Genomic DNA, 144,179 nt, shown 5'->3' on the forward strand with positions numbered 1-144,179 from the left:
TTTAGTCTCAAAAAGGCCCTGAAAGAAAGCAAGCTGTTCTTTGTTGGGGATAAATTATTTCTTTGCTGCCATTCTCATTTATCTGGGTTGTTGCAATTATTGCATCTATTTTTGATTGACCTGGGAGTTGGGTATCAATATATGAAATGAAGAGTTCTATATAGTTCACAAGTAGAAGGGCGGTGGTTGATTGACTTTTACTGATTTAATTTATTGAGTACTGTTGTCTGAGTCTGAGTTATGGATCGTGGAACTAATGAGCCTGAACCCAATCTGAGTGAATCATTTCGTCAGACTAGTAGCGTAGTCTCTTCAGTGAGAAGACGTTTTTTAAGTTTATCACGCAGCAGATCCTTCCAGGTAGATGATGATATTGAGAGTGAAAACGTGTCAGAGGCAGGTGATATTGGTGACAGGGCTCTTCATAGCAACAGTCGTAATGAAAGTGGCAGCATCAGCTTATCCATTGACAGCGGGTTAGAAAATGGTATGGTGTTTCCCATTTCAAATGATAACTTCCTACGATCAAATGAGTTGTGGGCTCATGACTCCACAGCTTTGAATACAAGATCTTCAGTGTTACCTTCGCCAGAAGAAATCATGTCTCCAATCTCAACTGATGCAGTGGTCTGCTCCAGGGAAAAACAAGAAGTGAGAATTCAAATGATCATTATTATCTATTTCATCAGCGCTTATAGGATTTGTTTGGTTTATTGCCTCATGGATATGGGTTTGTGTCTTTAGTGGTTGTTTGTCATATGATATAAGATCAAACTGCTGCTACTTGTCTAAGACTGTTAATCTGAGAATTCATTGGTTTCTTGCTGCTATATCCAGGACAAGGTGAAAGCATTTGTGTTGTCACCAGCACTCGAGTATATCTCATGTCTTGTGTATCTAGCATTTTTTGGAATTCTTGGGGTAATACGCACAACCTTTTTCTTTTTACTTTTGGAATATTTAAAATGGCATTAGTAAATGGTAACCTAACTTTAACGACTTTTTATTTTTTATTTTCTTATGTTATGTTGGATTCTGGTGTTTCTTTTCCTTTTTTCTTATTTGTCAATTTTGTTGGCTTTTTTTAAGTGGTTTTGTTATTATGCAGTTCCTGCTAGAATTCTGATGTTGCAGACAGCAACCCCATAAAATTTTAAAAGGCAGATAATATTTTTATGGAAGTTAATGAAAAGAATTTAATAAATCCATTATTACCATCACTTATAGTTTTCAAGTGCTCAACATGACCACTTGAAGAGAATATAATTTGAAATTGAAACCACATAGCCTCATGGAAACATTTTTACAATAAGCTAGATCAAGAAATATTCTCTTCGCTTGACATAAGCTGTGTTGGAAACTGGTTTTCTTTAGTTACCACAACAAGGAGTAGCTGTCTTTCTAGGAGGATGTTAATCCTAGGAAGTGTTGTCAAAATCTTGCTAATTTTCATCTTCTCCAAACAATAAATTAAGGTCAGATGAAGACTAGTTGAGGCGAGTAATTTGTACATCTTCTAGACATTATCAATAATCTAACAGCAAAGCGTAATCTATTCCTTAAAAAAGATATCCAACAGTCCTGTTTTTCTTTTGGTTACTAATACAATTGAAAGCAAGTATCACAGTTCTCTGCTAACATTGAAGGAATTTTAAAATAGAGTCAACGTCTACTCTATTAGTGAAGGTTGCAAAGGAGGTATAATCTGATTTTGGTTGTCCTATAAATAATGTATTCTTATTTTCAACTTTTAATATACAATGCCATCATCTTGAAATGGGTTTATTAAAGAAACGTTGTACCAGCAGCATAATTTATACGACAATGCTGCATTATGTTTTCTTTCTAATTGATTATCATGTTGATTTTTTTTATTTGTCATGTTTGTTTGTTTGTTTTTTTGATTGATGTGTGCATTAAACATTGTGCTTGATGGGAGTGCAAAACCAAAAAGAGCATTTAGACATGGCTGGGAGAGGGGGCATTTTCGGGGCGTGCGGATTAATATAAAAACTACTAATGTTTGACATGACATGATTTGCAGGTCTTAACAAGGTATTTATTACAAAAGCTCTTTGGTCCTGATGTTGCTGGTGTGACAAGTGACAACTATCCGCTATATCTTGACCTACCTTCCAATATGGTCTCTCTCTCCCTTTTCTCTTACTTACAAATACACCCAAATATACAGAGATATTGCATCTACATTATTTTTATGTTTAAAGTTGAGATCATTCCTAATCTTAAGTTGTCTAGCTTGTTTAACAGTAATGCGTGCTTTTGTTTCATTAAAATTTATGAGGTTTTGATGTGGTTGGATGAAGTAACATGAATATTTCTTTTTGACTTTGTTATGGTATAACAATTCATTAGTCATTACTCATCATGGAACTTAATTAGGATATTATTATTCTAAATTACTTTTATGGTATTCCCATAATACAAGATTAATTGAACCAAAAGGATTCTCGATATTGATTCGATAAGTAGAATTTTTTATGAAGTTATTAGTGTTTGGTAGATTCAATTGCCATGTAAGTTGAACCTTGGGGTTTTTGTTGTCAAACTCAATTGTTTTAGAATAATCCATAATTAGAGGTTCTGCTTGTGGTAACTGGTACTCTGTTTGTCCCATTCCTTTTAATAAATTGAACAAGTAGTGCAAGAATACTACAACTTGTCTATATCACCTTTAAGATGCATAAATTAATGAATTATAATGTTTCGACAACACTTGGACTCTGTGTTTTCAACTTTGGAATACAAATAAAGCTCATTAATTTATTACTTATTTGTAATATGTGCTCTTCTAGGTCGGTTCGTTCTTGATGGGATGGTGGGGTGTTGTTTTCAAAGAAGACATATCTAAAGTGTCCGGTCATTTGACTATTGGATTAACTACTGGTTACTTGGGAAGTCTCACAACGTTTAGTGGTTGGAATCAGAAAATGCTTGATCTCAGTGTTAGTGGCCATTGGGTGTTTTCCTTTGTTGGCTTTCTCATAGGTAACTGGCATTTGCAAATTATTGTAATATATAGTTGTAGCTTAAGTGGGACATGGAAACTTAACTATTTCTCTTAAACATGGGTCTGTTTAAAATTTTAATGAGAGACGAGCCTTCGTAATGCCAGACCATTAAAAGGTAAACGAGTAACTTCTCACTGTGTGTATCTTTCAGGGTTATTCCTTGCAGCCTACTCTATAAAATTAGGTATTGGTACGGCCAAATGTTTCAAGTCATTTTTCCAAAGGTCAAACAGAAGTGCAACTTTAGCTAGTTGGAGGGTGGACAACCCTAATCATCACTTTGCAGTTATGGTGGTATTGGTGGTAATGTTAGGCCTTTTATGGGCTTTGAGTGGAGCAATGCTAAAGGAGGAGTATAACCACGACAGTAGTGGGGCTCAGCTATGGCTGGGTTGCATAGTTGCACCCCTAGGGGTGTGGATTAGGTGGTTCTTAGCAAGGCTCAATGGACGTGGGTTAGGTAAGGCTGGTTCTTTGAAATGGATTCCTTTTGGAACTCTTATTGCAAATGTTTCTGCAGCATGTATCATGGCAGCACTGTCTACTGTGAAGAAAGCGGTATGGTTTCATCTCTCTCCCAACCGAACTTTTTCTGCTCCTTTTGCGTGAATGTGCTATACCTTTCAAGTTAAATTTGTTGATTCTAGATCTGGCTAATTATATTTTTGTGTTAGTTAGGTTAATTGTGAATCACATATTGTTTATTATGTTCTAAATTCTTGCTTTTCCTTTATTGTTTTAACCCTCGTGGTGCTACCATCCTTACTTAGCTTGAGTGAGTTTTACGAAGAATACTTCACTATAAATTTTGATGATATGAGATTTGGGTGATGTAGGTGCATACCAAAACTTGTGATACCATTTCAACTGGCATACAGTTTGGATTTTTGGGTTGTCTGAGTACGGTTTCTACTTTCATTGCTGAGTACAATGCAATGGAAGAAAGCCAGAAAAGCTGGAGAGCTTATGTATATGCCTTAATAACGATAATTGTCTCATTTAGCTTGGGGACCTTGATATACTCTGTACCTGTTTGGAGCAGGGGATACAAGTAGCACGCCGACATATTCATAAATCTCTCTTTTGGTTTTTGGCTTACTGCATGTCAACTAGGCACAAGAGAAGTGCCCTTCCAAAAACATGCTTAAAAGCCTGTTGGTTAGCGATGTTGTACATAATATTGAATACATGAATATATTTTGGAATTTTTATATTTCCTGTAATTTCTTGATCAATATGCACATTTTCTTTTTTCTTTTTATTTTTTTTTAAATAAGCAGACAAAAGAGATTTGAAATTGAAATAATAAGCTAAGAAGAGAGAAAAGAAGAAGTTAAGAAAAAAAAAAACCAAAGAAGAGAAGAAGATGCTGGAGAAGAGAAGAAGGGGGTTGGAAAAGTCTAAAACTTTGTAATTTTTATTCAATTAATAAAAAAATATCTAACATTTAGAAAAGTAGAAATAAATATTAAAACCATAACTAGAACAAGTAGTTGTGCTGCTAGTTTATTATATAAAATAGCCAACAATAATTAAATCATGTCAAACAAATAAATCCCAATTAAGAAACATCATCTATAAGTTCAAATAAATTAAACCAAAACATGAGTTAAAGCCCAATCTCTTGATGAATTGGGCTTCCCTCTATCATTTATGATCATATGAGTGCGTAAATAATATCTCGGTTTTGGTGTCTCTACCAATTAATTTTCCTCTCAAATCTAGAGATTAAGTTAATCTTGTTGAAATATATCTAAGTTACATAATCTTTAGTTTAAAGACCTTATTTAAAAGTGTATTTAAACCAAGGTGGTGGTGTTAACATCTTATGTGGTATATTGCAAACATCCTAGTTGAATAAGTGAGAGCAATAAAGTCTTAAAGATAAATAATTCATCTTTGACAACAAAAAAAATCACATTACCTTAAAGTGATTTAATAAGTAAATTCCTTTTTTTTTTTCAATTTAAGCACGCGTGCATGCACACACATATATGTATGTATAATATTAGTATGCATGCTAAAAATTTGAATTAATATCAATTGTAAATTTCAATATATGTTTTGTATTCATGCTAGTATTATATTTGCGTTGAAAACAAGTTTGTTGTTGTAACTAGTTAAGTTACTGTGACAACTAATTAATATTGATTTTAGTTAGTTAACTTATATTAAAAGAAAGTAATTAGAGATAGATTAAAAGATGATTAAAATGAACAAATATAAGGTCAAGATGTGTTGGTAATGTTATAAAGATGAATGTGAGAGAAAAAATAAAAAAGAAAAGAAAAGGAGTGATAAGTTTCAACAATCTTTTTATCTCCCATGTTCATGCTATTTTGTAGAAAATTAAAAACTTTATTTTTCCTAAAAAATGTATTTTTATGTTGTTTTGAACACACATAGGTTAATAACTTAGCCAAAAGTAGTGATATCATAGTAAAGTTTGAAGAAAGACGAGTTCGAAGGTGAAATAAATAAAAGAAGCTGATTTGCAAGAGATTGTCAAAGTAAACAACTTAAACTGGAATTATATCCAGCCTCCTATGTTCACAAGATTAAATTATGAATTTTGAAGCATAAAGATGAAGATTTTGCTCACTTCACTTGATTTGTGGGAGATGATAGAGATTGTCTTTAAAGAATTTGAATCAATAGATAACCTACTCATAACACAAAGTTAAAGATTTAAAGGATAGAAAAAGTAAAAATGTTGAAGTTCTTGGATTAATTCAAAGAGATTTTAACTTGGATTCATATACTAGGATAAAGATGACCTTAATTGATCACATCATTCAAAATATCATGAGAGGCAACTAAACATGTGAGATTCTACAACATGAATAGAAGTAGATATGGAGGTAAGGGTTATTAAACAACAAAGTCTTAGAAAAGTATTTCAAAATTTGAAATTGAAAGAGAATGAATCATCTGAAGAGTACTCAATAAGTTGATAAAACTTGTAAATCAAATGAGAACATGTGGGGATGAAAGTCTTGATAGAAAAAGTAAAGATGAATTTTTTTATTAACTTGGATGAAAACTTAATCCTATTGTTGTTGTTGTTGAAGAAACTAAGGATTTGTCTAAGTTAACTATTTAAGAATTGGTACAACAATCTAGAAAATGGGTTGAAGGTGCATTTCAATCTAAGCTTAATGTTGAAAATCAAAACCAAGAGAAAAAGGTCTTCAAATGAAAGAAAGAAGAAGTTTTGAGTCATTAGATAAGGTAGAAAAACTAGCAAAGGTAAAGGTAGAGTAATGGGTAAAAGTTTTAGGAGGGGGGCAGATTTAATTTTTTAAATAGAAGAAGCTTTGACAATAAACTAACAAAGAACAACTCTCCATGGAGGTGTTTTCTTTATAATAAGCTAGGATGTGTTGCTAAAGATTGCTAGAAGAGAGGAAGAACTTAGTATTTCAATTGAGAAATATTTGGCTATATGGTAAAATATTTTAGAATGAAAGGGAAACAACAAGCAAGATTTTTATAAGAGGTATGAGATGAAAAAAATAAGTTTGTTTTATACTTTTCAAAGTACATTACAATAGAAAAATGATAAGTGCCTTATATATTGGCAACTCGTGTAGTAATCACATGATAACAAATGGAAGGATTTCAATCATCTAGATATTAATATCAAGTTTAGAGTGAATATTAGAGATAGGGATTTGATTAAACGAAGATAGAAGAAGACGTATACGTAAAATCTTGCATGTTCATAAGCTTATCAAAATTTACTGTTGGATAACTTATGGACATGGGTATGTATGCACTCTATTTTAAAGATGATTATTGCAGTATTTATGATTAAAAAAAAGTGTTAAGATGGGAATTAACACATGTTAAGATGGTAAATAAGTGTTTGCCCCCCAACTTGAAACATATAAATGGTGTGGAAATGAACATGAAAGGAGAAAATGACTCATAGCTTTGGAATATAATGCTTGGTCATTTGAACTTTATTAGGCTCATGTTACTTCAACAAAAAAAAATATGGTGTAGGGAATTTCATTACTAAAGAGAAGGATAATGTTTGTGAAGGTTTTGTAACTAGGGAGCATCATTAACAAATTTTTTTCTCTAAAGAAGTAGCATGCAAAGCCAAAAGAAAAGCTTGAGCTAGTGTATACGGATGTGTGTGGTCCTATAAAAACTCCTTCAAATTCACTAAAAAGGTACTTTATTCTCTTCATTCATGATTATAATAAACAACTTAAGTGTATTTTATGAGGCATAATTTTGAAGTTTTCAGCATATTCAAGAAGTTCAAAGTGATATTTTGAAAAAAAAAGTGACTGCAAGATAAAAGCTTTGAGAAGTGATCATGGAAAGGAGTATGTCAAGTGAATTTGAGAAGTTTTATGAAGAAGAAGGTGTGAAAAGATTGTTAACAGTTGGTTATACTCCATAGAAAAATAGGGTATCCAAGAGGAAAACTCATGTTGTGATGGAAATAGTTAAATCTATGTTGTTTGGGAAGGGTCTTCCAAGAAGTCTTTTGGGTTGAAGCTGTAAATACAATGATTTTTTTAATCAGTAAGTATCCAACAAAAGTTTTAAACAATTAAACATCATTTAAATCTTGAAATGTCAGGAAGTCTTTAGTAAATCATCTAAAAGTATTGGTTGTGTGTGTTATGCTCAGATTTCAAAGAAGAAAAGACATGAGTTAAAAGAAACTAATGATAAATGCATCTTTCTTGGCTATAGCTTTATGTTAATGGGTTATAGACTATATGATTTGAAAAGTAGAAAAATTAATGTTGATAGAGATTGTGTTGTTTAATCTTAAGGCATAGTGAAAATAAGAAGAAAAAAATTAAAGCTAATAGTGATTCAGCTTATGATTCAAAGCAAAAATCAGTTAAAGAATAAGGAAGAGTATTCAAATCTTAGAATAAATGTTTAATATCCTGAATTTTCACAAGCAAACTAAGTAATATAAATCATAAAACTTTCATGAAAATAAAGGTAATTGTTTTTTAATCTTTGCCTAAAATTTAAAAGAGTTTCCCTTGTTTTTAAGCATATCAAGTTATCAATATCTTCACATTTATATATCACAGTCATCACTATTATTAAGGTCCAACCATCTTGAACCATATCCTGTTTCAACACAACAAAATATGACATTATATATCACAATCATTACTATTATGAAGGTTACACAATTTAGCTTTCTTTATAATATGATAAATTGAGTTATTTTAAATATAAAAAAAGGGAAAAAAGAGCTTTGCTAGCTATTTAAATGATAAGGGAAACACATCGGAACCTCTTAAAACCAACCACATAGGTTAGAGTATAGAAGTTCAGACTACAAGGATGGAGTTTGAACATACTTGAATCTACAAGGTTAAAAAGGAAAGTTTACCCGTGACTAAACCAAGATTTCTTGTCAACGGGAAAGGCGCCAAATCATTGTTTTGGGCCGTAGAGCTAACAACGACATGTCATTAGATGGTTCCCTCTAATCTAATGCCCCCATTTGGCAAGATCAGAGGTGTTCTAGAGACTTTGACTTCTATCCAGAACTTGCCACTCTTTCTAATACCCCTCTCCCACGCAATGTGAATTCCTCATCCCATCTTAATCTCAATCTCCGTCTTTGAAAAATTGAATCATGTTCTTCTCCCATTGTCTTGTCTAACATTGTTGTTTGATTTTGTATTTCGGCAAATAAATAATTATAAAGAAATCTACAATCATAGCTGGTGGTGAATCCTGATCGGTGGAGTGATGTCTGCGTACGAGAACATGATAGGGGGGAGCTAAAGCTGAAGGGTAAAGCACTGGATGTGAAAGCAGATGGCGTTATCAAGAAGAAGAAGAATCTCTGTTACAAGAAGCATCATTATCAAGATCAATCTTCAGTAGGTTTTTGTTTTATGTCTTCTTCTTCTTTACCTTGATATTTGTTGGTAACTATGATATTTTTTATTATTGGATACTCTCATGTAGACTATGCACGATGAATGATGAGTTAAATTAGGTGGTCTTTCTAGCAATTTGTAATGTCAGAATAACGCCGCTATCTCCTAGTTATGAAGGCATTTCTAATTGGTAAAAGGCTTGAATAAGGGCATTTGTTTTAAGGTGCTATTCGCTGAACTTTTGACTTGAGAAATGCAAGTGTGATTTTCAAAAGTTCAAAGAATAATGAGTTGAAACAAGAGGATATATTCAAGAGTAGAAGGTGATGTGGGATGACTATTGCTTGATTTCATTAGGTAGCGGGGATTAGTATCCAAAACAACGCTGTAGGATTTGAATGTAATGTGGCATGGTGGGAGCACTGATTATTTTACATTTATCTTCTAAACTCTCATGGATAAGATTTTTTGGTGTAAAAACACAGAGGGTTGAGTTCAGGTTTGAGATGGAGTGAGCCAGCTCCAAAATTGCAAGGAGTCGAGGGAATAGCCTTTCGATACATTCCCCGGTTTGGAGTTGCAGTATTATCTGAGTAATTGCTGGGAAATAATTATAAAAAATCTTTGCTGATCGGAAAATGGTTCAGTACCGACTACATCCCCAATGTAATTTACAGACTAATTCCTTATGGCTCATTTAATCTTTATGTGAGTAGATAATGAGATATATATTTTCCATATTGATGTCCCACTTGTTGATCCATCCAGAGTTCACAATTAGATTTGCTGCCTGCCTTTTATAAAAAATCAGTGATGATAGAGCGAGGATGGAGGAAGAAAGCTATATTGCTTCCATTGCGAGTGCGTAGAAGCTGAGAGAAAGGGAAGTGAAAAAGGAGAGAGAAAATGGGAGAGGGCGGGTGCTGCTATAGTTTTATGCAGTGACTATCTATGATGTCATATTGCTTTCTATAGTTTCTTCATTAAATCATTCATTGTTTTCAGTTAATATTTCATTGATTCATGAATTATTGGTTGTTTACTAACAAAATGTCTTCATTTTAGAGGTTGTCAGATGGAAATACAGCTTTAGCAACAAATCATGCTGGGGATATGAACGAGACATACAAAGATGATGAACAAGGGCAAGCTGCAAAGTATGATGATCATCTTACACCAGTTGAGAAGCGATATCTTCAGTAATGGGAGAAAATCAATACACAAAGGATGGTTAAGATGGCCAGCAAATCTCACTGTGATCGGATTCAGGAATTTAATTAATATTTTGCTAAATTAAGTGAGCATTATGACATTATTAAGGTGGGGCCTGGTTAGTTTGTTTCTCTAATTTTTCAGTCAGGTTTATACACTAATTCAAAGGATTGAGAAAAATGAGCTTTAAATGTTAAAAGCCATGCATATTGACTGAAAGCATGACATTTGTCTAGATTTGTATGTTTTAAGTTCATTGACAATTTGGTATCTGAATATTTAAATTATGAATTCTGCAACTAAGTTTAATGGACAGTTTTAATGTCTTATCAGATAGATCTTCACTTCTGTAGAGCTCCCAAAAATTCAGTAAACTATGCATAGTATTCCAGCTAGTAAAAAAAATTTGAATGGCTTCCAAATTTCTTATATATGGTGATTATCCAATTGTGTTTGTTAAATTTATTTATTAAAATAATTGTTTTATTTAAATAAGTATTAAAAGAAATAAAAACATAAATTGAATTAATAGAGTAAAAAAAAAAAAGCCATCATATGCAAGGTTTGCACTTATTAAAAATATTATTTGAAAAAATAAAATTTATCTATATAAAAGATTAAAAAAAAAATTATAGATGAATCAAATTTGTTTTTCAAAATTAAATGCATAACAAAAAAGAAAAAAACAATCGTCTCTTAAAAGAGACTCTCCAAACAAAATAAAAAGGAGAATGAGTACTAATTTATATTTAAATTAAACAAATTTAGAGAAAAAGAACATAAAAAAAATCATTAATTGTTTTTTAAACAAAAAGTAAAGGCTAGGTATTGTTGGGCCTGGTAAACAAAGCAAGCCTGCATATTCCATTTTATCATGGCCCATACAATTGGACCCTTTATTTATTTATTTTTATTGTTTGCCATAAAGTTTTTTGAAAAAAAAAAAAATTCAGACGACACGTCGTTTTATTTACCTAGATACCAATTACTGTGGTTGTCGTAAAATCAAGGTTTAAGTGTTGTTTTATCTAAAAACCTTTTTTCCAATCCATTCTTGACCCAAAAATCCTATAAAATATCATACAAACCATGATAAACCTATTTATAGCTTCAAAAAAATCGCTTAAAAAACCAAAATCAACCCGATCCAAAAATGATCACAAACTTAAATTTGTATTTTCACGAACTTTAAAGGTAAAAAAACACTTAATATAAAATCCTTAATCAATTGAATAATCTGACACAATTATCTTTTGTTTTTGTGGCTTAAATTGGTGTCAGTGATATTTTTCTCTTTCTACCATTAAAATTTAGTGACCTCTCTCTCTCTCTCTCTCTCTCATTCTTCTTTCAACCAGTGACTAAAAAATAACAAAATTAAATTTTTATACAAAAATTGAATTGAGAAAATATTGAGGTACTGAAATTATATAACCTGTATAATTTTTAAAGTTCAAGGACCAAAGTGTACGTTTTTGCAAACCTTATGGCATGCCACCTATGTTTAACATCTTTTTCATTTTTGTTTCTCTTATTTGAATCCCATCTTTTCATAAAATAAAATCAAAATCAAGTAGTCTTTAATTAGAACTAAATTTTAAAAATATATTTAAGGATTAAATTGAAAAACATAAAATTTTGTACAGTCCATCAACAATAAGCTGTGAGAGAATGAATAATGGATTTTTACATAGTAAAAATCCTCCACCACCTATTAAAATTCATCACTACCACTATTATTATTAGTATTATTATTATAACTAACATTACTATTATTATTATTTTATCATCATCATCATTAATTTTTTTTGTATTATAATTATCATAATAAATAATATTACTATTTTCATTATTTTTTTTATTTTCATTACCACTATTATTATTATTATTATTATCCTCTTCCTTTTCATTATTATTATTATTATTACTATCATTATTATTAGTAAAGAGAGGCAAAAATATCTCATCTCATCTCATCTCATCATCCTTTGAATGAACACGGGGCGGATAGTTTGTTTCGACGGCCATCAATGAATTCGCTTTTGATCCAACTCTTCCGTGCGTGTTTGAATTAATTCATAGACTTGGCAAAACCAAGAAAGCCCGAAGGACACTTTTACCCTCGTCCCTCCTGAAGCAGCAGCGTTCGCTTTTCTCAGCTCTCACCCGTCTCTTTCTCCACGAGGTGACACTTCTCAACTTTCCCTGTCTTTCTTTTTTGCCTTTTGCTGTTCCATTTGGATTGAAATGAATGGCCTAATAAAGTTAGCTTTCTCTCGTGATTTGATTTCACAATTGCTTTTCTTGGCTGGCTATGCTTAGGATGCTCGGAGGCAAGCAGTCATAACTAATCTCTAGTTTACTTTAATGTCCAAAAGGCACTGAAAGAAAGCAAGCTGTTCTTTCTTGGGATAAATTATTTCTGGGCTGCCATTTTCATTTATATGGGGTTGTTGCAATTATTGCATCTGTTTTTGGATTGACTTGGGAGTTGGATATCAATATATGAAGTGAAAAGTTCTATATAATTTACAAGTAGAAGGGCGGTGGTTGATTGACTTCTACTGATTTAATTTATTGAGTATTGTTGAAAAGATAAGAAGAAGTTGATCTTCAACACATAAAGTTAATCTGCTGCTAATGTTGATTTACAGTTGAAGATTATCTACTTGCTGCTGATGTTGATCAACTGCTGAAGATTATCCTCTGGAATTGAGATTGTGTAGATGAACTGATTGAGTTGGACTCAATCACTTGTAGCTTCTATTTTCTAGCTATGTATTTGTATATAAATATTCTCATTGTAAACTCTGTTGCAATCAATACGACTGGAATAAAACTTCTGTTATTATTCTTCCTAGCATTCTTTTATCTTGTTTTCATGGTATCAGAGCACATGAAATCTTAAACATATTAACCAAGCTTCCGCAAAACCTCCAATGGAGGACAATACTAATTCAACCAGTATTAACCAAAACATTACCCTTCAGAACATGTCCTTTTTAACCATTGATCATTCTGATCATTTTTTTATCCATACATCAGATCATCCAAGCATGACTCTTGTTCCAAAGGTTCTTGATGGAACCAATTATGCAATGTGGAGACGTTCCATGCTAATAAGTCTCAGTGCCAAAAACAAGTTGGAATTCATTAATGGAACCATACTTATACCAGGAGAATCTGATCCTAAATACATGTTATGGCAACGATGCAATGATATGGTTCTCTCTTGGATTCTTAACTCCTTAAACCAAGAGCTTGCCAATAGTGTTCTTTATGTTGAAACCCCCTCTGAAATCTGGTTGGATCTAGAAGAACGATTCTCACAAGGTAATTTTTCTCATCATTATCAAGTTCAGCGTTCCATAATAGAATTGCAGCAAAATCAGGATTCCATCTTCACATATTACACCAAGATAAAAACGTTATGGGATGAATTGAAAATGTCCAGTCCAACAATTCAATGCACATGTGGTGGAATGAAATAACTGTCAAACAATGAAGAAAAGATGAGACTTGGTTAGTTTCTTATGGGATTAAATGAGAACTATTCAGCCATTAGAGGGCAAATCATGCTCATGCAACCTTTACCAATTGTTAAGAAAGCATATTCACTCTTATGTGAGGAAGAAAAGCAAAGAGGACCGGTTGAGCACAAAGTTACTGAACAGGTTCATGCCATAAATGTAAAAAGATCAGGTTCTACTTCACAGCGACGAGATTTCTCTCGAAATTGGATGTCTGGCTCATCAACTATACAAGGATAAAAGAAACGACTTCACTACACCTATTGTGATGGAACTACACATACAGTGGAGAGATGTTTTTATTTGATTGGATTTCCCACCGGTCACGCTCCTCATGGCAAGAATTTGCAGCCTCATAATCGAGCTCAAAAAGCTGCTACAAACCAAACAGGAATTGAATCATTTCACACCAACATCAAGTCGGTTCAAACCTCTGATCAACCTCTTTAATTCACTCCTGAAGAATTTTCACAAATCAAAGCTTTCTTTCAAGCCGAAAAATCCACTGTATCTGCAAATTATACAGGTAATATCACTCTTTTTTGCTCATCTTTCATGACTCAAAATTCTGAGGCTTTACAATGGATCATTGACAGTGGTGCCACTAACCATATAACCACTTCAGTTATTAATAAAGCCACTGTTCCTATGTTCTCTCAAGTCACCTTTCCGAATGGTTCCTACGCAAAAATTACAAGTGCTGGCTCTGCACATGTTACCAAAAGCCTACATGTCCATGATGTTCTTTGTGCACTCTCATTTCATGTGAATCTGCTTTCAGTCAGCCAACTCACATCTGCTCTTAATTGTTCTGTTCATTTTTTTCCCACTTTCTGTATATTGCAGGACCTAGCTACGAAGAGGATGATTGGCCTGGGGAAGTAGAGTAAGGGACTATACTACCTTATGCACAATCAGAATCACATTCCTCTTCAACAAAATCATATCAAGTCTCTTTTCCATTAGGAGCTGTTTGGCATAACAGATTAGGACATCCATCAAAATTACCCTTTCAGTTCCTGTCAAAATTAATTTCATCTTTTGTTTATGATTCACAACATTCATGTGAAGTTTGTTCTTTGGCAAAACAAACCAGGTTATCCTTTCCCATAAGTTCTATTAAAAGTACTAAATTTTTTGAGCTTATACACTGTGATATTTGGGGTCCACAAAAGATTGAAACACACTCTAGTGCACATTATTTTTTAACTATTATGGATGACCACTCGTTTTACTTGGATTTTTTTTATGAAATTCAAATCTGAAACACAAGGGTTGTTAAAATTATTCATCACTTTTGTCCACACTCAATTTAACTGTCAAGTTAAAAGTATATGAAGTGATAATGGGCTAGAATTTATCTCCTTAAAGCCATTCCTTTCCACTCATGGCATTTTACTCCAAAATTCATGTTCTTACACACCTCAACAAAATGGTGTTGTAGAACGAAAACACAGACACCTACTCAATGTTAGTCGTGCCTTGAGATTCCAAACAAATTTACCATTACAATTTTAGGGAGAGAGCTTGCTCACTGCCACCTATCTCATAAATCGTCTTCCCACCCCAGTTTTGAATCACAAGTCACCATATGAACTCCTATATGGAAAACCACCCATATATACACATCTTCGTGCTCTTGGTTGTCTCTGTTATGCCACTAACTTACAACCATTGACCAAATTTTCACCATGAGCTCATCGATGTATTTTTGTTGGATACCCTTCTATTCAAAAAGCATATCGTGTTTATGATTTTACCACTCGACAGTTTTTCACTAGTCGAGATGTTGTTTTTCATGAAAATACATTTCCTTTCATAAATCACACTTCAGTCGATTCCTCTCAACAACCATCTCTGCCCACCATACTTCCTGATCCTAATGACAGCTCAATTCCACAACCATTAATTTTTTCTCCCTCACCAATCGAGACCCCTGCCACTCCATTATCTTCCCCTACCTCTACAGACTCTCCATCATCACCATCATCCACTCCCACACAATCTTCTCCTTCTCCAACACCAAACACACCTACTCCTATTCTACGTCGCAGTGATCGGCCACGACAAACCTCGGTTCTGCTCTGTGATTTTCATTGTGGTCAAGTTGGTATGTCACAACTCTCTGCATCCACAACCAAGTCAGCCTCTTCACGGTCAGGTACTCAATATCCATTATCAAGTTTTATTTCCTACCAGTCCTTATCTCTTTCTCATCATATATTTATTAACAACATTACTAGCACTCTTGAACCAACAACATATAAGCAGGCACTTAATAATGATCTTAGGTGGTGTGAAAGCAATGAGAAACTGAGCTCACTGCACTTGAAAATCAGAAAACATGGTCTTTGGTTTGATTACCATCACATTGTCATCCCATAGGCAACAAATGAGTTTTCAGAATCAAATACAAATCTGATGGAACTATGGAACGGTATAAAGCACGGTTAGTAGCCAAAGGCTTCAATCAACAAGAAGGCTTGGACTATCATGAAACTTTTGCACCGGTTGCAAAGTTAACTACAGTTCGTTGTCTTCTTGCCTTGGCAACAGTCCGTAATTGGCCTCCTATCTTCAACTAGCATATATATTCACCAAGGCATTAGGGGGAGACAATTTCAAGAAATTATCAGGTAAGTTGAACATTCTCAATATTCATGCTCCAACTTGAAGGGGAGTGTTGAAAAGATAAGAAGAAGTTGATCTTCAACAGATAAAGTTAATCTGCTGCTAATGTTGACTCACAGTTGAAGATTATCTACTTGCTGCTGATGTTGATCCACTGCTGAAGATTATCCTCTAGAATTGAGATTGTGTAGATGAACTGATTGAGTTGGACTCAATCACTTGTAGCTTCTATTTTCTAGCTACGTACTTGTATATAAATATTCTCATTGTAAACTTTGTTGCAATCAATACAAATGGAATAAAACTTCTGTTATTATTCTTCCCAGCATTGTTTTATCTTGTTTTCAAGTATTATCCGAGTATGAGTTATGCATCGTGGAACTAATGAGTCTGAACCCAATCTGAGTGAATCGTTTCGTCAGACCAGCAGCGTAGTCTCTTCAGTGAGAAGACGTTTTTTAAGTTTATCACGCAGCAGATCCTTCCAGGTAGATGATGATATTGAGAGTGAAAACGTGTCAGAGGCAGGTGCAAGTGGTAGCATCAGTTAATGGTACGGTGTTTCCCCTTTCAAATGAAACCTTCCTACGATCATATGGGTTGGGGGCTCATGATTCCACAGCTTTGAATACAAGATCTCCAGTGTTACCTTCGCCAGAAGAAATAATGTCTCCTATCTCAACTGATGCAGTGGTCTGCTCCAGGGAAAAACAAGAAGTGAGAATTCAGTTGATCATTATTATCTGTTTCATTAGCGCTGATAGGATTTGTTTGGTTTATTGCCTCATGAACAGGGGTTTGTGTCTTTAATGGCTGTTTGTCATATGATATGGGTTTGTTTATTTAGCTTTAGTTTTTATGTTTGTGGCGTAAAAAATACAGTTAGGTATTTGATAACACATTAAAATGTGTTTTTATATTATGAAATTCATTAAAAAATTAAGTTTGCAGTTTTTGTAAAGCAATTTTTACAAGTTTTTTTAATTCAGTTTCGTAAAATTGTTTATTTTTACGTTTTAAAAGCATTTTTTTATAAAAATTTAAATTTTATTTTATTTTATTTATTTACTTTAATTTTTTTTTTGTATTTTTAAATTATTTTAATGTGTTTTTATTAAAAATATTTTTAAAAAAATAAAAAAATTATTTTAATATATTTTTAAGTAAAACAAACGCAATCAAACTGCTGTTACTTGTCTTCGACTGTTAATATCAAACTGCTGCTACTTGTGTAAGACTGTTAATCTGATAACTCATTTGTTTCTTGCTGCTATATCCAGGACAAGGAGAAAGTATTTGTGTTGCTACCAGCATTCGGGTATATCTCTTGTCTTGTGTATCTAGCAGTTTTTGGAATTCTTGGGGTAATACGCACAACATTTTTCTTTTTACTTTTGGAATATTTTCGATGGCATTAGTAAATGGTAACCTAACTTCAACGGCTTTTCATTTTTTATTTTCTTCTGTTATGTTGATACATTTCTCCTAAATAAAAATTTAAAAGATTTTTTACTGGTGATTTACTGCATTATTATAGTCGGATTATTTTTGTATCCCCCTTATTATTATTTTCCTTTAGCTTACTTAAAACATAAAACCCCATCTCATGACAAAAAATTAAGTCTTCTCCAAACCAACCAATTTGGCCAAATTCTTCCTCCTAACAACAATGAGTTTCTCCTCTCTTTTTCTCCATTCATAATTGCCTTTATTTTCAAAATTTAACAATAATCGTAACAATTTAATCACATTCTCATTAATTTTTCCCATCTAAGCAAAAAATTCAACAATTGCAAAGAAATGAATTTTTCACGTAACCTCTTCCAATGTATGATTCTCGGGCTGAATTTGAGTGAATCCAGCTCACTGCATACCATGGGCTATGGCCATACTAGAGCCCATCATAAAAAAATGTACCTTGCCTCCTCATATTGTGCTATAGCCATCGACTTTGTTTAGTTAAAATTATATTTTTATTAATTATCTAGATTATTTTTTATTTATCAAAGTAATTGAGTCATTTTAAATTAATTTTTAGACGGTTTAAAGGTTTTTATTAAAAAAATATATTAGCAATATTTTAGTTATTTTTTTTTACGTGAAAAAAAAAAAACTAATCCTACCGAATGATCTAGTATTTCTAAAAAAAGAGAGGAGTAACTTAATTTAATAAATCGGCTCGGAGTTCACGTGTTGTATCCTAGAACAATGAGCTCTTGAAGATGTCACTGTTACCATTGCCGGAAAATAAATAATGAATTGCATGTTGACAAAGATGGAAGAAAAGTCAGAGATAGTGTGCACCAAGGCCTTAAATAAACGAAGGGTTCCAGTCGTTGCACCGCCATAGCTATCGTTTTTCTCCTTCTCTTTCGCTATCTCATCGCCGCAGAGGCCTCAAAAAAACGAAGGGCTGATAGTTTGTTTCAACGGCCATCAATGAATTCGCTTTTGATCCAACTTTTCCGTGCGTGTTTGAATTAATTCATACACTTGGTAAAACCAAGAAAGCCCGAAGGACGCTTTTACCCTCGTCCCTCCTGAAGCAGCAGCTTTCCCTTTTCTGAGCTCTCACCCGTCTCTTTCTCCACAAGGTGACACTTCTCAACTTTCCCTGTGTTTCTTTTTTGCCTTTTGCTGTTCCATTTGGATTGAAATGAATGGTCTAATAAAGTTAGCTTTCTCTCGTGATTTGATTTCACAATTGCTTTTCTTGGCTGGCTAATCTCTAGTTTACTTAATTTCAAAAAGGCCCTTGAAAGAAAGCAAGCTGTTCCTTTTGGGGGATAAATTATTTGCAAAAACTCATTTACTGTTAAGAAGAACTTAAGCTGAGTCCAATCAGATTGAACAAGTGGTGGTTAGGTATTATTATATATATATATATATATATATATATATAATATATTATATATATATATATATATATGTTGATGCTAACAGAAGAACAGCCCACTTAAATTATTGAAGCCCATGTGGCTGATACTAATAAAGTCAGAATCCCCTCTCTCTTCTCTTTTGGGATTTGGAAAGTAGCTATTTTATTTTATTATTTAGTTTTTTATTTTACTTTATTATTATTATTATGCTGCCATTTGAATATGCCGTAGCTGCGCTTCAAGTTTGTATTTTTTCTTATAAAAAAGTTCAAATCTAAGAAGTAACTTGTAAAAAGTTATTTATTTTGCAGCAAAACCAGTGCTCTGCTTCTTCTTTTTTTATGCTTGCACGGAACAATTGACTGCATTAATAATGGACTCTGAAAACATTGCTTAGCCTCTATGGACAATTCAGTCACGGTTCTGTTTTACGGTCAACCTTACTATTTGGACGGAACATAGAAAGCGGTGACCACTTGATGCTAATTTGGATGGTCCACGGTGTGTTCTGAGAAATCACCTAAACTGCTGGCTGCTGGTCGGTCTTGAGATTAGCTTTGCCCCGTGACTAAAACACAGTATTTCTTATTCTTGTTAATGAACTCCTTTCCTCTTTCATTTTCATTTATCTGGTGTTGTTGCAATCATTGCATCTGTTTTTGGATTGACTCGGGAGTTGGATATCAATATATGAAATGAAGAGTTCTATATAATTCACAAGTAGAAGGGCAGTGGTTGATTGACTTTTGCTGATTTAATTTATTGAGTACTGTTGTCTGAGTCTGAGTTATGGATCGTGGAACTAATGAGTCTGAATCCATTCTGAGTGAATCATTTCGTCAGACTAGCAGCGTAGCCTCTTCAGTGAGAAGACGTTCTTTAAGTTTATCACGCAGCAGATCCTTCCAGGTAGATAATGATATTGAGAGTGAAAACGTGTCAGAGGCAGGTGATATTGGTGACAGGGCTCTTCATAGCAAGAGGCATAATGAAAGTGGTAGCATCAGTTTATCCATTGACAGAGAGTTAGAAAATGGTACGGTGTTTCCCCTTTCAAATGAAACCTTCCTACGATCATATGGGTTGTGGCCTCATGATTCCACAGCTTTGAATACAAGATCTCCAGTGTTACCTTCGCCAGAAGAAATCGTGTCTCCTATCTCAACTGATGCAGTGGTCTGCTCCAGGGAAAAACAAGAAGTGAGAATTCAATTGATCATTATTATCTATTTCATTATCGCTGATAGGATTTGTTTGGTTTATTGCCTCATGGATAGGGGTTTGTGTCTTTAATGGTTGTTTGTCATATGATATAAGATCAAACTGCTGCTACTTGTCTAAGGCTGTTAATCTGATAATTCATTTGTTTCTTGCTGCTATATCCAGGACAAGGAGAAAGCATTTGTGTTGCCACCAGCACTCGAGTATATCTCATGTCTTGTGTATCTAGCATTTTTTGGAATTCTTGGGGTAATATGCACAACCTTTTCTTTTTACTTTCTGAATATTTAAAATGGCATTAGTAAATGGTAACCTCACTTCAACGGCTTTTTATTTTTTATTTTCTTCTGTTAAATTGGATTCTGGTGCTTCTTTTCCTTTTATCTTATTCATCAACTTTGTTGGCTTTTTTGAAGTGGTTTTATTATGAATACTTAATTATGCATTACCTGCAAGCATTTTAATGCTGCAGACATCGACCCGTAAAATTTTAAAAGGCAGATAATAATTTATGGAAGCTAATGAAATGAATTTAATAAATCCATTATTACCATCACTTATCGTTTTCAAGTGCTCAACATGACCACTTGAAGAGAATAGAATTTGAAATTGAAACCACTTAGCTTCATGGAAACATTTGTACAGTAAGCTAGATCAAGAAATATGCTCTTCGCTTGACATAAGCTGTGTTGGAAACTAGTGCTCTTTAGTTACCACAACTAGGAGTGGGTGTCTTTCTAGGAGGATGTTTAATCCTAGGAAGTGTTGTCAAAATCATGCTTTGGAAAATAATAAACCCAGACACTGACACAAGATACTAGCCGGATGAAATTCTTGATGCGTCTAAGTACATAGCTCTTGATAGCAAAAAAATGAAACAAAGAAAAAGGAACGTGATGAAATGATTTGTAAATTACTAATGACAAAACTTTACGATACCTTATTATGCTTTTGTTAATTTTCATCTTCTCCAAACAATAAATTAAGGTCAGATGAATACTAGTTGAGGCGAGTGATTTGTACATCTTCTAGACATTATTGCTAATCTAACAGCAAAGCGTAATCTATTCCTTAAAAAAGGCATCTAGTATTCCTGTTTTTCCATTGGTTACTAATACAATTGAAAGCAAGGATCACAGTTCTCTGCTAACATTGAAGGAATTTTAAAATAGAGTCAAAGCTCTACTCTATTAGTGGAGGCTGCAGAGGAGGTGTAATCTGATTTTGGTTGTCCCATAAATAAATAATGCATTCCTATTTTCAACTTTTAATACACAATGACATCATCCTGAAATGGGTTTATTAAAGAAACGTTGCACCAGCATCATAATCTATACGATAATGTTGCATTAAGTTTTCGTTTCAAATTGATTATCATGTTGATTGCTTTTTTATTTGCCCTTCTTTTTTGCTGATTGATGCGTGCATTAAATATTGTGCTTGATAGGAGTGCAAAACCAAAGAGAGCATTTAGACATGGTTGGGAGAGGGGCACTTTCGGGCGTGTGGGTTAATATGAAAAACTATTAAAGTTTGACATGGCATGATTTGCAGGTCTTAACAAGATATTTATTACAAAAACTCTTTGGCCCTGGTGTTGCTGGTGTGACAAGTGACAACTATCCGCTATATCTTGACCTACCTTCCAATATGGTCTCTCTCTCCCCCCCTCTCTCTCACTTACAGATACACACAAAGATATTGAATATCCATTTTTTTTATTTTTAAAGTAGAGATTATTCATAATCCTATGTCATCTTGCTTGTTTTCTAGTAAGGTGTCTATTTGTTTCATTAAAATTTATGATGTTTTGATGTTGTTGGATGAAGTAACATAAATATATCTTGTTAACTTTGTTATGGTATGCAATTCATTAGTCATTACTTATCATGAAACTTGATCATGATATTGTTATTCTAAATATGACACTTATGGTATTCCCATATTACAAGATTAATTGAAAAGGATTCTCGATATTGATTGGAAAAGTAGAATTGTTTATGAAGTTATTAATGTTTGGTAGATTCAATTGCCATGTAAGTTAAACCTTCGGGTTTTTGCAATGAAACTCCACTATGTTAGAATGATCCAGAATTAAAGGTTTTGCTTATGGTAACTGGTACTCTTATCTGTCCCCTTCCTTTCAATAAACTGAAAATATAGTGCAAGAATACCACAACTTGTCTTTGTTACCTTCAAGATGCATAAATTAATAAATTATAATGTTTCGACAACACTTGGACTCTGTGTTTTCAACTTTGGAATACAAATAAAGCTCATTAACTTATTACTTATTTGTAATATGTGCTCTTCTAGGTTGGTTCATTCTTGATGGGATGGTGGGGTGTTGTTTTCAAAGAAGACATATCCAAAGTGTCTAGTCATTTGGCCATTGGATTAACTACTGGTTATTTAGGAAGTCTCACAACATTCAGTGGTTGGAATCAGAAAATGCTTGATCTCAGTGTTAATGGTCATTGGGTGTTTTCTTTTGTTGGCTTTCTCATAGGTAAGTGGCACTTGCAAATTATTGTAATATGTAGTTGTAGCTTAAATGAGACATGGAAACTTAACTATTGCTCTTGGGCATATGCCTGTTCAAAATTTTAATGAGAGACAAGCCTTGACAATTCTAGACCATTAAAACATAAACGAGTAACTTCTCACTGTGTGTATCTTTCAGGGTTATTCCTTGCAGCCTATTCCATAAAATTGGGTGTTGGTATGGCGAAATGTTTCAAGTCATTTTTCCAAATGTCAAACAAAAGTGTAGATTTAGCCAGCTGGAGGGTAGACAACCCCTATCATCATTTCACAGTTATGGTGGTATTGGTGGTAATGCTAGGCCTTTTATGGGCTCTAAGTGGAGCACTACTAAAGAAGGAGTATAGCCACGACAGTAGTGGGGCTCAGTTATGGCTAGGTTGCATAGTTGCACCCTTAGGGGTGTGGATCAGGTGGTTCTTAGCAAGACTCAATGGTCGTGGGTTAGGTAAGGCTGGTTCTCTAAAATGGATTCCATTTGGAACTCTTATTGCAAATGTTTCTGCAGCATGTATCATGGCAGCACTGTCTACTGTGAAGAAAGCGGTATGGTTTCATCTCTCTCCCAACTGAACTTTTTCTCCTCTTTTTGTCCGCATGTGATATACCTTCCAAGTCAAATTTGTTGATTATAGATCTGGCTAATTCTATTTTTGTGTTAGTTAGGTTAATTCTGAATCACATATTGTTTATTATGTTCTAAATTCTTGCTTTTCCCTCATTGTTTTAACCCTCATGGTGCTACCAGAGTGAGTTTTAGAAAGAGTAGTGCACTATAAATTTTGATGATATGAGATTTGGGTGATGTAGGTGCATACCAAAACCTGTGATACCATTTCAACTGGCATACAGTTTGGATTCTTGGGCTGTCTAAGTACTGTTTCCACTTTCATTGCTGAGTACAATGCAATGGAAGAAAGCCAGAAAAACTGGAGAGCTTATGTGTATGCCCTAATAACAATAGTTGTCTCATTTGGCTTGGGGACCTTGATATACTCTGTACCTGTTTGGAGCAGGGGATACGAGTAGCACGTCAGCATATTCATAAATCTCTCTTTTGGTTTTTGGCTTACTGCATGTCAACTAGACACAAGAGAAGTGCCCTTCCAAAAACATGCTAAAAAGCCTACTGGTCAGCGAAGTTCTATACAATATTGAATACATGAATATATTTTGGAAATGTTTATATTTTCTGTAATTTCTTTATCAATAGGCGCATTTTATTTTTAAGAAATACAAAGTTGATATGGGATAAAAGAGATTTGAAATTGAAATAATAAGCTAAGAAGAGAGAAAAGAAAATGTTAAGGAAAAAAAGAAGCTGCAAAAGAGAAGACAAAGTTGAAGAAAGTTTGAAGGGGGTTGGAAAAGTCTAAAACTTTGTAATTTTTATTTAATTCATCAAAAAAGAAAGGTGGTGGTATTATAATTTTATAGGGTATATTGCAAATATTTTAATTGCATAAGTGAGAAATAATAAAGTCTTAAAAACAAATGATTTATTTTTTATGACAAAAAAAATCTCACTACCTTAAAATGCTTTAATAAGTAAATACTCTTTTTTGTTTTAATTTAAGCATACGCATACATGTATGTATGTATAATATTAGTATGTATGCTAAGGCTTTGAATTAATAGTAGTTATAAGTTTCAATATATATTTAGTATTCATGTAATTAATTAAGTTATTGTAACAACTAATTAATATTGATTTTAGTTAGTTAACTTGTTAAAAGAAAGTAATTAAAAATAGATTAAAAAGTGATTCAGATGAACAAATATAAGATGACAAGAAAAGGAGTGATAAGTTTCAACAATCTTTTTTATTTTCCATGTTCATGATATTATGTAGAAAATTACATGATTTTTTTTTTAAAATGCATTTTTATGTTGTGTTGACCACATACAAGTTAATAACTTAGCCAGAGTAGTGGTATCAGAGTAAAGTTTGAAGGAAGACGAGTTTGGAGGTGAAATCAGATAAAAAAAAAAAAAATTGATTTAAAAGAGATGGCTAAGGTAAACAACTTAAATTGAAGTTCTGTACAGCCTCCTATGTTTACAAGATTAAATTATGAATTTTGAAGCATAACGATGAAGATTTTGCTCACCTCACTTGATTTGTGGGAGATGGTAAAGACTGTATTTGAGGAATTTTAGTCAATAGATAACATAGTCATAACACAAGTTAGAGATTTGAGGGATACAAGGAGTAAAAATATTGAAGTTCTTGGATTAATTCAAAGAGTACTTCTTGGTTCAGGTGTGTTTGCTTGGTGTTGAAAGAAGCAACAAGCAGTGTCTCAACCGTATATGCTGAAGCTGAATATGTTGCAATTTGGTTTAGCTATTTAGCAAGCTATTTGGTTTAGAAGAATTATGAACGATGCAAAAGAAAACAAGAAGAGCCAACAACATTGTTTTGTGACGATAAATAAGCTATAACAATGGCAAGAAATCCAGGTTTTCACAGCAGAACCAAGAACATTGCACTTAAACATGATTTCATTCATGAAGCAATTAAAGAAAGAGAGGTTGATATTAAGTATTGCAAATCAGAGGAGCAAGTGAATGATATATCTACAAAAGCATTGTCAAATGATAAATTTTAAAAGTTGAGAAATGCACTCGGTGTTTAAGTTCAACATATTTGAATGTGAGAAAAAAAAAAGAAAAAAAAAAGAGTTGTAAGTTTCTGCAATGTTTTTATCTCTTATTCATGCTTTATTCCCCCCTTAAAGATGCATTTTTATGTTGTTTTGACCACACGTAAGCTAATAACTTAGGCAACAGCTATTTGCTACAAGAAGATGGGGAAAACTGAACCAAAAGCAAGATCTCTGTCCAGTGACTCAAGGCCTGTCAACATGCCAAAACGATGTTTTTGTAAGAAATAGTTCATGATTGCGTCTCTCATAAATCATCACCATTAAATTTACTGCTCAAGGTCCTTAAAGGGGTTATCCTCCTTCCAACAACGAGCTTGTAATGAGGCCCTACAGCGAGGTCAGGTGGAGGCTCCAAGAACACAGGCGAGGCGATGACGTTCTTGTCTAGTCTTTGGTCACTGTGCTTTTGTGGAGCACACTTTCATGCTTCCTGTTGCTCAAAATCAGTTGAAAGACAAGGATTTGTTAGCGGATAGTAATTAGCAAGATTACTTTGATTAAGAGCATTTAATTTGGAGAGAGAGACCTCAATCTGGTCTCCAATGCAGATGGCTAGGGGCACTATGTATGTACTCGATACCATACTATTGTCCATCTCTGCAGGATTGGAGGCCCTGAACTTAACATCATCGGAAACAAGAAATGTTATGGAGGAGATGTCAGTGTGAGCTACCACCCAGAGAGCTAGATCAAGACATGAGCAGGTGGATAGTGATTTATTTTGACAAGGTCGTATATTTCTCATCTCCGCCCACAGCTTCATCGAGTTCATGCTCTTCAAGGCTCAAGCCCTAACGCTAACGACAGGCTCTTGAAGAGTTTGTCTACTACTCCGTGCAGATACTTCACTTATTCCTCGTTGGCTTCCGTGCAACGAAAACATATACCGTAACAAACTAACATTGCCATGTACAGAAATTTCATTACATAGCATATCACATGTATACATCACTCCCTCCTCCTTACATTCAAGCAAAAAGCGCTGGATATCATGAATATAATCCTAAGATTTTACTTGGAATCTGCGCGTGATACATAGAAAGATGTCATGTCAATTAGCCAAAGCAAAAACTTCTCAAGACCAGAGAAAACTAGTACGAAAATCTCGAACACATTGAGACAACCGTTGGTTAAATTAAAATTCTTGCGATTCAAGACAAAAATTAAAGGATTATCTTTGCGGACACGATATTTTTTAAAAAAAAAAAATTCCCATTCCAATGGTTAGACTTTATAATGGGAGGTCGCTTGCTCAATTTTTAATCCCTTTCGATTATGGATGCGCTACATTCGTTATAATCTGGTGATCTTTTCGGATTACAAGCAACAATTAATACACCATAAATTTTTAAAATGCTAGTCAGAACTTAGAAATGGATTTCAATAAAAAAAAATCTTTTTTTTTTAAAAAAAAAACACTCCAAAATTACAACAATTATGCGACATGAAAGCATAAATTGCACGGGTGGGGATCAAGGAGACTATAGCTTTTCCTTAATTTTAGTAGTTAAGGTATTTTCTTGCTAGCTTTTGCAAATAAAAATCAGTTTTTGTTTCGGCCAAGTATCAACATCGCGAAGTCAAGTAACATCAAATTCGAACAAGCATTATTGTGAAGCAAAATGAAAAGCGGATCCACAAAGTATCCAAGGCAGATATATTCGTAGTGCTTTGAAAAGACACGACGAAATTTCTGGACATGAAAATTAACCTCCAGGCGAGCTGTATGAATCCTGAGCAACTAAAATGGTAGAACGAATACGTAACCAAGTCATGTTAGGCCTACCCTCGTAAATTAAAATGCATTTCCAGGGCATAGTTAGATTTATCTTCTCCCGTAGTTCTGAATTGATTGCTTTTATGAATATGACGAGTCGCCATAAACAAATGCTAATCTGTATGTGAAACTCAAATTGAAAACCACCCAGTCCCGATTTTACCATGCACTTTCAGCTATTGTCCCTTCCTTATTGGCCGTATAGACTTGCCGATATTGTAAGAACTAGGCGTCGCCAAGTGGGAGTCAAACATTTGTGCACTGTTGCACGACAATTTGGCATTCTCGTGCCCTGTGTCTAAAGCAGGGCGAAAGGGTCTGGCAGTCATTTGGTTTTGCTCTAGGCAGTAGTTGCATAGCTCGATGCATGAACGATGAACCGTAGGGGGCAAACCATTCATGACAATTGACCAATCCCCTAGAAGAAGATTTGGTTTGGTTGACAACGGAAACCACCATCTACACAAAATGGTAAGTAATCATGCTGAAGGATGTTAGCCTCCAAAGCACACAATTATTGCTTCATATTTAGAAACTCTGAAATATCTTATCAAGTTATCAGCTTGTTACAAATTGCTTACATAACGCTCATGCAGCAAGAACGATAACATTTAAGAACTACGAACAAGGCAATTAGGCAAAGATCTTAGAATTTCTATTGACACAAATCACGTTTCATTTCCAACTGCAAATGAGCTAGAGATACCTCAACACATTAGCCACAGCATGAGCCACAGGCAGGCAAGGAACCTGGAAGTAAAGCATATCAAAATTGTGTTTAACAAAAAGTTGAAAAGCAAACACTTAAATATCCAAAAATCAATAAAATAAAACTTACTATGGTCAATCCCTCTAACATTGTCCAGCCCCCGGGGTGGGCCACGTGGGCCGCCACCATATGGTCCACTCCCAGGACCTCCTGGGCCACCATCCCATTTCTTGCTAGAACCAGATCCTTTTCTGTACGCATCTGTCTTTTCCATCTAAGACATGGAAGGAATAAAGAAGATCACTCTCTAGAGCTCGAAGACAAGTGCCAAAACAGGCATATTATGACAAAGCAACAAGGTAAAATCATTATATTACCGAGAACATAGTAGAAAAGAACACGCCTATGAAATTCACAATAGCCCAGAAGAAGTCAGTGATTGTTCTTAGTCGCCATATTGATCGCTGGGATTTCACAACACCTGACAACAACAACAAGAAGGACGCAAACATATTGTTGTTAATCATTCATGAAAATAATAATCAAAGAGAAGGAAAAGCTCCCAATCGATTTTCAATCCTCATCATGTTTGTTTCCCCTTTAAAATTCACACCAAGAAAAGAAATGTACATGTTGCCCCGATCAACCATGCAGTTAGTCAGCCACAGTTTTAGCTTGTTATCACTATTTCATTCAATGTTGCCACCCAATTGCATTACAAGCCACAGGGTTATAGAGCATTTTACAAGCAATAAATTTCATCACCCAATTTTCACAAATGATAAAGTACCACATAATATTTAAGCCAAACAACACCATACAAGAGACATGAGGACTGGATTAAGAAAAAACACAGGACATCATCAACTTTCACACAAGACAGTATGTTGTAAGAGAAGAGCATCGACATCAAAACTAATAACAGAAAGGCAGGAAAATGTTGATTGTGTAAAGTTTCCAGCATAAGAGAAAATTAGAAACAGTCCCCAGAAGAATTAATTATCTAAATGTGTAGTGACCAAGAATTAAAAATGTGGCACACAGGTTCCATGTGCAAGAGAAAACACTAACGGGTAAATTTAATGTCCCATCAATTTCATCGAAACATGTACTACCTTCCACCTTAAAATGGTTTGTGATCCTCTTGAAGAACCATAAGTTGTTCGATTATAAGCTCAAAAAATCAGATTATAGCATGATCTTCTAACTAACAGTGATCAAGCTCCTGCGTCATTAACATCAACATAACAGATAATCTAATTAAAGAAACTCGAAGCATAATTTATGTTCATTTTTTTATGCATGAAATCATCTTAGGCACAATTAGTTCTTCACCCGGTCAATATACGCGTTGACTTAAAAAATCAACTCACACGAAAACCCTAATTCCTCAATTGAATGCATGGAAAAAAAAAATCACAAACCATATAGATAGATTCGCAATAGAGAAAAGGGCTAGATAAAATTCACATAAATCAAACCCTAACATTTGAGAGATTAAAAATGATGAAGAAAACGTAGAGAGGAGAAAGAGAGTGCCTAACCTCGTTCGACGTAAGCCATGGGTGAGATCGACAGAGTGTGAGAGAGCAAATTTCAAGGTTTCTTCGATCAATTTTGAGATTAATTCTATCGAGGGAGCTTGGGAGTTGCAATTTTTACGCTTACATATATTGATGGCGTCTTTGGAACGGTGACATAATTATTACACACCCTCCGTTGATTTTGATTGGATAGAGCCCTGTCAAGGTGCACGTGGTGGAGTATTAGTGGTTATGATGAAATCATTGAAGTGCAGGTACAAATATGGTGCTTCCATGATATAGTAGTAGTAATAGAAAAATAAACATGGCAGCTTCTGGATGGGCTTTAGATTTGAACCTATCATTTTGGTCCTACGACAATGTTGCCACGACCCAGCTCTGTCATAGCTTCCTATTTAACAAAAATATACAGGTAGGAAATTCACGTAAGAGACTAAGTTCAAGGATAAATCAGTCTTTTTTTTTAAATCCATTTGTTATTTTCACTTTGATTGGGTGTATAAATGTATTTACAGTCGGATTGGTCTGACAGGTCGATCTGGGATCCAGCTGATTCAGGAGCTGAACCGATTTGGGTTTGTCAAAAGATTGGCAGTGCAATGACCCGGTCAAATTCAATCAAACCTGGTCGACCTGTGACCTAGGCGAGATCCGATGTTGTTTTTTTCTTTTTAAATATGGAGTTTGAAACCCATTAGTATATATATTCTATGTTTTCAAGAAAAAAATTATGTTTTTTCAATGTGAGATAAAAAAAACTTTTTAATTTAAATACTTTAACTTAAAAGAATAATATAGTATCTTAATGTGAGATTTGAAACCCATTAGTATATACACTCAATATTCACAAAAAAAAAAAAAAACTATGTTGTTTCAATCTGAGATGTGAAACCAATTAGTATATATATTCTATGTTTCCAAGAAAAAAATTATTTTTTTTCAATATGGAATTCAAAATTCATTAATATATATACTCTATGTTCCCAAGAAAAAAATTATCATTTTTCAATGTGGGATTTAAAACACATTAGTAAATATACTCTATGTTCATAAGAAAAAAAAAACTATTTTTTTTCAATGTGGGATTTGAAACTCATTAGTATATATATTCTATGTTCCAAAACAAAAAAGTTATCTTTTTTCAATGTGGGATTGAAAACTCATTAGTATGTATATTTTATATTCACAAGAAAAAAACTATGTTTTTTCAATGTGGGATAAGAAATTTTTTTTATTTAAATACTTCAACTTAAAAACTAAATATAATATCTTTTTAATGTGGAATAAAAAAAAATTTAAATATTCTTTTAAACTTTATTATTTACAATAAGTATAACCTATATTTACATTGATTTTTTCTTGATTTTTTTATATAAAATATTAAAACTTTAATTTTTTTAATTTTTTCGGGTTGATCCGAGTTGACCCATGAAACCCGGGACCTGACCCCTTGACCGGGTCGATCCCTGGACCGAGTTTAATAACTATGATTTACAACTTCTTTTTAACAATGGAATACCCTAATTGTCCTTAAAAGAAAACAATCATGAAATTACCCTTTATCTTACAATTAATTTATGCTTGCTTTTGGGGCTTTTTTGTATTTTCAAGTGGATTTTTTCATTATAACCATATTGGTAGAGGGTTAAAATGGTCTTCATAGTAATTAAAAAAAAGATTGTTAGGCATGTAGGAGAGAGGTATTTCGGCGATGCGTGCAACATTAAACGATAGTAAAAAAAAAAATTGGCTTCTACCGTGTCATTGGATTTCTCATGTCATCATCTTCCACACTAGGCGGTGTGTGTTAGGTTTTGATGGATAGATTGTCGTCGGAGCTGTTTTAAACTTTTTTCTCTTTTCTTCTCTCTCCTCCATCAAGATTAACGCATGGCTTTTAAAATTTCAAAGCAGTCCCTTGATTAGGTATATTCGCATATCAGTCCTTATTCTTTTTATTTGTTTTATTTTTGTCTTTGACAATCTTGTAAGTTTTGTTTTTGTTTTTTTTTTTCAATTACATCCTTCAATCTAGATTTTTTATTTTTAATCCTTCAAATTTAGTCTTGATTGTTTTTCATTTTTTTTCTTGTCTCTTTTGTAAACTTCCAATTGTTTCAATTTCATCCTTTAATAAAATGTTTTAATTTGCTGATTTTTTTAGATTTGGTTGTCATTCTTTTAGTGGTTTCTTCTTTTGATTATTTTGTTAAATTGATTTTTTTTTCAACTTAGCCCTTCAATCTAAAATTATCCACCCTCTCTTTTCTCTTTTCAAATTTGATTCTTATTTTTTTAATTGTTATTTTTGTTATGAATTATTTTTTGTGATTGATTTTTTTCTTTCAAATTTATCTTTTTTTAGCTTTATGGTTTTTTCGATTTCGGTGCTTCCAATCAAATGGCTCAGGTCATGAGTTTTATAAGCTAACATTGTTCTCTATTTTTTAAAAATTATTTTCTTTTTCGATCTCATTACTTGACGTTGAATTTTTTTTTTTTAAAAAAAATAGGCTTCATGGTGTTCTTCATTTCCCTTTTTTATATAGTTTTTCTGATCTCATGACTTGTCTCATGGGTTTGGCGGGTTAACTCAAGTGGGTTTGTGCCCTTTTTTTCCCTTTTAGTTACTGTTTTTTTTTTTTTTGAATCCTTTTGTGTTATTAAATTTTTTTATTTTATCCTTCAATATTTAATTTGTTGAGAATTGGTTTTCGTGATTTTTTATATTTGGTGCTTTTGATTGAATGGCTTGGAATGCGAATTTTTTAAGCTAATAAGAGTTGGCATCATTATTGTTTTACTTATTTTTTTCATCCCATAATTCAACATTGATTTTTTAAAAAATTTAGTTTCATGATTTTCTTTATTTTCTTTTCACTCTAGGGTTATCTCAATCTCATAACATAACTAATGGGTTTAACAGTTGGACTCGAGAGAGCTCAAGTCTTTTTTTTTTTTTTTCATATACTTGGTATTTTTTTAATCAATTACATCTCATGATTCAACATTCAACATTATTTTTTTAAAAATTGAGTTTAATGATTTTCTTCATTGTACTTTTGTTAGATTATCTCGATCTCATAACCTGACTCGTAGGTTTGGCGATTTGGCCTGAGCAGGCTCAAGTGTTTTTTGACTTATAATTGCTTTCTTTTTCTTCTTTTTTTTTATTCTTTTGTACGTTTGATTTTATTTTTTATTTAGTCTTTCAACATTTTGTTAGTTGAAATAAGGGTTTCAATGTCTTTCTAAATTTGTTGATTTTAGTCAAATGATTCAAGTCACAGACTTAATGGGTTAACACAGGTTGATATTAATTTTGTTTTATTTTCCTTTTTTAAAATGTGCTTGCATTGACTGAATGTTATTTTTTTCCTTAAGTTTGTTTATCTAATCTGCGGCAGAATGCAAGTTACAAAACTAGTTTTTATTATTCAATGAAAGAAGGAAAATCCTATACATATAGCTTTTATGTGATACTAGGGGTGAGCATTTTTGGTTTTGTTTGATTTGGTATTTGGTTAAAAAATCAATCAAACCAAAATTTATATTTTTTAAATTATGAACCGAACAAACCAACCAGTTCAAATCGACTAGTTCAACTTGGTTTTTTTCCTTTCAAAACTAGCTTGACCTATGTCAATTTAATTGGGAATTGTTTTTTTTTTTTTGGTAAAACCTCAATCTAAAATCAATAGGTCTAGGTTAAATAGGGTAATTATTAGTAGAAAAATGATAATTTAAGAAGAAAATTCTTGTGAATCGAGATGAACATTTCCAAGAGATTAATTTAAATTTCGGATAAAATAAAGCAATAAAGCGATACAAGAAATATTAACTAGTGACATGTCGTGTAAATTTTTTAATTGGGTAAAATAATGATTTGAGGGCAGAAATTTTGTAAATTTAGGTGATATTATTTATAAAATAGTAGGAAGTTTTAAATAAATTAATGCATGACCATCTGCACGAGAAACATTGATTTTTGATATAAACATCGTGCACAATTGCATTATTTGAACCAAAAATAGTAAAAACATCTTAGGAAAGTTTTATGATAATTATGAATAGGAATCTAAACAAATTATTCTAAAACCCACAATGATTTAAGTAAATTATATGGTATGTTAATTTGGATTTTTGGCAAAAAAAATATTGATTTCCTAGTTTTATAATATTTAGTGTATCTTCTAATCTAATTATTGGACCGAGCTGAAATTTCACAAAACATCTTATAATATATTTTCTTATCTCGGGTTAAATTTAAGGACAATCAAAGCTTAAAAAGATTAAAAAAAAAGATAGATCAATACAACAAACTATAATTAGAAAAGCATTAGTAATGGTAAAATGATAATTGACTTAAATTTTAAACCTTATTTGCTATGAAGCTACTATTCACATAAAACAGTATCAAGGAAGAGAGAGGGATTTTGTTCTTATTCTCTTCAAAATAAAACATCATCTTACATGTCTTTCCATAGAGAATATTAAGAGAGATTGTGTATGCATGTGAACGAAAAACCAAACATAAAAAGTTTTAGAGAGAGAATGATAGTTTGAAGAATGGGAAAATAATGAAAGGGGGGCTAAAATTTGAAAAGAAAAATATAGGATTTTTGAAGGTTTGCAAGAACACACTCAACAAAGCTAAACTAGCAAAGGTGAAGTACTTACCCTCCATTAAATTCATTTATTTCTTGTTCTTTGGAAAGAGGGAAGAAAGTCAACTAAATTTTATTTTTAACATTCATGAGTAAATGTCAAAGGAAATTTGAGATTATGTAATTATTAAAAGGAGGTTTAGATAACATGATTAAGGTGTATTATTGAAGAAATTGAAACCAATCGGAAAAAAATTGGAGCCTATAGTGGTTGACCATTAAAGGGAAATTTAGGGGACTTTGAAATTTGTTTTATTATGTTGTTTTGATGTATAAATAATGATGGGAATACTTATGAAATTATTATATATGTTGTGTTTAAATCATGTTTGGTGTGTTGGAAAGTTTTAGGTATAGTTAAATTTCTTGAAAAACGATGATTGTTTTGGATGGCCATTAAGTGTTTGAGATGATGGGTGTAAGTATTGAAAATGAATGTTTATGAGTGTGTTGTCCGACCTAAAATGTTAGCAAATTAAAGATCAAGTAGTAATGGAATTTGGTCAAACTTTTAGTAATGTGTTTTAAGAATTAAATAAATGCATGGGGCTCTCATAACAACCATGTATGGTTGAAAAAACAAATTGTGGTGATAGTCCAAATAAGGGTGAACGAGGGTTGTAATGACAGTGAAAAAATGTGTGAGATTGAGTCATTATGAAAGCCTAATTATAAGTAAATTGAGGGCTGATATGTTACATGAGTTTAGGCAAATTTGGGCAGTGTTATGTATATAAATGTGAGCTATCTTGACAACCTATATACATGAAAAAAAAGGATTGTAATGATAAATCAAAAATATATAAATGTGAGTTGTTTTGATAGCTCATATACATTGAAAAAAGGATATAATGATAGATCAAAGAGATGAAAATACGGGTTGTCATGACAACCCATGTGCATGTAAATATGGGATGTTATGACAGCCCACTTGCATGAAAAAAATGGTTGTTTTGGCATCCCAAAAAGTGTATAAAATGAGCAACTAAGAAAACCATGTCCATAGGAACTATTATGACAATCCTTGTGTGCACCAATGTGGGTTACTATGGCAGCCATGAATGTGTGTATATTTAAATGGTGATGACAATTGTGAATATGTATGAATATAGGTTGTTATGATCAAAAGAATGCAAGTGTGCATTGTAGATGTTAAATCAATATGGTTTTGCATTGGATGATTTTATAAATGAGAATGGTGGTGGAAATTATGCGAACATATACTATAAAGATGAATAGATCTTAAGATTTAGACTAAAATCATGATGGAATTAACTAATAATATATAAATGTTTGCTAGTGTGATTTAGGAGGATAGATATGTGAAATATTCATAAAATAGATGGGTTGGATTAGCGTTTATCATGTGTTTGAGGAAATGCTAGACATTGAAAATTATTGATCAAAATGTTAAGATATTAAATTTGACTCTAAAATGAATAAGTAATATATAAAACCCTGGCAAATCATAAATAGTGTAATATTTGTTGAAATCAAAAAGTGATATTGTTGAGCTATAAATGATAGAATGAGTATTGATATGAACTAACAAAACTAGTTGGTCGAAAATGACATTATAAATATTGGATATGAATGAATATGATTAAAGAACAAAATAGTATATTCATCAAAGTTTATTTCAATCATGGATGGTGATGTAAGTGATTATATGAGTTTTAACATTGATATGAGATACTCATTGGAATTCAGGAGGGACTTTGAAAGCAGAAACTTGAAGCAGGTAGATCATGTCTCCACGTAAATACCTTGTAAGTGCTCAACACCTCGTTTTTATTTAAGTTTAATATAATTTATTTATGAAATCTAGAATTGCTATGTTATAATGTAATTATGAAATGGATTGGATATGATGGGATTGTGTACCATTGAAATTGCCAAGTTGATTTGGATATGATGACACTAAGTATTAATAAATTTGTGAATTTAGATTAAACACGACATGCTAATGTATATAGATGAAATGGACATGGTAAATGTTTGGAATGGAATGAGATGGTGTGTTAAAAATGTTATGAAATAGTTAAATTAAATATGTGAAAGGTATGGAACGATACTTAGTGGTCAAAGTGTTGGTAACTAAGGATATAACATGGAACGATACTTAGTGACCAAAATATCAGTAATTAAGGGTATAATGTGAATTGATACTTAATGACCGTAATGTCAGTAACTAATTATATAATGTGGGTCGATATTTAGTGACCGTAATGTCGATAACTAAAGATTTGGTATGGGTTAATATTTAGTGATCGAAATGTTAGTAACTAAGGATATGACATGAAATGATACTTAGCGACTGTAAGATCTATAGCTATGGATATGGCATGAATTAATACTTAGTAACCAAAAAGATGTTGACTAAGGAAAAGAATGATTTGACACTAGTAGTCAGGAAGGCAACGATTAAAGTAATGGACTATAAAATTTAATGATTAAAAGGGTAGATAACCAAGAAATTGAAGTATTGTTTGGTTAGTCTTAAGATATTGATGTGAGTGATAAATAAGAATTTAAACATCGTGAAGATAATATTTTTTTATAAATGGTACTAATGTAATAAGAATGAACATGAGGCATTGAAAATTAGACATGCATGGATGACATGAATTGATTGTGTCAAGTAATGATGAGACCATGTTAATATTAGATCAATTGAGTGTTATGCCTTGAAAAATCTTATTACTAAGGATCGAATGTGATTGATATATAGTAGCTGAAAGATTAATAACTACGAAAGTGATATTTAATAGGGAGAATGGAAATGAAATATATTGAATGTATAATTTAGATAAAAATGATGAAAAGTATTGTTAATGTAAAGTTATGATGCTTTTAAAAAATTATCAGTCTGGTTAATTATAAAATCCTCTTAAAATCTTCCTCACGATGTGATCTAACGTTCCTTATAAATGATGCAAAGCCATTACAAAAGCTTATGTCTTTGCGCATAGAAAGTACTTTGATTGTCTTTTTTTTTTCCCTCACCTTTTGTTCTCTAGAGAAACAACTTTCGTGATCGCGGCTATTCCCATACATAAAAAGCAAACAACTTGATTATACAAAGCTTGAAACATTTCCTATGTTATGATGCAATGTGATTGTTATATTTTTCATTCAGATATTAGCGTAATTATTTAACAGTTTTTAATATTTTAATTAGATACTTGACTCGCGTTGCATCATGAAATAATAAATTTAAGTTAGGATCAATTAAATTATGCATGCATGTAATGAATTAAATTGAGAGTTGTGCATGGTTATAAAAATAAAACAAATATTAATGATAACTAAAATAAAAAAAAATTAATAAATAAGTGTTGATTAAGATTTTAAATCATGTAAAACGGGACATTTATTAGGTATTGTTTGCTAAATTTAATTATTAAAACATGTTTTAAATTAAATCAAATGATGATAAAAATAGATATATACATTAAATTGATAAAATAAAATAAAATAAAAAAGAAAATATTATACAATGTTGTATATATTAGAAATATAATAATTTAGAAATAAAGTATTTTTGTTTTGTTTTTTTGAAAAAAATACTTATCTATACAAAAGTTCAAAAAAAAAAAGAAGGTTTATAATAAAAACCTTTTTAGAAATTAGATGTATGCCATAAAAATTACATATAAAAAAGATGCATTATTTTTTATTTTATTTTTAAAAAGAATGACAGAAAACAAAAAAAAGGGACAGATGCTTTTTGGATTATATAAAAAAATAAATTTTGTTCACATGCCTTTTCAACGAGTTTTTATCATAGGAAAAATTCAAAGTTGGAATCAAATAAATCATGCATGCATGCATGTGATGAATCAAATTAAGTGTCGTGCACTGTATTAAAAAAATATTGGTTAATTACCAAAAATGAATTTTGCTCGGTTTTTTTTTATTGCAAGAAATCTAAGTTGGAATCAATTAAAGTATACATGCATTTAATGAATTAAATTGAGAGTGGTGCTTACTGATTAATGAAAAAGAAGAAGACATAAATGATAACAAAAAAGAAAAATCAACTACTGTGTTGCGACATTGATTTTCTTTATTCACTTTCATTTATTTTTGCTGTGTTCCTTTTATAGATTAAAATTTATTCATTTACTTTTCGCCTTCTCCTCTCTTTCCAGGAGATGTAAACTTGACTAGCACAGCTGCTTCCCTGTGGTATTTTAAGCCAAAGATACTTGAGCTATTGCCATAAAAGCATGAGTGAGTTTCCTGATTTTTTTCAAAGGTTTTTCACACATTATTTTTCTTTATTTTTTTTTTTTTTGATTTGGGAAAACCCCACCTTCTAAATGGATTTAGATGAGTGAGTAAAACCCTGGCTATTTTAGGCTCTTACAAAAAATATACTTCTTGACTCAAACTCAAAACCTGCTGTACAGAACTCAAACTCTTTGCCATCACGCCATGTTTTTTGGGGACAATTTTTCTTTACTTCCTAACATTCTAGGCTCAATTTCATTAATGGTTTTTTTTTTTTTTTTTAAGCTACGGTGAAATGCCTGTCGAGATCCACAAACTCCCTCCATCCATACACGCTATCATATCTTTGGAAGATCAAATCAACGAGAACTGAAGAACAATATAAAAAAAATCCCTTGCATGGATCCATATGAGCATAAAGTTTCTCCTGTGTTTTCTTATGCTTTCTTTATTATTGGCTCACCAGCACAATTACTGTATTGTTTCATGAGTTTTAAAATAATTAATACCAATTGTTTGATTTTTTCCCTCTGTAAATACAGAACAAACGCTTCACATGCAAAGCTTCCATAATTGACTGTGATCTTAACTAGGGCTGGTGGTACGTATGAGAGCTGCCCAAATTGCAATAAGACACTCTCTGAAACTAGCGACAACCTCAAATGTATTGAACATGACTTGCCAAGCTCCACACCTATACCATGGTTGGACCATAACACATACTACTTTTTCGTTTTTTTCTCTAAACAATTTTAATTTACATTATCCTTTGTTTAATATTTGTTCCCGGGCACTCATTAACTTTTGGTTTTAATTTGAGCTTCATGTTTTGAGTTCATTGCATCGAGACTGATGGGAAGGATAACTCAAACTTCCTATTATCTGGCAAGCCTTCTGAAAAGTTTTTCAAGTCCTCGGCTCATCACTTCGTCTATGACAAGAATTTCACAGATCTGTTCCACCCCAAATGCTTGAGGTCTTGAAACTAATATTGTTAATTCTGTTTTGTTTTATTTAAAATAATTGAAGTATTTTATATTAATTTAAAAAATAGAATGAAACAGAATAATTTTTATTTTATTTTAAATTTCGATTTGTTCTGGATTTTTCGGTTAAATTCCATCTGGAATGTTTCAATTTCATTTTATATGTTCTATTCTGGTCTTGAAAAGTCATTAAATTAAATTGAACATGGTTCAATTTAATTAATTAAACCATCCAAGTATAAAAAGCTCTTTTTCATTACTATTTTCAATAACAATGATATTGATAATAATATTGAAAATTATTATTATTATTTTCATTAATAATAATATTAATTTTTTAAAATTATATTTATCACTAATATATATGGTTTATATTCATGTTGTTTTTTTCAAGTTTATACTTTGTAGGAATTTGAGTAAAATAAGGAATGTTTTAGATCTCATTAACCTTGATAACATTGACACAACTTTATATTTAAAATATTTGTGTTAAAATATTTTAATTTCATAATATTTTTATCTTTTGTTCAAGTTGAATTACTTTAAGTTAAAGATCTATTTAATCTTGACTATTTAGAAATGTTTTAAAATTTAAAATTATATTTATTTGATATAATATTTATATTGCATAATTTATAATTAATTTATCTTAAAATTAAATTATATATATATATATATTTAAACAGTATAATTCTGAAACGGAAGAAACGGAATTAAGAACCTTTCTTGAAACTCAAGATTTTTCAGCTGCGTTTCGGGCCTATAGATCTTCTCTCAACATATGTGACATTTATGTTGGGAATGTCTTTGACGATTGCTCAGAAGAGACACCCATTAAACTGATTGTGCAAGCTGAGGCAGGGCTCAAATACTTGAAATGTATTAAATTAATTTTTTTTTATTTTTGAAAATTATTATTTTTATTAATATATCAAAAGGATGTGAAAATATATAAAAAAACTAAATTTATGGAATGCAGTTCGCACTCGTTTCCATACAGTCACAAATTAGACACCTGTAACAACAGCAGATACAACTTCCATGACCCCTCCAGCACCTGCCGTAACAACTCCATTGAATGCTAACCTGCCTCAGATTACCTCAGATTCTTCCTCCCAGCTTCACGTCAGGTCAAATGATTCAAGAAATCTTTCCCCCTCGAACAAGAAAGGCTTTGGTGTCGTGGTGACTTACATGTTTACTGGATTTGTAGGATGTTCAGTGAACCGTGGAATTAGTCGTGGTGAGCGCAAGTTGTCCGGACACCCACGTAAATCAAAAAAAAAGAAAAAAAGAAAGAAAGAAAGAAACAAAGGCTTTGGTGTTCGTTGATCCACCCACACAGGATATATATGAATGCTTTTCTTACTTAACCTATAGTCAATCATCAACCAAAATGTTTAAGCATGCTAGCTTTCTAAGTTTCTAAGCCTTGAAAAAAAAAATATTTAGCACTGCTTGTTCTTACTCGCTCTCAATCCCTTCAAGTCTAAACAATAGTACTTGACACATCTCATGACTTTCTTGATGAAACTCCAGTCATCGTTCGTTGTTTACATTCATGATTTTGAATTATCCATCTTTAATATTTAGAAAAAATTTGGAATGTCTTATTTTAAATTGGTCTCATGAACTTTTTGCTTATCATAATTGCCTGTACTTAACATAAGGATTTGAAACTCCCCTGCAACTAATTAAAATTTTCTATGTAGTCTTTCACATCTACAAAGCTGATGACCATATTTTGTTATTTAAATACGCAACAAACTTCCAACATACACAGCGTTACAGAAGATGAAGACATTTCAGAAAAGAATGGCTCCACACAAGATGACACTCCAGCAGAACTGATTTCTAATAAACAACGACTCACTTCTTCTACATCTACTGAGGTAATATTGCTCTTGATTTTGTTTGCAAGTTCTTATTTTTATGACCAATTAACTATCTCATCCATTTTGTTGCTTTTACCCTTCATGTATATCGGTAGTCATATGATACTTTCTGGATTGTCTTCTTCTTTTATTATGTATCGAACACAATTTTCAATAATCTCTTGTATCAGCCTGAACAATTTAAGCCACCACAGCCCTTTTTTTTTAAAAGGAGTGTTTTACCCATTTTCAAGCTCTCCTTCACTCAAACTGTTTATAGATATATGACCACTTGCATTCATGTACATAAATGACTTTATTTTTGTTGCAGGGCCGTGAGAGCTCAAGAAAACAACGTTTTGTGTCTTAGTTAATTCTCAAATTAAAAAATGCTTTATAATATTGTTGTGAGCAGCTTTGTTTACGTGGACTTGCCGCTTTATATGAAAAAATTTAAATATTTAGTTTATTTTTATGCTTTATATATTTGCTGAGAATAATTCTTCATGCCCGCAGAGCAAGGGCAACAAAGCTAGTAAATAGTATATTGAGGCCATCCATGCATGTGTAATATTTTTCTTGCATGCACGGTATCCGGTGGTAAAAAGAGACAGGGAAGCGAAGAGAAAGGAAAAGAAAAGGAAAGGAACAGAAAGAAAGTAAAGGAGCTGGCGGGGTTAGGGGCTTAAGGGGAGTAGACTAAGGAATCGATAGTCGGCGTCATTTGTCTCAGCCGACCAATAATCACGTCCCCCTTTTCCTTTTTAACTTCCCACACTGACCTCTTTATAAGACCCTATCATCTCTTTCCCCTTTCTTTCTTTCTTGATTTTTTATTTTATTTGATGTCCCATTATCATCGGTTCTTTCGTGATATTTTTTAGCAACCGGAAGGTGCCTTGGTTTCAGGGTTTTCCTTATCTGTCACCTCATTGTTTTTTGATTAATTGTTTAGTTTTTTAATTATAAAGTGAGGAATTATGAGAAGTTTGAGTGAGCATTCGGCAGAGATGGTGGTTCAGGGGGGTGAGGATAGTGTTGATAAGGAAAAGAAGAAGAATAGGCGCCGATTTAATCGCCGATCCAAACGGAACCCTCCCAATCCAGGTAATCGTAGCTTATAAGTACTAATCGTGTTTGTCTTTTGTGGTTGTTGAGGAAAGTACAATGGATTAGCTGTTGTAAGATTTGAGCTATACTAAAAAACAACAGCAAAAAAGATAGAAAGAAAGATTAGTGATTTTGGAATTTTTGTTTTCTTGTTTTTGTCAGTTTTTAACAGCTAAGAATTTTGTGAACAGAACAGTGTTCAATTAATTTATTTTTTTAATTTTTAAATGAATCAATCAACTTCCTCTTCAACTCGATTGATGCTGTGATGAAAAGTAAATAAATCCTCTGGAGTACACTAGCATACTTTACTGTCTGTGCCTAGACTGTGTAATAATTCTGGTATTCTTTCAGAACAATTCTGATGATATGGTTTCTGTTTTTAATTGTCACGAGACCAGCTTTTAGTCAACCAAATGAACCACGTGGGGAATCATCACTGTCTGTTGGAAATGGTGGCAAAACAAAATGTTCGAGGCAGCTGGAATTAGATGCAAATCCCATCAGGGAGCATGGACCGACCACAGCATCGGGTGTTGTATATAGTTCTCTGCCAACTATGCATGCAAACGAACAACTGGAAGACCTGGTGCCATCTGATCGTGGTGGATCAATGCTGGCTAAGCCATGTCCAGAACCAATTGTTGGTGGAGGTCTCAATGGAAAATTGCTTCCTTTTCACCAGCTCGAGGGTCAAGCTCAGAGTAAAATTTTTGCTCCATACTGGTCCATGGAGACTGTTAATGAGGCGTTGGAGGTTTGTTTGATATTTAATGCAATAATATTGTTGTCTATACTAACATAGCTTTTCCTTAATTTTTGCTTGCTCACATGTGTTTGCTATCTCAAATTCTTGGCAGAAAGGTGATGTATTTAAAGTGTTATTTCGTGTAAATGCTCACAATCGACTTGAGGTTTGTTCTATGCCTATTTGCAAGTGTTCTTTCAATTTTCCGTATTAACTTTTTATTCTTAGCCATTTTCATATGCTGCTTTCTATTGGTAGGCGTACTGCAAAATTGAGGGAGTTCCTACAGATCTTCTTATCAGTGGAATTGCTGCACAGAACAGGGCTGTAAGTTTGAGCTTCTCCATTTTTTTTTTCATATTATTTGTTGGTTGGTAAATTCTCACCGAGTAGTTAGAAAATGACCAAGATGCATTTCAAACAAGATGTCTGATCTACTTATCTAAAATAGCTAAAAGAATCCTTGACAACATATGGGAGCTAGATTTCACTCTTTTGGTATTGAGTGAAACTTTTTCATGTACAGGTGGAAGGTGATGTTGTGGTCATCGAGGTTGATCCTTTGTCATTCTGGACCAAGATGAAAGGGTCAAATGAGCCATCAAACAATCTTTCCACAGCAGAGGATAGCAATTTACATCTCGAAGCCAATGGAAAAGCTGGTGGCAGTCGCCAAGGTAAAAGTAAACTGAACATGGATTGTAAGTATGCTGATTTTGGAAATTCCTTGGTTCCTCAGAAGGGGTTTTATTATGAGTATAGTTCATGTGCTGGTGAAGATGTTCATGATGAACTGAATGGGCCAGTGGGTTATAATTATGCTAATGGTTATCACCAGTCTCCTTCAGATTCTTCACATGTTGCTCATTCTATGGGGCAGAGTGAAGTTTTGAATGGTGTGGGGAGGATGTGTTCTATGATTAGTTCATACCCGTCGAAACGACCAACATGTAGAGTTGTTGCTATCATTGAAAAATCTCCTCGTCGAGATGCTATTGTTGGCTTTCTCAATGTTAAGCAGTGGTTTTACTGCAGGAAAGGTTGTAAAAAAGATGCAAAAAAGAACAAGAGCTTGCTATCAATTTCAAAATGCGAATACTTTGAGATTATGCCTGCTGATCCAAGATTCCCAAAACTGATGGTCCTTGTGAGCAGTTTACCTAACTGCATCAAGAAAAGGTTGGAGGATGAAGATGAAACAGTTGAAATGGAATTGGTAGCTGCACAGATCGATAAATGGAGTGATGAAAATCCCTTTCCAGAAGCCCATGTCTCGTATATTTTTGGACGGGGTAGTGAAATGGAGTCGCAAATCAATGCTATTTTACATGAAAATGCAGTTTGTTGTTCTGAATTTTCTCCTGAATCACTTTCCTGTCTTCCAAGCAATACATGGGAGGTGCCAAAAGAAGAATTCCAAAACAGAAGAGATCTTAGGAATTTGTGCATATTTACCATCGACCCTTCTGTTGCTACTGATTTAGATGATGCTCTCTCAGTTCAAAGGTTACCCAATGGCCTTGTCAGAGTGGGTGTCCACATTACTGATGTGTCATATTTTGTTTTACCTGACACAGCCTTAGACAAAGAAGCTCAGATTCGATCAACCAGTGTTTATATGTCGCAGCGCAAAATACCAATGTTGCCTCCATTGCTTTCTAAGGACGTAGGTTCTCTTAACCCTGGTGTTGATAGGCTCGCATTTTCTATCTTCTGGAACTTGAACAGTTCTGGGAATGTTGTAGATCGCTGGATTGGTCGCACTGTGATACGATCTTGTTGCAAGCTTTCATATGAACACGCTCGGGATATTTGTGATGGGATGATTGATGCAGGGACTCACAACAACTTCAGGGACCTTCCCCAGTTGCACGGTCATTTTGAATGGGCAGATGTAATTGGATCTATCAAGTGTCTTCATGAAATTTCAAAGACTTTAAGGGAAAAGAGGTTTGATGATGGGGCTCTACAGCTTGAAAGTTCTAAAATTGTCTTTTCGTTTGATAAACATGGAGTTCCATATGATAACACACTTTGTGGGCGAAAGGACTCAAATTTTCTCGTTGAGGAGTTTATGCTTTTGGCGAACAGGACCGCTGCTGAAATCATATCTCGAGCTTTTCCAGATAATGCATTGCTGCGAAGGCACCCTGAACCTAATATACAGAAACTTAAAGAGTTTGAAGCTTTTTGTTGCAAGCATGGTTTAGAATTGGACACTTCTTCTGGTAACTTCCGTCGGTCATTAGAGCACATCAAAGAAAAGCTCAAGGATGACTCTGTGCTATTTAATATTCTTATCAACTATGCTTCAAGGTCAATGCAGTTGGCGACCTACTTTTGTAGTGGTGATTTGAAAGATAATATGAATGATTGGGGTCATTATGCACTGGCTGTTCCTCTCTACACGCATTTTACTTCACCACTGCGCCGATATCCTGATATTGTTGTCCATCGAACACTGGCTGCAGCCATAGAAGCTGAACAATTGTATATGATGAATAGAAGAATGTCTCGTAAAGTGAGGCCAGGTGAAGAAGTGACAAGATGCTTCACTGGTATTTGTTTTCTTAAAGATGCTGCAGGATCCTCAGAAGGCAGGGAAGCATTGTCAGCTGCAGCATTAAAGCATAGAATTCCCTGCACAGAATTACTCACAGATGTTGCAGCTTATATCAATGAGAGAAAGCTGGCTAGCAGGCATGTCAAGGATGCCTGTGATAAGCTCTACGTGTGGGTTTCAGTGAAGAGAAAGGAGGTAAGTTTTCTCCCTTTATTGGGACCTGAATGTTCAGTTCTCTCATCCTATAATATGCTTTTGCATCCTGTTTCTCTAAGTTATAAAATTTGTTGAACTTCATAACACAGAATAGGATGATAAATTTGATGAAACAAATTTTAGATGAGGTAGTTTTTGTTAGTGATTGGCCATTAAATGGTTAATATGCTCTGGATTCTATTCAATTATCATGTGTTTGTTTACATATATGGCCAGGAATCCATTTCCTTCCTTCTCATGTCCTGCAGGTTTTATTGTCTGATGCTAGAGTTTTGGGTCTTGGTCCAAGGTTTATGTCCATTTATATCCACAAACTAGCTGTGAGTATATCTACCTATATATTATCCACAGTTTTGACTAGATTGCATAATGGTCTCTTACTTTCAACCACACATGCTTTCAGATGGAAAGACGTATATATTATGATGAAGTTGAAGGCCTCACAGTGGAATGGCTTGAAGCTACATCGACACTGGTGCTAAGTATACATGCCTCCAAATGCTCTGTCAGGAGAGCAGGCCCTGGCTATTACAGGGCACTCGATGAGGTTGCATGGGTCATAAATCCTTGTGATCGTAACATGGAACCTGACATGGAGAGTACCCAGGGATGTCGGGCAGCCCAGCATTCTGATCCCATTTTGAAATCTGAAATTGATCCTTTTGTTTTCCCTCTCACAGTGCGTCTCCTCTCAACAATCCCTGTTGCACTTAACGCCACTGGTGGGGATGATGGGCCCCGCAATATTGGGGCACGGCTGTTCATGAGCTCATATTTTACCTAGACTCTGTTTCATGAGCTGGTATTTGAGTGGCGGATGAAGTTTTTCAACTCAATGAATCCTACAGAAATGAAGGTGACAGAGCTTTACAAGGGATCTCTTGTAGATAAGAACTTTAGTGTATAGTTTTAGATTAAAAAAGAAGCAAAAATCCGTGGTTTTTTCAGAATCACTGATTTTTAATGGGTGTTTTTTTCTTCTTCAACCTTTCGATGCTAAAGCATCCAGTGGAAGGTGCAGATGATAGCGGGTTCCTTGCTGTGGGAGTTCCAGCTAAGGTGGCTGTTTTTATCAAAAGCTGCTTGATAGTGGAATCGACCCTTGTTTTTGGAGGTCAGTTCCATCCGACATAATGTGGTGGCTCATTTCTGGTGATTTGGAGCCAATTTCTTGCTTTACTAGTTTTGCAGCTCACGCTGCTCCGCAGGCTCACCTTTAATTTCAAAAAAAATATATATATATTATGAGTAGAATCCAAGCGTGTTTGGATCTATCAAGTTAGTTCTTAAATATATTTGGGTCCTGTTGCGGCAAGAACACAAAGTTATTTTGGATTCTGCCCAACCTTATCTAAGTCTAGCCTTGAGTTAGCTTGACAAGACCTAAAATTATTTGGGTCCTGTACATAACAGGATCAAAGTTTATTTTTGAATCTTGCAACAAATAATTTGTATGTAATTTATAAATGAAAATAAATTTAAAATTAAGTGTAATTTGATAAAATTATTATTACAATACATTTGGTAAAATTAGTAAGTGATATAACATTTAATTTTTCAAATTCATCAATTATTTTATTAATAATATTAATTACAATAAAATATACTCTTATAAATTTTTACTGAAACTAATAATATTTATAATGTAAATCATAATATTTTTAGTATTAATTATTATAAAAATAATATTATTTATAACTCCAAAAATAATAATATTTTTGAGATTAAAACTATTAATTATACTAAAAACAATATATTATGAAAACATATAATAATAATTTTAATATTAATTATACAAAAAAAAATAATATTAAGAGAACAAATAATAATAGTTTTGAGATCAACACTTTAATTAGACTAAAAAAATAATAATATATTTTAACACCAATAGTATCAATTATACCAAAAACAAATATTAAGAAAAAATATAATAATTCTTTTAATATTAATTATACTAAAAAAATAAAATCAACAAAACAAATAATAATATTTTTACTATTAATACTCTAAAAATTAATTATACCAAAAAAAGAATATTAAGAAAACTAATAATAATTTTTTTAATATCAATACTTGTAATTATACTAAAAGTATAGGCAGCCTAAGCACTGCATGGTGCTTGGGCTACACCCAAAAGGAAGCAGACCAAGTGTCAGGTGGCATTGCGCTGCTGTTTAGAGTGGTGTTGCTCAAACACCACGTGGCGCTTTGTTTGTCTCGGTTAGCACGCAATGCTATTTTGGGTCCTACTCTGCCAAGTTCAAGGCTAGGCTTGGGCCATGCCTAGCAGTGCCCAAGTCAAAGCGCTACCTGGTGCTTGGACTGCAGTGCAGAGGAAGCAAGCCAAGCGCCACGTTGGCACTTGGGATGTCCGCCCTCGGGAGGGAACCCAATCGTCACATATCCCAACGTGGTTTTTTTCATAGTAACAACAGTTTTTTTAAAAGTTATTAATGATAATAATAATATTTATACTCTTATAAATTTTAATGAAAATAATAATATTTATAATACAAATAATAATATTTTTAGTAGCAATAATATGAATTATTATAAAAATAATATTATTTATAACACCAAATATAATAATATTTTTAGAGACTAATACTATTAATTATACTAAAAAATAATATTAATAGAGCAAATGATAATAGTTTTGAGATTAGTACTATTAATTAGACTAAAAAAATAATAACATTTTTAATACTAACACTATCAATTATACTAAAAAAATATATTAAGAAATAATATAAGAATTCTTTTAATATTAATTATACTAAAAAAAAATATCAATAAAACAAACAATAATATTTTTTACCATTAATACTCTAAACATTAAGTATACTAAAAAATATATATTTTTCATCTAATTATGCTAAAATTATAGGTAGCCCAAGCGCCACATGACACTTGGACTGTAAGCACCACGCGGCGCGTGGGCAGCCTACCTTTTGGCGTGGCAACCAAAGCGCCACGTGCGCTCTTAGTCTGCCCCAGTGCCCAAAATTAGCCGGGTGGCTATGCGCCTTGCTCCTTGATCTGCCCCCAACCCCAAGTCTCGGCAAACTAAGTACCAGGGGGCTTGCCTCCAAGTTGGCGCCTCTATTCTATAGCTCAACTACACTCCTATCAAATAATGCAGTTTATAATAAAAAGCTCTCACAGTTTATATTAAAAGCACTCACAGTATATCCACAATATAATCAATAATAAATTTATTTACAATAAATAGTATTTCATACTACAGTGAAATAATGAATAGTTTTAATTGTAGTTAATTCTCATATTTGTAGTATGGACCAATGCAGCCCATAACCTTTGATTTTGGGTTAACTGGTCCTTAGCTTTTTAGTACAGTCTTCAATAATAAATGTACGAGGTTGGACTGGGAGAAGATAATACTATTCTTTTCACATTTGAATAAAATGGCTTTTTTTCTTTTAGTGAGATGTGTGTGTGAGACAGAGCTATTTCTTTCGTTTCACTTGCTCTTTGCGAAAGTTAAGATGAAATGAATCAATTACGGGATACAGTCTACTCTTGGGGGAGACGCCATTGGAGGGTTGATGTGTTTGTAACATATATATTGAGAGAATGTGTTTGTAGCATAATTTGACCCCCATGAGTTTTTGCTTTTCTTGTTATAAATGTGCATTTAATATTTTTTTTCCTATTTCATTTTCACTCAGCCTTGCAGCAAGATCCACATCTAAAAACTCTTAGTTCTGGTATTGCAGCTAGACTTAAGGTTTTTGGATCCGGCGTTATAGCCAAAACTCATTTAAACTTAGGTCATGCAAGTTTAATATTATTATTAGTATTAAAATATTATTATTGTATTATAATGAATATTTTTAATATAATAATTAATAAATTTGAAAAACAAATATTATTAATATTGAAAAACAACTATAGAGATTTGATTTGAATAGTAAAATTAAAAACTATAAGAAACTTGAGTTAGACATGTTTAATATTATTATTAATATTATAATTTATTATTATTATTATCGTTATTATTAACATTATTATTAATAAATTTGAAAAAAAATACTATTATTATTGAAAAAAAATCATAGATTTGATTTGAAGGGTAAAATTTAAAATAATTGTTGTTGCTGTTGTCGTCGTCGTTGTCATCATTATCGTTGTTATTCTTATTATTATTATAATTATTAGTGTTATTCTTATTCTTAATATTGTTATTATTTTTATTATTATTAAGTTTGAAAAAAATATTATTACTATTGAAGAAAAATCATAAATTTTATTTGAAGAAATTAAAAACTATAAGAAGTTGAGTCAAATAAGTTTAATATTTTTATTTTTATTTTTATTATTATTAGGAAACCAGACCTCAGAAACTTGGGTGTGGTTGGGGCGCCAGACCAAAGTTTATAATCATTAATATTATTTTTATTGCTATTATTATTGTTATCATCATCATTATCAATAATAATTTTTTTAAAAAATATATTATTACTATCAAAGAAAAACTATAAATTTAAATTCAAGGAATAAAAAAAGCAATAAAAAACTTGGATCAAATAAATTTAATATTATAAATATTACTCTTGAATCAAGCGTTACAACTAAACTTAATACTCTTATATTTATCTTTACAAATAAACATAACACTTTTAAATTTTAATTATTTTTATATTTTTTTACACCAAAAAAAAAAAAAAATAACCCGCGCGGCACATAACTAGTCCAAACTATTTTTAGAAGCAAGCTGCCCTAAAGAGCAGAAAACTCCCAGGAGCCCTAAATGAAATCGAGAGCGCGCCAATCCTGGTCGGAGGAAAACAATCAATCTGGTTCATTGATTGTTCTATGAGACATGACGTCTGCAATTGGATGGTACGGGCCGTTAGTTGATCTCTGCAAAACCGATCAACACATCGGCGATATCGTTCAGCTTCTCGTCTTTGTTCACCGCTCCACTCCCGTTCAGGTATTACCTTACATTTCCTTTATTAATTATAAATGTTCGCCTCCTTAACATAATTGGTTTCTGGTTTCGAATCATGCAGTACAAATTATTCAAAAGGTGGAGAAGTAATCAGGACAGACATTCAGGTTGGTGATGATACGCTGCCATTTTTCTCCGTCTCGTTGTGGAAAAAAGCAGATGGGAACCATGGTTGTTGCCAGGTGATATCTTACTGTTGCAAAGTAAGCAAGGACACCCTTTTTTTTTTCAATTTGCTTCAATTTTCATAATATATTCAAGATTAATTGGGGATTGCGTTTCTGCTTTATTGATTCTTTATCGATGGGGAAATTTCACTCATATCTTTGGAATTTCGTTCCATATTCCGATAAAGTATCAATGTTTTGGAATTTCTGATTCGCTCATTTCTTAAACTTGTAGCGGTGATAATCACATAAATTGTTGATTTTTGCTATTTGTTATAATCTTTGGGATAATTCAGATGTGAAGATCACTAAATTTGGACATGCCGTTTAGAGGCCAGAAACGGTCGAGTGCGCATCATTAGTACGTTTAGTCCATCCTTACGGATCTCTTCTCTCAAAAGGTACTTCATTTTGCTTCGCTTTTCTGCTTGGAAGTGTTAACCCTGCACCCTGCCCCGGATATTTGGAATGGAATCTTGGAGTCATATTTTGGACTTTCAAATTTTGAACATCACAACTGCTTAGAATTAAGAGGAAATGAAAACGGAGGCTATTCTATTAATGTTCAACTCGTCTTTTGGGCTTCTCTAAATAATGAATATGTATGTAGGTGTAGATGAGTTAATAGAGGAATCTCAAGCAGGGAAAACAACGTTGGAAAAGCTTTGCAAGGTAATAAAATGGGTGCAGCGAGCTAGATCTGCTCTTAACACAATCGGGTCACACAGTTTTGTGGTAATGTCTTTGCTCTCTTGTTTTGTAGCTTTAGTTACATTGCATTTAACTACGCCTAATCTTATATGTTGCTTGGGGAATTTGAATCCAATAAACTCATGGTCTCTATTGTTTAAATCGAATAAAGACTCTTTTAATGATTGTGTTTGTGGACGTGATATACAAGTTGTGTTTAATGTCTTTTCTTTTTCATGTGCTCTAATCTTCCCATTGTAAGTGATCTTTTTGCTGGTCATGCCAAGCCACTTTATTATTAATTGAGAAAATGTCATGGTCACAGAGTTGTTGTTGCTGTTTTTGCCATTTCAGTCATTTAGGAATTTGTTTTCCCATGTTAATTGCCCCCGTCATCCTCTATTTTGGATGTCATTACACTTTGCATTTTGTTTTTTGAAAACCTTAAACTTTTCATTCCCGATTTTTCTTATGATTGTAATTTCCACCTTCTGTTAAAAATCTGTTAGTTAACCTTAGAAATGGAGCTGACTTTTGGAAAAACAATTCCATAAAATGACCAAATAATCTATGAGGAACTTGCAACAAAGTCATCCCTTTTCATCTCAGATTTTGTTGAAAAGGAATAAGCTGTACACTAGGTAATGAATCTCATAAGCACCACATCTATACCATCGCATTCTTATCACAACAGTTGCATCTCCATCTTTAAGCCTTTAAGTTGTATTGGTACTGTTGGCTAGTTGTATGCTCATTTGAGTAATTACTGAAACAACTTGCATGGCAGAAACCGAGGAACTGGAAATTGCCAAAACAGAGTGAATCTCAGAACTTGCTCTTGCTTTCAGAAGTATTGGGCCTAAGTAATTCCTGTAATGCAATTTTTAATGCATCAATTGGTGAAATTTTCCTACCAATTACCTGGAGAGCACTTGATGACTCTGATATGGAAAAGATGTTTGTCAGCAGGAGGACGACTGAAGATAAAGATAATAGTTTAGCAGAAGATTTTATTTGTCTTGGCTGTCACTTATGTGGTACTCCTATGGTTTCAGAGAACGGGTATGGAAAATTGAAACTGTCATATTGCAATTATTTCCTGTATGGAAAGTTGAACATGAATTGGATTGCTGAATAATTTACTGGTTGCTACAGGTCTATATGCAAGCAAAGCAATATTTCACTCTATTGCCTGAAAAGCCCAAATCACCTTCATGCAGTAACCTTGATTTACAGGCCCTTTATGGTATGGATTTGTTCATGCAGTAATCTCGTCTTGATAAGTGCAATGCTCTTGTTCATATTAAAATGATGACAGCACCGTACTTTCAGACTGCTTGATGATATTCCATGCATCTGTTCTAGTCATTCTGCTTTTTTCCCCTCATTATATGGTTGGTGTTGCCCCTCTCTGCGTGATAGATTTTCTTGTTTTCAAGATTTCCAATAAAAACAAGTATTTTAGGAACGAGTTCATCTGTTCTTATCTTTGTATGTCTTAGATCATCTTGAAATCAATATCTTGCTGATTGTGATCTTCTGCATCAGATTTATTTTTGCCATTGCATTGTTTTACCATAATCATGTCAGAGCATTTCTTCACCGCAGTTATATGTCTGGGATGAATCAGAATACCTGCCACTCCTCGTAAGAAACAAGGCTGCAGTAGTGTTGTTTGGAAACATCAGGGCTGAAAGAGTCTACTCATGCTTTAGAGGACAAAACCGTAGTCATAATTCCAACCAAGCATATTTTTGCTGGGAGAATGTAAAGAAAGGATTAGTGGGTTCTTGCTCATCAGATGCAGATAAGAGCCTAGAAGTCAAGGAGAAAAACCACCACAATAAAAACACGAACTTTCATATGATTTGGTTGGTTCTTCTAAAGATATTGTTGCAGCAGGGAAAGAATAGTCCCTTGAAATTTGAAGCAACTGTGAACACCGGCCTAGATGCCGAACACGGGAAGTTTGAAATGCTATCTGTTTCAGTTCCATGCGCCAGAAACAAATTGTTCTAGCCCAACAGTCCTGACAAAAGTTTCTTTTAACTCTGTATTCTAGGTTAAAGTTATATTTATTATCCTCATGGTATTTTTATTTATTTATTGAGCTTGTAAGATGTTCAATGAATTTAAAAATTAATCATGATATATGTAAACTGACTCAAATATTTTAGGTTATTAAAAAATAAAATGTGACCAAATAAACAGGATATACTGATTCAAAAACTCATTTAAATAGAAGCATTAACAAATATATTAATAGACTAGGGGTGCTCCCCCACCCGTCTTTTTCTTTTCTTTTCTTGTTGGTACATATTTCTTTTTAATTAAATATTTTTTTGATTTAATTCTAAGTGATAAAATTTTTTAAATTATGGTAAAAATACAAAATTAAAAAAGAGAAGACCACAATATAAAATACAGATAAAATGCATGACCAATCTTGAATTTAAGAAAGTACTTTTCAATCCCTCTGTTTTATTTTCTCATCTACTTCATTTAATTTAGTTTTTTAAAATTTTAATTTTGATTTGAAAGTCTGTTTTACTCATTTTTAGTCCATGCTTTTAAAAGAAGAGAAAACAAACTCATAGCAGAACAACATAGAAAAGAGAAATTTATCAGTTGATTATATTTTTTTTTTATAAAATCAATTTTGATATCAATAAAGTTTTCAACAAAAAGAGTTCCATTGAGATTTTCTAAATATTCATCATTCTGTGAAAAGTAAATTAAGATTACTAGAGAAGTTATTTTCCAATTTAAATTTGTATTTTGAAATAATTTAAATGTATTTTAAGTTGAGAGATATTTTATTGACACAATAAAAATATTTATTAAATAAAAATAAATGAAAAAATAAAATTTTAGATCTAAAAAATCTTAGCTTGATTTTCTTACCATCAAGTAGAAAACTGGGTATGTAGACAAATGCATCGTCTCCTTTTATTTTATTTTTTAAAAAAGGGTTGATAACATTTTGTTCACTTCTTTTGCCATATAAAAAAGCCACGCACTTGAGCTTGACCCGTGATTTTGGCCTTTTCTTTAAATGAGCTAGACGTGCTTGGCCTCTGTATATTCGGCCATAATGATTTTTTTTTTCTAATTAAGTTTCATGAAAATAAATAAATTTTAAATAGTTTAAGAATAAAAAAAATATTTTTCTTATAAAACTATCCGGCATTTTTTTACAGCCCTTTGTGATTTGTAGTTTTTTTTTTTCTTAATTGTTTTTCTGCATTTTTTGCACAATTTGTTTTATTACTGCATGATTACAGAAAAAATAGAATCCAAAAGGTTTAGTTCTGTATTTTTTTTTTAATACATCCACGACATAAAAATAAATATATTATTTTTTATTAAATTAAATTTTGCTTCTATGATTCTGATAATTGTTTTATAAAAAAATTGCCAATAAAGAAATGACATTAATAGGATAAAAAGGCACATTAATAGGATAAAACTTTTTTAATTAAAAAATGCCTTTTTGTATCATCATTTTTTTTGCAAAATTAGATGCAAGTAACAAAAATAAATATAACATGAGGTGTGTGTACCTATATTATTCTTAATGATATTTTCTCAACACAAGGTTATTATTTAAAACCCAACAAGTTTCTCCTCTAAAAATGAGAGTTACAAAAACAACAATCAAAATAGAAAGAAAATATCAACAAGTCTCGTAAACATAGAAAAATAATACTATGTTTTTTTTTTCCAGCATGCTTTCACTGTAAGAGTGGTATGATATATATAGACTGCTAACATATAACAATTAAACATAAAATAAATTAGAAATTAAAAGAGCTATTACAATAATTAAAAAAATAAAAAAGTTGTTAGGAAATTAAAGAGTTGTAAATCATCTGCGCTGATGTGTGATGTCCCGTACAATATCTTGAGTAATAGCATGAAGTTGATTTTAGATGGAATGAAAAAACATTAGTAAGGTAAACTCACATATAAGAGACACAGACGATATTATTTAGTAGTGTGGTTGTGATTATTTTTCAAAATAAATTTTTTATGTTAAAATGCATGTCAATGATTTTTTTTTTTTTTAAAAAATAATTTTGACATAAGCATATCAAAATAATTTGAAAATATTAAAAATATATTAATTTAAAGTTAATAAAAAAATAAAAAATATTCATATTTTTTCAAAAACGCTTTTGAAACGCAAACACAAATAGGCGAGGGTATGTTTATTTTTTTTTTAAAATGTTCTCAAAAAATATTTATTTTTTTTTTATTTTTAGATTATTTTTATGTACTAATATTAAAATAATTTTTGTAAAATAAAAATATTATTTTAATATATTTTTAAACCAAAAATATTTTATCACTACTAGACTCAGCTGGTGTTTGAAAGTATGATTGTGGTTGTTTTTGTAAGTGCTTTTTATTTGAAAATATATTAAAATATTATTTAAAAAAAAAAATTATTTTTAACATCACAACATCAAAAATACCAAAAAATTATTAATTTAAAATAAAAAAATCAAAATTTTTAAAAATATATAAATAAAAACGCATTGACTTGAGGCCGTCAGTTCTTAAAGACTGTTCTGAAACAGGTGATCTTCGTATTCTGTACACTATTAATTAATTTCTGAAGATTAGATTTCAGTTTTTGAGAGAAAGTCATCCAATCATGCTGGGAGAAGATAAGAAAATTATCCAGACACCAGGCAGGCAGCCACTCCTTGCTTGCAGCAGGAGGCAAATTATCGCAACAGCTCATTAAAAGAGGTGACTTGTCAATCTTTTTGTCCGAAGCATGGAGATTGTCTTGTCCCACGCTTCTGGATTCAGACCATTTAACTGAGCATGACACGCTTGAATGGCAGTTGTACTTGCATGTCAAACGGGTCCTTAAATTCAATGCATAACGCCTATTCTATTTACCCTTTGAGCTTGAGCAAACTCACACAAATCAAGTGTTGGATGATGGCTTCAGATCAGACATCCCAAGGTGCTCAAGCAGCACAAAGAACAGCCACAATTCTAGCCATTGGCACTGCAAATCCAGCTAATTTTATCTACCAGGATGACTACCCGGATTATTATTTCCGAGTCACCGGGAGCGAGCACATGACTGACTTGAAGGGCAAGTTCAAGCGCTTATGTAAGTGATTAATGTGATGGAAACTGAGCATATTATGATCGAGCAAGAAATGCAGGGGAGCTTGCAGCTCTTACAAGTGAATGTTTGTGGTTGACTTGTCCATTTTTTTTTCCAGCTTTTACAGTGACAGGTTGTTTTGACCTGACTGCTTGCTGATCTTTAACAATAATATGACCGTAAGATCTAAACAGATTACGTGCATGCTGTTTTCGGATACCAGCTTGCTAGGGTTCTAAACTTGCTGATTCTATCTTCCATAAATGTGGGGGGTACATCATCAAATGGCTACTAATGTGATATGCTTACAGGTGAGAAATCAGAAGTAAGGAAACGTCACTTCCACCTCACTGAAGAAATCCTCAACAAGAACCCAACCATGTGTACCTATGATGATCCATCTCTCGATGTGCGCCAAGACGTGCTAGTTACAGAGGTACCCAAACTTGGAATGGAAGCAGCACTAAAAGCTATTGAAGAGTGGGGGCGACCTAAATCCAACATCACACACCTCATATTCTCTGCACTTGCTGGCATAGATATGCCAGGAGCAGATTATCAACTTACCAGGCTCCTTGGACTCGAACCATCCATCAAGAGAATCATGCTGTATCATCAGGGCTGTAACATTGGTGCAGCAACCCTTCGCATTGCCAAGGATTTTGCAGAAAACAATGCTGGTGCTCGTGTTCTTGTTGTGTCTTCGGATCTCACTGTGGGTACTTTCCGGGGGCCTTCTAATGACAACTTGTCTTGTCTGGTAGCCCAAGCAATTACCGGTGAAGGTGCATCTGCTTTGATCATTGGTGCTGATCCTGACATGTCAGTTGAACGACCATTGTTCCAGATTCTGTCTGCATCACAGACAATTATTCCTGATTCAAATGATGGAATCAAAGGACACCTGCGTGAAGTGGGTCTAACTGTTCACTTTTCGAGGAATGTGCCCGAGTTGATCTCTCGAAATATTGGAAAGTGCTTGGTTGAAGCATTTGGTCCAATTGGTGTTAGTGACTGGAACTCACTGTTTTGGATTGTACAACCGAGTGGTGCAGCAATTCTGAATTTGATTGAAGCTGAAGTTGGTCTGGAACAAGAAAAATTGTCAGCAACTAGACATGTGCTGAGCGAGTTTGGAAACATGGGTGGCCCAACTGTGTTCTTCATTCTAGATGAGATCAGGAGAAGATCGTTAGAGAAAAGAAAGACCACGACCGGAGAGGGGATGGAGTGGGGTGTGCTGATTGGATTAGGGGCAGGCATCACCGTGGACATAGTTGTACTGCACAGTGTTCCTTTAGCAGAAGGCCGCTGAGTCCTGTCTAATGCTTTGTGCTCATAATGGTGTCGCTTAATAATTAAAAATAAGTCACAGAAAATAAGTCACAGATGCTTGATTGTGTTAATTAAGTGAGAAAACCTTGTTTATCGCCATTTCAGTGGGTTTTGATGAGTGCCTGTGCTTGTGCAATACCACACTGCTATCTACTTTCATAAATTCAGAGATGAAGTATTTCAATAAAATAAGAGGTTCAGTCCATTAAGAAATCACATTAATAGGGTAAAACTTTTTAATTAAAGAAATGCCTTTTTGTATCATTATTTTGTTGTAAATAAAATAATAGGATACAAATATTATTTTTAATGATATTTTCTCAATAAAAGACTATCCTCCAAGATCCAACAAGTTCCTCCTTTAAAAATGAGGGTTCCAGAAACAATGATTAAGATAAAAGAAAATACCAGCAAGTCTTGCAAACACAAACACAGAAAAATAATACTATGATTTTTATTTTCAATAATAATATAAGTTTCATGAAAATAATAATTTCCAAACCCATGTTTGCCTTGTATTATGTTGATTGCCAAACCCAAGTATTTTGGATCCGACATGTTTGTCAGACCTATTAAATCCATATTTCATTAGGTTTGACATAATTGTTATTAGCGATTGTATAGTGCCTGTATAACTATTGTTATTAGCGGTTGTATAGTGTCGGTTCACAACCGCTATTGTCAATAGTGGTTGATTAATATGACCACTAATGATAATTGTCGCACCCCTCACACAGAGCGCGGCGTCACGGCGACCTTTCCCGGGAGCGGGGATTCATGTCCGGGTCTTAGTTTTGTGAATAAAGGAGTCGTCATCTCATATTATAGTCATTAGAAAACCTAATTGCTCTTTTAGAGATTCTAAGGCAAGGGACTGGTTGTGTAAAGAGAAGGTTTTATCACCTCTAGTATGCCTAACCTAAGATAAACTACTTGGTGTTTAGTTTGCTTTATAATTGCTATGATGTTGATTCTTTCTAATCTCATCAGTTTTCCTAGGATAGTTTTACCATATATATAAAGATTTTGGTTCAAAGTTTAAAAACAAAAATCATTGGCCAATATAGATCATACCCATAGGCATGATAACAAGACTCGATCCTTACTTTTGAAATGCATGCATTTGACCCGAAAAAATAATAAACAATTAATAGACATAAACTTATTCAATATTAAATTCATAGAAATGTACTGATAACCACCGCTCACACTCAATGATTTTACGTGAAATTACATTTATCTTACCCAATGTCATTTGCATCATCAAAGAAAGGTGTAAAAAAAAATACACAAGCATAAATCTAACATACATATCAACATAAACATAGAGAAGTCAAATTCAAACAACAAATAAATATTTACAGATAATATTATAATTAAGGATTAATATTAAGGTTCACAAAATATTTACATTTTTATAATAAAAAAAATATTGCCATTGTAAATGACTTTGCCTTTTGAAGGCAGTTGATTGAAAAGCTGGAAAAGTAGCCTGAAACGGTATTATTGAGGCACCCTTGAATCCAACGGTTCAAATTCACAAGAAAAGAAAACTTTTTTATTGTATTTTTTTATTTTTAGATAAAATTATAAGGAAAACCATGATATCTTTGAAAACATTTTGAACACGATAAGGACATTTATTAATCAAGTTATCACTCAGTCATTATAAATATAGGATAATGCGCAATGGTGTTCATTTATCCTAGGTGGATATGTAAATAATAAAATAACTAATACACAATTTCATTAAAGGAAATATATTTTAGAAACATTTTTTTAACACAATGAAGTCAAGTATTAATTAATTTATTACACTACCAAAATTCTTAGATTTCTCAACATAATTTATACTATCATTCTATCGGCAATGAATTTACCGACGAGCTCACAGACAAAAATGCTCCATCTGTAAAACTCTCATCGGTAATTTTGATCTATCAGTAAGTTCATCGGTAATAAAAATATTTATTACCAATAGATTTACTGACTGGAAAAACACGCCAAAATTGTTTTTATCCGCTTCAATCTGTTGGTATTTCCCTTGAGAAGCCTGTTAAATAAACGACAGAAATACCGTATATAGTTCCGTCGATGATTAAACAATGGCATAATAGAATTTGCAGTAATGTTTTTCTAACTCTCTGGAATATACTGACAAAATTAATCAATTGGTAATTATTTAAAACTATTCGAAAAAAAATCTATTTAACAGAACTAGAAAACAATTAAAATATTGTAAATCAACACTCCATAATACTCAGGAATTGAGTTACTTGGAAAATAGAAGAAGAAAATCAACTCAAATAAATATGGAACAAATAAATAACACAAATAAATAAACAACAACAAATAAATAAATTAACTAAAAATAATTTTCACCTAACCTAGAAAACCTATTTCAGAACCCATAATCTAGCAACAAATAAAATAACTTAATTGAAATTGAACAACAAAATCCAACAAAATTGATCTCGTATAAAAACAAATCATACAATTATTAAGAACAAAAAAAAATAAAAAATAAAAAAAATATAATGAAAAAAAAGCATAAGAAAGAAAAAAAAAATCTTAACTTAATGTAATTGCGAGTGAAGCTGAAAAGAGAAGAAGTATGTTAATTAAAAAAACGGAGAAGAGAAGAGAAGAAAAAGAGGAGAAGACATATTTGTGCGTGAAGGAGTTGAGAAGAGAAGAGAAGAGAAGAGAAGAGAAAGAAAAGAAAAGGATGTTGATGTTTTTTACATAAGAAGAAGAAGAAGAAGAAGAAGAAGAAGAGTGTTTGTTGTGAAATGAGGGATTCTAGTCTTTTTATTTGGGTAGTTTACTGATAAATAATTAAATATTAATATTTTTTAATCATCAGTGATTTTGTTTGTAATATTTAATTTAATCAAATTTTTTTAGAAACCCCCCCAAATATTATCGATGATATTTCAATCCGTCGGTGATTCTATCTGTAATATTTAATTTAAATTTTTGATTTAATTGAAAATTTTTAGAAACCCCCCCGAATATCACCAATGTCTTTTTAATCCGTTGTAATTTCACCTATAAAGAACAATAATTAACAGTATAATTGAGAAGTGAATAGTTCCAGAGTTCTCTGAAAAAACCAACGGAATTAATCTGTCGGTGATACCCTTTATATCGACATGATGAATAGTGCCAATAATAAGTGAACAATTTATCAACAAGTTTACGAATGGATTTTACCAATAGTATTAATACCGTCGGTAATTCTACCGGTATAAATGAAATGTCATCTCATTTTTTGACTTTGTTTTAATTCCTTCTTTTTCGATTATGATTCCCTCGGTATATACCAACAATATATTTCCGTCAATGTTTACCGATGGAGTTAGCAATGAAAAAATTCAGTTGGTAAATATCACCACAATATATCGATGAAAAAAATATATCGGTGTTTCCGTTTATTCAATCTTCTAGTAGTATTACCCATTCGTCATTAAACCAGGATAATGCCCAAAGATGGTTCATTCATCTTGGGTGGATCTATGAATAATAAAACAACTAATACACAACTAAATTAGTCGAAATTATATTTAATAACCAGTTTTACTACTACAAGATTTTAATTATATCCTTTAGTCACTTGGGAAAAAGGTTAGAAATATTGATGTTAGTCCCTTTTCTCTTTCTCAATTATCTCTATGTTCACTAAAATTTATGATTTGTTTAGAACTTTTTTTATAATTTTGAGCATTCATCAACCTGAATATGATAAGGGAGGAGGTCGGAAATTATGAAATAATCAAAATTAGAATTTAAAAAACATTCTGATCCTAAACCACACATGTGGTCATTCCAAATTAGATTTTGAAGCACAGAGTATTACAGTGGTTACCTCAATGTTTGTTATTTTTAGATTCTAAGAGAAGAAAGATCAATAAATCTTTTCCATTTCATGAATTAGCAAAGCATGCAAGTTTACTTTGGCTTTCATTAATTGCTTACTAATATGTCATGCAAACAAATTAGAAATTAATGATCTAGGAAATGTCACTTGCTGCTCACCGAAGAAATACTTGACAGGAACCCGAGTATAGGTTCTTATGATGCTCCGTCTCTTGATACACGTCAAGATATTCTAGTCACAGAGGAGCCTAAACTCAACAATTGGTCAACCGAATAAGTCAATTTCAAAATGAATTTGGGGAGAGTGAATTATTATTGAAAGTAAACCAAATTATAAATTATAAATTTTTTTTTTCTCATGCTCTACTCTCTATTATGGGTATAAGAAACATATTTCATATGCTACAAATTCCTATACAACCCTACTGAGAATCTCTCCTTAAAAAATAAAAGCACTTATCTCTTTCCTTGAATATTTTAGCACAACAATGCGTATCAACAGCCTTCTTATACATGGCATTGGTTTTCAACAATTTTTACCTCATATCACATCCATCATAGCTTGTGCATCATAATCATATTCTCGACAACAATGTTATATTTAACACCTTTCCAAACTAGTATAAGATGAAGTACATGCCTAAGACATTGTAAATACACAATCTCAAATTTTGTGTATTTTGTGGTTTAGAAAATGAATAATTTGAGATTTATGAGTGGATAGTATTCATCTCTGTATGAGTATGAATAGGTAATAATAAATTTTTAGTAATGGGTGTTTTGACTGGTTTTGTTGCAGGTTTACTCAAAAGTGGTGGCTTTTTTATATTTCTCCCTCCCTTTACGTTCTCCTTGAAGTCTAAAATTAGTCAATAGTTAGGCTGAGTCTTTTGAGAAGGATGACGTCCCATATCTAAACTTGAATCACGAGAAAAAGAAACCCTCATGTATAACGTTAGGTGAGCTTTACTTGATGGATCCATAATGATTTGTACATACGGTTTCTAGAAGATTGTGTTTATGGAAGAATTTCTGAGGGTATAAGAGTTCAGTGGTATAAACCTATCAAGGGTATCTTAATATTCCCATGCATGGGTTTATTGCTGGGATTGCAATTCTTAATTGTCTGCGTACCAAGTCTCTAGGCAAGCTACTATGGGGAGAAATATCAATACAGATTGCTTGTTTTATGGTGTGGCTTGCGAAGATAGAAATCATCCCTTCATTGGTTGTTACTTTTCCAAAGTCTAGAGGAAAAGTATGCATATTTCTGGGATCTTCAAGAATGTTGATAGCTGGAATGTTGAATTCCAATGAGCTGTTATACATTTACAAAAGAAGAAATTTGGCTCTACTTTACTTAGATTGGCCTGGTGTGCTATTGTTAATGCTATCTGGAAATAAAGAAACAATAGATTGCGCACTAATGTTTCTCACTCTCATATTGAAGTGGCTGATTAGGTTATCGAAGTGGTCAGATACAGATTATGTAGTTCTGTTTTCTTTAAAGAGTTGTCTCTCACTTTCATTATCATGAAATTTGTCAAAATTGGTGTTTTTATATATGTTCTTAGATTTCTAATTATATATTTGAAGCATAGTTTTCAAATCCGGTCCGGGCCAAGATCTAGGTTCCAGGTTTTGACCGGGTCGGCCGGGTCAATTTTTTTAAAAAATCAAAACAATGTTGTTTTGGTTAAAAAAAAAGAAGTCAAAGGGTTATAATTGGGTTTTTGACTGGGTCTTGCCGGGTCACCGGATCAATTCATCGGGTCAACCGGATCACACCATGTTTTTTCTTATCCTATTTTTTTTTAACTCGACCCAGTTACAGCTCAAGATCCTGGGTCGACCCACTAGGCCAAACCAAGTTTCAAAACTATGATTTGAAGTGTAACTACGTTGTTGTAATAGGGCTAGCATTCTATTTAATTTCTTTAGATCAATAAAATTTTATAATTTATAAAAAAGAAAAAATAAGGAAATTTCTCCGAATAAAAATACCATAAATTAAAACCTGAGATTTCACTAGAAAGTTTCACATCAAATCATGTTAGAGTAAATAGTATGGAATTCTGTACTCCCCTCTCCCCTTCTATATGCCGGGGGATGAAACCTCTTCTCGATTCCTGGAAGCAGCTTCTGATCAGCTATGCCATCTTGGTATAATTAATTAGGCTTGGATCTGTGAACCAAACTCCATTGAAATCCAATTTAATGTATTGGGCTTAAATTTGAAATTTCAAGAGCAAGACTCATTGGGCTAGACCTAGGAAAGCAAAGGTTTAGGGTAGAGTTCATCTTGGTCCCTCTATTTTCCCTAACGCACCATTTGAACTCCTTATGTTTAAAGTTCTTAATTTTAACCCTATAGGTTTCAATTGGTATCCATCTGCATGTATTACAGAAATTGCCACCAAAAACTAAGGAAAGCCGTCTATTTCTCTCACTCCTAACACTTTCGTTTTAAATTCCTATATATCGAGCTAGACCCATCAAAACAAATATAGGGAAGCGGCCAACATTTCTAGGACATGCACGCACAACATTATCATTGAAAGAAGCTTTCAAAGTTTATACATAGAATGAAATATTGGAGTAAATATGGGCCCAAAGTATACCCAAAAGTTAATTGACACCACACAAACTTCAAATTACAATTCCAATCGAGTTAAAAGTACTCGTGCAATTTCTCCCCCTTTTTTCATTCTAAAATTATGCTAGCTACCTCCCATGTAGTCTTATTGTTTTTTATTCATGTGAAAAGAGCAATTTTTATTCAATAATTTAAGTGATTAGATAAGATTTTAAAATATAATTTTTACTATTTTAATCGGTCTTTTCATATGCTAGTTGAGTTGCTGTTCATTGACCACTTGCTGTATTATTGATTGGTCCAATGGCTCAACAACTGAAATCTTATTGTCTAAGTCAATTAATAATTCTGATGTAAAAGATAGGCAGAAAGAAGAAACTTGTCCTTTGCATTTCTTTATCCCTTTCGAACAGCTTGTTCTTCTTCTTTTTTGGGCTTAAAATAATTGGCCTAAACATTTAAAATGACCAGCATCTCCTCAAACAACAACTCTTTTGGATTGGATTTGAACTCCTTGAAGAACAGCCAAACCAAATTAGTATGCAATCAGTATGCCCTAATCTTCCAAGAAAAAAGATTTCTCATCACACAGAGGAAAGAAGACAACCCTATCAACAACCTTCCCGCTTGGTCTCCAATCTATGATTAAAATCTTCCAATTTGCAAGTTTTTTAGCAATAAAGTCACTCTTTCATCACCATAGAAAACTCCCCTACATATGCTTACGGTACCAGCAAAATCACATAATTGTTTTTTTTTTTTTTTTTAAATCAATTAGACATAAAATATGAGTTGATTCTCTTTTAATAAGACAATTAGGTAGCCATCGTAGCCTTCTCTTTCGTTTTCTACTAGCCTACATTGTATGTCACTCGTATTTTAGGGAGACACAGTGACATCATTTGCCTTCTCTCTACTTTAAATTACACTTGCTTGTTTTCCTCTATTTTCCCTTGCTAGTAAAATCATTGATTAATTGCATGACGTATGTGATGAACAGCCTAAAATCTGCCTAAGCACCCATTAAAGAGGAAGAAAGCCTCGACATTATCAATCCACGTGGAAGGCTATTATACAATTAGACAGTACTGTTGGACTCCAAGAAACTGTATCCGCACTCCATACATTCCCACTAATTCATTGTTTTTTCCAAAATAACAACGGGAGAAACAAGAAAAAGATAATTAAATATTAATTAGGGTATTTTGTTTATTTTATAAAAATTAAATGAGTGAAGGTGTGGTTAATTATAATTGTAGAGTCACCAACCCATGTACAACAATTTTCTTTATTTCAATATATATATATATATTCTATCTCCAACTTGCTCTCTGCCTCTCAATTTCTTTTTCTCATGCATGTATCTTGTTTAATTTTTAAAAATACTTAGTAATTAAATTGAAACTATTCATTTAAAATAATCCTCCTCTATTTCAACAATCTCTCTCTCTCTCTCCGGCCATGATGAAAAATCAAGATGAGATAGATTAAACAAGAAGTTCGCCTTCAAAATCACTATACATCAACAAATACCAGCCCAAATACTTGAAAAACTGTAAGGAAAGAAAAACCAGCCATATGTATATCTTACTTCCTGAATTTGAAATATTTTGTCTCAAAGAAAAATGTAGGATTAGTGCTTTCACCATCATCTTCAAAACATGCTTAGTAACATTGGCGTATATACAAAATTAAACCAATTACAGATCTGATTGCTTTGCTTATTATTTACTAAGAAGACACCCGAAGTTTTAAGTTGGATGGCAAGTTAATCCCATGAGCTCAGTAAGAAACATATATATAAATATAAATATAAATATATATATATATTGATTTTTATTTTATTTTCAAATGGAATTCATTCTTACATATATATATATATATATATATTGATTTTTATTTTATTTTCAAATGGAATTCATTCTTACATATCTCTTTGTGTTGGAATATGAGACGCTCCAAATAGTAAAGGAATTAGTAAATTGTTAGCATAATAAATAATAATGGAACAAAATATTGTTCCTCATGAACAATATATATAGTGTTGTTAAAGTTCAATCTCGTAAGAATTTTCCTTCGACACAATTTAAGAAACGATGAATCTCCATAGCTATGGAGTGATCTGTTATCTAAAATAATAAAAGAAATTACGCTAATAAAAAAGAGAATTATTTGTTTATCAGTCAGTCACTGACAAGAAGTAAGACAAAGCAGTGCAAGTTCACAAATATGTCTGCTTTCAGATGTTCCAACTGCCACAGGTTGTTCGCCTGATCTGCTGGTTTTTTCCACAACACTACATTTCTTAGAGTTCTTTTTAAATTCTCACCAAACACAAACTTATTTATGAACAAATAAGACAGTGACTGATAAGAGAGGCGCATGGAAGCCATGCACTATCTTAAGATGCATAGGCGAGACCTGTGCCACCTTAAAATATATAAAATATTAATGAATATATATTAAAATACATAATTTATTAATGAATTAATTTTTTTTTCAGGTTTATCTAATATATATAAAATATTTAATATAAATATTTAATCACTTACAATAAAAAAATGAAATCTAAAAAGTATAATGATTGTCGCACCCGACATCGCGGCGGCCTTAAAAATTATTTAAAATATTTGGAAAGAATGGATTTCTGGCATCCTGTTCTTTAATGTGTATATTCTTGTTTAAGGAGTCGCCACCTAGTATTACGGTCACTAGGAACCTAACTGGTCAACAGAGATTCTATGGTTCGGAACTGGTTACATAAAAGAGAAGATATTATCACCCCTTAAACGTCCTGCCTGAGGCAGGCTGTATTGCTGGTTTCGTCTTAAATTACTAAATGTCTTATTAATTTATGTTATGAAAATTTGCTTATAATATTCCTGACTCTGGCGCCGGTGAATATTTAACTACGAATATTTCCAACTCTGGCGTTGGTAAATATTACGTAGCTATAAAAATAAATTTAAATCAATATTATTATTTTTTTATTCCCGACTCTGGCGCAAGTGAATAAATAAATAATAATACATTTATTTTTTTTATGCACATATTTCTTATTTTTTCTAGCTAAATAAAATTGAATAAACGAATAAAAATAATATAAATTTAAACCGGTATTTTTATTCCTAACTCTAGCGTTAGTGAATAAACCAATAAATTTACATTATTTTTATTTATGCATACACATTTTTTTTTTTCTCTGCCTCTTTTTTTTATTTTTCTGTTTTTTTTTTTATGGTTGAGCCGGGCTAGACCCAGCCCAGCATATATAATCTTTTTGGGGCTGGGCTGGACCCAGCCCAGCATATGTACATTGGTGGCTGGGCTCAGCTCAACCCATAGGGGCTGGGCCAGGCCCAGCCAGATCCAGTGACCTGGCAAAAAAAACTGAAAGGCACGCATGACTTGTTCACGCGTGCACAAACGCTGGTGAAGGTAATTAAATTACCTTCACAGTGTTCTTATAACACTTAAATTATTTCTTTGAAACGAAGATGCAAAAAAAAAAGGGATGAAATCATACCTGCTTCTGGCAACCGAAGATACTTGCAACGTTGGTGATGATTCTCTCCTATTGTTCCCTCTGGTTTAACGCTGAAAAGATGATGCCGGCTTGCTGTGTTTTGTTTTGAGTGTTTTAGCTTTTGTGCAGGGGTGTCTGCGGAGTGACTAGCAATTGCGGGATCAATTATCTAGGTATACTGATGTTCCTTTTCTTGTAGGGACGAAAACCATCGGCCGATCTAGTGACTCTCCTCTCATCTTTTCCCTTTCTCTGTATCCTTTTTTTGGGTTTTTATCTCTATTTCTGTACTGTGATTTGCTCTATTTCTGGGTTCTGTGTATTTTTGGTTCTGTTTTTGATTGCTCTGTTTGCTTTCTGGGAATTCTGGGTTTCTCTTTCGTATTTTTTCTGGGTTTTTGCTCTCCTTCCCCCCCCCTTTTTGGGTTTTTCTTCTTTCTTTTTATAGCCAAGCTAAACCCTCCCCTGGTGTCCTATCTTTGTAGGAATGTGTTTATGCCTCCACCACCGAGATCATGGGCAAGAGATGTGGTCCAAGATCAGTTTGTTGAGGATTATCAACTCCCTTGTTGAATCGGGAGCTTCCCTGTTGAAGCGGGAATGGAGAAGACGCACGACTGTTTCTAGGAACGGTGCCGTTTCGGCAAAAAATAGGAATTTTCAATTTGACCCCTGTCTCTGGAATTTCGCAATTAGACCCCTAAACAAATAAAAATTTCTTTCAATTTTTCCCCTTTTGGATAAATTTCAATTAAGTCCCTGAATTTATTTAATTAATTAAATCAAAGTTTAATTAAGTCCACAAACTTATTAATTCTTCTAATTTCATTAATTAAAATAATCCAAATTTTAAGTAAATTTCCAAACTTATTAATTCTTCAATTTCTGATCAATTTATTCTCAAATCTGATAATTTCATCCCTAAACTTTGAATTTGTGTTATTTTAACCTCATTCTCAAATATGTTTTTAATCATTGATTTTGTATTATTTATTCAAAAATTGGGTTATGACAGTTGCCCCCTCTTTATAATATTTACGATGCAAAGATATTGAAATATTTCATTTTCTTTAGCTTTATGTAGTAAATTTATAAAGAAAATTAGATACAGAAAGAACTTTTGCCTTTTTTATTTTTAGTTTTGAAAACTTTGAAGAAAACAGTAAATTGACACATGACCTTTACAAAGAGAACAAGTCATTTGGAAGACAACCCATTTTTTTTGTTTTGTTTTTTTTGTTTTGTTTTTTTTTTTTTAAATGGATCAAATTGTTTTAGGCAACCTGCCCAATGATAAAAGAAACGCGAAGAATTTCGTGAGTGGTCGAATTGTTCCAGGCGACCTGCCCAATGATTGAAAATACAAGGAATTTTTTTTTTTGTGATGGTATATTGTAATGGGTTACCGACCCAGATGGTCACATTGTAATGGGTTACCTGCCCAGTATAGGATGGTATATTGTAATGGGTTACCGACCAAAATGGTCACATTGTAATGGGTTACCTGCCCAGTATAGGATGGTATATTGTAATGGGTTATTGACCCAAATGGTCACATTGTAATGGGTTACCTGCCCATTATAGAATGGTATATTATAATGGGTTACCGGCCCAGTTGGTATATTGTAATGGGTTACCAGCTCAGATGGTCACATTGTAATGGGTTACCTGCCCAGTTGATATATTGTAATGGGTTACCTGCCCAGTTGGTCACATTGTAATAAGTTACCTGCCCAGTTGGTATATTGTAATGGGTTACCAACCCAGATGGTTATATTGTAATGGGTTACCTGCCCAGTTGGTATATTGTAAAGGGTTACCAGACCAGATGGTCACATTGTAATGGGTTACCTGCCCAGTATAGGATGGTATATTGTAATGGGTTACCGGCCCAGATGGTCACATTGTAATGGGTTACCTGCCCAGTATAGGATGGTATATTGTAATGGGTTACCGGCCCAGATGGTCACATTGTAATGGGTTACCTGCCCAGTGGAACAATACAAGGATTTTTTTTTAATAAGACGAGGGCTCGAAGGCACGCTCGAATGGAGATTGGATAGAAAATGCACTACCTTTGATGGTCGAGGGCTCAAAGGCACGCTAAAAAATAAATAAGACGAGGGCTCAAAGGCGTGCTCGAATGGAGATAAGATGAGGGCTCGAAGACGCGCTCGAATGGAGGTAGGATAGGAAATGCACTACCTCAGATGGTCGAGGGCTCGAACGCGCGCTCGAATGTAAGACTAGGGCTTGAAGGCGCGCTCGAATGGAGGTAGGATAGAAAATGCACTACCTCAGGTGGTCGAGGGCTCGAAGGTGCGCTCGAAAAGAAATAAGACGAGGGCTCGAAGGCACGCTTGAATGTAAGACGAGGGCTCGAAGGTTCGCTCGAATGGAGGTAGGATAGAAAATGCACTACCTTTGATGGTTGAGGGCTCGAAGGCGGGCTCGAAAATAAATAAGACGAGGGCTCAAAGGCGCGCTCGAATGTAAGACGAGGGCTCGAAGGCGCGCTCGAATGGAGGTAGGATAGAAAATGCACTACCTTTGATGGTCGAGGGCTCGAAGGCGCGCTCGAAAAGAACTCAGACGAGGGCTCGAAGGTGCGCTCGAATGGAGATAAGACGAGGGCTTGAAGGCGCGCTCGAATAGAGGTAGGATAGGAAATGCAATACCTTTGATGGTCGAGGGCTCGAAGGCGCGCTCGAATGTAAGACGAGGGCTTGAAGGTGCGCTCGAATGGAGGTAGGATAGAAAATGCACTACCTTAGGAGTGGAAACTGAAAGGTGGTAGAAAAATACAGAGATTTTTCTGGTGGCCTAATCATGGGCGGCCTGCCCAGATTGAAAAATTCTCAAAAATGAAAAATTTTCAACAACAATTTTGATCTTTGGCCATTTCAAGTTGGCCTTCCACTTGATGGATTTCGTTGGAATTTTCTCATATGAAATTTGCAAAACTCAGTGTCCAATGCCTCAAAGTTAAATGATATGCATGCATCTTTACTTGATTTGAAATATAGGCCCCCATTTCTTCATAGTCTTCTTGTTGCTTGGTTGGTGAGATCTTGCCATCTGATTTGAGTCATCTTTGTCGTTTAGCTTTCTAGCCCACTCGAGTTGGCCCATATAAGTCTATTTCCAAATTTGTTTGCACAACTCAGCATTTTTGGTGCCCATCGTGACCCACTTGCTTGCTAAATATTTTCTGATTCGTCAAATAATTTGAGAGGATTATTCATTACCCCTCGTCTCACTACTAAAAACATTCGGTATCACTTACTGAAAGGATCGAGCTGTCTTTTGTAAACCAAAATGCCCCCTTGTCTGGTTGAAGGAAATTACCATCTCCTTTTCTAGAATCTTGCCTTCTAAACACAATGTTGCCCCCTTGTATTGGTTATTGCCCCTAAGTGTGCTTCTGTCAGCGACTTAGATAAATAAAGGTTTTAAGAGGTCATTCTCTCATTTCTCTCCTTTTCAGTTTGATGGAGGAATATGGGTCTAGAATGAATCTTGAAATCTTGATCTTGCATTTTGAAAACAAAAATTATTTCGATGTGAGTCAAATAACAATTTGCTTTTGAAATCTTGCAACTCCTTGGTTATTTTCTTTCTGGGAAAAGAGATTATTTGCTCTTGTGTTTGGTAACGAGGTCTTCGGTGAAAACATATCATGAGATGACCTTTTGTTTTGAAGTGAAGGGCTCGAGAAAAAGCTCGAGGTTTTGTATGAGAAAAACTTGTCTCTTTTTGAACATTTATTTTTATCAGCATGAATAATAATGAGTAGTTTATTCTTGATGTCATGAATCTTATGAAAAAGTATTCTTTGCATTTTGAGAGCATTGTTTATTGTTCTAGATTGCTTACTTGCTTGATTAGAAAGGACTTCTACATGCACGTAACATAGGCTGTGGTTTTTGGCTATGAAAGAAAATGATTCATAAGGCTCAAAGAGTGTTTCAGGGTTTCAAAGACTAAAGATCACGATCAATAGTTTGACTTTTGACATCATTCATATTTTCCTTTGCCGCTCTTCTTTGATTTGCCCTTTTTTTCTTCTTTTTCATTGCTCCGCTAGAGCATACTCACTTTATCTTGGTTATCACTTTTTCTTGTGATATGGGCATGCCCCCTAATATTTGAGTTTTTTGGGCTCTTTTGCCTTTTGGCTTTCTCACGACTTTATCCTCTTTTTTTATCATTGAAATTTCACTTGCCCCCTTTTTTGTGATGTGGGCATGATCCCTAGCATTTGAGTTTCTTGGGCTCTTTTGCCTTTTGGCTTTCTCACGACTTTATCATCCTTCTTGATCATTGAAATTTCACTTGCCCCCAGTGTAGGGTGTGATCTTAGTCGGGATTTTTTTATGAAAGAAAAATTATTCAGGCTCAAAAAGGGTTTGCAAGGGATGTACTTATTTTAGAATGTGAAAGGAATAACAAAGATGGCCTTTCATCATTTCAAGCGCAAGCAACTATGATCAATAAACTTTGACCTCGTATAATATGATGGTTTATTCTTTGCAAAGATGCATTTCATGAGTTATGAGCAACAAGTTCACTACATACCATTATTCATACATTTAAAAACACATGATTCAAGAGTAATGGGGTAAGGGTGTTTATTCTTTTTTTCACAATTGTTTTTCTAATTTAGTCACCTCAATGATGGAGTTGCTTGATTCACTTGTCATTTTACAAGTAGAATGTCAAAAATATCATTTTTGAATAAACATCAAATTATTTTTTTGAAATCAAAATGCCAGATCAATTTGTTTCAAAACTCCAATAGGGAAACTGATTTTTGGTAAAAAAGATGAATTGTGTCTATGAGATCGCACAAGGCTTCAAAGATGTGTTTGTGAATCTTTATAAGAAAACTCTCTCAGAAAAAAAAAATGAATAATGCTAATCGTAAACATGATTGAATGACAAACTCATTATTTTCATTGAAACTTTAGAAAATAAGTTCAACAAGAAAGAACTTATGACAACATCTTGGGCTATGAATACTAGCATGATAACATATAAAAGGGCTAAACATTTAGCGATCATTGATTGGAATTTCTGGAATCTTTCAATCACTCATTCTCCTCGACAAAGGCATCTTTTCAATAGTCAATTGAAATCAAATGTAGATAATTCTCGACCTAATATCACCATAGCTTTATCTTCAAGATAGTTGATTTCTAGGGGTCGATGTGAAGCAATTAGCTATAGAAATGATAAGTGTCTTGGCAACCACCTTCAGTGAAACCGTTCTTCTCAGTCAAGTTAGCAATCTTACCTAACCCAATGACTTGTTCAATCCTCTCAACTATAACAACTAGGTCAGTGAAATGTTGTGCAGAGCTTCTAACCAAGTATTCAAAGTACAGAGCTTTAAAGGTGTCGGAAAATAAAGTGATCATCTCTTTTTCCAACATGGGAGGGTTAACTTGTGCAGCTAACTCACTTCATCTCCGAGCGTATTCTCTTATGGACTCCTTGTTGTCCTTCTCCATAGCTTGCAAGCTTAAACGATCAGGTCCCACGTCGATATTGAACTTATATTGCCTCATGAAGGCATCAACTAAATCCTTCCATTTTTTAACCTTAGTATTGTCCAACCGCATATACCAAGTGAGGGCAACATTACTCAGACTGTCTTGAAATAAATGAATCAACAGTTTCTCATCATGAACCACCTCAGCCATTTTGTTGCAGTATGCTTTGAGATGAGTTATGGGGCATTGAGTTCCTGTATATTTAATAAATTCTGGCACTCTAAAATTTTTGGGAATGACAACGTTGGGCACCAAACACATCTCAACAGCCTTTATAGGATCATATAGGTGAATTCCCTCAAATGCCTTCATCCTTTGCTCCAGGGCAATGAATTTGTTCAACTCATCTTCTTTTACCATTTTGCCCTTTTGAGATTCATTCTCTATAGAATCAATGGTAAACGTCATTCTTGTGGGGTATGCTGGTTGAAAATGCATGACTTGTTGAAAATCAGATGACAACCCATTTGCCCCCAGATTCTATGGATTGAAGGAATTTACAAGCATAGGTTCAGGCTGAGCTATAGGTGTTGCTTTTCCGGATTTATCTCTCAAGGCCTGCTTGAGTAGACTAGGAAGCCTTGCGACTTCTTCTTTAAGATTGTCCACCTCTTTTTTTATGTTGGTCTTCCAACTGGGCTTTTTCTTCGTTTTTCATTTGTCTTTTCTCGAAAGGGTTTATTATATGTAGGTTTCAATGGGGAACCTATATTTCAACCTGTAAATGTAAATCATGCAATTTATGCAAAAATGTTGATTCAATTAAAAATGCGTATGAAATGCAGACACGTCCTTCACGGTATGACAACCTAATAGGAAGATCCTAATTGTTGAGTGCATTAAAGGGTTGGTCATTATCTAGTTTCAAAGGGTCTCTTGCATGCTCAGTGATCGTCCATGAAAGGTCGATATGAGGCTTACAAGTAGTGTGAAAATAGAGGCCCTGAGTAATATCAGTTTGGCATATCAACCACTTCCAAGTAAACGATCAAGCAAGAGTTGGATGGTTTCACGAGTCTTACCCAGGCTAAAGCCATTGGGGTACCGTTACTTTCCCACTTATCCTAGATTTTCAGGTGTGTGTTCTCAATGTGGTGCATGACAATATAAACATGGATACATGCTAAAGCAGTAAATTCAAGAAAAATAAACAAATAAACATAACATAACAAACATTATAGCAATTGATAAACAAAAGGCAAAGCTTAGTCCATTAGTCCCCAGTGGAGTCGTCATTCTGTCGCACCCGACATCGCGGCGGCCTTAAAAATTATTTAAAATCTTTGGAAAGAATAGATTTATGGCATCTTGTTCTTTAATGTGGATATTCTTGTTTAAGGAGTCGCCACCTAGTATTACGGTCACTAGGAACCCTAACTGGTCAACAGAGATTCTATGGTTCGGGACTGGTTACGTAAAAGAGAAGATATTATCACCCCTTAAACGTCCTGCCTGAGGCAGGCTGCATTGTTGGTTTCGTCTTAAATTGCTAAATGTCTTATTAATTTATGTTATGAAAATTTGCTTATAATATTCCTGACTCTGGCGCCAGTGAATATTTAACTATGAATATTTCCAACTCTAGCGTTGGTAAATATTACGTAGATATAAAAATAAATTTAAATCAGTATTATTATTTTTTTATTCCCGACTCTGGCACAAGTGAATAAATAAATAATAATACATTTTTTTATGCACATATTTCTTATTTTTCCTAGCTAAATAAAATTGAATAAACGAATAAAAATAATATAAATTTAAACTGATATTTTTATTCTTAACTCTAGCATTAATGAATAAACCAATAAATTTATATTATTTTTATTTATGCATACACATTTTTTTTTCTCTGCCTCTTTTTTTATTTTTCTATTTTTTTTATGGCTGAGCCGGGCTAGACCCAGCCCAGCATATATAATCTTTTTGGGGCTGGGCTGGACCCAGCCCAGCATATGTACATTGGTGGCTGGGCTCAGCTCAGCCCACAGGGGCTGGGCCAGGCCCAGCCAGATCCAGTGACCCGGCAAAAAAAACTGAAAGGCACGCGTGACTTGTTCACAGTGTTCTTATAACACTTAAATTATTTCTTTGAAACGAAGATGCAAAAAAAAAAGGGACGAAATCATACCTGCTTCTGGCAACCGAAGATACTTGCAACGTTGGTGATGATTCTCTCCTATTGTTCCCTCTGGTTTAACGCTGAAAAGATGATGCCAGCTTGCTGTGTTTTGTTTTGAGTGTTTTAGCTTTTGTGCAGGGGTGCCTGCGGAGTGACTAGCAATTGCGGGATCAATTATCTAGGTATACTGATGTTCCTTTTCTTACAGGGACAAAAACCATCGGCCGATCTAGTGACTCTCCTCTCATCTTTTCCCTTTCTCTGTATCGCATTTTTTTGGGTTTTTATCTCTGTTTCTGTACTGTGATTTGCTCTATTTCTGGGTTCTGTTTCTGGGTTCTGTGTATTTTTTGTTCTTTTTTTGATTGCTCTGTTTGCTTTCTGGGAATTCTGGGTTTCTCTTTCGTATTTTTTCTGGGTTTTTGCTCTCCTTTTTTTCCCCTCCTTTTTGGGTTTTTCTTCTTTCTTTTTATAGCCAAGCTAAACCCTCCCCTGGTGTCCTATCTTTGCAGGACTGTGTTTATGCCTCCACCACCGAGATCATGGGCAAGAGACGTGGTCCAAGATCAGTTTGTTGAGGATTATCAGCTCCCTTGTTGAATCGGGAGCTTCCCTGTTGAAGCGGGAATGGAGAAGACGCACGACTGTTTCTAGGAACGGTGCCGTTTCGGCAAAAAATAGGAACTTTCAATTTGACCCCTGTCTCTGGAATTTTGCAATTGGACCCCTAAACAAATAAAAATTTCTTTCAATTTTGCCCCTTTTGGATAAATTTCAATTAAGTCCCTGAATTTATTTAATTAATTAAATCAAAGTTTAATTAAGTCCACAAACTTATTAATTCTTCTAATTTCATTAATTAAAATAATCCAAATTTTAAGTAAATTTCCAAACTTATTAATTCTTCAATTTCTGATCAATTTATTCTCAAATCTGATAATTTCATCCCTAAACTTTAAATTTGTGTTATTTTAACCTCATTCTCAAATAAATTTTTAATCATTGATTTTGTATTATTTATTCAAAAATTGGGTTATGACAATGATGAATTTTTTATTATTATTATATCCTATATTCATACATAGCTTATTTTATAAAATATAAATATATATGCCATATCATATTATATAGAAATAAGCCTGTGAAATATTTTTTAAGTAAAACCCATTAATATATTTTTTTCAATTTTAAAAGCTTAAAATAAGTTTTTTTTTTTTCATATGAAGAAAGCCAAATTAGTTTATGGTAAGAGTTATATATTTGAGTTTTTTTTTTTGGTATGAAGAATTTTTTTAAAAGATAAATACATACAAAAATATTTTGATGGGTTTTTTGGATAAATATTTTTTTTTTACGGGTAAAGGCAATTATCTCTTTAATATATATCAAATAATCATTACGAAATAAATATAAATACCTAACATCAAACATAGTCATGCATAAATATTACGTTCCGATGTCATATACATACATATTAGTTCAAATTACAAACATAAACATGCTAGACCGAATTAAACAAGTAAACATACTTGTCAAATAACAAACATAGTCTGAACCCAAATTTTTGACATATTCAAACCATCTTAGCAAGTAGGCTTGTAGCAGTGTTGGTTCACAAAATTTTGAACCTAAATTTTCCTCAAATTAGCATTTTTTGTCATAAATGCTTTTGCCAACATTTCATTTTGGACCAAATGATCAAATGCATCCCCAAGAGTGATCTCATCAACGCCTTCAACTTTCATCTCTTCCGCATACAACACATTAACATCAAGTTGATTTTTGCTGAGACTTTGAATTGCAGATGCTACATCTCCAATCTGTTTAGACAACTTTTCAACACCATCATCTTCATACATGCGATTTCTCTTCCTATGTTGCCTCTTTTGTGTACTAGAGGAAGATGTCTCTTTTCCCTTTGAAGTTTCTTCATATTCACCTTCATTTTTAATTGAAATTGATTGCTCTTCAATGTTCTCTTCCAAGTTGACATCAGCATATGATTTGGCATAATTTCTGGTTGCCATGTATTTTCCAACAACAATTGTCATTGCCTTGTACATATCAAGTTTTTTGTTGAGAAACTTGTCATGATTGGGGTGTGCCGTTCATAAAGTTTAGAATATGCAATTTTTTAGTTCATTGTATAGCATTTTAGAAACAAAAGTACATATAAAAATTACAAAGAGTATAATATTTATCATACCTTTACTTCTTCATCATATACATCTTTCTAAACTGTAATCATCTTCAAACAATCATCACAGCTAAAGCCACTTTTATTTTTAAGTTTGGTTATTATTCCCCATTCTTTTTTCACAGTCTTGAGATGATTGTCCACATGCTTAAGCTCACATTGGACGTTGAACTTTTGACTGATTTCTGTAGCCACCTTAACAAAAGATTCTGCTTTAAAGGTCGAAGAAGGTTTGCCTCCTTTAAGTGTCTACTCAACTAATATCTCAAGCAACATGTGAGACATTGGCTTCGACCATGTGAAGTGGTTGCCCTTGCATTTTTCATTCTACGTGGAACTCATTTCTACAAAAAAGAAATTATAAATTTATACAAAATAAAATCATACAATATTTAGATTTAATAAATTTCATATAAAAACTACAATTAATAATTAAAAGAGAAATTATAATAAAGTCAACATCTACTCCAAACACATAACAAATATAATACAAACTCAAGCAACACATAATAAAAACAAACACATATAATTAACACTAAATTACTAGTTTCTTTGAGTGTTATAATCATTCCACATGGTTGAGGCAATCATTTCTCTTTTTGTTATCCACTCCTTATTCTCTTCCCTTTCCTCCCGTTGACTTAAGTTGATTGTTCGTCTAATTGGTTCACTATCCGAACATACTTCTTCCATAAGAAAGTCATAAGGATCAACCCCTATTATATGATTATGAATAATACAACATGCAAGCACAACATCTACTTGTGTTTCATAAGACCAAAAAGATTTTCCATCAATTGATCTAAAACGACTCTTTAAAATACCAAACCCTCGTTCAATAGCAGTTCTCAATGAAGAGTGTCGAAGATTAAATAGCTCCTTTTCATTTTCTGGTGAACGTTCTGTAAACTCATTCAAGTGATATCAAACTCCAAAAAAAGGAGAAATGATTCCTTTTTAAATACTGTAACCAGCATCACCAAGATAATATTTCCCTATAAAAAAAAAACTATTACTATCTTTATGTAATAAGACATTTTATATGTTTATTGCATATAATACATATTTTATTATATACCTTCTGGAATTTTTAGACCATTAGATCTTGATAATGCATCACCTAAAACCTGTGAATCATGGGCACTTCCTTCCCAGCCAGCTAAAACATATATAAACTTCAAATCAAAAGTTATAGCTGCTAAAATATTTTGTGTTGCTCCTTCTTTTTGACCTCGAAACTTTCCTTGAATCTCAACAGGAACATTTGCAGGAACATGGGTACCATCAATTGCTCCCACACAATCCTATATAAACATGAAAAAATAATTTATAACATTTTCTTCTAACTGTAATTAATTAATTCATAAAAATATTGGTATTGTTTTCATACCTTAAAATAAGGATAGAATCTTCTATTATTCATTATCTCTGCTGGAACTGTATCCTCTGGTTCTTTAATAAAGTGTTTGTATAACTTAAGAATTGCTTTTAAAACAATTCTAAAGTAACAATGGATAGTTTCAACAGACCTATAGTATATACCACTAATAACCCGAAATCTTTGGTTTTGGCCTACAATTTGTAAGAACACAATTACTTGCTCCCTAATAGACACATTTTGAGTTGATCATAATAGGTTATGATTTGTGAGAACATCACACAATCTATATAAGACAACAGGTTTCATACGAATTTGTTCAACGCAATGTCGATCACCTCGGTTCAAAAGGCTGTCAATATAGAATTCTCATTGACCAATTGCATTTATACGTGGTTCTCTTGGTATATAAATTCTATTTCTTTCTTCTTCAATAATAGCTACCCCTGTAGCTATCACAGTTCTAGTTGCTCACATGCATGCTGCATTAATTATCTTACAATCCATAACATGAAATTAAAGTTTTCTGATAACAAAACCTAAAAATATAGGGAAATAAATATTAAAACAAGCATATAAAATACTTACACAATTAATACAATAAATTATGCTCAAAGAAGCTGATAATATACAATTCAGAAGTTCACAACGATCAATAACATCAATCATTTTAATTCTAAAAAATAATGTGATTATCGAATAATTAAATAAACATAAGTTTCGAAAATCATCTCATATGCGGCAACACAATCGAGTTCATGGCTAGGTTCAATTCTATTTTATTTTGGAACAATACCTACTTAGAGTTATATTACATTATATTTTATTATGCTATTAAACACATAATTTATAACTGAAATTGTAAATATATAGTATAATTGGTTCTACTACAACAATATGAATAAATTAACATAATTTTCTCTGTTCTCTCGCCTATCTCTAACTCTCTCCCATAAAATTAAAGACAGTTTCATTCCTTCTCCTCATTCGGTTTCATTCCCCTTCCCCGTGTTATAATCGTTCGGTTTCTTCTCATTCGGTTTCATTCGGTTTCATTCCCCTTCCCATCATCATTTGGTTTCTCCTCCCATTTCATTCCACTGTCATTCACATCTCATTCAGTTTGTCATTCGGTTTGTCGTTCCCCTGGCAATCGGTTTCTCATTCCCCTCTCAATCGGTCACTTACAATTCGGTTTCTCAAATTCCCCTTTCATTCCCCTCTGATTCCCCTAATTCCCCTCATTCCCCCTAATAATTTTATCGCTTATCATTGTTCATTCTCTCTCGCCTATCACAAATCATTCTCTCTCGGTTGTCTCTCTTCCCCTGTTCTCTCTCGGCTTTGTCTAACCAATCCCCTGTTCTCTGAAGAAGCAGGACATCATCACATATTGAAGGGCAAGGAGCAGGAGAGCTAGACCTCAAGGATCTGCTCATCATCCCCAGTTCTCATCCCTCTCTCACCCGATAGTTTACCCTCATGTTTGCGTCTCTCTCTTTGTGCTGGATCTGTCACAGGGTAGGGGCTGGTTGGGTCTTGTTGGGGATTTTGATTTCTCTCAAGAAGCTGCCGAATGTGGAAGAAAAAATGTGTGTTTTATGGCTTGATTGTGATGAGAAATTGGTTGTGTTTTTCTGCGCAGATGTTGTTTGAATGTGACGAGGAAGAAGAAAACTGGGTTGGGTATAAGAAAAAAAATTGACAGGCAGAAGATAAATTAACAGAAATAAAATTTTTTTTGGAACAGACAAACAAGATCAAGGATTATTTGCTATTATTCTTGCAGGTCTAAAAAATACGAAGAAGATGAAAACATAAAGGAAATAATATACAGAAATAATACAGAAATTTGTTGAGGGAAAAAATACCTGAACTGAAGAGTATGATTCAATCTTCTTGCTTTTCAATTGTTTTTGTTTTTGGACAGAGATGTAGAGAGGGGAAAGATATGTTTTATCAACGGAGCTAAAAATAGAAAAGTGTTTTCCTTTTGACAAGGAAAGGAAAACACTTTCCTGCAGGGAAAGTGAAATTTTTAGTTGATTGGAATTAGTTTTCCTTTGACTTATTTTCCTGATAGTCACCAAACATGGGAAAGTGAGGAAAATGAATTCCTGGAATTCATTTTCCTTGAAACAAACAAGGCATAAGATTTGAATTCGTAACCGCTTAGTCAACAAGGTTTTAATACCATATCAAAAAATCTTTTTTAAAAAAAACTTAAACTTTTAGATAAAACTCAAAAATATAAACCGCTCACGCAATCCTAAATTTAATCGGTCTTTTCATATGCTAATTGAGTTGTTGTTCATTGACCACTTGCTGTATTATTGATTGGTCCAATGGCTCAACAACTGCAATCTTATTGTCTTTAAAGGTTGTTTGGCACTACGGTCCAAACAGCTTTTTGCAAAATTTTTAATTTTTTTTTTTTTGCTAAAATTGAGTTCGATTTGTACTTTCTGGATCGTTTTGATGTGCTGATATTAAAAATAATTTTTAAAAAATAAAAAAACATTATTGGCATGTTTTTCGGCACGAAAAGCTATTTGAAAAGCAACCGCTACCACACTCCCAAACACCCTCTAAGTCAATTAATAATTCTGATGTAAAAGAAAGGCAGAAAGAAGAAACTTGTCCTTTGCATTTCTTTATCCCTTTCGAGCAGCTTTTTTCTTTTTTTGGGCTTAAAATAATTGGCCTAAACATTTAAAATGACCAGCATCTCCTCAAACAACAACTCTTTTGGATTGGATTTGAACTCCTTGAAGAACAGCCAAACCAAATTAGTATGCAATCAGTATGCCCTAATCTTCCAAGAAAAAAGATTTCTCATCACACAGAGGAAAGAAGACAACCCTATCAACAACCTTCCCGCTTGGTCTCCAATCTATGATTAAAATCTTCGAATTTGCAAGTTTTTTAGCAATAAAGTCACTCTTTCATCACCATAGAAAACTCCCCTACATATGCTTACGGTACCAGCAAAATCACATAATTGTTTTTTTTTTTTTTTTTAAATCAATTAGACATAAAATATGAGTTGATTCTCTTTTAATAAGACAATTAGGTAGCCATCGTAGCCTTCTCTTTCGTTTTCTACTAGCCTACATTGTATGTCACTCGTATTTTAGGGAGACACAGTGACATCATTTGCCTTCTCTACTTTAAATTAAACTTGCTTGTTTTCCTCTATTTTCCCTTGCTAGTAAAATCATTGATTAATTGCATGACGTATGTGATGAACAGCCTAAAATCTGCCTAAGCACCCATTAAAGAGACAGGAAGCCTCGACATAATCAATCCACGTGGAAGGCTATTATACAATTAGACAGTACTGTTGGACTCCAAGAAACTGTATCCGCACTCCATACATTCCCACTAATTCATTGTTTTTTCCAAAATAACAACGGGAGAAACAAGAAAAAGATAATTAAATATTAATTAGGGTATTTTGTTTATTTTATAAAAATTAAATGAGTGAAGGTGTGGTTAATTATAATTGTAGAGTCACCAACCCATGTACAACAATTTTCTTTATTTCAATATATATATATATATATATATATATATATATATATATATATTCATTTAAAATAATCCTCCTCTATTTCAACAATCTCTCTCCGGCCATGATGAAAAATCAAGATGAGATAGATTAAACAAGAAGTTCGCCTTCAAAATCACTATACATCAACAAATACCAGCCCAAATACTTGAAAAACTATAAGGAAAGAAAAAACCAGCCATATGTATATTTTACTTCCTGAATTTGAAATATTTTGTCTCAAAGAAAAATGTAGGATTAGTGCTTTCACCATCATCTTCAAAACATGCTTAGTAACATTGGCGTATATACAAAATTAAACCAATTACAGATCTGATTGCTTTGCTTATTATTTATTAAGAAGACACCCGAAGTTTTAAGTTGGACGGCAAGTTAATCCCATGAGCTCAGTAAGAAACATATATATATATATATATATATATATTCTTACGAGATTGAACTTTAACAACACTATATATATTGTTCATAAGGAACAATATTTTGTTCCATTATTATTTATTATGCTAACAATTTACTAATTCCTTTACTGTTTGGAGCGTCTCATATATATATAGTGTTGTTAAAGTTCAATCTCGTAAGAATTTTCCTTCGACACAATTTCAGAAACGATGAAACCCCACAGCTATGGAGTGATCTGTTATCTAAAATAATAAAAGAAATTACGCTAATAAAAAAGAGAATTATTTGTTTATCAGTCAGTCACTGACAAGAAGTAAGACAAAGCAGTGCAAGTTCCCAAATATGTCTGCTTTCAGATGTTCCAACTGCCACAGGTTGTTCGCTTGATCTGCTGGTTTTTCCACAACACTACTTCATCAGCAGTGTGTGTCTAGGAATTCCTTTTGAGCTGGCCAATACAAGACAACCAAGCAGCAGCTGCATTTCTTAGAGTTCTTTTTAAATTCTCTCAAAACACAAACTTATTTATGAATAAATAAGACAGTGACTGATAAGAGAGGCGCATGGAAGCCAAGACAGGCACAGGCAGAGCATGCGCGATCAAGAGAGGCGCATGGAAGCCATGCACTATCTTAAGATGCATAGGCGAGACCAGCGCCACCTTAAAATTGCAGTGACAGGGGTATTTTTTCAACTTGTAAGAAAAAGAAAAACAAACTTAATAATTTACAATTCACATAACCAATTTAACATAAATATATGTAATACAATTTTATTTCAACTCGATTCAAAATTAAACAAACTCGTTTTATTCCATTCAATTATTGATTAATTTGGTTACATAAAATCATATCATGTATTGAATTCATTTACATGACAAAATACTATTAATTTGATTACATGACATAATAGGTAATTTTAATTTACATTTACATGTTTACTACCTGAAGTTTAAGACTAAAATAAACTAGAAAAACTATTACTTTTGTCAAGTATGTGAAGATCCTGAAATGAACATACATTGTCATAAATACACATTATAATTACAAATATTAAAGATTAAATAATACCTCTAAAATTGTACCCTTAAACTTCTTTCTAAATAAAATATAATCTTTTTTACAACGATTAACTTATTTAGATATCGTTATTCACAAAAACAATATGCAAACATGGTCATCAACCACAAGATACCAATAATCCCAACCATCTATAAGAGTATACTAATATACTATCTATGACATTTTTAGTTGCCATTTTATATTTTTTTTATTTCAATAATCAACATACAAATATACATTTAAAGAATTTGCAATTATAAGATTTTATAACATTATAAAAGTGGCATAAAATGTTGTGCAACTTTTTAAGACTTATAAACACTCAGCTACTCCTAATTACTGCCTAACAAAGCCAATGTTATCATAACTAAGGAATTCATTATAAAAATACTATTTTGATTTTTATTCCATTCATAATTTCAGCCCAATTAAAAAAAAATTCACATCGTTATATACATTATGAGAAGTTCAAACTTTGCACCTATTCTTGAACATATTCATCCATTTCCATGCAAAATATAATCCTATCTTATACATGTAAACCAACAAACAACCCATTACTTTCCTACATCTAATACCTCTCTACAATGTAGTATTTTTTTTTTAGGCTATCATTCCCTAGATTTCCTTCTTGTGTAAGACCACCAAAATAACTTTATTTACACTATTTTTGGAGCTGTTTATTTTAACTTTCTTTTTGCACCCCAATCTTACCCTACAACTACTCATGTTCATTCCATCTTCATTTCCAAAATATACTGCTTAAACAACCTTATTTTATAAACATAACCTACTGGTCCCCAACATGCTACCAAAACAAACTTTAATTTTGACTTGATAATATGTTATTGACTTCTCCTCTTCCTTTCTATAAAATGAATTATATGTCCTTTTCTTATAACCTCTATATTCCCTTTCTTAACGGGCTTCTTGATTGCACATGTAAAACCTGTGCATGTTATTGGTCGCACGCTTGTGACCTGCGTGTTTTATTGGTAGTGCATGTCCTCCATATATATTTTTAATTGTATTACTTTCACAAATAAATTTTTAATTGTGTTATTTTAGGAGAATTGTTTCAACAAACTATCTTATTTTCACAAATAAGTTTTCAATTATGCTATTTTAGGAGAATTGTTTTCTACTATGCTAATTTATATATATAAAAGAAGAAGCTTCCTTTCTTAATGGATTATGTAGTCCTCCTAAATCTCATAAAATACTATACAGCATACGAAAATCTCAAAACATGCTTTGAAACCATCAGTACTAGCTAGTACTGGCTTGATTTTATTAAATTGACAAGAACTCCCAAGTGCCTAAAATGTCCTGGTTTCCTAGATTGTTAACAGAATATGTGGTGCTAAAACATTTGAAAAACGGAAAACATAATTAGAAACACCAAGTGCTTCTAGTTTATGTAGGCAAGCACTCAAAGTCTGCCCTGTTTTTTTAAAAAAAAAAAAAAACATTGCAGACATGATTTTGTGTCGGGTTCAGATCATATTGCTAAGGTCAGATTTGCCAACCAATGAAATTATTTAAGGGGCTCAATTAATTTACATAAACATGCTACATCAGGACGACTGCACATCAAGAATATTTTAGAGAATGGAATCTCGTGGTCCTTATGACAGACAATGGATCTTATCTCTTACTAGGTACATACCAGAGAATACATCTGTTTTTAATAGCAGAAGTTGACAGGAAGGGCATATAATAATTAGATGATAAAAATAAAATTAAATGTGGGCTATAATTATATTCAACAGCTACCTATTTTAATATATATAGCTTACAAAGAGAGGACCAATTATATCGTGCTTTCATCACCACTAACTGGTGATGGGCAGCTTTTTTGGACAATCTGTGATCAAATAGTAAATCAGGCTACACTTCAATCAGCATTTAGCTCTCTTAAAAAAATAAAGAAAGAGCAATAATGAAACTTGAAGAAGATTGGCATATAAATTAATATCGCCTCACATTTAAATCATTCATTTATAATGAAAAATATATCTAATACGGTATCCCATTAATTAGCATGCATGTAATGATGATCTTCAGTTTGCATCCAATGGAACTTGAAGAAGATTGTTTATGCCTTCAAATTAAAATCGTTAAAAAGGAACTGGAGATGACGAAATAGATATAATTAAGCTTTTAATTATTGTTATTATTATTATTTATTTAAACCAGCTCCTTTGATTGATTGTGCTTTTCGAAATGGCAACAGCTCCTTCGAAGAATAACGTGAGGCCATCACAAAAAGGCGAGTTTTGAATTATATGCAAGCAAATTTGGTTCGTTACATTATCTATCGCTGGCTAGCATAAGAGGAACAATTTTTAATGTTGAAAGTGTAATAAAAAAAATTAAAGTGTTATTGATGTTCTTCTAGTAAAAAAATTATTCAATATGAAGAGTTAATCTGATATCATTTGATTAATTTAATTGGTTTAAAGCTAATTTAGATAACTAATATAAATATAGTTTGATTAAAACAAAATTCAAAATAATATTATTTTTAAAAAATATATATTGAAATAATAACATTTTGAATCAATACGGATCAATTCAAATTTATTTGCCAAATCTGCAATCCAGATTATAAAACCAAAAAAACTTTAAAAAAGTAAATTAATCATGGCCACAAAATGTAGAAAAATGACATTAATAAAATGAAATATTGTGTTAACTTTACAAGTTTTTGGTTGAAAAGTCAGTTTAACACAATAATATTCAGCCTGTTTAAAGGTAATTTAATAAAATTATACTTTTACATCCAAGTGATTAAGACTTGAGTTGCTTAACTTAGCTTGCTTTTAGTTAAATCAAGTAATGCTTAATTAATGAGAAACTTGAATTTCTTAGTATAGGTATAAAAGGTCTCCTTTGGCTCATAGATAAATGCTTTCAATTACAAGCCTTTTGATTTTTGATTGTGGTGTTGGAATGCCATAAACTCGATTGCCTACTTGGCTTTTGGTTCTGAACATCTTTAAATAGTCATCATTGCACTTGACATGGTAAAGGTCGATGGGTTTTGGTAAAAAAAAAAATTGTTCTTTGGTTACTTAGATATTACATAATTAAAATTGAGGAATTTGTGTTGATAAAACAAAAATTGGCATGGTTACATCTTATATGTCTTTTTAAATCTCGGCTTCAACATAAGAAGAAACAAAAAAGAAAAGGAAAGGAAAAAGGTTTTAAGAAGAAGAGACTATACATTGAAGCAAGAATTACAGATAAAATAAATATTAAGTGTAGGAAATATGAGAAAAACACTAGCTTTTAAAGCTCTACTACTTTCTCCGCTAAACATGTGGCCTTGTCCAATAAACCAGTAATAATTGATACAATAAATCATTCTTACTTCATGTAATTTTATCTCTTCAGATCATGTCATCAGTTTTTTTTTAATATTTATTCTTACTTCATGTACCTTTAATAGATTATAAATTATAATGGAAAATCAAGGAAATAAAAGAGAAAAAAAAGTATGTTTTTATTCTTTAAATCAAGTAATAAACATCAACCAATAAAGAATATTTTCTTTGAAAATCAGGGAAGCAAGAGAGGAAAAACACTAGCTTTTCATTGATTTCAATACATTTGGTTTGATCACTTTCCATGGTTATTTATATTGAATGAGAGTTTCTTGAAGATATCGATTCAAATTCGATTATAAATAATGCAAATTTCAAAAGATTCAAATTCGATAATGTAGTTTATTTTTACTTTTTTTTTAATTTTATGTTGAATTTTATTTTTTTATATTTTATGTTATGTATTTAAATTGAAGCTTCACTGTTAACTTGATAAATTTATGTATATGAGTTAATGATTGATCTTGAAAAAATAATTTTGTGTATTTGCTTGGTAGACCAGATCGGAAAAATTTATGGCTCTGCGCTATTGCATGAGACCTTTTATTTTTAAAGGGAAAAAAAAAAAAAAAAAAAAGAGACTGGTAAGTACATAGTTAAGTAACAGAGCTCGGTTGTAAATTTTGATAATGTTAAACATGGATTGTTGAAGTTGCTTTTGGTTCATGATAAATCCTATTCTATATAGTAAAAGACTTCCGTATTTAGGAAAGATTGAATTTCTGCAAGTGATGTGATTGAGAATCTTATAAGATATTTGTTTATGTGATAGCTTTAGCTTTTAAAGCAAATCATGTAAATATCATATTTGGTAACATTAAAAAGCAATTGACTATTTATGTGGGGTTCATATATTTTATGTTGAAACCTCTGTTCCCACAAAGTAGTTGAGAGTTGCTTCTCACATCTAATAAGTGAATAATTCACTTGGATATTGTTCCCGTGAATAGTGCAAGGTGAATTTCACGTGGCACTATTCACATGAACAGTGCCATAATTCTAACTACTTTGCATTGTTCACGTGAACAGTGTCTACACTGTTCATTAGACTGCGTTCGACCTGGTAAAAAAAATTATTTTTATAAAATTATATTTTACTCGAAAAATTAGTGTTTAATATTATTTAATAACATTATATAAATTAGAATAACATCGCATAATAACATAGTATTTGTGGAATTTGATCGCAATTTTAATTTTGTTTCTAATAATATTTTACCTGATTTTGTTGCACGCTTAAAAAACCATGGAAATTATAGTCTTTATCATATGAATTTCATACGTGATGAAATTGTAAATAATTTAACGGAATAATATAAAATATTTGATATAAAATATTATTTATTTAATGATGTAATAATGGTAGTTAAATCTATAATATTTAAATTAAAAATTATCAATATTAATATATATCTTTTTTAATTATTTTATAACCTCAATTTGAAAAATATGTTTAACGACACATTAAACTACTTTTTATTCAACCTCAATTTCAATCAAAATTTTAACCAAATATATATAAATACCAAACCAATCTCAACCAAAAATACTTTTTTATAAAACAATGTTTTTCAAACTATAACCACAAAAACTACCACAATACCATTACTTTCCATTAGTTTGAAAATTTGCCACTCCATATATAAATACCAAAGCTAGTATTTACAGGTTTTTTTCATCAATTATATGAAAAAAAAGCAGATAAGTGTTTTTAGGGCACTGGTCAAGAGAATAGCTATTAGTTATATTGATAATTAATGAATTTTGAATTCCAAATTTTGAATGTCTTTTCTTTACGTGGGCATGAATTTGATTCAACAATATTAATTTTTTATTCATTAAAAATTTTGAATATCCGTACTTTATTAGGAAAATAACTATGAAAAAAAATACTATTCCTAATTTATTTTGCCACTCCATGAGAGCTAAAAATGGGAATGAACGTTCCATCTATTTCTTGTAATCCATACCTATGTCATCTCTAGTCCTACATTGTAAAACGTATTGATATTATATTGGTAATTAATTTAAAAATAGCATCACCTTCTTCTTCTTTTTTTCAGCAACACATGATATATCATTTTAGTTGCAACTATAGAAAATATCTTTAATTTTAGTAGTGTTTGAAATTATAATAAAGATTATTTTTTAAAGTATTTGTTTTTAAAATATATTAAAAAATAATTTTTTATTTAAAATAAAAAAAAAAATTTTCAAAATCATAATTAAACCGTCTTTGACTGGTCTTCGCGCAAGTGGCCGTCCGAACAGGACCACAGCGCCCCCTGACCTACAATAGTGGGGATGCGTCCCTTTCGGCTACGTATCTTTATCATATTGTTCATTGCGTGCCGGCCGCTTGATTAATAAAAAACATTTATGATTCGATCAAGAGACCAAATGCTGCCACGTCTTACGCCACACTTAGCTCATCCGTAGAATTTCGCTGTCTTTATCAATAGATGCCGAGCTGACTTTCGCTTTCTGTTTTCATATTTTAAAAATATTTTGAAAATATATAATTTTTTTATTTTAAATTAATATTTTTTTAATATTTTTAAATCATTTTAATACACTTATTTTTTAAATAATTTTTAAAATTAAAAAAATATTATTTTAATACATTTCTAAAAAAAATAAAATTATTTAACTATACTTTCAAACAAACAATTTAACTGGATAATAAAACTCCTGGATGCCCGACTTTATCACTGCAATCCTAGCCATCTGATGGCTTTTCTAATCACAAATATTTTTCTCAATTTTTGAAACGAGTAAACTGAATAATTTTATTTAATTTAAAAAACAATCATCATGATTGTTTTTATATACGTGAGATCGGCACTACTTGCTATTTATTAACAATGAAGATTTTTGCATCATGACTTTGAACAAATAAAGAAATTAAAGCGTTGACAGATGCAACTCGTGTTCCCAGCAGCTCCATTATTTTCATTTCAATAAATATACAACTGATTGAAAATTTAAAAAAAAACATCAATAATTATCCTATTTCTTAAATAGAAAAGAAAAAACCTTGTCACGAGTTTCATTATTCACAAGTTTATTATTTTTTATTAATATAAATGTCCGGGTCATTTTATGTGTATTTTGACTAATCTCATGAGCTCTAAAAAAAAATTTTCAATTTCAATTTTTTACTACTAAACCATCTACTAGATGATTTATTTTATACTTTGAATGATTTATTTTTACTACCGAATTATTTATTTTAAATTTTAAGTTTTTACGGGGCCTTGGTGTGTGTGTGTGTCTATATATATATATATATATATATATATATATATATATATATATATGCTTGCATTTTGTCCGAAACCTGAGCTTTCATTTTGATGATTTCTACCCTAAAGAGTATACGGTTAAAAATCCCTGTCATTTATGTGTAGGCCGCTAACCTAAAAGTGGAGATTTCACCCCCTCACCCCTCACCCCTCACCCCTTCCATAATTAATATGCTTACATGATTTTCTTTGTTTTTCTCCCTAGCAATCTGTAAATCCACAGCCAACAACTTACTAAAATAACATTATAAGACATCACTGGGTGGTTCAATGGATCAACCGATAGCCTGTCGGCTCTATGCCCTGATCTATGCCCGTAAAAACTCATGGTATTATTTTACTAAAATAATGTTATTTTAATTTTTTTTTAAGTATTAAAATGTTAGTTTATTCAAGTTAACTCACTTATTCATTATTCAAATCTTAAATTAAATCAACTTTAAAATTAGATCTTAGTTTTTATTCATGTTTGTTCTACTTGTTTGATTTGCCCCGAGCAACTAGAAGTAGGTTATATCTAGATAATAATATCAATTCAAAAATTAATCTAATCAACCCTTTTTTGAAAAATTAAGAAGATGACAATAAGGAAGAAAATAAATTTGAAGCCCGCTTATTAAGTAATAACATGCAAGAAGGTTCCTCTTGTTGTAACCCATTTTCGGGTCCCCACAAAAATAAATAAAAACAAATAATAATATCAAAAAAATAAAAAAAAGAAGAAGACTGGAACGGTGTCGTTTTGAACGACACTGTTCCTCTTTCTTCTTCCCCCCCGAACGTGCAGAAGGGGAAGAAGAAAACCTTTGTTTTTTAAAAAAATCTTCTCACCTCTCTCTTCTCGCACCCACCGACCGACCCCACGCCTTTGGACCATCGACCAAAGTCACTGGCCGACCAGCTGCCGCGTGATTTGCTCCCAAGGCGCACTAGCAAAAGGACCAGCTCCTTTTCCCCCCTATAAATAGAGATCAAACCGAAAGAAGAAAAGGGACCCGAACGGAGGAGAGAGAGAAGAAAGAAAGGGGAGGACCCGATGAGAGAGAACGAACCCGGAGAGAGAGGGAGAGAGTTATTTTTTAAAACTGAAAGGAGAGGGAAGTTTCAAACGAGGAGAGCACCATTGAAGAAAAGGCAGCACCTGCTCCTCTGCACGGGGAAGAAGAAGAAGGAAACAATTGTTGTCCTTAGGCTTCCCAGCCACTGTCACCTTCATAACCACTTGAAGCATCATCAACTTCCTCTCTATCACCACCACCACCATCAGCGCTGCCAAAAAAACAGCAGAATCATCGTGAGAGGGAAGAGCAGTGTGAGAAGCAGAAGAAGAAAGGAGAAGCAGAGGAGAACAGAGTAAAACAAAAAACACAGAGAAAAGGGAAGAAAGGCCGACCACCATCCCAGCCATCCTTCGGTCAACAACCGCTAGTAGCACCGCCTTCAGAACCGCCACAGGTCAGCCTTCTGCCCCTTATCTCGTTTTACTGTTCAACTTCTTGCATGCAAGAAAATAATTACCGGGTTACTGTGCATGTGCACAGTAACTGGCTAATTAATTAACTGGTTACTGTGCACACAGTAACCCGGTTACTATGTGTACAGTAACCAGTCCAGGCTTGTTTCAGCCCAATTTCCTTTTGGGCCGAGTCTGGCCCATTCAAAAAAAACTTTTCTTCAAAGAATTATTTCAAAAAAATATGTGATTTTTCTGTAATTTTATTATTGTATTTTGATCAATATCAGTTTGTATTTTTATACTGTAAAGATACAAATCCGGTATTAAAATACTCGGTTTTCGTCAAAAAAAATGTTTATTAAAAAAAAAATGTTTTGTTTTCATGCATACGGCCTAGTCTCTCCAATATATATATTATAACATCATATTTTCACACAACAAAGAAAATTTCAAAACAATATATGTAGTAGCATGTATTTTGGCTTTAATAACCAGTTTATTTAAGCCATGAGAACTAGGCCAATATTTCAAAAATTCCAAAAAAATTATTGTTTTTTTTTTTAGTATTTGGGGTTACGATCTTATACGTAAGACGTATTCTGAATATTAAATTTTTTGATTAACATCAGAATTACCTATTAAAGATAAGGATCTCCTTACCGAGGAGGACTTTTCTTGAACCATACCAACAATTAGGAAAACCTGAAAATACCTTAGATTTTATCAGACAATAAAACAATGCAGCTTACCTTAGATAGGGCGTATTTGGGGTGCTAATACCTTCCATTTACGCAATCAGTCCTCGTACTCGATCTCTAAGACCAGTTAGGGTTCCTAGTGACCAAAATACTAAGTAGCGACTCCCATTCCATTTTTCCCAACAAGAAACAATAAATAGATATAGATAGATTTACATTGTAGATTTAAAATGGAAGAAAACATGTGATTTCGCCGCGAGGCCCCACACGTGCGATACCTCTTATAAAAATATATTTCAAAGGGATAATGTTAATATTAGGGATATTAATTTTTTTTAATAAACTTTGCTTATTAAATTATGTAACATTTATCATAAGAGGAGAAATTAAAATTATAGAGCATGGATCATATTTAATAAAAAAATTATAATTTTAACATTGAGTAATAAGTCATGATTTCATATTTCGAGATGCAACTCATCAGAAGTACCCCCGTTGGAAAAAATTAGCACTGTTGTTCGAATAATAATAAATAAATAAATAAAAACAATAGTGTGCCGTTAACGATAATATTCGATAATGCAAGGGCATCAGTGTAAAGTTCCACATTCATTATTGAGCAGCACTGCCTGATTTAAGTCCCCTGAAAGGTGTATATAAAACCAAACAAGCATGGAATCATTTGCCCGAGCTTAGTCGATAATATCTTAATTAAAGCCTTAAAGACAATTGCTTTGCGTCCCTCGCTGGCTCTTGTTTCAGCTCCTTCCTCTCTCCAAAACCCCAAAATGATACACAGTTGATACACACAATTACTCATCGTAACACATTTGCTAGTTTTCTTAGTTCAGCTGAACCATGGCCATGGCTATAGATGGAGCCAAATTTGAGCTCGACTTTTCCAGCTATAGCAGCACAACCACCACCACCACCACCACCACAACCCCCGCCACTTCCACCGAAAATGACCGTGGCTGCAAATGGAATGATTGGTCTCCCATGGTCGACTGGGAGGCCTTATCAGGTGCCCAAGATGACTTTCAAGATCTCATCGATTCCATGATGGATGATGGAGCGTTAATGAATCAAAGTATTCACTTGACAGTACCAGACACAAGCAATTCCATGTCCACAAGTGACACTCTGCTTGTGGATGAAGAAACAAGCTGCAGCGACGATTTGAAGGGCTTGCGGCTAGTTCATCTATTGATGGCTGCAGCCGAGGCCCTTACCGGTCTAAACAAGAACCGTGATCTGGCTCGGGTGATATTGGTTCGGCTCAAGGAGTTGGTGTCCCCAGATGATGGAACCAACATGGAAAGATTAGCTGCTTATTTCACTGACGCCTTGCAAGGCCTACTAGAAGGCAGTAGAAGTATTCACAGCAATAAACATCTTTCGGCAACCAACAATGGGCCTTACCATCATCACCATCGCGACGATCCTCAACATCATCATCGTCATCAAAATGATGTTCTTGCGGCCTTTCAGCTATTGCAAGACATGTCGCCTTATGTCAAGTTTGGGCATTTCACTGCCAATCAGGCTATTTTAGAAGCTGTAGCTGATGATAGAAGGGTTCATATTGTGGACTACGATATCATGGAAGGGATCCAATGGGCTTCTTTGATGCAAGCTTTAGTTTCCAGGAAGGATGGCCCACCAACCCCACATCTCAGGATCACAGCTCTGTCAAGGGGTGGTAGTGGTAGGAGGTCTATTGGGACTGTCCAAGAAACGGGACGTCGTTTAGTGGCCTTTGCTGCGTCAATTGGTCAACCCTTTTCTTTCCATCAGTGTAGGCTGGTCTCTGATGAGAAATTTAGACCGTCTGCTTTGAAGCTGGTTCGAGGGGAGGCATTGGTTATGAATTGTATGTTACAGCTCCCTCATTTTAGTTACCGGGCACCCGATTCGGTTGCTTCGTTTTTATCCGGAGCCAAGACATTGAACCCGAGGTTGACAGCCATGGTGGAAGAGGAGGTGGGCCCCATTGGAGATGGAGGGTTTGTGAGTCGGTTCATGGACTCCTTGCACCACTACTCTGCCTTCTATGATTCTCTGGAGGCGGGTTTCCCGATGCAGGGTCGGGCTCGCGCTCTAGTTGAGAGAGTGTTTTTGGGGCCCCGAATTGCTGGGTCATTGGCTCGGATCTATTCGGCGCGTGGAGAAGAGGGTTGCTCGTGGGGAGAAAGGTTGGCTGCGGTGGGGTTTCAGCCAATCAAAATAAGCTTTGCCAATCACTGCCAGGCGAAGCTTTTACTGGGGCTTTTCAATGAAGGGTACAGGGTGGAGGAATTGGCTAGCAACAGGCTTGTCCTCGGTTGGAAATCTAGGCGTTTACTATCCGCCTCTATTTGGACCTCTCCTTCTGACCCTGATTTGTAAATCGGTTGCTCCTCCCCTTCCACGGCTGTCCCCCCAACCTCCAAGCTGTAATTTTTTGAACCTTCTCAGCCAAAATGAACGAGCATGTGCAGCGATGACAGAGCATCAACTTGTTGACTTGGTTTTAGTTTTAGTTTAAGCGGCATGTAAGATAAAAATAAGAATAGCGATTGCATGTTCGAGAATTTTAAGAATTCTGTCCACTGTGCTATTTTTTTTTTTTTTTAAATAAGAACTCAAAAATAAAAATCAATAGGTTTCGCGGTTACCGAGTTCTACGAAGAGTGCATTTGTTATTATAATAATATTATTTTTAAAAAAAAAATTTATTTATAAATACATTTAAATAATGCTTTTTAATTTTTACTTGATCTCCTTCGGTCAAAGAAATAAGAGAACAAAATGCGGTTTCCAAGTTGATATAGAGTCCATTTAGTATATTTTTTTATATTAACATATAAAAATGATTTAAAAAAACATTAATTTAAAATAAATAAAATTAATTTATTTATTAGACTATTACCGATCAGCCTAGTGGCATGCTTACTCCTTGTCTTTCGGACCAAGATTCTTAAGCAATTTGGGGACGTCATGCAAGAAAGTTCCGACAATTTGCTATTATCAGTAATTAGGGAATTCCCACTTGCTTCACATAATACAGAACCTCACCAACCATGTGTTACCTCTCGTATATTCCTGGGTTATGCGATTATACCGCTAGCTCTCTGTCCTGTTTCATCTTCCACTGCGCATCACCTTTTTTGTTCAAACTATAAAACATGCTAAAACTCCTACATATTTCACTATCGCTCCACATCTCAATTTTCTTTCCTTTTAAGTGTAAACCAAGAAGAAAAATATAGCCAATATAAGATTCTTGAAAAAAGTTCATTTTAATCCTAATAATTTCAATTGAAATTTATTGAAAAAAATTTACCTTTCCACTCTTGAGTTGGAGAGAGGAGAGAAAAGGTTGTTTGAAAATAGCAAGATGAAAAAAGTCATCAGATTAATCATTTTTTAATTAAAAAATTCATCATTTTTGGCATTAATATGTCCCATTCAAAAAGAAAAATTTGATGATAGTGATTTTTTTTTTCTCTAAACGTGCCTTAAATGATAGATTTGGGTTTGAAAAGCTTTTTTCAATTCATATTGAATTTTATCTTTTTAACCTTTTCTTGAGTTTTTTGTAGGGTTATTATATGATTTAGAAAAAAATTTATGTTATTGTTTAAGTGTTTCCTAGTCAAAATTTGATTTTTATATCAAAAAATTATCTCTTTCAATTTTGTAGTCAGATAGAGACATGTCAACTAGTTCTTGGTTTTCTACAAAAGTAAATGTTTTTGTTTAAAATTAAGTTGGGCGACATTGATAATCAATTGTTTGTGTGTGTTGAGTTGATAATGCATTGGATTTAAAATTTGTTGACCTTCCTCTGAAGGTTCGAAGCCATCAACTTTTAGGTTTTTTAAATGTTCATTCCTATTTTAGCTATGATATGACATGAAATGTTTGTCCAATCTACTACAATATAATACATGTAATTAATTTATCACTTAGAGCATAACTTGGATACCACTCTCTCTCTCTCTCTCTCTCTCTCTCTCTCTCTATATATATATATATATATATATATATATATATATATTAGATTGTTTTGGTACACTAATTTTAAAAATAATTTTTTAAAAATAAAAATATATATATTATTTTGATATATTTTAGCACGAAAAACACTTAAAAAAACAACCCCAACTACACTTCCAAACACAGATTTTATAAACAAGATCCAAAATTCATTATTGAAATTAAATAACCCTCAAAATGAAAAAAAATAATAATAATAATAAAGAAATAACTCAATAACGAGTGATAACAAATGTTTTAAATTAAATAGAGAAAGACTAGATTATTTTCCATCCCTTTTTGTTTATAAAAGTGATATGTTTTTAAGCATCATTAACGCGAGTTCAAGGACTGACTCATAATTTATACTTAATTGTTCTTGTTAGAGAAACTAAAACATGAATAAAAAAAATATATCTTATTTAGATTATAGATAATGATTTTGTGCCTGGCGCTGGGCAAGATTTTTTCTCTCTCTTTTTTTTTATTTTAATTTCTTAGGTTTTTCTTGATTTTTTTTTATTTTTAATTTGAATTTTATCTTTTAATATTTGATTGATTTTGAATTTATTATAATAATTTATTTTGGATTATTTTTATAAAATTATTTTAGTTGCAAATAAGTATTGCAAGATTAATAGATTAATAAGATCTAAATCAGTTTAATATGTTATTATTTTAATATTTTTTTTATAAAAAAATATTATTTTAAAATTTTATTGATATTTTGATATAAGCATAATGAACCCACTTTGCTTTTTTATTATTTAAGTTTTCTTGTTCTTTGATTTATATATATATATATATATATTTTTTTATTTTATTTATGTGGGTGTCCGGGCCAGCTTGCGTGCACCACGACTAATCTCACGGCTCACTGAACATCCTGCAAAGCCAGTGAGCATGTAAGGCACCGCGGGGATGACAGGCGTGCACGGTGAGATTTGAACCCAGAATGCAGAGGAAGGGAACAAGTCCCTTCAATCGCTGGGCAAGACCTCATGTGCATTATAAAAAAAAAAAAAATTGATTTAATTCATCGTGTAGCGCCAGACAGTAACCTGGTTTGGTTTTCTTCTGATACCGTCTTGTTGCCTATACAAGGCAAAAGAGTGGCACCATCAGGCCCAATTTCACTGAAATAAACTCTCTCCTTTTCCCTGTAAGGGACTCACAATATCATCAATGAAGACCCGCTATTCTGAAACGATGCCGGCCTTTTCATGGAAGCCCACAAAATTCTTAGCTGGGCTACACCCAGATTATTTGGGCTTTAGGCCATTCTTAGGTGGGCTACACCCAGATTCGTTGGGCTTTAGGTCATACTATGTAGTTCCTAAACTTCCGGGCTCCAGACAAATTTAGATTCACTCAGATTTTTTGTTCTTCCACGAAGCTGTTAATTGAAGTAATATTTTCAAAAAAAATATGTTTGTCCGCATATATTAAATTGAGTAATGATAGGCAGAACCAAAAAAATGCTCAAATAGTTTCAAATAATCATATCTATACCATTGTTTTTGAATGATATCATACGTAAATAGCTATATTTTATCATTATCATTTCTTTATATATATAAATACACTTGTAAGTTTAAACAGGGTGATGCATATTTAGATTATTAAAATGAAAACATTAATATTGAGAATTTTAAGATATTCACAATCATCTTTATAAGTAATACAATGTGGATGGATAAAACTGTTTTTTTTTTATGTAGAAATCTTTTGGAAAAATAAATATTTTACTTAATTATTTTATTTTTTCTTTTTAGTTTATATTTTTTCTATATTTATTTTTCTATTCATTATTATTCCAGCTTTTTTTTTATTTAAATGGAATAGTTTTTCTATTTTTATTTATCTATTCAATACTATTACTTTTACTTTACAAATGGATGTAATAGCCTTTTGATATTTTTAACTTGTAACAAACCTCATGGTTGCTATCCATGGGCTTTTCTGCAAAACAAGTTTAATGTTGGAACAAAAAGTCTTATGATACTCAAGCTGAAAAAATATCGGAGGAGTGTAGTATATGAAGAGAGTTTATATGTATACCTTGTGTATGAAGTCGAACACTTAGAGCAAAGAACTTGTATGGTTCAGACCTAACTTTCTTTTATGGTGACTAAGTGTATTTATATACTTAGTTCTTGGAATTATCTTATAGAATATGAAAATATTTTTTTCTAGAAAAAACTAAGTCATTATATGTTGTGTCATGCTTCTTATTAGTTGCTAATTGTATACATTAGTGGTTTTTTTTTTTTTTTTAAAGTTTTCATTGGTTGATTGTCATGCCATATATGTTATTGATAGAATTGTTGGTTAGTGACAGTGTCAAAAATTAACATTTGTGTAGAAAAGTGGTGTTTGATCTTCATAAAAATATCATGTGCTTAAAAAAATATGTTTACCTCAAAAGTTTATGTGTAGGACACCTGGAAATTAAATAAAATGCACAGAGGTGTGTGCATGATATGGCTTGGTAATGAAGTAAAGAAAAGGAGAGGGAGAGAGAGAGAGAGAAAAGGGAAAAAGAGGGTTGGTCGTTTGATCAGTATAAAATAAGAAGGTTGATTTAATACTTAGAAATGCATTGGAGGTGAATTGTTTTTCATGGGACATGTAATTTTTGGCCATACAAACTAGCCATTGTCGAGCAATTTGGATTAGATCAAAATAACTATATTTTTTAAAACATAATTCTATGCATCGTCAGCTCCCAAGTCTTTTAATTTCACGGGGCAATTTCAAATACTTATATACTTAAAGAGTATTTTCACTAAAGGAGCATAAACATGGAGGCATTTGTGGAAGGAAACATTGTATGGAGATTTTCATAGTCATTGTTTTAAAGATGTGAAAATCTTAATGCAGACATGGATGAAGTTTTTTTTTATATTTTTATTTGTTTTCAATTTTTATTAAAAAAAAAGAGGAGAAAATCGAAAAAAATTAAGAAAAAGTTTGAAATTAAAAATATTTTTTTCTCTGTTCAACCTCCATGTTTCCATCAAAACAAGGTCCACCTGGTCAATATGGGCCCAACATGTTGACCGGGTAAAAAATGAATTTCAAGCTATTTTGGATCAAAATCATCATGTTCGATCAAAATCGGATTAAGACGGATTAAACCATGTTGACCAGGATAAAAATTTAATTCTACATCATTTCGGTTCAAGATCGGTCCACTGATCAATATAGATCAATCCGTGTCAATCAGGATAAAAAATAAGTTTCAGGCTATTTTGGGTCAAAACCATTATTTTAGGTCAAAACTGGTCTACCAGGTTGATACTGAGCAAAAATATTTTTTGATGTTTAAAGTTAATTTTTTGATAATCAAAATTAATTTTTAGCAGTTGAAATAAAACTTTTTTAATATTGATTTGAGCTTTTATATTTATTATTATATATAATAAAACAAAATTTAATAATGCAGAATTTTTATTTTTCAATGTACTAGTTGACGCAAGTGTGAATTTTTTTTTTTAAATGCTTATTGTTTCATGTTGTGTCTCTACTCACTATACATAAATACATAAATGTAATGTCTTCTATGCGCACTAGCTATAAAAGCTGGTGCAAAGTTTTCAAAAAAAAAAAGAGAGAGAATTAATGTAATTTGAATGTTTATAAGGGTAAGATAATATTCATTTCTTTTTTAGTTTTTCTTCACCCTATTAATTTATTGATTTTAAAAAATAACAGCTTAAAAAATACAAAAAATATATCAACCAATAAATGTAATAGTAATTAGATCTAAACCCTTGATTGAATCTCATCTAATAAGGTTTACCACACAAAATTAAAAATCAAATCCTTCTCATCCCTTAAAAATATGTCATTTGATCTTATATTACCACGTTACCCGTGTAGCAAGTATCTAGTGCACTTTATCACACTAAAACAAGTATATGTTAATCATGATTATTGATCAAGTTTCAGATCAATCCAACCACAATCATGGGATCAATCTAGAACTAATCAAGTGATCCACAAGCTCTAGAGGCACCAAATTATCATGCTTGTGTCCGTATCGTAACATTTCTCAAAGACTCTCTCTTCCTCATCAACGATTCTCTCTCTCATCAGATCTCCTAATTCTAACCACATCTCACAGAGAAACCACAACATAAAAACTCCTCTTTTCATCACGAGCAAACCCCAGGTAGTGTTAATCGGCATTGACGTCGTATCTTGTTGAAAAAAGGTCGTGACATCTTTGGCCAATCGAAGCTTCAAGCAATTGATTATTTTTCCCCGACCATCAATGAGATCTACCAGATTTTTCCCTTGTTTTCTTGAATTATAACTGGAAAATTTTAGCCCCTTCTAATAGTGGCCGCGCGTGGCTTACAAGCACCACCAGAGGTATTTTTACTTTCTTTTACAAGTTTTTGTATTTGTTTTTTTAAAAATACCCTAAATAATAAAAATGACAACATGTGTCTAACACACAAATTTTCCCATCATTGCTTGTGGGTTCAACACCTAATTTTTCACCACCCATACAGGTCTAACACCCGTTCCAAAAATCCAAAATAAAAATATATTCTTTCTAAAAAAATTAATATTTTGTTTTTTATAGGTCATTGTAGGTTTAACAGTATAACTCATTGTTATGACGTAATCAATAATAAGTAACAGATTGTGATTATGAGTGATCAAATGGTTCAATTTACCGACATAACTTGATTAAAAAGTCAATAGGTGATGTTCAAAAGTAATCAAATTGGTTAACTTATGGACATGATTTGATCGTAAATCGAGGTTGTGATTACGAGTAACCAAAAAAAATTGTCAATTCATTAGTATTATCTTAAAGGTAGCAATTGAAAATTACAAAATAATTCATACCATAGAATGGCTAGTTTCAACTTTAGCATAAAGTTTATATATTATATATATATATATATATTTAAGCACAATAAACTTCTAGTAATGAAAGACAACCAATAATGCAACTTACCTTAAGGTAGGATGTTTTAGGGTGATTGTATCTTTATTTTAGTAAAGCTAGTCCTTTACCTTAAACCCTCTAAAAACCAGTTACGGTTTCTAGTGACCATTATATTAGGTAGCATACATTTTTGTTTATATTATCATGCATCACCTTTTGAGAACACATACTTTAAACTTTAGGACAGATGGGGAAGTAGCGGTACCTCAAAGACTTTTTAGCCTGGGTAAAACTCCTAAAACCATCCAACTTTTTTTTTTAAAATTATATATTTGAGTATGTTTAATATGTCGACGTGACACGGTCCTAACCTATATTATTTGTACCTAATAGGCCTCACATCAACCCTTATGAGATGATCAATGAGCAAACAAAAGACGTTTTTTAAACCAATTTAAATAGGAAACCTATATATGTGTACATAATGGATGGAACTTTTTGTTAGGATATATCCTGTAATATCATTAATACAAGTCTAATATGCATAACATTTAAAACCTCAAGACTATGGGTTATAAGATGGTTGTCACACAAGAGATTACACTTGTTCAATTTTAGCAAGAGTTTGAGTCATTATAGTTGACTAAAAGGGATTGCTCGAGACTTAATGCTAGTGAGTTGTCTTATATAAAGAGTTTGAATGGCCTTATAAATGACACTAATAAATTCATGCAACTATAGGATGAGATGAGTATACAATATTAGGTGGATTTTACAAACAACAGGTAGGTTACCCATAAGAATTAGACCAACTTGAAGAATCTTTGAATGATTTAAAAGCCACCTGGATAGAGACAATAAATCTATTAATGCCATGCGGTCTTAGGAAACCCAACATGAATAACAGGGTTAACCATAAATGTTTCAGGATGTGAGAAACTCCTTGAAAAAACTTTGCAAAGAATCGTTAAAATGATACAATTCTCAGATCGAGGCAAATCATTAAGATGGTACAATCTTGTCTCAATCCAAGTGCACATGTGAATTAATTTCTACCTCACTTTTTGACAAAATAATCCCTTTATGGACCTTAGTCTTTCCAATGTAAAAGAATCGCTGAGATGATAAAATTCTTTTCTCATTTCTTTTCTGATCGAAGCAAATCACTGAGATGACACAATCTTTTCTCAATCTAGGTAGATCTCTAAATCGATTCTATCTCAATTTTTGACAAAAGGATCCTTTTATGGATTGTAGTCTTTCTAATGAAAAAGAATCACTGAAATGATACTATTCTTTTCTCATTCTCTTTTAATCAAGGAGTATCATTGAGATAATATGATTTTGTCTTGATATAGGTAGATCCGTGAATTGATAGTACCTTAATTTTCAAGAACATTGATCTTTTGTTAATCCATTTCAAGAGATCTTCATCATTTTCTTTTCTTTACATATTTACTATGTAAAACCTTTTTCAAAACTTTGTGTCATGAGCATTGTAAAAAAGAGTCACCTAAAATTTTAGGCCCCTCAAAATTTCCTCATGTTTTATTTGTTTTCTATTTTTATTAAAAGAAAAAGAAAATTCAATTTTTTTATAAAAAGTTCAAAATTCAAAATATTTCTTTTTCTCAGGTTAACTGCAATGTTTCCATCAAAACTGGTCCATCATATCAATACAGGTTAAACCATGTCGACCGGGGTAAATGAGTCTTAAGTCATTGCTAGTTAAAACTATCATTTTTGGTTAAATTCGGCTCCACCAATCAATACAAATCAAACCATGTCGACTAACATAAAAACTATGTTTTGTGCCATTTTAGGTCAAAAACATCATTTTCGATCAAAACTAGGTCCATTAAGTTAATATAACAGAAGACGAAGGAGATCAAAAAGAAGAAGTGGAATTAGTCTTAGGCGAAAGGAGAAAAAAATAAGACCAAGTAGTCAAACTATGTCAATAAGGGTAAAAATGAGTTTCAGATTGTTTTGGGTCAAAACCATTATTTTTGGTCAAAACCGGATCCACCGGATTGATGTTGATCGAAAGATATTTTTCAGTGTTTTGAATTTTTTTTGGAAATCAAATTTAATTTTAGTGGTTGAAACAAACTTTTTCTAATATTGATTTGAGGTTTTAGTTTTACCCCTATATATATTTATTATTATATATGAGAAATCAAAAATTAATAATGCATAAGTTGTTTTTTTTAACTGAGAAATGTAGGTGAAATTTTTCTTTAAGATACTCTGTGTCTCTTACTCATTGGCACACTGATTTACTATAAAATACTAGTGCAAAGTTATTTTTTTTTTAAATGGAATGTAATACAATTAGTTTTTCTTCATCCTAGTAAGATATAAATTAAAAAAAAAAACAATTTTAAAAAATATCAAAAATAAGACAACAATAAATGTACTAATAATTAAATCTGAATCTTTGATTAAATCTGATCTAATAGGCCTTACTACACTAGATTAAAACCCAAATCTACCTCAACCCTTAACAAATATGTCATTTAGTTCTATATTGACGCGTCATCTAGTGTATCAAGCATCTAGTGTGCTTTATCATACCGAAGCAAGAATCTATCAATCAAAATCGCTTGATCAAGTTTCAAATCAAGCCAACCACAACTGAGGGATCAATCTAGAACTAATCAAGCGGTCCACAAGCTTTAGAGGTGCTAGATTACCATACTTGTGTTCGCACTGTAGCATTGGGGTATTTTTTAAATTTCTATTGAAATTTAAGGTATTTCGGTATTTTTCCTAGCCAATAGCATTAGGTAAATGCAAGGGTTTTGGGGTATTTTTAATATTTTTTTACAAGTATTTGTATTTTTTTATATATTTTTTAAAATACCTTAGATAATAAAAGTGACAACACGAGTGCAACACCTGAATTTTACCATAATTGCACGCGAGTTCAACACCCAATTTTTTACAACCCGTAGGGGTCCAACACTCATCCCAAAATCCAAAATAAAAATATATTCTTTCTAAAGAAAATTTATTTCTTAGGTCATTGTAGGTTTAACGGCATAACTCACTAGCATGACTTAATCGATAGTAAGTAACAAATTGTGATTAGTAGTGAGAAAGTGGTTCAACTTATTGACATGACTTGATTGATAAAAAGTCATAGATGATGATCACAAGTGACCAAATTGGATAGCTTACAAACATAATTTCATTGATAAATAATCACAGGTTATGATCAGGAGTAACCAAAAAAAATATTAATTCATTAGTATTATCTTAAGGTAATAATTGAAAATGAAAAAAATAATTCACACTATAGAATGGCTAGTTTAACCTTTAGCCTAAAGGTTTTTTTTTTCACATTTTCTTGTTTTCACCTTATAAATGAAACACTGATTAAGCACAATAAACTTTTAGCAATGAAAGACAACCAACAATACAGCTTATCTCATGTAAGATGTGTTATGATGATAATATCTTCCTTTTAGTATAACTAGTCCTTTACTCTGAAATCTCTTAAGACCAGTTGGATTCCTAGTGACCATAATACTAAATGGTGACTAATAAACAAGACCTTTCCCCTTGAAGAAAGAAACGCTAGAAAACTTGTTTCAATATTTTTTTCTATAGAAATCATTACGATGTCTATTGAGTTGCAACAAGAGTCATGAAGAGGTTTTGTTTTCACAGAGACATTGAGACTTTTCATTTCATGAAGACAAAGAATATTTGTTGGAGACTATATAGAAAAACTACTGATTTTACTAAAATGTTCAGAAATATTTTTTTGAGTAAATGGAGATAATTTCCTTAAGATCATCTATTTTTAGGTAACTCATTACATGTTTAGATTTCTTTTGTTTCTTGCTTTAGTTTTTATTTATTAAATTTCTTTCCTTTCTTGCTTTAGATTTTATTTATCTTTTCATAAACTATTGAAGGTAATAACCTCTGGTAATCAATCTTTCTATATACATTTTTAAAGCATGGTATTCCTCAATGTCATGCCAATGAACAGCTAAGACCTTAGTATGTGTGGTTGTTAAAGGTGTGGTTAAGAGATTATTAAATATCAGGGGATCATGAATGCGTCTCTTGATATTTTTCTCAGATGTCTTAGTAGGAGAATGATGATGTTGGAATGTTTTTGCTTTTTGTGGCTAAAAATAAGGATGCCTTTATCTGTTTATGCCTACTTCTTCCATTCTAACATACTTTTTCAACATTGAAGAGAGTTTTATCAAAGAGAGTATACAGTCTTTCCCATAATGAATAGTTATAAATTTTGTTAATCAAGGCTTTTATAAAGATGAGTTCAAGTAGCCTTTCCATATTAAACATTTGGAGATGTACCTTAATGCTCACATCTTCTTATTGTATGATGGTGATGAGCTCAATAGTGCTTTTTTTAACTAGGATGTTCCTACTAAAATGCTAAATAAGATTGGTATTTAGATCATGAAATTCAATGATGGAGATATATTTTAGGTTGTGGTACTATACAGGAGTAGATCTATAAAGTTTTGTTAAAAGAACTATGTATGTAATATCATTGTCTTGTACAACAAACTTTAGAATGCTTCTTTCATTTGTATGTGCTTGTTGAGGTTTGTAAGTCAATCATAATTGTCTAGGCTAACCTTTGTAATGATGCATTGTTTGATTAGATGAGTGTGCAATATTTTATGACAAAGTGGAGATTCTTCTACTTGATAAGGATTGTACTTGTTCAAAAAAAACTCATAGAGTTGTTGATCTAGTCTCACATTTGGGTCTTTTCCTAGGAAGAGTACATGAGTTAGATTCAAATAGAGATCGATGAAGATAATTGAATCGTTGTTTAGAACATCCAATGTGGAAGCACTTTTCATGGTGAGCGTAGCTCCTTCTAAGTGTAGAAGTGTTAGTATCTTCATGTCCACTTGTTTACATGTCATTTTGCCCTATCTCATCAGGTAATTAGAGTTGTATTTGTGCATTTAGTGATGTATACATGAGAGCTTGCTATGTAGAAAAACAAAGTGCAAAGATGCAGTTGTATAAGTGTATTAAAATTATTAAACATCTACACCCAATGAGAGAGTTGTTGAAGACAGTGGAACTAATATATTGGTTATGAGGAGATCAATTATTCTCCTTTGTCTCAGGATTTTATCAGCTATGAAAAGTACTTTTTATAAGGAGTGAAAAAGAATGACTAGCCTTTATTCAATTTTCCATAAGCAATGCCATTGATAAAGTCAGGAAAAACTTCAGATATAAATTGGGCTTTCCATGGTTATGTCTTGAGTTGGTGCATGGCTAGACTTAGCTATGATCCATGAGTTTTTCCTATAAAAGAAGTCCCTTGTCAGAACATGGGACATTTTGATGTTTAAGTTAACAAATATGGACGAAGTGTAGTGTATAAAGAGAAAAAAATATATATACAAAGACATTATATATGTAGTCTATGTATAGAGTCTAGGACTTAGAACCTAGAACTTATATAACTCAAACATATCTTTCTTACATGGTGAACTTGGAATTACCTTATAGAGAAGAAAAAAACATTTTCTAGAAAATTGAATGATCGGGTGTTGTGTCATGTTTTTCATTTGTGAATCCGTTGCTAGAAACATTTTTCTTAAAAGTTTTCACTGGTTGGTTGTTATGTCATGCATGTTATTGGTGGATATGTTAATAGATGATAATGCCATGAAATAGCGTTGGCCTAGAAAATTGATGTTTAATCTGTATAAAAAATATTAGGCATATATAAAAATGTTTGTGCCTGAAAAATTTATGTGCATGCCTCCTAAGAACTTGACATGGCTTTGAAATAATTAAAAAAAAAGAAGAAGAGAGAGAGAGAGAGAGAGAGAGAAGAAAATGAGAGAATTTAGGGTTTGATCTTCATAAAAAAAAAAAAACACCAAGGTCGACTTAGTTTAAAGGTGAATTATTTTGCTATCTCTATAAAAATGTATGAAAGGTGAATTATTTTGCATGAAAGATGTAATTTTGTTTATAAAGCATTGGTCATGCAGAGCTCCGATTGATATTGTGGTAACGATTGTTTTTTCAAAATACTTTTTGCTTGGAAATACATTGAAATAATATTTTTTATTTTAAAAAATTTATTTTTGATACCAGCACATCAAAATAATCTAAAAATATATAAAAAAAATTGAATTTATATATATTATATATATATATATATATATTTACAAATATTTTTAAAACAAAAACAAACATGTTAACAAACTCGTGATTATCCAATGTGGACATAATGTCTTCCAACTATTCGGGAAATGCCTAAGTTGGATTTTTTTATATATATAAAAAAATCCTTTATCATCACAAATGCATATAAAATCCTACAATATGTCGAACTGGATATTGCAATGTCAATAATAGTATCTTGGATTCGGTCAGCATGTACTGGATTTGACAGTCTCTTGACCAAGGACTACTCTTTGCCGTTTCAAAAAGGCAATAATAGCATGGGTGAAGTCATCGTATAATTTAAATTAAATAGAAAATCATGTGTGAAAGTTAGAGTAAAACTTTTTCTTTTTTTTAACCCAACACAATTTGACCTTTTAAAAAAAAAAAGGTCAAATTGTGTTGGGCTGATTGGATTGGTCTTGACTAGGTTTTTAAAATCCAGTTTTGTGATTCACGTTGTTAAATAATCCAAAAAAAAAATAAAAAGAAGAGGCTAGAGTTTCATTGATACTATATAACATAATAAATTACTCAAAAAATATTTTAACTTAATTTAAATACAAAAAGACTATATGTAGTTTAAAACAAAGGAGACTGGATAGACTATTCTACCATTAATAAATAATAAAATAAAATAACCCTATATTTCTTAGCATCTCCCCTCAAACTCATGATGTGACAATTACAAGCACAGAGAGTTTGCCAAGTAGAAAACGAAAGCGGGAAATAGAATACGATTTGATAAAGAAATCTACAATCTATAAAGAAAAAGAAACAAAAGACAAAGTAATGGTACCATGCTTGAGATGATGATAAGTAAGATGACAATCAATCTCAATGTGCTTAATTCATTCATGAAAAATTGAGTTGTGAGCAATCTAAATAAAACTATGGTTTTCATAATATATAAGAGTGGGATGAGAAAAAGAAACTTTCATATTTGCTAGTAACCAATAAAACCAAATAATCTATTCAGTAGTACATGTCATAGCATGATACTCTTTTTTAATTGAAGATTGAGAAACAATAAATTGTTTATTTCTCTTCCATGAAATAAAAGAATCACCCAGAAAGATAAAAAAAAAAAAAAACCAGTAATAGACTTACAATTTGTGGGATCACTATCATAATCAGTATTAGAGTATGGACATAGCTCTAAGAAAGAGGTGGATGGAAGTAAAAGACTCTAAAAGACCGTGCCCTGAAGATATCGCAAAGTACAAAGAACAACTACCTAATGAATGTAAGTAGAAGAAGCAACAAACTAACTAACAACATATCAAACTCCTAATAATAAAAAGTCTAGATGAGTAATAAAAGATATATCAAACTCCTAATAATAGTATAGTATAAAGTAGGATTTGGCAAGAGTAAACCATCAAAAGAAGAATACTTTGCCTTAACCTCAATGAGAGTATCTATAGTTTTATTATTAGAAAGTCTAGCCCGCTCAAAAATATCTATAACATATTTCTACTAAGAAAGAAAATAACCTATGATGAGTAGGCTACCTCAATAACCAAGAAGTATCGTAGAGAACCCAAATCCCTTATTTCAAACTGTTTAGCTAACTCTGTCTTTAAAATTAAAATACGATTAATATCATCACTAGTAATAATCATGTCATTAATATATAAAGATAGAATGATACGATCTGCATTAATGCACTAAACAAAAAAACTAGAATCATGATTATTAGAAACAAAACCAAGGGAAGAGATCACAAGAGAGAATTTCTCAAACCAAGCACGAGATGCTTGTTTGAGACCATATAAAGCTTTTTTAAACTGCAAACATACCCAGAGTCATGTGAAACACTAAGAAGGGGCACCGTATAAATTTTTTATTGAAGATTTCTATTCAAGAAGGCATTTTTAATATCAAATTGAAAGACATGCCATAGAGAAACCAAAACTACTGTAATAAGAGTGTCAATAGTAGTTATTTTTGCAAAAAAAAAACATTTCTCCTTATAATCCATACCATACTATTGAGAGTATCATTTTGCAACCAACATAGATTTGTATTGCTCAATAGATCTATTAGAATTAAACTTGATCTTATATACACCCAACAATAACTAATAACACTTTTACTAAGAGGTAGAGGAACCAAATCCTAAGTATCTATCTTATGTAAGGCAGAAAGTTTCTTATCTATAGCTTGTTCTGAAAGAGAATCAAGAATTGTCTATTTAAAAGAAGAGAAATTAAGGAGATAATGAATTAAAGCTAAAAAGGAAGTAAATGATGAAAAATAACAAGAATAAATAAGATCTAGTAACTTTATGGACTTATGAATGTGTATGGATTGACTTAGAGACATCCACAATCTCATACGAAATTAAGGGGATTGTAGAGGAGAATAGAGCTTTAGATGTGTTCTAGAGTAAAGTGTCAATACTTATTGAATGATTAATAAGAATTGGTCAAACATGAGAAGGGGTATTTAAGTTACTAGGAACCTGAGTGATGAACTATCAGAATCCTCAGAAAATAGATTTATAAGAATAAGATTCGTTCTAGTCAAGCTATGAGTAATTGATGGAATGGAAAAGAAAGGTATATGCTTGAAAAAGACAACATGACGATACACATAAAATTTCTAAGTAATTGGATAAAAAATGATATTCAATTTTTTTTTTATCTTCACCATAAGTAAGAAATATACAAATAACAGATTGAGAGGACAACTTGCTATGTTTTATATAAGGACGGAGAACAAAATAAATACATCAAAAAACTCTAAAGAAAGAATAATTAGGGGCATACTTATATAGCTTTTCAAAAAGATATAAACCTGAAATATAAGAAAGTAGAATTATATTAATCAAACTTATAATAGTACGAACAACTTCACTCTAAAACACATTAGAAATTGAAGCTGATAATAAGAGAGAATGAGTAGCTTTAATAATGTGCCGATACTTTCTTTTAGAAACGTCAATGTGCCGATACACGAGGTTTGGTGAATAGTTTCATTTAAGACAAGCAAGTTACAAAATTTATTAAAGGTGTATTTCCCACCCAAATCACACCTAAAACATTTGATAATAGCAAAAAATATTGTGTTTTGCAAGAGCTCGAAAAGCTGTATATATCTCAAAAAATTTAGAATGATATTTCATTAAATAAACCCAACAATGACGAGTATGATCATCAATAAAATAAATATAATATCAATACCCTTCTTTTGTGAAAACAAGAGAAGGTCCCCACATATCAAAATGAATCAAATCAAATGAAGAAGAAGAAATAGAAATACTTCGATTAAAAAGTAAACTGAAAAATTTTGCCAGTTTACATTTACTATAATAAAAAATATCACAAGTTTTAAATTTTCAAAGGCTATTATGGATACCAAAAATCTTAAACGAGAAGACAAAACATGACTTATACGAGAATGCCATAGATACAAATTAGAAAAAGAAGGACTCAAACGAAAATAAGACAAATCAATACTAGCAGTAATAATAATAAGCACTTTTAACTCATCCAAAATATAAAGTCCCTTCTCCCTACAACTTGTCCCAATCAGCTTCTAAGACATCAAATCCTACACACAATAAAAAGAAAAGGAAAATATGATTAAATAATTACCAGAATCATATATCTGACAACAGAAGTAAGATTTAATATGAAGTACAGAATAAGATAGACATTAGAGAGAGATAGCTGAAGTGTGATAACATAACCAATGCGTGCTAAGGGCATATGAGTGCCATCAATAGTCATAACATGATTAGAAGATAAAGGGGACACAGAAGCAAAAGATGAAGAATCTGGATATGATGTGAAGCACCAGAATCCAAGACTCATTAAAAATGTGACATATCTAAAAAACTATGAGGCAACTAACTTATGAAAAAAGAAGCAAACATAGTTTGTGGCTATAAGGAGAAAAACTTTTGAAATTAATCAGTTAGAGTACTAGGATTAGTGAAAAGACTTGATGAGACTGTTGTTGCAGTATTATGGTGTAGTGGTTTGTAACCCTAAAATGATCTATGAGTATTAGATTGTGACTAACTAGGTTTTCAAGCTTGATTCTGCTGTTTCAGCTTAGAACAATAAGTCTTTCAATGACCTTTCTGCTTATATAAACTACACACGTCGAAGGCAACCCTTGTTTAAGGCTTATTTTTTTTTACTGGAGAATGACTTAGAAGGTAATGCTAGTATATAAGGATTAGAGGTAAAGAGAATTCCCTTTTCAGAATAAAACTAAAGACATATTTTTTCAGCTAATAACTCATTAACAACTGAGTAATAGAAGGAAGTAGAGAACGATGTAAAATTAAACTTCTAAATCTTTCAAAATCATTGTGAAGTGTCGTTAAAAACTGTACCAATCATTGCTGCTCTCTATGATCAATATAGGCAACACATGCATTTAATTATGTTGATTCTATAAAAAGCCAATTGATTCCAAATATCTGTCATAAAATAATAAAACTCATGAATTCTCATATTTTTCTAATGAAGAACTAGTATGTCCTTCTCCAATTGATATTACTTTGTAAAATTTAATTGAGTAAATAACCTTTGCAGATGATCTCAAACCTCTTTCGTTGTGTCATACTTCACTAGCTGTGTGCCTATGAAATTCTCAATAAAATTGTTAATTCAAGTAATAATCTTTGAATTGTTTGCTTCCTAAACATCTATCAAAACAGTATAACTCTTTCAGTATTCTTAGGTTTCATGGGTGTTCCACTAATATATCATCATATCATTTTACCCGTAAAATGTGTTTTCATCACATAACTCTAATAAGAACAATTCTTTCTATCCAACATCACACTTATAGATTGAAGTAAATTATCTCTTTTAGTAGCCATTATCAACAAACAAAGAAAAAACATAACGCAAAAGAAGAAAAAACGAAATACCAAATTGCAAAAACTAAAGAAATTATATGATCACTCTAAAAAATGTTAAATAAACCTGTGTTTGAGAAATTTTTATTTGAGATTAGGTTTGTGTTTGTTTCCCAAAATTTCTTGTGTTTATTTGTCATTAGAAAAGTTAGTCAACGGAAAACATTTTCCAGTCAAAGGAAAATTTGACTTGGTTTTCAGGAAAATGTTTTTCTTTTACTTTAAGCGGAAAACACTTTCCGGAAGTTGTGAAAAATTTACAAATGTCATATTATTTGCTGATTATATCAAATTTGGTCCTTAAACTTTTGATTGCTATATATATATTATTTTGAATATTTGTTTTTCAATTTCATCCCTTAGAATTTAATTTTTATATTAACTTTGGTCCTCATTTTTATAATTGCTATTTGATTTTCCCTTATCATTTTTTAATTAAAGTCTTTTATCTATCAAATTTGGTCTTCATTCTTTTGATTGTTACTTATTTTATTTGAAATAATTTATGAAATGTTAATTATTATTATTTTAATTTCTTCATTTTTCAATTTTTTTATTTTTTAGATTTGATCTCTATTATTTTGATTATTATTTATTTTATTTGAGATAATTTATGAAATTATATTTTTTTCAATTTTATTCTTATTCAACTTTTTAATTTGTAAGATTTGTTCCTCTTTATTTTAATAAAATTGAGAAAAATAAATTATTAATAAGTTATTTTCCAGCTCATTTTTCATCACATAACCAAACACTGAAAAGTGTTTTTCAACTTATTTTTCATTACACTACCAAACATCGAAAAATATTTTCTCAAAATTCACTTTCTCCGTAATTCATTTTCTAAAAAGAAACTATTTTCTAGTAAACAAACGGATATATTCTAATACTATGTTAAATAATTCAAAAAAATAAAAAGAGAAGGTTAGGGTTTCATTAACATAATGAATTACTAAAAAAAGATTTCAACTTAATTCAAATACAAAAAAAACTATATACAAACTAAAAATGAAAAACTAAAAATATTATTATATCTTTAATAAATAATGAAATAAAATAACTATACAAAACCCGGCCAAAGAATCTAGGTAGCAGCCCCTTTGACGGCACTAGATCTTTCGACGTCGTGATGCAGAGTCAATGTCCGTGGACGCCTTGCAAAATGATTACGCCACTGAGCTTTAAACCCTCGACATTCTCCACCTTTCCATTTTCAAAGCAACTGCTTCTCCACAAAAAAAGCATTGCCTCTATTAGCTCTACAAGGAGAGGAATCGTATCTTACCCTTCTGTCATGGCCTCCTCACCTTCCGTTTCCACGACACAGAAGGATGCCTTTTCCACTCAAAACGACTCAACGCGGAAGACCCAACAGCCATTACAAGTACCCCAATCCCTTTTTTTCTCTCTTAACTAATTTTGTACGCCCATAGTTTATTTTCGATATGGGTTTTGTTTTTTGTTTTTTTGTGTGATTAACTCTAATTTACAATTTGCTTAATAATTCAGTTTTCAATTTCCCTTTATGATTCTGTTTAATCATTTGTCCAATTTTGAATCTTTGTGTAGATTTTTTGCTATCCTTCTTTTTAGCTTCGTTTTCCAATCAAATGATTTGCTTGAATGATGGTTAATGGTTTGAGGAGCATAAAAAAGAGAGCTTTTTAGCTAGGGCACAGTCAGGGGCTGGTTATTGTCGGAAAACTTTAACTATTAGATTTGTCTTGACCTTGGTTCACAATGCAAAGTTGGTGAGCAGTCATAAACCTCTGGTTTTGTTGGGCTATTATGTTTTGGTTGGAGCTCAAATCGAGTTATGGTGGGAGGCTGGAGTTAATTGTTTTGGTTGGAGCTAAAATTGAGCTAGTTTTGTGATAACTAATGAAATCACATTATTTCTTCACCGTGCTTCCTTGAAACTCGTAATACATGGCTTGAAATGTATTGCCCTATTTTTCTCTGAACCCGTAAATATTTGGTCAAGCACTGTGGATTCCTTCAGTTTACATCAATCCATCTTATGAAGCAATGATTTCATTCTGCAAGTTAATAAATCACGCGCCTCTGTATCTTTGTTTTTGGAGTCCCTTTCTTCCTTCTAATATTTTGGCCTTTCTGCAGGTTGCAAAGCGTTTGGAGAAGTTCAAAACCACAATCTTCACACAGATGAGTTCGCTTGCCATCAAATATGGAGCAATAAATCTTGGCCAAGGTTTTCCCAACTTTGATGGTCCTGAGTTTGTCAAAGAAGCAGCCATCCAAGCTATTAAAGATGGAAAGAACCAATATGCTCGTGGATACGGGGTTCCAGATTTCAACTCTGCCATTGCTGAGCGATTCAAGAAAGATACCGGGCTTGTGGTGGACCCTGATAAAGAAATTACTGTTACATCTGGGTGCACTGAAGCGATAGCTGCAACTATGCTAGGCTTGATAAATCCTGGCGATGAAGTTATCCTCTTTGCTCCTTTCTATGATTCATATGAAGCCACATTATCAATGGCTGGTGCCAAGATAAAGGGCATCACATTGCGCCCACCAGCCTTTTCTGTTCCCATTGACGAGCTTAAATCAGCCATCACAAAGAATACTCGTGCAATTCTCATCAACACTCCACATAATCCAACTGGAAAGATGTTTACTAGGGAGGAGCTTAGTACTATTGCATCACTTTGCATTGAGAATGATGTACTAGTTTTCACTGATGAAGTCTATGATAAATTGGCTTTCGAAACAGATCACATTTCTATGGCCTCTCTTCCAGGAATGTACGAACGGACTGTGACTTTGAATTCCTTAGGGAAGACATTCTCCTTGACAGGGTGGAAAATTGGCTGGGCAATAGCGCCTCCTCACTTGACATGGGGAGTGCGGCAGGCGCACTCTTTCCTTACTTTTGCTACCTCCACTCCTATGCAGTGGGCGGCTGCAGTTGCTCTCAGAGCCCCAGAATCCTACTATGTTGAGTTAAAGAGGGATTACATGGCAAAGAAGGAAATCTTGGTTGAGGGGTTGAAGGCTGTTGGTTTCAAAGTATTTCCATCAAGTGGGACCTACTTTGTCGTTGTTGATCACACCCCTTTCGGCCTGGAAAATGATATTGCATTTTGTGAGTATCTGATCAAGGAAGTCGGGGTGGTAGCAATCCCAACAAGTGTATTTTACTTGAACCCGGAAGATGGAAAGAATTTGGTGAGATTCACCTTCTGCAAAGATGAACAAACTCTGAAGGCTGCAGTCGAGAGGATGAAGGAGAAGCTGAAGAGAAAATGACCCCTTTTGTGTGGGAATAGCAGTCTGAACTTCGATATTTCAATGATTGATGCTGCAATGCAAAACATTTATGTGGGAGTTAAGTACCCTTTTTGAGTGGCGATAAAAACCAGTTAGTTTGCTAGCAATTAACAGCATCATTAGAATAATAGAAGGCATCTTTTCCCAAAATCTATTGATATTTATCGATTTGATTATTGTCTCTAGTTCCTTGTATTGGATGGGCTCAATAATGATTGATGTCCTTGTATGTCTTGAAAATGGATTTCTTACAACGTTGCATACAAAAAAGTCCAAGTGTGTTTTCCAAATTTGGTCATTTAAGGCCTGGGCTTTCCCTTAGGCCTTACTGCTTCCTGTGGGCTGTGTGGTCGTGTCGGTTGGCGTGCTTCGCTATGGTTTGGATTGATTTTTTTCGGCAATGTAAAAAAATAATATTCAAGTGTTATTATTAGATTTTCCAGAACTAAAAAAAATCCACGACTCGACACTAGAAAAATAGCTAAAAAATTAATTATTTTCAATCCCCTGTAATAAAAATATTAAAAGATAAAATTATAAAACAAAAACCAATGAAAAAAAGATATTAAAAAACAAAGCACTAGTAAAATCAAGTGAGATTGTCACAATCCGTGAGCAGAATCAAGTGGAGGATCATTATTTGATAGGTGGCTCGCGCCACGCTGTGGACCTGTCATTTTTTTTATCACATAAAAAATATTGAGACAATGCATATTTTTTAAAAAATAATAAAATTCAAGATTATGATTATTGACTCGAGATCTAAAAATATTAAAAAGCAATGAAAAAAATGATCGTGCCAAACCTAGTGAACCTGCTAAACCCATGACTCGAGACATGAGACCATAATAACTAAATAGAAAAAAAGGGTAAATGAACAAAGAAAAAAAAATTAAAAAAAAAATTCTTTCAAGTATTTTCTCAAATTAAATGCCTGCAATGAAATCAATAAATTTAATAAAAAACCAAAATAAGGCAAACCATATTTTTCATTGAAAAAATAATATCAAAGCGATGCAAACCTTGTAAACTCGAATTAAACTCTCAAACTTGCAATCTATTAAATTCTTGAATGGGGCTCAATCTAGAAGCTCAACACCTAAAAAATTAAATGTTGGATGATAAAATCATTCAATTCAAAAATAAAATTCCTTTAGAAAATCTAAATGTAACCAAGCTAAACAAACTAAAAGCAAGGCGACGCATGTAATTTTAAAATTGACCACAAAAATCTCATAGAAAGTAAATAAAAATAATAACAAAATGGTAAAGGATGGGAACAAAAAGCTTTTAAAAAAACAAAAAAAAACCACGGAAACCTATGTCACTATCAACTTCATTAATCAGAGTCAATCTTTTAAACCTATAAATTGTTAAATTCTACACTCAGACTAAACGTAGAAATTTAACCCGACCAACCTGCGAGTCGAAATATAAGATGGGGATAACCTGACAAAAATAAAAGTTAAACAAATCACAAAGCTCATAGCCCAATAATCCAAAGTTAAATGATAAAAATAAAAAAAGAACAACAAATTAATAAGTCAATGTCAAATGATAAAAAAAAATTCTAAAAAGGATTTTAAAAAATATTGAACTCAAACTAGGTAAATCATTAAAAATGGTGAACTGGGTCATGAGAATGGGCTAACCCTTTAAAAGACAAAAATAATAAAAAAGAAAAAGACTCAATTTAAAAAAATAATAATAATAAACAATGAGGACCAAATATTGCACCAAAAGTAATTGAAAGAAACTAATTAGGCACAAAATTGAAAATGAAATAAATGAAGAAAAGAATGAGGACCAAAATTTGAAAAAAATAAATTAAAATTCTAAAGGACAAAATAAAAAATAATGCAAAGGATGTAAAAACAATAATTAAAAAAATGAGGACCAGATTATAAAGAAAAAAAATTAAATTAAATGCAGAGAGGGATGAAATTAAAAAAATAAATTTGAAGAAGCATTAAAATCAAAGCAAATAGAAATCAAAAGAGTGAGGATCGAACCCAAAACAAATTCAAAATGAAGGACAACTAAATTTTTCAAGGCTTGGCATGAAAACCAAGACCTAGGAGAGAGAAACGAAGGGTAGAAGAAAAAACCTCATCGCCGCCAAACTGCCGCTCATCGTAGAGCATGTGCCACTCTAGCAGTTGCACCACATCCTTGCGTATCGGTTGAGATGACGGTCGGTTTTATTGGCCATTGTACTTGGCAACACGCGCCTTCAGAATAACATGGAGGACCCTGACATGATGATATGCGTAGATGGCACGCGTCAACAAATTTTACTGATCTATTAATATTTTAATAAGACAAATTACAAAAAAGGATCGAAGAGCATACCATTATTACAAAGAAACCATGGCGCAAAGACCAAAATGCCCTCATAAGCTAAGCTTTAAATTCGGAAAGTCAAAGGTCAACAACGTAATTTTTCAGTATAAAAATAATGCAATGACAAATAAACTCCTTATTGCAAGGTTATTTTTTCTGAACATCCAAGCGTATAAGCGTTATTATTTCACTGTGCAAATTAAAAGAGAAAAAAACCCTAAGTAAAAGATAAATTTTTATTAGATTTCAAGGGTAAGAGAATATTTTCATTAAGCATTAAAATTTGGAACGAAATCTTTGCCCCAGTCAATTCTGAAATCACATTTGAATCTTATAAAAAAAATATATAATTTTTCCCTTCACCTGATACCAAAATAATTATTAAGAATAATGAAGGACAAAATCTTAATTACACTGCTTCACTATACACCGTGATTCTCCTCATGACACAGCGAAAAACTACACTGAGGCCATTTAATTTTTTTTGGAAGGAGCCCTTCACCCGAGTCCTACTTGAACTAAAAGATTGTCGCCAATGCCATGGCTACTCCCTCTACGCTTTTTATTTATTTTTTCTTGACAACGTACAATTAATTTATTTTTCATTTTTTTTTTTTTTGTATAAAAGAAGTATTTCTCGTAAAGAATCTCGTTAAATTCGTTGGGAACCGAAGAGGTTTTATTTTCATAAATCTCGGAGAATCGAGAGACAGAAGGAGTAGATCTCTGGTGGACATTGAACTCCGACTCTTCCCGGGACACACAAACCGTATCCTGCTAGGACTATTACGCTTGATTCCCCATTCTATAAATATATCAAACTCGGTTTAGAAAAGGAGCTCTCAGCATAAAGTTTCAGATCAGGAAGGCAGGGGAACCTCAACCATGGCCGCCAAAGGGCAGGTTGATCTTCTTCTAAAGCTAGACCAAGCGAAAACTCAGCTCTACCACTTCAAAGCTGTGATAATCTCCGGCATGGGATTCTTCACTGATGCATACGATCTTTTTTGCATCTCTCTGGTGACCAAACTCCTTGGCCGCATATATTACCAGGTTGAAGGATCACCAAAACCGGGTATTTTGCCCCCTAACGTAGCTGCTGCTGTTAATGGGGTAGCCCTATGTGGAACTCTTGCTGGACAACTCTTCTTTGGGTGGCTCGGTGACAAGCTTGGTCGCAAGCATGTTTTTGGCATCACGCTTTTGCTCATGATGATATCTTCCATTGGTTCTGGCCTTTCTTTTGGGAGTTCACCGAAAACAGTCATGGCTACTCTGTGTTTCTTTAGGTTTTGGCTTGGTTTCGGAATCGGAGGAGACTATCCACTCTCGGCAACCATAATGGCTGAATACTCTAACAAGAAGACTCGTGGAGCTTTCATTGCGGCTGTTTTTGCTATGCAAGGATTTGGGATTCTTGCTGGCGGTATTGTAGCTATGGCTGTCTCTGCAACTTTCAGTGCTGTATACAAAGCTCCTGCTTACTCGGTTGATCCAATTGGCTCTACCGGGCCACAAGCAGATTATGTTTGGAGGATAATTTTAATGCTCGGTGCATTGCCTGCTGCTTTGACCTATTATTGGCGCATGAAGATGCCCGAAACTCCTCGTTACACTGCCTTGGTAGCCAAGAATGCTGAGAAAGCCAGTCGAGATATGTCGAAAGTCATGGGAATTGAGGTGCAAGCTCAGGAGGAGGCAGGAGAGGAGAAGGTGATTAATAAAAGCAACTCTTTTGGTTTGCTATCCGAGGAATTTCTTCGCCGTCATGGACTGCACTTGCTAGGGACTGCAAGCACTTGGTTTTTAGTTGACATTGCATACTATAGCCAGAACTTGTTCCAGAAGGATATTTTCAGCGCTGTTGGGTGGCTTCCAAGGGCCAATACAATGAATGCAATGGAAGAACTTTTCAAGATCGCCAAGGCTCAATTCCTTATAGCACTGTGTGGCACGGTCCCAGGATATTGGTTCACAGTTTTTCTTATTGATTATATAGGTCGTTTCACAATTCAGCTGATCGGGTTTTTCTTCATGACTGTGTTCATGTTTGTACTGGCCATTCCTTATCACCACTGGACTCTAAAAGAAAACAACATTGGTTTCGTAGTCATCTATGGACTTACCTTCTTTTTTGCAAATTTTGGGCCTAATAGCACTACATTTATAGTTCCAGCGGAGATCTTCCCTGCGAGGTTCAGGTCAACCTGCCATGGAATATCAGCAGCTGCTGGGAAGGCTGGCGCCATAATAGGGGCTTTTGGGTTCTTGTATGCAGCACAGAATCAGGACAGGTCCAAGGTTGATCCAGGGTATCCAGCAGGTATTGGGATGAAAAACTCGCTGATGGTGCTTGGCATGGTGAATGTGCTTGGCTTTCTGCTGACATTTTTGGTCCCTGAGCCAAAAGGAAGATCCTTAGAGGAGATTTCAGGGGAGAACGAAGAAGTTGATCAAGCACATCCCACTGGAGTTGAAATTGTCTAGTCTAGCTGTTTTTTTTTTTTTTTTTTTTTTTTTTTTTTTTTCAGATTACCTTTTCATTCTAGGTTTCAATATGCTGTACCAAGATTTTAAGCATTTTGATTTTTATATTTTTTTTATTTTCTAGAAGTATCCGCATCAACTTATATTTACCTCAACTAATTAATCTATAAAGTTATCAGGTTAAGAAAATAGTTATCTTCTTTAGTTATAGAACAAACTCCCTTCTAGGTTGAAGGATCTTGCGTTTCGTGAGTGCTCAGCCAATGAGACGATGGCGTGATAGACGACTACTTCCAAAAGAATTCTTTCTTCCAAGTATTAATTATTTTCCTAACACCAAGGAAAAGGAAATCGATGGAATCTTTAATTGTTGTAATCAGACCATTGGGTCTTTCTTTCTTTTCAAGTTCGATGACCTTTGCGGTGAAAACTTCAAGAGTTGCATTATTATTGTATATAAACTGGCGATTAAGATTTTACTGCCCATAGTAAATTGCGATTTAAGGTAAGGTGTCTGTCGTCTGTGTTGCCATTGAGATTGAAACCTCTGAAATTATTATATTGTTTATTACAATCCTTTAACTATTTGCATTATATAATAATTATCAAATCTACCGTCCGGGGATGACCTGGTCAAGGGATGAGTTCCCAACTTAAAGCAATCTAAATTAACTTGAAAAAAATTAAAAAAATATACATTTGTTTATGATTTTAATATTTAATATCAAAAAAATCAAGAAACAATATATGTGGATATAGACCGTAAATGTTGTAAATAATAAAGTTTAAAAGATTATGTAAAAAAATTTTTTATTTCACATTAAAAAATAGTATCTTATCCTTTTAAGTTGAAGTATTTAAACTAAAAAAAATTTTTTTTTTTAATTCCACATTGAAAAAACATAATTTTTTTTTATGAATATAGAATATATATATTAAAGGATTTCAAATTTTACATTGAAAAAATAAAGCATTCTTCTATGATTTATATAGTGAACTTTGAAATAGATTTAATAACCAACTGAAAAATACGAAAAAAAAAAAGAAGTCTCTAGCTAGGAGAAAAAACACATTTGAAAAAAAAAAGGTCTCTGTCGGGTCACCCGGGTTCCAAGTTGACTCGACGGGTCGAACGGTTTTCTCCGGGCTAATTATTGGCCCGGTTTTTTAATGACACAGACCCAGCCAAGACCTTGGGTCACTTGGGTCTCGGGTTGACCTCCTAGATCGGGTTTAATAACTATGTATTATATCTGTCCAATTTAATCCTTCAATATATAAAAAATTCATAAAGTTGTCAAAGATTAATTTCTTATGATGATTTTTTCATATTGTAAATGATGTTTTTTTAATCATATAATACTGGTAGAAGTTATTTTTGAAAAAATATTTTTATGATATTTTGATGTTTTATAAGAAAACATGTGGAACTCGTAAGTTATTTAATTAATAAGAATAAATAAAATGTAATGGAAGGATTATCAATCAAAATATATTGTTGTTGAAAGAACAAGAAGAAGAATTAATGAATTAAAAACATCAATAATTTAAGAGATGTTTGTCAATGCTTGCTGGAGAGTCTTGAAAATTGATCTTTTTGGTGTCAATTCAAAATATTGAACATTAAATATGTATCACTCTCATTGCAAGCGTTACTAATCCAATCCAACCGAGGGCTATGAACCATTCTATTTTTAGAACCACAAGGAAGAAGATCAAATGATCATAACACGAAAATGAAAGGCAAAGCAAATCAAGCAAGTAGTTCCAGAAAAAAAAAATATTATGTTTAATATTAAATTATAGATTTTTTGTAATCAATTATCTATTATAATTCAACTTAATTATTATGTTTAATTTAAATTTAATTGATTCATAACTTGATTTTACATGTTTGGAAGAAATAGAATTTAATTAATTTTATGTTTATATATTACCCTAGTTACATTCTTCTTATTCCTTCAAAAATTTCTATAAAAAAAGATGGGTAGAAGCTAGTTTTAAAAATTAATGTTTTCTCTTTAGAATAATAAATTAGAGGAGTTAGTCTATAATTTACTTTTGGACCAATTTTAAAGATTGAATTCTATTTGGGATTTAATTTTTAACACTCAAAATAATTTCAAATATGAGATTTCATTAAAATATTTTAAATGAATTCAATTTAAAGGTTTCAGACAACTTGTTAGTGTTGAAAACTAAACACACAAGTATTTGAACCTCTCAAGTGTTTATCAATTGATTTCCAACTCTTACAATTATGAATACAATGACCCTTATATTTATAGGGTATGTTCTCAAAAGGCTTTTCTTTTTTTCATCGTTCTCAACATCTAAATCCAATGAAATAATTTGCTTAAACACTATCATTACGCCATATTTAAAACTTACCTTCATAGAAGATAACATTATGAATAATAATAAATTTCTTTGTGCTAGGATTGTATATTTATAAGCTTTTGAATAATCAATGATATATATATATATATATATAATACACATTTTCTCCCTTGTCATTAATAAAATAATGACACCCATCACATCCTATCAAATACAAATAAGCAGCTCATGCTTATATTAATTAGATGTGATGGCATGAACGATAGAATAATATTATTTTACTATTACAAGATTACATCTTTATCCCTCCTGTGTTGTATGAAGCAAGTCAAATAAGGTAATATAAAAGGATGCATGAATATACAGGAAGGGATTCAAAAAATTTATACTTAAAGATAAAAACACATTCTCTTTTTCTTCTTTCTTAATTCTACATCTTCTTCATTCTCCTCCTTTATATTCATAAAAGCTCATTAATACTTTCATTAATGTCATTTGTTACATTAAAAATACCTGGTACTGATTTACTCTTCAGAGAGTCCCCCATCAACCCCTCGGGAGACTTTGCACAGGTATTTGTTCAGGAAGAGATTAACATCCTGGAAGAGATCCATTAAAGAAAAAGTCAGGATCTTGATTTGTTGTTGATATAAGTTAGCACCTTGAATAACTGACAATATGTATAAGTGTTGGTGGTACTTAAATATGGTGATTAAAGATAATTAATATCATCATATTAATAACTTAAATTGAGTCATTAATGATAAATCATTCGACGGGAACTTTTTTTATGTGTGATTTCCAATTGAATAATAGAAAGAGAATGAACTAGACTTTTTTAAAATACCGTTAATAGATCTTCTATCCTTAATAATTACTTTATATATGTTAAATCTTTATATTAATATCACATCTTTTAGATCTCTTTAACTCTGTTTCTATTATTAATTGTGGTTTTATATCCTTAACCTCCTTGTGGATCGACCATTATCTTGTTGGGTTATTTATTACTTTTAAAACTTCTTACTTGAAAGAAGACATTAATTATTTGATTGTATTACTCACTAATAGGTTAAATTTGTAATTCGTCTTCACATATCTTCTATCAACACTTGAACTCCTCTTTTCAATTCTGTAGTTTATCTCTACATGTTTTCTATTATCAGCTCATGAATGTTTCTTTCTCGATAGGGAACATCCACATCCTTTTTTGCCTGAATATGTTATCTTCTATTACCAAGTAACAAAAATACAAACAACACAAGAAAAACATAAAATTTTCAAAACAAAGGTTTATATAGAAACCCTAATTTGAAATTTTATTATCAAATATTTTGTTTTCAAGTAGTCTGCCTCATTACGAGTTTTACAACTTCTTAAATAAACACAAAAAAATAACATAAACAAACTAAAAAACCAGAAAATAAAAGAGAAACAATAAAAGTCTTAAACAAACTAAGAAACCTGAAAATAAAGGAAAAACAATAAAAAAAAAATCCTAAACAAATACGAGGAGTAAAAATTATTAAATATAATATTTAATTTTCTAAATTAAATGAAAATAAATAAAATAAATAAGAAAACAAATTTTTTTTAAAATCTTCCTACAATATACCACATTCATTGACATAATCTTTGCTTTCCTACTAGAGCTTTAGGTTGTCTAATTAGAGGTTGTTTAGCATTTATATATGCATTTGAGTGTATTTGACATGGAAAAAAAAAATTAAATCGATTTTTTTTTACTATTTTTTAATAGTTTTGATATAATGAGTATTAAAAATTAAAAATAAAATATATAAAAATATTATTTTAATATATATTATTAAGCAAAAAAAAAAACACTTTTCAAAAATACTTTTTATCACAAAAAAATCCTCAAATAGTTTTATCATTGCTTTATGAAGTCATTCACATCGGACTGATTAGCTATAGATTTCGCAACCCTCTATTAGGTAAGTGTAAGAACACCAATTCATATCATTCACATCAATCGAATTAAAAGCACTATAAATTATTATCTCCTACTTCATCCTAGAAGATTTTTTTCTTCTCATGGACCTGAAAAAATAAATTGGGATGGTTTCAGAAACCAATATATATATATATATATTGAAAAAAAAAAGAAAAGAAAGCAGCATAGAAAATTACAACCAACATTTTTCAAGTCATGTAAAAGAGGGGATACGGATGAGGGAAATTTCCGAAGTCACGTCTTGCATTTTGCATGGTCATATTTTGCTCCTAAGAATATCAAGTAAAGAATCTAACCCACATAAATAGCATTTCCTACAAAAGGCTACGATATTGGGCTTCGCAACTAAATGATAAATTCATCAATTAATCCAACAACCTCTCTCTGCTCTCTACTCTTCAATCCTTATCTCTACCTCCCCTCTCATTATTGCTCCAAGGAAACCTATGACCTTCCTCACGTGATATCCTCTGAACTAATCATGACCGTCCAGATACTGATGCACCCCCTCTTCAACATCATCTTAGATCTATCAACGGTGCAAATAATGGCCCCAGTAACGTCGCCAACAAAAATTAAAAAAACAAAAATATCCAATCGTCCAAATCATGGACCACGACGTTAACACCTCCATGATTAGCCATGTCAACGGTGGCGATAAGCCCTGGAAGGCTAGCACATCATCCCCGTCCAAACTAAATCCTCGCCATTACCCACATGGGCCCACCCTTTTTTTTTTGTTTTTCTTTAACAAAATCGCCACATCGGCGGTGAAAGGATCAAGGGGTATCATCATACAATAAAACCGCGAAACATGGAAAAACATGTACTTTTTAAAGAAAATAAGAAAAAGTGAGATGGCACGTGCCGGCCTGCCACGGTAAAGAATTAAAGGAGCCGATTTTACATCCGACGAGCACAGCATACCTTCCCGTCAAAACCGGGACCCCCTTTCGATTCAATCCAGCGGCTAAAACCCAACTCCCTACTTCACCGTTGGATCCCACATCTAACGATCCATATTAAATTAAATCCCCTCCCTCTCCCGTTACACCATAAATACCCGGTCCAAAATCTCTACAAAATCTGTCTTTAAAATCCAACAAAATCCACTCGGGCTCCCTCTCTTCCACTCTAAAAACTAGACGCCTCGCTGTTCTTTTCTGTATCATTTTTTTCTACTTGTGTGTGCTTAGCGTGCTCTGCCTGAGATATGTCGCCGGCGGCGAAAATTACAACGTTAAAAAGAATATCGCGGTACAGGAGGGCCCAGTAAGAAAATCATCGGACGGTGGGGATTAATGGGTTGGATCGGATCTCCAAACAAGAAAATGGACGCTCAAAAAAGCAGCCAAACAAAGCTTACAAGAACTCAATCTTCACTCCTCCGTTCATCTCCCACCATCCGATCATCCATTCACAGCTTAACCTCTGTAGCTGAAGAGGACGTTATCAAAACCCAGCAGCAACAACACCAAAAACTAGAAGATGGTTTGGACGAACAGAAAAAAGTAAATCTGCATCGGTCTGGTTCAACCCCGAGAAGAACCGGTTCAACCCGGCTCACACCAGTACTCACTTTGGTTTCGCTCATTTTTTTCACTCTCTTTTCTCTCTCTTTCTTTTTCTTCTTCTACTTGAGAAGAGAAGAAATATCCACATCAGAGAATCTCTTATTGGCTTTGATTTTCATTGCTATAACTCTCTTCTTTGCAAGCAAGAACAAGAACTTAATCAACCAGAATTTGATAGTTTTCAAGCAATTATGGGAACAGGTCACAAAAAGATTCATTTTTTCTACTTCAAGAACCAAATCAAAGCAAGTCCAATGGTTTATTGGAGACCCAATTGTTAGCAACAGTAGTAAAGGCAAGAAATTAGAGAAGAGGATTATAAGAGAAGGAGTAGAGTTTTATAGCAATGGCGATTTTTACGAAGGAGAGTTTCACAAAGGGAGGTGTAATGGGAGTGGGGTTTATAATTTCTTTGTGAATGGGAGATATGAAGGTGATTGGATTGATGGAAGATATGATGGACATGGAATAGAGAGCTGGGCTAGAGGGAGTAGATATAGAGGGCAATATAGACAGGGTTTAAGGCATGGTTATGGAGTTTATAGGTTTTACACAGGGGATTCTTACGCTGGGGAATGGTTTAACGGGCAGAGTCATGGTGTTGGAGTGCAGACTTGTGCAGATGGGAGTTGCTATGTTGGTGAATTCAAGTGTGCCGTCAAACATGGCCTTGGTGTTTACCATTTCAGGTGATTTTTGTCTTCTTGAATTCAAATATATTTATTTGAATTTTATTTTAGGCTGCTGTTTCTTGGGGTTACTGTTTTAAAAATCCTCTTTCAGTTAGGATTTTTCCTTTTGTTTTCGGGGTTCACCATTGTATTTTCTGAGTTCCAATTCAGCATTTTAGTGTGAAGTTGGGTTTCTGGGATTTAAAACGATGGTTGAAAGATGGAATCTTCGGTCATTTTTCAGGAGGATTCTTGAATTGAACTATAGTTTCTGTTTTTCTCCCCAAATTTTGTGGCTGTGTTTTGACTTTTCTCATTTGGTTTAACTTTTCTAAGCGTGTGATGTTCAATTATCATGGAGGTTCCTATTTTAGATCTGTTAATGATTTGATAAAACAGTAGAAATTTGGTGTATGAAGTAAATGTCTGATATATTTAGTATTCCATTTATGATTATTTTGACTCGTATCTCTGTAACTGATAATGATTAACAGCAGAGTGCAAGCTGATTATTGTTTGTGACAGTTATATTTATGGATTAAAGTCGATTTGAAATGGTTGTTCCTATTTTTATTTTTCTAATGGATTTATTGTTCCAGCTGGTTTTGTGCTTTTGTGTTTCTTAAATTCTACGCTTCAAAGCAACTTTATGTTGTTTTTTATTGGGTCACACAGTAGGAGCTCAAAATTGACGAAGAAATTGATTGTGTTGCAGGAATGGAGATAGATATGCCGGAGAATACTTCGGAGACAAAATGCACGGCTTTGGTGTCTATCACTTCGCCAATGGCCACCGCTATGAGGGATCATGGCATGAAGGACGGAAGCAAGGCTATGGCATGTATACTTTCCGTAGTGGCGACGCCAGATGTGGGGAATGGAATGGCGGAACCCTCAAAACCCCTTCACCGTTTTTATCCGATGCAGTCCTAAGAGCTGTTCGGGTATTTTATATGGACCCTAAACTTCCATATTGATATGGGTCATGAAGAGCTTTCACCCTTCTCACCCTTTTTCTTGTTGATTGCTTTAAATTGCAGGCTGCCAGAAAAACAGAAGAAAATGCCATTCGCTTGCGCAGGGTGGATGAACAAGTGAACAAGGCAGTTCTCGCTGCAAATAGGGCAGCAACTGCTGCTAGAGTTGCTGCTGTCAAAGCTGTTCAAAACCGGATAGATGGCAAATTTTGCGACACTAATGTTCGAGTTAATTAACTTTTGTCGAGAGTGTAAATTTACTGATTTTATGCACTTGGAAGATGTGTCACCCTGCTGAGCAAAAGCTCATCGGAGGTTGAGAAGAGCGTTTGAGCCTTCCTTTTATCACACCGCAACTTGTACATACTCCATGTATATCAATTGAATTAAGATCTATTTCCAAGGGTCTTTTCCTCGCCTCTTGTTGTAGTTTGGGATTGTTCGACAATGATGTGGAACTGCAATAATGAGATCGCATGATGGATCCGATCAAGGCTGTTGATGGCTGTCAATTCTGTTTAGGTAGGGTTTTTTTTTTTTTTATTAAAGTATTTGGGGGGGGGGGTTCCGGGTTTTATATATATATATATAAAAATTCAATAAAAAATTTAAATAAAATATTAAATTATTATAGAAAAAAAAAATTTTAACACAAATATTTCTATTTAGATAGGGTTTTTTATTTATTTATTAAGGTATGGGGGTTGTTCAGTTGTTCCGGTTATATATATATATATATATATATATATATATATATATATATATATATATATAATATATATATATATATATATATATTATATATAAAATTCAATAAAAAAATAATTTAAATTCATGATAAATTAATTATAAATTATACAATACAAACATAATATTAAATAAATATAATTTTAAAATTTAAAATATTTATAAATAATTAATTTTTAACTTAAAATAATTCAAACTTAACTAAAAATATTAAATTATTATAGAAAAAAAATATTTTAATACAAATATTTTAAATATAAAATTAGATAAATGTTATTAAGGTTAATAAGATTTAAAATATTTATTGTTTTATTTAAATTTGTACAAAAATAAACATAAAAAAAAAAGAATATAAACTATATATATTATTGATAAATCTAATTTTAAAAAATTAATATCATTATTAATAAAAATAATAATAATAATTTTTAATATTATTATTAATATCATTTTTATTGAAAATAATAACGAAAATTTTTATATATATTTAAATAATTTAATTAATTAAATTGAATTCAGGTTAAATTTAATTTAATGACTTTTTTAAAACCGGAACAAACATACGAAATGAAAACTAAATATTTCTGTCAAAATTTAACTGAAAAATTCCAAAACAAATTAAAATTAAAATGAGAAAAATTATTTTGTTTTTTTTACTTTTTTAAATTAATATACGATATTTTAATTTTCAAATAAAATAGAACAAAATTGATAACCTTGATAACCAGGACTAACTCAATTTTATTATCATAATTGTTAACTTACGATGAACAACAATCGCAGCGTGGAGTTGGAGTTGGCCCATAACACAATTTATTAGTTCCACACCTTGCCTACTTTAACAACTTTGTCATTTGAATTAAGCATGTTTAAGATTATGGTAACAGTGATGATTTAAAGTATTTTTTTATTTAAAAATTTATTAAAATAATTTATTTATTGATATTAATATATTAAAACGATCTTGAAAACATAAAAAAATTATTTTAAATAAAAAATATTTAAAATTTTTAAAATATAATTTACACCATATTCTTAAACACACCGAAAAAATCCTATTCACCACTCATTTAACCGGCACCCCAAATCTCCCACAAATAAAAGAAATCCAGATTGCTTAGACCAAGCACCTTATCTTGGAGGGCCTTTATTTTTATCACCTGTTGATTAGCAGTTTCCAATAATTTACATATCTTGCAAATCTTGACAAAATTCCTATCTTTTTCCAACTATTCACTGTCAAATTTCTTATCTGCAAAATTCAATTCGAGTGACTTAATGAACTTTAGCAATATTTTCTCCATTTCTTCATTCTTTGTCGCTGGAAACATGAAATGAAGAGGAGAAAAGAACTCTATAGCCACATGTACTGCATTAGACTTTACTACCATAAGCAACTTTGGTTCAACTATTTTGACTGGAATTTGTCTAGCACCAACATTCTTTGTGATTGGTCAGTGATGATGTTACAAAATTTGGCATCCTCATGAATTAAGTTATTTGATATTTGGATAGTGACTTATCACATGTTATATCAATATTGTATTATTCATAGTCCAAGAAGTATATGATATTTTTTTTTTTATTAATGTGGGTGTCCGGACTAACTTGCATGCATCTCGATTAATCTTATAGGCTCTGAAGTTAACGACCATATAAGTTTCTAGTGGCTTTAAGGTTTGTGAAACTCGAACTAATAACTTCTAGGAAGTAAAACCAGGACGTAGCCAATTAAGTTATATCCCTCAGAATTTTAAAAAGTATATGATTGATTGTAGAAGTCATAATACCTACAAAACAGTCTCTTTTAATGGGGTTTAAGGATCCTCTGATAATAAAATCTATGACTTTTAAATAAAGGAATTATAATAAATAAAAGAAAAAATTTTAAATTTCAAGACAAGAGTGTTTGTTTTTATTTTAGTATGATGAATACTCTAAGAGTTAAGGAATGGATGTTTGAAAAGTAGAAAAAATGTGAACTTTTTACCTAGATAGTTATATAGGTATTTATAGTTCATTGAACCTTATCATTTTGATGAAATGAAGGGATTTAAGAGTCATTTTCTCATGATGACATTAATAAAAAATAAAAATCTCTTACATGTCATTAACAAGAATCAAATATTCTTTACAAATCATTAATGAAATAAAAATATGGTAGGTCATTGGAAGACCTTTTAAATCTATAAATATAAGGAGATGATTATTTTCTAACATAAATAATTCATGTTAATAGTCTTAAGACAAAACATTATGGTCCTAATATGGATTTTTTACCAACCTCTAGACCAGTTGGGTTTGGCATGTAGCGAGGCCTATAAGAGATAAGTATGACAATTTACTAGACTTATATTGCCTTAGACTTAATACATGATTGAACCTTAATATATTGAGTTTGATAACTTACTAGACAAACATTGCATTGAGCTCAGCACATGGTTAACCCCATGTATACTGAGTTTCGTAACTTCTTAAACCCATGTTTTCTTGGATTTAATATATAATTGAATCCAAGTATATTAAATTTGACAATCCTGTTAAGTCTATATATTTACTTAAACTTGGTTTATAGTCAATTCAACTTGCTAGATTTATATTCATTTATGTTATTATACGGTTATAAATTTAGATTTTTTTACAAAATATAAAAAATACTAAGTTAAAAATACTGACTTGCCAGTTAGATTCGAATGTGATTACAAACAAATGGAACAAATAAACGAAATGGTCGATGCTTGCAAGTTGTTTTTGCAAAGTTACGTGACAAACCATATGAGCTTGTACCCAAAAATATGCTCTGGTAAAATCAGCCCTCATCTCCTCCTGCACAGCCACCAAACCTGTCTTTTCCTCCGACATCTATTATCACCAATAAGCCCTCATCTCTTTCAAATCAAAATCACACCAGCAATGAAAGATTGATTTGAGGGAAAGATATTTTTTTATCATATTAATATTTTACACGATGATCTTATTAAAACATTATGCTAATATATATAATTGTTTCTATTTATATTATTTTTGTTGTATTTAAACAAAAATAGTAAAAATCAAATACCCTTAAATGATGTTTATTAATTTAAGTTTATTGATCCACATTTTAAAGCTACTATACTAATTATTAAAGATCTAAATATTTTTTTATTAGCTCAAAAAACATTTTATAAAATTGTACTTATTCATTTAAAACATGCTTATTAGTTAATTACCAAACAATGAATATCTTATATATGTAGCTTCTCCACCTTTCAAAATAAAAGGCAGCTCAATTTATTAGGTTTTAAATTTAATTTTTAATAATTACGAGCTCGAGTTCCCTTAATATAATTAAAAATTTTATATAATCATTAATTTTAAGAGTTGTAAAATTAAATTAAATACATGCAAACTGATCTGAATACCACATTAATAATAAAAATAAAAACTTGAAGAACGTAACATTTCATAAAAATTGCTATCATTTTACTGTTATCATGAACAAACGAGTATTTTAACAAGATTGGAACCCAGAATAAAGTAATCCAGCTAGGACGTAGAAGCCATGTGCCTTCCTCGTTCAAGTGCGGAGGATAATGTTGTGTTTCGCATTTGTTTTCAAACATTAATTAGTTGTAAGAAAGAAGATGATGTGGGGTTCCTCGTCGTGGCCATAAACCAGTGGAGCTTTTCATGGATGCTGGATCCACAATCTCTGTTTCCATGTAATTTTTAAAGGCAGTTAAGAAAGAACCTTTTCTTCTTCTTTGAATTTTCAAATCCATATAGATCCTTTATTTTATTTTCATGGATCTTATTTTTACACCTTTCGTCACCAGCTGCTGCTGCTGCTTGTTCTGATTCTGACTTCAGATTCAAATCTCCCAACAACTCCACATGCATTTCATAAAAAAGCAAGGCCAACTCCTAAAAAGGAGAAGCTATTTTGCTTATATTTATTTCTGGGGTTATGCGATGAGTATTTTTGTTTCTGCTACCTCTGTTTTGACTAATCCTCGCCGCCTTGCTTAATAATGTCACAAACAAATGATGACTGCCTCTATCATGATGCTACTCTAGTTTCTTTAAAAGTCACGCCGGAGAAAGAAAGAGAGAGAGTGTGCGTGTCTTATTCCATGCATAGTTATAAAAATCCTGACTAGCGTGGCACTTTCATTCGGAGAATATTTTTTCTCTGTTTATTTTTATCATTTTCGAAAAATGAGACTGAACTGAAGTCAGCTGGCTTAGTGATCCCCTTCTGTTGATTTTTTACTTTTAAAGTTGATCCTTTTTTTCGATGTAGGATTTTCGTTTAGTCACCAAATCCAATTTTTTATCGACTTTTTTTTTTTTTCTTGACTTTTGAAGTTTGAATAGTATAAATAATGTGATGTATAGTGAGTCAAGTAACTGAGAGCTTGTATTTATCACCAAATTTTTTTTTTTTTTTTTTCTTGATTTTTTTATGAACATTGTGATTTTTTTTTTTTTATTTTTTTATGTAAATTTAATAATTTTATAAAAAAAAATTACGATGATATTTTAAACAAATAAACTCTGATAATATTTATGTATGCTGAAAATATTAAGAATGAAAAGATCGTGAACCTTTTGACTTGAAGGATTCATGGTTTATTTATAGCCCATGAATCTTTTTATTTTATGAAGAGGAGGGATTAAGGTATAATTTTATTCTTGTAATATTTTAAGTTGTATTCTAATCATAATAATATGTATTGAATCAGTATAAAACATTGTAAGACCCACTTAGGTTTCGGAAAAATCCCTAGCGAATGTTGGGCTCAATCCATTAAAAACATATTTGGGAGTATAGTTGTTATTATTTTTCAAAGTACTTTTCACTCAGAAAAACATGTCAATAATATTTTTTTAATTTTTAAAAATCATTTTTGACATCAGTACATCGAAATGATTTGAAAATATCAAAAACATATTACTTTAAAGCAAAAAAAAATTCAAAATTTTTTAAAAATATTTTTCCACCTCAACATGAAAAAATAGATTTAGACAATGAGCCTGGACCCCAACATGTTGAGCTCGGGGTATGCTCCTAACCTGAGTCTACGGTGGTGTTGGGTGTGACAGCACACCCAACATGCCCAACATGAACTCAGGTTTCTTGCTTAAGCCCATGCTTTTTAGAGAGTCAGGTTCGGGCTATCATGCTCGAGACCACTCTCCTGAAATTCTCTACTATACATTGGGCTCGGACTACCCAACACCGGTAAAAGGTTTTTTTTTTTTTTTTTGGGTCTATGTCTAATGCTTTGCTCGCCGTAACAGCCATATAAATACTATGGGATCTGGCTGTTGAATCTCTGTTCTTTTCTATGTAACGGTGAAAAGGAAATTGAGTAGTAAATTAAGGTTGTGTTTTGAGTAGCATATTTTTAACAATTATCAGGATAGAAATGTAATTTTATCTTGATAAAGATACCAATGTCCTGACTCCAAAATGCAAGTTTAATGGGCAAAAAATGGTAGGAATAAGATTATCTCCTGAAAAAGAGGTAAGATCTGTAATATTAGGACAAACTTATTTTTTGTATTGTTCTAATTGCCCATCAAACAAACTGACAAGCATTTAGCTTGAGTGGTAGCACCTCTTCGCAATCTGTAAGGTGATGCAATGAGATTATATAGGTAATTCGAATAAATAATAATAAAAAAAAGAAGTTATTTTGAAGAATTTTTTTAATTATTAAAAAAAAATTCTTCAAATTATCAGACTTGAAATAATCTTTTTTAATTATTCTAATTATATTTTGTCTGAACGCTTTACCACCATCTTTTTTAATCCAGAATTCCTTAAATATTCTCAACTAACTAGATAAAATTAGGCACTAAAAAAGTCTTGACTATAAAATTAGGCTGAAGAAAAATTACAATCCCATTAGTTTTAAAAGGTTATAAATAAGTTAGTACATAAATAAATAAATTATATAGTCTGGGTAATCCAATTTATTTATGTTTTACCCAAGTTATCCGAAATAAATTTCGGGTAATTCTTGAATTACCCTTTCTTCAAAATTTTAAAAATTCATTACCTGAAGTGGTTTAGATAATTTGAGTTTTTTTTTTTCCCCTTTAATAGTGCTTATCTCTGCTTTAAAAGCTAAAAGCTCTGAATAATTGGTGTTGTGAAAGTAACCCTTGAAGGCCTTACATACAGCAACAACTCAACTTTTCTTACAAAATATGCACCAAACACCATTATAAGCTGTTATGCGATGTCTTGTCCATTGTGTCTCTGCCTAACCTGTCAGTTTAGGGTTGAATTGATGCCTCACAAGGATTAAATAAAAAAAAAAAAAGTTTTATTTGACATTTTATGCAAATTAATAAAAAAGTATTAAATATTGTACCAGCCCATCTTACTTTACTGTATTTATAGAATCATCCTTTCACGTTAACTGTGATTGAATGAAAAATTAGTAATTTAATAAACAAGATATATAATTAGTTTTATGATTTATTGGCAAGGGACATGCATTTTTGGATAATTAAATTAAAAAAGAATGAGTTTATTAATTAACTGTTTAATCTATCAAAAATATTTTTGTGCTGGTGGGATCATGAGAAATGATGACTGCACGTAATTGTGGTTGATGTAAGGCTTTGAGCCCTCTAGCATGCGCGCAAGCAGGAGGTCACCACCTACAGACAAAGTATTCTTTAATTAACTGGTTGTGTTGACCAGTTAGTTTTTAGATTTGTGTTTTTAATAATTAAAAATTTGAATTTTTTTTTAAATTATTAAAAATTTATATAATTATTAATTTTAAGATTCGTAAAATTACGCAATGTACGTTTAAGTTGACTCGAATATTTATTTTAATAACATTAAAAAAAAAGTATTGCTTTAATTGGGAAGAACAACGAAATACTAGTTTCCTGGGATCATAAATGCATCCGAACAAACTGCACATGAAGGAGGCGAACATGTTCCCTGTTCTGAAAGCCGTGGAAGAAAAACATTTGGAGTTATTGCTTGTCTCATTGTTCTTCGATGCATAAAATATGAGATATCTGAAGATGTGGTCTACAGATCTGAATAGAGTTTTCTTGTTAAACGAGCACCCAGCTATGTTGCCAGAGAGAAAGACCATTGTCTTCGTGTCTCTTTCTCCTTCTTACCCTCCTTGGCTGGCCACGATACCATATCGGAAATGCACATCTGAGCTCAATTTCGGCGTTCGCCGGGCAGGATCAAAGGACAGCGCCTAGGTTTTATCAAGGGCCCCATAAACTATCCGGCGCGGCGTCTAAGGGTGTGTTTGGTATTGCGGTAGCTGTTGTGGTTGTGGTTTTAAAAAAGTTGTTTTATAAAAAGTACTTTTAGTTGAGGTTGGTTTGAAAAAATAGGTGTTTGGTTAAAACTGTGGTTGAAGTTGAGGTTGAAGAAAAAAAAGTTTAATGTGTTTGGTTAAGAATGCTTTTGAAATTGAGGTTATAAAATAATTTTTTGAAAAATATATTAATATTGATGGTTTTAAATTTAAATATTGTAAAATTAATTACTCCTATTACATAATGAAAAAATAATATTTTATATAAAATATTTTTTATTATTCCATTAAACTATTTATAATTCCATTACGTACAAAATTCATCCGATAAGAACAACATTTTTCATAATTTTTTGAGCGTGTAATAAAATTAGATAAAATATTATCAGATATAAAATTAATATTACTGTGCGAGTGAATTTAATTCACTCTATACTAGTTTTTCGAGAAAAAAATATTGTTCACATCGCGAATAAATTTAATTCTTTAAACTAGTTTTTTTAAAAAAAAATTAATACAATTAACACTCTTAAAAAAAAAAAAAAAAAAAAAAGAAAAAACTGCGAACAGTGCAAGTGAATTGCACTGTTCACATGAACAGTGCAATTCACTGGTGAACAGTGCAGTACTTTGCACTGTTCGTTACTTTTTATCCGCTACAGTGCACACAAAGCAGGTTTTCGTTGCTTTCCCTTTTCAGCGTTTCAAACGCAAAAATCGAGTGGGCTCCATGTACAGTAAACTGATTTTTTTAATTACCAAACGGCTGCAGACTGCGTTTTAAATAAAACGCAGACGCAGCCGCGTAGACAAACGCCCTCTAAGCCTCAATCAATTAACCAGATTTGGAACCCATGGTGGCTAGAACAAACGATTTACAAGAGGGAACAAATCCGTGAAAATAGTATAAGCCCAGTTCTTTTTCGTGATCCAATTAGCTAAAATGTGGAGTAGACAGTTGCTCTAATAACTATAAAAATCATTGTCTTCTCTCTTACTTTATATTTTATTGTATTAATCAATGTGCATTCTAACTCTATAATCTATTTTGGTCATTGGCGCTAATATGGATAAAGCATACGCAAACTATTCTTATCTTGATTCAAATTATTGGATTCAATCTCATCAAATTAAGAAGCTAGTTTGGTGATATATTCTTGATATGCTTTAACTTTTCATCTTTCATCTATCATTTTCCTTTTACTTCGAAAATTATAAACAATAAATCGCTATATACATTTATTTTGTGAATTTTCATTTCTAGAGCTACTTCTAATCCATGTACTCTACAATGTTGTAGGTGCATTCAAATTGCAAGCATATAGCAATTGGGTATTGTTTACCCTATGCAGAGATTAATGTTGTTTCGATGTCACTTTTAAACATATTTACTACTAGACTTGTCTAAATTAGAAATTTATTGGCTGATAATCCTTTCATCATCAACAACATTGTTAGCTAGGTGATTGATTATTGCCTTGCCCTTATTTTGTTTTTCTCTTCATATGAATAATGTCATACTTAGACAACATTAATTTCTATCATGTAATGTGACCTAATAGATATTGTTTCTTAAAAATGTATTTAAAGGGATCCATCTTAGAAATAAGCCATGTAATGTAATACAATATGCATTGCTTGAGCCTCTGTATGTACCATACTAAATCACATCATATTTTTTTCGAGAGTCTAGTATCTCGACTCATAATTGGTGAACTTCTTACTCAAGTAATAAATAACCTACTCTTTTTTTTTAGACTTGTTATGCTAACTCAAAACACAAACCATTACCATGTTGGTGACAGTCAGATATACAATTAAAAGCTTGCCAAGAACTAGTGGTACTAGTAAAGGTGGCTCGTAGAGATATTACTTGATTTTGTCAAATGCTTTTTGATATTCTTCATCCCAAACACCCGGATTCTTCTCCTCTAATAATTGAAAGATAGGTTCACATGTTATTATCAACTATAGAGATAAAGCAGGCAATGTAGTTCAACTGTTCTAAGAAGCTTCATACTTTTTCTCTATTATGGGTTCATGCATAGCTTAAATCCCTTTGATTTGTTTTGTATCAACCTCATTTCTCTTATTGCTTACGACAAACGCAAGCAATTTGACAGATGGAACCCTAAAAGTGCATTTTGCAGGATTGAGCATCGGTTAGTATTTCTTTAATCTTACAAACACTCAATGTCTCAACAAGATTCTCTTAACTTGGCAATCATACCAACGACATATACTTTTATTTCTTGATGCGTCATGCTACGAAAAGAAGCCATCGTAGCACATTGATGTGTTCATCCCACATTTTTCAAACTAAAAGACATCACAAAAGTTGTTTTATTTGTCTTTCAAAACCATTTTGATCTAATTATAGCCTTGGAATTAATCCATTTTGATCTAATTATAGCATTCTTGGCAGCGTAAAGTCATCTCCATGAGGGATTAAGGATGGCTCAGGAAATGCTATGGCAGTAGGACTCTGAGGAATGTCAATCTTTCCAACTTCAGGTTCCCTCATTTCAATGTGATTCAATCTCTTCTCGCATTTTTTATTCATGACTCTTCGGATAATCTTTCCTTGAAACCAAGCTAAAGCTTTGATCAGCATTTCTCAACCCATAACCTCAAAATGTTTAATTGAAAAAAAAAATAAAAAATTTCTCCTGATTAGAAAAACAATACAACTCCCAATTTATTTTTTCTAACTAGAATAAAATATAAAATAATAAATAAAATCTATTAACACCAAAAATAACTATTTTATAATCAGTAAATGACCAATCTCTCTCTCTCATCTTCACTTTCCAACTACTCTCTTCTTTTCACAAGGACAGAAACATGAATAAAATGTTTATGCATCAAAATGTAAAATTAAATTCTCAAAAAATAGCAACAAAAAAGTCATGATAAAACTTTAAGGGCCATATACTTCAAAATACACCTCATGTACAATTAAAAAAAAAAAGATTGAAATTTTTGTTTGAGACAATTTTGATCCCCAAATTGTTAATTATTTTTAATCAAGTCTCTTTTATTTTTTTTGCCAAATCAAGCATCAAATTAATGTCAAAATGTTTTTTTAACATTGCAAGAAGAAAGCAGAGTGCGAATCCATAGTGATTTCCCTCATAAGCTTAAGTGTATTAATGATGTTTTAGTTTTTTTTTAATTTAATTTTCTCAAACATACATTCCTATTATTTGTAACAGGATTCAACGAGAAATCTATAAATTACGGTGAGCACCAGCATGAAACCCTTGCGTATAGGCTGTGTTCTTAAACATCGTCTGCAAAAGAAAAATTAAAAAAAAAATAAAAACTCATGAACATTGTAGTAAATATGCATCCACAGCCAAATATTTCACCTTTTGGCAAGAGACCGTGCTAAAAAGTCAAAAGATATTGCAGGCAATGCCTTGTGATGGTAAGAGTAGACTTTCTTCCTTTTTGAAATAGAAAAGAATGAAAAATACTCACAGCAATGCTTTGCAAATCTGAATTAAGCCGCTTTCTAATATTTTCAGCAACCACAGTTCCTAGATTTACGCCATTCTCCTTGACAGCATCCTCTGTGATCTGCATAGAAAAATTCCACAGGTCTAACTCAAGAGATTCCACTATGGTTAAAATGGAAGCATATTGCACAGAACTTACCTCTGAAAGTAATAGAGCTGATGTCTTATTGAGAATCTCTTCCACGAATAATCCAGCATCTGAGAAAACACTTGGCTTATGTACAGGATTGACTGACTTGTCTTTAGAATTTTGCGTGGAGGTGTGCGGCTTAGCAGCTTTTCCTACATCAAAGATAAAGTCATTATGCCATTACTGTCAAATAAACAAACAAATTTCATGAGTTTTCATTATGCATATCTAAGCGGAAGTACTTGTATAATCAAGCAGATACAATTTTAAAAATTTTAAAAAATCTTTAGGCAGAAGAAAATATGGTAGTGCTGAACAGAAAATTATGAAAACCATTGTCTGAGTATTGTAAAAACAGTCCAAAATGAGAAGACATTAAAGTGTAGGCCCAAAAGACGAACAGAAATCTGATAAACTAGTCATGTCTATCCTGTAGAAATCAGTTGACGACTGATGAGTAAATCACATTTGGATTGAGTACCTGTGGCAGCTACAGACTTCTTATTCACAGGAACAGAATTCTCGGTAGGATCTTGTGGGGGAGCTGCTTTATCTGGCTGATCTGGCTGAATAGTTGAACCAGATGGAACAAAAGAAGCAAGATCTGGAGGTTGATCCTTCCCTACAGTTGGGTTAGCCTACAAGGAACATAATTTTGTATATTCAATGTTCCGTGAAAAATTAACTGAGAGAACTAATACAATAAACTGAACTACAAATTACCTCGAGGTCAACGTATGAGGGATCTCTTCCTATTGATTTAAGAAACTTGTCAAGATCGCAAACATTTAGAGCTGGAAGCATGAACAGCACACGCCTGATCAGTGTCTATTCTAGTGGGAAAGAACTAATGGTGCATTTCATCATGTGGGGCAAAAAGTCGATTTGCACCCTATTTACATTTTTGATCAGTTACAACTAATTCAGTCAAATGCGACTCAAACCACCCCAATTGATAACACCAACAATTAACTACTGTTAAATGTTAAGGCTACTTCATACTTGCAGGCCTATGACTGGCCTTGATGTTATGAAGAGAAATACAAGACAACCTAGAAAGTTAACATTAGCTAACAGTTTTCATCAATTGATTGGATCACATTTTGGCCTTTTGAAAATAAAAACAGGGGCTAAAAAGTGATTTCGTATTGTATTAGATATAAAATATATATCATAAAGAGCCGCAACTATCAAATCATTGGTTTAAACAGGTCTACGGGTGCAATATTTTATCAGGAAAAAAGTGGTATACAAGTTCAAGAACATTGAGAGTTTGTGCAAAACCAAAGATAAAAAAAAAGTGCCAGAAAAAAAGAGTTGTTGGACTTACCAATTGACATGTCATTAGATAGTGGATGGAAAAAGCAATGCTCCTGAGATTGAAATCCTTTATCCAACAAGAGTGAGACATGCCTTCATAAGAGAGATATTGGTTAAAGTACAACACCAATAGTTAAGTGATTCTTTTCTAAAGAGATTGTCGATCAACTATGAATCATGGATAAAAAAAGTTACGAAGAAACATTTGTGTCATAACTTAAAGTTATGCATGTTAAATATGGGACATGCCCACAATTTTTTGCAATGTGTAGGTTTCATCAAAGGGAAAATATGTGATGGCACAGAAAGATGTGATCTGTCACTTTGTCCATTTATAAAATAGCTTACATCAGCTAGTCATTAATAAAGAAATTATCTTTCCAATTATCATAAACCTGAAAACCATCAACAAATAATTTTCCTGAAAACATACAAACAGCTAAAGTAACTCTAAAGTGACTGTTAGAAATAGATTCAAAGCCTCCTGCACCCTCAAATGCATGCCTGACACTATAACCATTATCCAAAATCAGTTGAGAAATTTTGTCCATATACCTCTGCTTTTTATTATATTTTATCGATTCCTCTACCTTATGTATCCCACCAATTTCTTGTAGCTACATTCTATTACACCCTCTCATTGAGCAGGTTGATCCATAATCTTCAATTAAGAAAAGATTACATAAGGTGCGGCTGAAGATGAACATTAAATGGAGGATGAAACTTCAGTTTTTTTTAATAATGTTGATTATGCAGTAGTTCAGATGATTTCAAATAGAAGAATCACATATGCTATGCATCATGAGTAACAAGATGATAATAAAGACGGTAAGATTTGAAATATTTCACATAAACATTATTTTAGCAAGGTAGCAAAATTGCAAACACGAATTTGTTCAAATAAATACTCGAGAGAAGAAATGATAAAAATCAATGCAGGAAATAAAATTTAAAGCTCACCGTGCTGACTCATTTACAAGTGCAAATGGAGTAACACAGCCCAAAGGAACCTTGAAAACAGAAAACATAAGAAGATCAGAGAGTGAATTACCATCAAACTTTTTGACCAGAAGCAAACTAATCAACCAGAATAAACCCAATGAAATGTGGAAATGTTCGATTGCCACACATGTAATGAATTCACTAGCTAATAAAATGGTAAGATCTTATTAGATCTTACCATTCAACGCAGTCATGGATGTGATTTCACGCATGCCAGCAGTGGGAATGGGTACATCAGATGAGAATAGCAAAACCTAACAATCCTAGTGTATCCAAACACACAATTTAGTTTCTCTCAGGATTTAAGGGGAGTTAACAGATGAAACAGAATTTAATGCACATTTTCCAGAATTTTCTCCAGCATCCTATTCCAGGCCGTCAGAAGTCAAGGCCATGAATACAAGAGCAAGCAAGAATAAAATAAAAAACTGCAGGATGTTGATCAATGTTTCAAACCATTCAACTTGTAAACACATGATGAATGCATAACAAGATAATTTATTTATTGAAAACAGCAATAAGTAATGTCAGTAACAATGAAATGAAAATGGAAAAATCTGATATGGGTGGGACTCAAGCACAGTCCAGGCATATACCTGAAGTATCTCACCCAATGCTTCTTCAGGAGCCATTCTTATACCTCCTTTCCCCAAACCAAGCCTTTGAGATAAAACTGCTCATGTCAAAAAAACAAGTAATTCCCATCAACATCCAGGAAATGAATGACAATAGAATATCAGCATTTCTAACTTCCAATCCAATTTGTGTTTTACAATGTCATAAGAGTTAAAAAGAAAAAAGAAGAAGAACTCACCTTTCATATCTACTTTCGTGTCAGCCAGAGCAGAAACGATATAGAACCGACTTTTCTTGTCCTGCATACACAAGGACATACAATTACCAGGCTATGGATAGGGAAAAAATGTAAAACACTGCCAAGATGTATTACTGCAACAATTAGCAACTGAACACCTCATATAATCTTTATATTTTACCTTCAAGAATAAATTTTTACTGAGGCCACCTCCCTTATCCCCGACATATTTTGC

The 144,179-nt window shown here is 32.4% G+C and overlaps 11 protein-coding genes and 1 long non-coding RNA gene across 12 annotated transcripts in view; 10 read left to right on the forward strand and 2 right to left on the reverse strand.

Moving 5' to 3' along the window:
* LOC118029369 (fluoride export protein 1) overlaps nt 1–4,258 on the forward strand; it is a 4,876-nt gene extending 618 nt beyond the window's left edge. Inside the window, exons 1-6 of the mRNA XM_035033250.2 lie at nt 1–651; nt 838–921; nt 2,045–2,143; nt 2,814–3,006; nt 3,181–3,587; nt 3,866–4,258. The exon at nt 1–651 is cut by the window's left edge and continues 618 nt beyond it. Coding sequence (XP_034889141.1) covers nt 241–651; nt 838–921; nt 2,045–2,143; nt 2,814–3,006; nt 3,181–3,587; nt 3,866–4,084 — 1,413 coding nt within the window. The 5' untranslated portion in view covers nt 1–240 and the 3' untranslated portion in view covers nt 4,085–4,258. The remainder of the gene's footprint in view (nt 652–837; nt 922–2,044; nt 2,144–2,813; nt 3,007–3,180; nt 3,588–3,865) is intronic.
* A 12,376-nt stretch (nt 4,259–16,634) lies between these two features.
* On the forward strand, nt 16,635–17,796 carry LOC140955560 (uncharacterized). The gene is made up of 2 exons (XR_012169783.1): nt 16,635–16,998; nt 17,562–17,796. It is a non-coding gene; the product is annotated as an uncharacterized lncRNA (long non-coding RNA).
* A 776-nt stretch (nt 17,797–18,572) lies between these two features.
* LOC118029367 (fluoride export protein 1) lies at nt 18,573–24,131 on the forward strand. Its single transcript, XM_035033247.2, has 7 exons — nt 18,573–18,875; nt 19,472–20,360; nt 20,547–20,630; nt 21,936–22,034; nt 22,698–22,890; nt 23,065–23,471; nt 23,736–24,131. The coding sequence occupies exons 2-7, from the start codon at nt 19,950–19,952 to the stop codon at nt 23,952–23,954; spliced, it is 1,413 nt and encodes a 470-aa protein (XP_034889138.1). The 5' UTR covers nt 18,573–18,875; nt 19,472–19,949; the 3' UTR covers nt 23,955–24,131.
* Nucleotides 24,132–27,840: 3,709 nt separating this feature from the next.
* LOC118029370 (uncharacterized) lies at nt 27,841–29,803 on the reverse strand. Its single transcript, XM_035033253.2, has 4 exons — nt 29,625–29,803; nt 28,458–28,561; nt 28,210–28,354; nt 27,841–28,121 (listed from the first exon to the last, which is right to left on the reverse strand). Exons 1-4 carry the CDS (start codon nt 29,641–29,643, stop codon nt 28,087–28,089), a joined length of 303 nt encoding a protein of 100 aa, XP_034889144.1. The 5' UTR covers nt 29,644–29,803; the 3' UTR covers nt 27,841–28,086.
* Nucleotides 29,804–40,982: 11,179 nt separating this feature from the next.
* LOC118029371 (DIS3-like exonuclease 2) lies at nt 40,983–47,119 on the forward strand. Its single transcript, XM_035033254.2, has 9 exons — nt 40,983–41,405; nt 41,719–42,494; nt 42,899–43,254; nt 43,358–43,411; nt 43,504–43,572; nt 43,772–46,003; nt 46,273–46,344; nt 46,428–46,880; nt 47,027–47,119. The coding sequence occupies exons 2-8, from the start codon at nt 42,368–42,370 to the stop codon at nt 46,806–46,808; spliced, it is 3,291 nt and encodes a 1,096-aa protein (XP_034889145.1). The 5' UTR covers nt 40,983–41,405; nt 41,719–42,367; the 3' UTR covers nt 46,809–46,880; nt 47,027–47,119.
* A 3,748-nt stretch (nt 47,120–50,867) lies between these two features.
* LOC118029372 (uncharacterized) lies at nt 50,868–53,976 on the forward strand. The gene is made up of 6 exons (XM_035033255.2): nt 50,868–50,981; nt 51,498–51,567; nt 51,777–51,901; nt 52,644–52,918; nt 53,012–53,102; nt 53,465–53,976. Exons 1-6 carry the CDS (start codon nt 50,868–50,870, stop codon nt 53,873–53,875), a joined length of 1,086 nt encoding a protein of 361 aa, XP_034889146.2. The 3' UTR covers nt 53,876–53,976.
* A 2,657-nt stretch (nt 53,977–56,633) lies between these two features.
* On the forward strand, nt 56,634–58,396 carry LOC118029373 (chalcone synthase). Its single transcript, XM_035033257.2, has 2 exons — nt 56,634–56,990; nt 57,299–58,396. Exons 1-2 carry the CDS (start codon nt 56,693–56,695, stop codon nt 58,300–58,302), a joined length of 1,302 nt encoding a protein of 433 aa, XP_034889148.1. The 5' UTR covers nt 56,634–56,692; the 3' UTR covers nt 58,303–58,396.
* Nucleotides 58,397–94,140: 35,744 nt separating this feature from the next.
* LOC118029374 (protein NODULATION SIGNALING PATHWAY 2) lies at nt 94,141–96,062 on the forward strand. Its single transcript, XM_035033258.2, has one exon. The coding sequence runs from the start codon at nt 94,313–94,315 to the stop codon at nt 95,840–95,842; it is 1,530 nt and encodes a 509-aa protein (XP_034889149.1). The 5' UTR covers nt 94,141–94,312; the 3' UTR covers nt 95,843–96,062.
* Nucleotides 96,063–114,529: 18,467 nt separating this feature from the next.
* Nucleotides 114,530–116,936, forward strand: LOC118029375 (uncharacterized). Its single transcript, XM_035033259.2, has 2 exons — nt 114,530–114,841; nt 115,579–116,936. Exons 1-2 carry the CDS (start codon nt 114,587–114,589, stop codon nt 116,728–116,730), a joined length of 1,407 nt encoding a protein of 468 aa, XP_034889150.1. The 5' UTR covers nt 114,530–114,586; the 3' UTR covers nt 116,731–116,936.
* Nucleotides 116,937–119,979: 3,043 nt separating this feature from the next.
* On the forward strand, nt 119,980–121,581 carry LOC118029376 (probable inorganic phosphate transporter 1-7). Its single transcript, XM_035033260.1, has one exon. The coding sequence runs from the start codon at nt 119,980–119,982 to the stop codon at nt 121,579–121,581; it is 1,602 nt and encodes a 533-aa protein (XP_034889151.1).
* A 5,391-nt stretch (nt 121,582–126,972) lies between these two features.
* LOC118029232 (uncharacterized) lies at nt 126,973–129,534 on the forward strand. Its single transcript, XM_035033065.2, has 3 exons — nt 126,973–128,159; nt 128,857–129,085; nt 129,182–129,534. The coding sequence occupies exons 1-3, from the start codon at nt 127,198–127,200 to the stop codon at nt 129,353–129,355; spliced, it is 1,365 nt and encodes a 454-aa protein (XP_034888956.1). The 5' UTR covers nt 126,973–127,197; the 3' UTR covers nt 129,356–129,534.
* A 10,730-nt stretch (nt 129,535–140,264) lies between these two features.
* The window catches only part of LOC118029267 (uncharacterized), a 4,583-nt gene continuing 668 nt past the window's right edge, over nt 140,265–144,179 (reverse strand). Inside the window, exons 3-12 of the mRNA XM_035033110.2 lie at nt 144,126–144,179; nt 143,945–144,005; nt 143,727–143,803; nt 143,089–143,138; nt 142,139–142,221; nt 141,532–141,602; nt 141,290–141,446; nt 140,818–140,960; nt 140,641–140,739; nt 140,265–140,450 (exon numbers count right to left, since the gene is read on the reverse strand). Of these exons, the coding sequence (XP_034889001.1) occupies nt 140,388–140,450; nt 140,641–140,739; nt 140,818–140,960; nt 141,290–141,446; nt 141,532–141,602; nt 142,139–142,221; nt 143,089–143,138; nt 143,727–143,803; nt 143,945–144,005; nt 144,126–144,179 (858 nt within the window). The 3' untranslated portion in view covers nt 140,265–140,387. The remainder of the gene's footprint in view (nt 140,451–140,640; nt 140,740–140,817; nt 140,961–141,289; nt 141,447–141,531; nt 141,603–142,138; nt 142,222–143,088; nt 143,139–143,726; nt 143,804–143,944; nt 144,006–144,125) is intronic.

This window comes from Populus alba, chromosome 5 (genome assembly GCF_005239225.2).
Source record: "Populus alba chromosome 5, ASM523922v2, whole genome shotgun sequence".
NCBI classification, from domain to species: Eukaryota; Viridiplantae; Streptophyta; class Magnoliopsida; order Malpighiales; family Salicaceae; genus Populus; species Populus alba.

What these genes read in the sequence shown, in the direction of transcription:
- LOC118029367 (XM_035033247.2), top strand. Translation starts at nt 19,950, where the DNA reads ATGGATCGTGGAACTAATGAGTCTGAATCCATTCTGAGTGAATCATTT. An exon ending in GCTCCAGGGAAAAACAAGAA is followed by an intron (nt 20,361 to 20,546) that starts GTGAGAATTCAA and finishes TGCTATATCCAG; the next exon opens with GACAAGGAGAAAGCATTTGT. An exon ending in TGTCTACTGTGAAGAAAGCG is followed by an intron (nt 23,472 to 23,735) that starts GTATGGTTTCAT and finishes TGGGTGATGTAG; the next exon opens with GTGCATACCAAAACCTGTGA.
- LOC118029370 (XM_035033253.2), bottom strand. An exon ending in TCTTTTCTACTATGTTCTCG is followed by an intron (nt 28,355 to 28,457) that starts GTAATATAATGA and finishes TCCATGTCTTAG; the next exon opens with ATGGAAAAGACAGATGCGTA. An exon ending in TGTTAGAGGGATTGACCATA is followed by an intron (nt 28,122 to 28,209) that starts GTAAGTTTTATT and finishes CTTTACTTCCAG; the next exon opens with GTTCCTTGCCTGCCTGTGGC.
- LOC118029371 (XM_035033254.2), top strand. Translation starts at nt 42,368, where the DNA reads ATGAGAAGTTTGAGTGAGCATTCGGCAGAGATGGTGGTTCAGGGGGGT. An exon ending in TTGCTGCACAGAACAGGGCT is followed by an intron (nt 43,573 to 43,771) that starts GTAAGTTTGAGC and finishes TTTCATGTACAG; the next exon opens with GTGGAAGGTGATGTTGTGGT. An exon ending in TTTATATCCACAAACTAGCT is followed by an intron (nt 46,345 to 46,427) that starts GTGAGTATATCT and finishes ACATGCTTTCAG; the next exon opens with ATGGAAAGACGTATATATTA.
- LOC118029372 (XM_035033255.2), top strand. Translation starts at nt 50,868, where the DNA reads ATGACGTCTGCAATTGGATGGTACGGGCCGTTAGTTGATCTCTGCAAA. An exon ending in ACCGCTCCACTCCCGTTCAG is followed by an intron (nt 50,982 to 51,497) that starts GTATTACCTTAC and finishes CATGCCGTTTAG; the next exon opens with AGGCCAGAAACGGTCGAGTG. An exon ending in TGATTTACAGGCCCTTTATG is followed by an intron (nt 53,103 to 53,464) that starts GTATGGATTTGT and finishes TCTTCACCGCAG; the next exon opens with TTATATGTCTGGGATGAATC.
- LOC118029373 (XM_035033257.2), top strand. Translation starts at nt 56,693, where the DNA reads ATGACACGCTTGAATGGCAGTTGTACTTGCATGTCAAACGGGTCCTTA. An exon ending in GGGCAAGTTCAAGCGCTTAT is followed by an intron (nt 56,991 to 57,298) that starts GTAAGTGATTAA and finishes ATATGCTTACAG; the next exon opens with GTGAGAAATCAGAAGTAAGG.
- LOC118029374 (XM_035033258.2), top strand. Translation starts at nt 94,313, where the DNA reads ATGGCCATGGCTATAGATGGAGCCAAATTTGAGCTCGACTTTTCCAGC.
- LOC118029375 (XM_035033259.2), top strand. Translation starts at nt 114,587, where the DNA reads ATGCAGAGTCAATGTCCGTGGACGCCTTGCAAAATGATTACGCCACTG. An exon ending in AGACCCAACAGCCATTACAA is followed by an intron (nt 114,842 to 115,578) that starts GTACCCCAATCC and finishes GCCTTTCTGCAG; the next exon opens with GTTGCAAAGCGTTTGGAGAA.
- LOC118029376 (XM_035033260.1), top strand. Translation starts at nt 119,980, where the DNA reads ATGGCCGCCAAAGGGCAGGTTGATCTTCTTCTAAAGCTAGACCAAGCG.
- LOC118029232 (XM_035033065.2), top strand. Translation starts at nt 127,198, where the DNA reads ATGGGTTGGATCGGATCTCCAAACAAGAAAATGGACGCTCAAAAAAGC. An exon ending in CTTGGTGTTTACCATTTCAG is followed by an intron (nt 128,160 to 128,856) that starts GTGATTTTTGTC and finishes ATTGTGTTGCAG; the next exon opens with GAATGGAGATAGATATGCCG. An exon ending in CAGTCCTAAGAGCTGTTCGG is followed by an intron (nt 129,086 to 129,181) that starts GTATTTTATATG and finishes TTTAAATTGCAG; the next exon opens with GCTGCCAGAAAAACAGAAGA.